Source organism: Eleutherodactylus coqui, chromosome 3 (genome assembly GCF_035609145.1).
Source record: "Eleutherodactylus coqui strain aEleCoq1 chromosome 3, aEleCoq1.hap1, whole genome shotgun sequence".
NCBI lineage: Eukaryota > Metazoa > Chordata > Amphibia > Anura > Eleutherodactylidae > Eleutherodactylus > Eleutherodactylus coqui.
This window is the reverse complement of record NC_089839.1, coordinates 191,665,135-191,808,013: the sequence shown is the minus strand read 5'-3', so window position 1 is coordinate 191,808,013 and position 142,879 is coordinate 191,665,135. Positions and strand designations below refer to the sequence as shown.

Sequence of the window (142,879 nt, the reverse complement as noted above, 5' to 3'; positions counted from 1 at the left end):
CCAAGTCCACCTGGTAGGTACAAAAGAAAGCCCATTGAAAGTATAGGTTTATTTTTCTTTGCTGGCACCATGCTCTTTCTACTCCTAAATTGGAAATTAATATCCCGGCCAAAGTTTTTTTTATTTTTTATTTTTGCAATCTGAGATGCATAAATGTAGCCACCTTAAATTAACATAGGAAGTTTCTAATCTGCCCATGATGTCCCATAAGAACATACAAACTAAAGTCTTGCCAAAACTACTTAGCTAATGTGCAAAAATACTAAAATCTTGTGTAGGAAAACCAAAAATATTTGTCGTTTTTTTCTTTAGTTTTTGTATTTCATTATTTTGCTTTATTAAACGTCATGCCATCTCTAAAGGAGTTAACTGAAAATCAAAACAGGCTCGTGACGGGAAAATGTCTTTGCCCAAAAAAACAGTTTTGTAAATTTTTTGTTTCATTTTTTTTTTATTATTACATCTCATTCAACCATAAAAGAGTTAACTTGGACATGATTGAATATTGATCCCTACGTCTATGGAAAGAGGTATGTTCCAACATTGAAACATTTTTCTCCCTGTGTGTACGCAGGTGGAGTCATAAAATTATCAGACGCAGACTTGGCAGACTTACCACTCAACAACAGAGAGCGAAAGTAACAAAGGAAACAAAAAAAATGTTATTTTATTCAATTAATGAAACCAATATGGTCCATATGGAATTATATGCAAATATTTTACCTGGACCCGAGACTCCTAGAAATAAAAATGGCTTTGGAGATCGTCCTAAACAAACAGTTTTCCGTCGTTTCTTTTTTACCCGCAGACAAAGATTTGTGATTCAACGTTACATATCGTTTGATTTAAGTTGACATAACTATGGAATATTTTCCAGTCAGGAAAGTCACGTGGCGGATGATAAAATGACTTTCTTTAATTTGAGCAAACATAGGTTGCTGCATGGGAGTTGGTGTGATTCTTGGAAGGTCATCAATTGCGCCGAGAACAAGCCTTCATAAATTATATTCTTGAGTTCGAAGAAGAAAATATTAAAAAATGAGTTTTGGCTGTAGAAGAAATTACCTTGTTGCCCTTAAAAAATTCAGACATAATGGAAAACGGGATTGAACACGAAAATAAAAAGTTATGACCGAAAAATAAAATATGAACAATTCTTCTGAGACAAACAGCGGCCCAAAATTAAACACTCAATATGTGACCGTAGAAGAGTAAAGGGAATCCACCACAGGCTTTACTTTCACTATGATCACAAGTTCTATCTATATGTGAAACGAACAATGACAGATAATAACCACTCATTCTTTGACTGTAGAAGAATAAACTGGATCCTTCAAAAACTTTTACTGTAATATGAAATTTGTCATTATCTATCTGTTTGCACATCTATCCAACTAGATAACAATTGGTGCAAATGATAACGTTGCATTGTATTTCTATCTATCTATCTCATATCTATCTCATCTATCTATCTATCTATCTATCTATCTATCTATCTATCTATCTATCTACCTCACATCTATTCATCTATCTATTTCCTATCTATCTATCTATCTTATATATATCTATCTCATATCTATCTATCTATCTATCTATCTATCTATCTGTCTATCTCATATCTATCTATCTATCTATCTACCTCATATCTATCTATCCATCTCCTATCTATCTATCTATTTCATATCTATCTCATATCTATCTATCTATCTATCTATATGTCTATCTCATATCCATCTATCTATCTATCTACCTCATATCTATCTATCTCGTATCTATCTATCTATTTCATATCTATCTATCTCATATCTATCTATCTATCATCTCATATCTATCTATCTATCTATCGCATATCTATCTATCTATCATCTCATATCTATCTATCTACCTCATATCTATCCATCTATCTATTTCCAATCTATCTATCTCATATCTATCTATCTATCTATCTATCTATCTATCTATCTATCTATCTATCTATCATCTATCTATCTGTCTATCTCATATCCATCTATCTATCTACCTCCTATCTATCTATCTCCTATCTATCTATTTATCTATCTATATATTTCATATCTATCTATCTACCTCAGATCTATCTCCTATCTATCTATCTATTTCATATCTATCTATCTCATATCTATCTATATATCATCTCATATCTATCTATCTATCTATCTATCATCTCATATCTATCTATATATCTATCTATCTCATATCTATCTATCTATCTATCTCATATCTATCAATCTATCTTATAACTATTTATCTATCTATCTATATCATAACTATCTATCTCATATCTATCTATCTATCTATACCATATATCTGTATCTATCTGTTATATCTATGTATGTATGTATCTATCTATCTATCTATCCATCTATCTCATATTTATCTATCTATCTATCTCATATCTATCTATCTATCTATCTACCTCATATCTATCTACCTCATATCTATCTATCTCCTATCTATCTATCTATTTCATATCTATCTATCTATCTATCTATCTATCTATCTATCTATCATCTCATATCTATCTGTCTATCTCATATCTATCTATCTATCTCATATCTATCTATCTATCTATCTATCTATCTATCTATCTATCCATCATCTCATATCTATCTATCTATCTCCTATCTATCTATCTATCTATCTATCTATCTATCTATCTATCTATCTGTCTACCTCATATCTTTCTATCCATCTCCTATCTATCTATTTCATATCTATCTATCTCATATCTATCTATCTATCTACCTCATATCTATCTATCTCGTATCTATCTATCTATTTCATATCTATCTATCTCATATCTATCTATCTATCTATCTCCTATCTATCTATCTATTTCATATCTATCTCACATCTATCTATCATCTCATATCTATCTGTCTATCTCATATCTATCTATCTATCTATCTATCTATCTATCTATCTATCTATCTATCTATCTATCTATCTCATATCTATCTATCATCTCCTATCTATCTATCTATCTATCTATCTATCTATCTATCTATCCATCATCTCATATCTATCTATCTATTAGAGATGAGCGAACACGTTCGGCCCCGCCCCTTTTTCGCCCGAACACCGAACTTTGCGAACACTTCAGTGTTCGGGCGAAAAAAGTTCGGGGGCCGCCGTGGCAGCGCGGGGGGGTGCGGCGGGGAGTGGGGGGGAGAGGGAGAGAGAGAGGGCTCCCCCCTGTTCCCCGCTACTGCCGCCCGCGCCGCCGCGCATCTCCCCGCCCCCCGGCGGCACCCGGACCTTTACGCACGAACACTGCAGTGTTCGGCAAAGCCGGTGTCCGGGTGCGGATGTGTCCGTAACGGACATGTTTGCTCATCTCTACTATCTATCTATCTATCTATCTCATATATATCTATCTATCTCATATCTATCTATCTATCTCCTATCTATCTATCTATCTGTCTACCTCATATCTATCTATCCATCTCCTATCTATCTATCTATTTCATATCTATCTATCTATCTCATGTCTATCTATCTATCTATCTATCTACCTCATATCTATCTATCTCGTATCTATCTATCTATCTATCTATTTCATATCTATCTATCCCATATCTATCTATCTTGTATCTATCTATCTATCTATCTATCTATTTCATATCTATCTATCTATCTATCATCTCATATCTATCTATCATCTCATATCTATCTATCTCATATCTATCTATCTATCTATCTATCTATCTATCTATCTATTTCATATCTATCTATCTCATATCTATCTATCTATTTATCTATCATCTCCTATCTATCTATCTACCTCATATCTATCTATCTATCTGTCTATCTCATATCCATCTATCTATCTATCTATCTATCTATCTATCTATCTATCTATCTATCTATCTATCTGTCTGTCTATCTCATATCCATCTATCTATCTATCTATCTATCATCTCATATCTATCTTTCTATCTATCTATCTATCTATCTCATGTCTATCTATCTATACCATATGTCTGTATCTATCTATGTCATATCTATCTATCTATCTATCTATCCATCCATCTATCTCATATCAATCTATCTCATATCTATCTATCTATCTATTTATCTATCATCTCATATCTATCTATCTATCTCATATCTATCTATCATCTCATATCTATCTATCTATCTATCTATCTCTCTCTCGCACATCTATCCATCTCATATCTATCTATCTATCTATCTATCTATCTATCTATCTATCTATCTATCTATCTCCTATCTATCTATCTATCTCCTATCTATCTATCTATCTCATATCTATCTATCTATCTCATATCTATCATCTCATATCTATCTATCTTATATATATCATCTCATATCTATCTATATATCTATCTATCTCATATCTATCTATCTATCATCTCACATCTATCTATAAATATCTATCTATCTATATCATAACTATCTATCTCATATCTATCTATACCATATGTCTGTATCTATCTATGTCATATCTATCTATCTATCTATCTATCTATCTATCTATCTATCTATCTATCTATCCATCCATCTATCTCATATCTATCTATCTATCTATCTATCTCATATCTATCTATCTTTCTATCTATCTTTCTCAAAAGAGGCACAGTGTCTAATTTTCGGGGAATGTCTAATAATACTTACCTAGCAGCGGCATTTGGGTCCCGCGTGATGGCCTGCGGGGCTGCTGCAGGCTGCCTTGTCCTCCTTCACGCTGCCAGAGCAGTTCTTCTTGGAAGCGGGGCTTGAATATCCCGCTTCCAGCAAGCTAATGCTCTGATTGGTTAATCGAACGCCATATTAGCCAATGAGAGCTGGCGCTCGCTTAACCACTCACAGCCATTCATTAAATGACATAATTGAATGGCTGTGATTGGTTTATCCAGCAGCGGCTTTCATTGGCTGACGTAGCACATGAAGGAGGGCATGGAAGCCTGCAGCAGCGCCACAGGCCATTGCGAGGAACCCGAACACCAGCTTTTAGGTGAGTATTGTTTTTCTATTTATCATGTAGACTAGCTAGGGCTTACTTTTGGGGGTGGGGGACTTATATTTCAAGCTCCTCTCCCCCCTTTCCCTGCGAAAATCGTGATAGGTCTTATTATTGGGGTAGGGCTCATTATCGGGGAAACACGGTATCTATCTATCTCATATTTATCTATCTATCTTGTGTCTATCTTTTCTATCTATTTATCTATCTATCTCATAATTATCTATCTCATATCTATCTATCTATCTATCTATCTATCTATCTATCTATCTATCTTCTATCTATTTATCCACAGAATACATCATTCACATGCCATATTCAACTGGAAGATCAGAGAAATATTTATAAAACATAATAATAAAAGATGTGCTAGCTGTCGGCTACCGTATACATTGTATATCATAATTGGCCGATGTACACTCACACTCATAGTTACAGCTGACTACTTTTCAGAAGTATTTACTATGACCGTTTCTGTAGATATCAGTCAGCTGTTGTCCATTTAACAATTTTGAAACTAGCAGTAGCAAAATTGTCGACGGACTTTCATCTGGTGTGTATGGGCCTCTTTATGTATAGTTCATATGCCTACATTTGCTAAGTGCTCCAAAAACAAATCACCGCTCTGGTTAGAAGGTGATAACTTTCCTTTTTTATGTTCGAGTTCGTTCAGCCAATGACCACTACAGCAGCCTTTCCCTAAGGTGCACATATTTACTAGTTCCCGTCCACAATTAATAGAGTTGAGTTAATCCAGAACATATCTAGTAAATCTATGATCCGGCTGCTCAGGAAATAACTTTCCTCCCAGTTCCCTGGTAAAGTGGTATTTACACATTTTTATTTTCTTTTTCTTACATATTTCCCCAGTAAGTGACACGTGAAACCCTGATTACACTATTACACATGTTGTGCTCACAACTCCCTTAAGAAGGTTCTAGAACAATGAAGAATTTGTACATTTTTCTGCATTTTTATTATCAATAGCATGTAAATGCGAAGTGGCTTACACAAGCTGCTAGTTAGGGGCGGTCAATACAAAGCCGCATATGCAGTAGAAAATTCCATGTCTAAGGTCTAAAGTATTCTAAAAAATTTTTTAAAAAGTAAGATAAAGGAATTTCCCAGGAAGAGGAAAGGTCTAACTGTTTCCAACAATAGCGCCGCTCTTGTCCATTGTGAAGTCTGGTATCACAACTTAACCTCCTTCACTTAAATGAGGATCAATGGTCCATAAAGGGCGCTATACCTAGGACAAAAAAGTAGACCCTTCCTTTTAATAGATAGATAGACCTCCATCCATGTAATACAAGGGTGCTTGAGTCCACAAGAACATGAGCGCCTTGTATAGAACGGCTCTTTGCTCCGACTCTTAAAGATGAGGCCCGGAATGGTGGATCCGCTTCTATGATTTCCATATCGACAGGATTTGTCTTCATGAGACATCTCATTTAAAGGAGGTTTTCCATCATTTTTTTTTTCATTCAGCCCCCTATTTCTAATGTAGAAACCCAGGCCTGTTTATAGTACATTCCTAATGACATTCCATTTCACAGCCTGTCATAGGCTGCAGCAGTCACATGATCAAACATTCACATGGCTGCTGCAGCCAAAGTACTCTGAGACTGGACATTTGACGGGAGCGGCGGTGGAGGAGGAGAGGGTCAACAGAGAGGTGAATATAATTTCTTTTTCACTTTTTAAATGATCCCTCCCTCTACTGTCAGCAATGTGTAATATTTAGGAAAATCCCTTTAAGTTGACATCTCCCAATATAGTAGAATTGGGCTGCAATTTATTAATTTAAATATTATTTAGAAATAATGAGTTCATAACACATTCACGTAACAAGAATTCATTTTCAGTAACGAAGATACCACGGTTCACAATAATTTTTTATCTCCACCTAATAAATACCCACAATGTGTGTGGACAGTCAAACAATATATATATAAATAATGCATCCCTTCCCTGTCTCAGTTGTACTGCCAGTGTTAGAAGCTTTACCTAATCCTAGGTGGGAAACATAAAAAACAAACATGTTTAAGCCCCCAGGCCGTTACCAGCGCTCTAAGAACTTCAAATTATTAATTTCCTAAGTTACAAACGGATTTTAATTCACAATGGTTCACATAAAACGCTGACATATTTTGGCCCGTAGGCATTGCTAATCTAGACCCGTCAGTATGATAGCATTTCTCAGGATCCCAGAACATATCTGTTTAACTAGCGACCAAAAAAATGTACAATGCAGGCCACCCCCGGTGTCAGAGAAGGTTCTGCCCCATATCACTGAACGTAGAAATACAACCAGTTAGTTTTCCATTAGACCACATGGAGAAAAAGTGTTTTACGTGATCTGCAAACTTTAATATGCGATTTGTTTTTTACATCTTTTTTTTTTAAACTTTGGCTGAAGTTTTAAAAAGAAATCGAAAAAAATCTATTGTTAGAAAATTGTGGGGATCAGCTGATTTCTGCAGACTGGCTTTTCCTACGCTCAGAGATCTGGGGGAGCCACTGTAGGGAAAATGTAGTATTACATGTGTAGTGTGCTAGAGTAGGGGGTGATGTTTACAGTGACCATTACAGTATATGTCTCTCATCCACCCCGCAACACTACAGTAAAAGATCATGGTAAGGGCTGGTCTCTGCTCCCTGGTTTGCGGTATGATACCCCCAGTGGAAGAGAGTTCAGGGAGACAGGAGGGATAACGGGTAACTCATGCTCATGGAGCAACCAGATGATGAAGATAAAAGTCCTTTACAATCCAGTGTTCAAAGTCCTATCCCGAAGATGGTAGTTGGAAGTGTTGTTGCTTCTCTTTCATACTGCTGATGTGGGTTTCTCACCATGCCCTTGGAAATTTTCAGCTTGCTCTATGCACCCTTTTTCCTTTCGAAGTCAGATCTAGAAATGGTTGTTAGCAATTGTGAGGATCTGTCCTCTAAATCAGCTGTCTAGATAACACCTTGTACTACACCGCTAGAGATGAGCAAGCACACTCGGTACGGCGATATACTCGAGAGAGCATCTCCTTTTTCGAGTACCTGCTGGCTCGTCCCTGAAGATTCGGGGGGGGGGGCGCTGGAGTCGGGGGCAGCACGGAGAAGCAAGGGGAGCAGGGAGGTGAGTGAGAGAGATCCCTCTTTCTCTCTCCCTCCCGATCCCCTCTGCAACCTCCCACTCACCCCCCCCCCCCCGAATCTACTCGGAAAAGGCAATGCTCTCTCGAGTATATCGCCGTACCGAGTAGGCTCGCTCATCTCTATACACCACTATCTACTCTCTTCTTAATCTGTACACTGCTCTCTGAAGCTTCTAGAACATTACAACAAGGTATATAATTTTACTATCAGCTTAGGGCTAATTGGCTAAATTGGAAGAGCTGAGTCACTGGGTTGTGTTACTAGAACTTTCTATCCTTATCTAAACTAAACTGTATGCTGGACACAACTCTCAAGATAAGTCATTTCACAAGATAATAAAAGCACTTTTAAAGACACTTTTATGAATTTTCCCCAGAACTATTATGTAGTCACACTTCTGAGTCATTATAGCTGGCCATTCAAATGAATGCGCAACCATGCCATACATAGAAGGGATATATACAAAAGAATCACTCTTACTTTGTGACCCTCCACACCAACTCTGGCTTATAGATCCCCTTCTATGATGTTTATATGGCATATCAGAAGGAGTTATTTTCATGAGAAGATGCCTCTATATCACTTTTATAGGCTGCTTCTAATTTACTAACATCTGGATTGAAATTTTATAATTATTACAGTACATTAAAGTGGCTGCCCAGCTCTGAAAGATTGATGACCTATACTCAAAAGTGAATGGGAACTGTGTCTGCAATACCATGCTGGGCCACTGTATAATGTACGGAGCTGTCTGCATCCTGCTTGGTACACCAAAACAGCCGCCTGGTAAATGGCTGTTTTGCCAAGATCCCAGGCAGTGGACCCCCGACAATCAGCTATTGATTACATACTCTATCCCAAGGATAGGTTATAATCTTTCAGAGTTGCACAACCCCTTTAACACTGTAGTTCAGATCATGCAGTGCTTATGTTAATTCTGTTCTGCATAGACTATCAATGGCAAAATTTGGAAGAATGACTCACTGTAACCCCATCTGACTTGTAAGTGAGAATGTAGTGAGAATGCTTTGTGTTAATGCCCTTTTATGATGATTGGGATAGATATAGGTTAACTGGCCTTATACTGGCCAATATAAGGGACAAATGGTCACATGATCACTCATACGATTGTTTGTTCTTCCTTCAGTTTAAGCACTTTGGATGTGTTTTGGGAGGGTTCAGCTCCGATTCTAACTGCCAGTTCATCATATGACTAACTACACTGAACTCCACTGCTGCCCTTCCAAGAATTATTGTTTCTTCTCGGCAGCACAGCATTGGAATTCAGTATAGCAGGCACATGATGAACTGGCGGCCAGGATCAGAGCAGTTTCCCGACATAGGCCTCAGTCAGCACGAATAGGCACGCAAAAAGATCGCCCCTCTCGTTTGGAAAAAATCGCATGAACAGGTGAATTCCAGCTATTTGAAGTAGGCCATTCACAATATCAGAGGAGCATGGTGTGTGTTTTCCAGCTCTCATAGGAGTCTATGGAAAGCACGCTCCAAAGATAGGACAGGTCCAATCTTTGCACGCACCATGGACCTTTAGATGTCAGTTGCACTTGCATGTCCTATCTTTGGCAGGCGAGAGTATTTTGCGCTTCTAAAAAAGGTACATGTGAACACTTTCATAGGAAAGCATTGGTTCTAATAGACGCGATCATTTTGCGTGCCTATTAGTGCGTAGAAAAAACGCTCGTCTGACTGAGGCCTTAAGTGAAAGATATGCCAGGTAAGAGAGTGGCTGTCAGTACTCACCACATGATAAAAGCTGCCCTCCCCACCCAAAAAAAAAAAAAATCAGGACTGTGTTTTTCAATTGTGGTCATGAGCACTTTGCTTGTTCACACGAAGTAGTGTGCCGCCAAAATAATTATTTGTGTGCTGCACAAAAGATATGATCAGCTGACTAGCGAGCATTTGCTCATTTGTCGGCTGAGCTCTGCCCTGTTTACGCAAGACAGTGATCCGGGGAGTGAGCTTTCTAAGGAATGCTCATTCAGTGCTGGCCCTAGGTTTGATGGTACACTGTGCAGAATTTTTTATGGCACCCCTATCATACAAAAAAATCTATTTATTTCACTGCTAGGCAGTCAGCCAGTGTTCTGCTAGTGCAGAAATCAACAAGTTAGCTGCATACCCACCCCAGAACAGCTCAGTGAATAAATACTGTACCAGAACTAAGCTCCTAACATAAATACAGCACCAAAACTAAGCTCAGTAGATAAATATAGCCCCAGAAACATACTCAAAAAGACAACACAAGAACCAAGCTCATAACATAAATACAGCATGAACCAACCTCAGTGCATAGATGCAATGCCAAAACCAAGCTCATGACATAAATACAGCACCTGAACCAAGTTCATAGCATAAGCACAGTAGCAGAATTAAGCAATTGTGTTGCGGGATTGACAAAGGCACCTCAGTACATCACGGGGGAGGAGACTGAGCCAGGAGGATGATAAGCCATATAGCTTCAAAAGACACTGCTACAGAGAGGAAGAAGATCATCTGGCGGACCAGACCTAGGCTCGGTTCACACGGGGCAGATTTGCAGAATTTTGCTGCAGCAAATCTGCCTGCGGCCGCTAATCCCGGGATTAGCCAGCCATGTGGACAAGATTTGTCAAAAATCTCGTCCACACGGGGCGGCAAAGCCGGCAGAAGCAGGCACTGCAGTGCGGATTCCCAGGACGCAGCATATCCATCCTTTATTTATCTGCTGCGGCCGTGCTCTCCGTAACAGAAAAGCATGCGGCGAAGCCGCTCCAAAACTCGCTGAGAAGTGCCACGGGTTTTGAAGCTGTGCTTTCCTGGCAGAAATTTCGCATTTTTTCGCTGCGACAAAACCGCAAGATTTCCACCGAGAATATGACCCGTGTGACCCCAGCGCTAGGAAGTGGGGCAATCACACACAGCCTACATCCACTTGGAGCTGCCTACAAGCTGGTAGCCTGCATCCGGTGCGATGGTACGGGTCGCATGCAGCTAGGTCCAACCTTGCGCTCATTCACAATCATTCACCCTTACTAAAGGGTCTTTATGTATAGATGGTTCTGTTGCTCCTTTTTAAAAATTTCTCATCAATCCATCGTTTTGGGGACAGCGACTAGTATGTGCGGATACAGTCTCTGTACAACCCTGTAGATAGACATTGACGTTATATAAAGGAACTGAGATCTGACAACCTATCGTATAGTTTTATCACTCGTTTCCCGTCACCCAACCGGGCATGCTTGTGGAGGCTTCATATAGAGATTTAACATGAAAGTCAGAATGGAATTAAATTCAGCCATAAATGCCCTCCTCTGATATGCGCTAAGGGCTTTGGAGATGGTGGGAGATAATGAAATGTAACAATGTAACTAATGTTATTGTCTGCATTTTTGCAGCATAGCTATACCAGATACCGCTTTGATCTTTAAATAACCCTCATCTTACTGCAGTGCAGGTTTGGGACGCTGTTTAATTAAGTCTACAGAGCAGTTTATACTTGATGAATATTACAGTTGCGGGTCAAGTTGATACCCGGCAAAAAATATATATATATATTAATAACAGAGTAGAGCTTTCAATTTCTTTTAAGACGGCGATAGAGAGCAAGAGTATCCACCACAGGCCAATTTGACTGTTGCAAAACTAATTAAATGTGTCTTGTGTTTCCCATTCATATTATAAAATATATCATCCCCAGATAACGCCATAATGTTTAATTCTTCATCCTATTAAAAGCTTACAGTAATGTCTTTTTAACATAAATTGTAACTAAGGACAGGTACTATTTAACGAAGTTGACAATAGGGATGACCTAGATTAGCCTGGCACGGCCAGAAGATATATTACCGGTGACTGTCTCATAGAAAAGAGGGATGGGAATCACATTTTACATTAAAGACTGTTGCGCCCAAATTAGACTCATAGAAAACATTATCTCAAGCAAATGCATTGGTTCGCCATATTTTAATTGGTGTCTGCAACTTGAGGGGAAGGGATGATGTATGGGGAATTTCTCATCTCGTCTTATCATTTTTTTTTCCAACTTTATTCTACAGCTAAGACGCCAATATAAACGTGAAGGAGGTTCAGCTCCTTTACTATCGTCTTGTCTTTGTACTATTCCGCCGTTTAAATAAATATTGGCACCCCAATGACAATGCAGGACACATTTTTCAAATCATTGTCTTTAACCCGTTAAGGATGCAGCCCTTTTTTTCAGTTTTTTTCTCTCAACTTTCAAAAAAATCGTAATTCTTTTATTCAACCATTGACGCAGCTTAATTTTTTGCGGGACGAGTTGCATTTTTTAACGATACTATTTAATGTTCGATATAATGTACCGGAAAAACTTCTAAGTGGAGTGAAATGGAAAAAAACGCAATTCTGCTATCTTTGGGGGGTCTTGCTTCTACCACGTACGCACTGCAACAAAAATGACATGATAACTTCATTCTATGGATCAGTACTAGAGATGAGCGAGCATACTCGCTAAGGAAAACTACTCAAGCGAGTAGTGCCTTATGCGAGTACCTGCCTGCTCGTCTCTAAAGATTCGGGTGCCGGCGTGGGTGAGCGGTGAGTTGCAGCGGTGAGCTGGGGGAAGCGGGGGGGGGGGGGGGGGGAGAGGGAGAGAGAGATCTCCCCTCCGTTCCTCTCCACTCTCCCCCGCCGCTCCCCGCCCCCTGCCGGCACCCGAATCTTTAGAGACGAGCGGGCAGGTACTCGAATAACGCACTACTCGCTCGAGTAGTTTGCCTTATCGAGTATGCTCACTCATCTCTAATCAGTACGAATACGACAATACAAAATTCATATAGTTTTTTGTTGCTATATGCTTCTGAAAAAAATAACTTTGGAAAAACATAAAATTATTTCTGCCACCATCTTCTGACACCATCTTCACAACTTTTTTATTTTATTGTCAACATACTTGTCCTGTTGTTTCTATTGGTACCATATTGGAGTGCCTATGACTTTTTCATCGCTTTTTAATAATTTTTTTCTTGGAGACAGGTGACCAAAAAAAGCACAATTGTATTTTTATTTCAAACGATGTTTACGGCGCAGAAGGAATAATGCCTTACTTTGATAATTTGCACTATTACGAATGTAGCGATACCAAATATGTTTTTTTTAATTAGAAATAAGATAAACGTTTTTTATCTTTATATTACCTTTAATTTTTTTTTTAATTTTAATATTTTTTACATTTTGTTTTGGTCCTCATAGGGAACTTGAACTTGCAATGTATAACGTAATATTAGTACATTAGTGTTATAACGTAATCTGACAGGCAGTCTATCAAGCCACATCACTGATATGGCTTTATAGGTAATCTGCAATGGTATCCGTGAAAGCTTTCAGAAGGTCCCCATCTGCCATGGCAACCAAACAGCACTCCACAATTTCATCGCAAGAAAGGGGGGGCTGTTCACGACCCCTGAACTCTGATCAGGGCATTAAAATGCTGCTGTCAAAATTGACAGCGACATGTAAAGCATTAATAGTCAGCATGACTGCTGATCACAGCTGTTGTGGGCGAGTGTCTGCTGTAAAAGACAGTCAACAACCAAATTGTATGGTGCAGGATTGACCCCCAATACCGCTCCATACAAACCCTGAACGTCATGGTGCATTAAGGGGTTAAGAAGCTTGTCCTAGTTTTAAAAAATGTTTTCAAAACTTGACCATGGCCCAAAATAGTTATATAAACAATACTCACCTCTCTTCTCTCCTAGAGAAGCAATGTCCTGGCTCCTGTGTCAATCACGGTCTCTGCTGACAGTAGGAGTCATGTGACCACTGCAGCCAATCAGAGACCACATGGTCACCATTGTAAAACTCTCGGCATAATGGGCTTCTAGGATGTGAACGCTCATGCAATGAAAACAGGCAGTAACACTGTGGCCTCTGATTGACTGCAATGGTCAACTGACTTGAACAAGCCCTTTAAGGAGGAGTTCAGGTTCTGACCACAATAATGCATTTTCGGTCCCATGTCCCATAACAGTCAGAGTTGGGGTTTATTATTGGTTTGGGTGATTCACAAAGGATGATAGATGAAAATGCATTGAAGAGGTATGTAGGGTCCTTAGAAACATCCTCTTTGGTGGACCAAGGAACTCCAGTCAAACCCTAGTTGTCATCAAAATCAAGTGTCTACTCTCTATATATCACAGGAGATTTACCTTAAAGTGGTTGTGTCAAGAGAATAACCCGTTCATTTGCCTTAGTAGGGCATATTCGATCTTTCATACTGACATAAAAATAGTCGCTGGCTGGCTCCACATCCTTCCATTGTAAACAGGGACATGTGCTGTCAATGAGCACAATCTATATGGGGGTAAACCATCATATTAACAATCATTTGTCACCATTCTTTAGAAGATCTGACCATGTAAAAAACGACTTAACAAGTGGCGATTAAAATGCTATTTGTCAATCGGCACTCGTTACAACGGTCAAGAATTAGGCTGTACAAAAGTCATATTAGGCTATGCTTTCCATATTAGACTAGTAACAGCAGATTGAACCATAAAGGATGTTGCCTGCTAAAGAACACCCTGCTAGTAGAGGGGATCTACTTTTCAGGACTCTCATTTAGTAGAAAGTAAAGGTCAATAGCATCTCTCGCTCTCAAGGACCTGAAATGTCCATGCATTTCACAGATAGAGTATTGAATTCACGGAGAACTGTGTAATGCTTCATTTCCCCTGTGGTGGCACCGTTTGAAAATTGAATACCTGCTGCCACTCTACCCGGAAGATCACAGCTGATTCCTAGATCGCCTCTTGATAAAGAAAAAATGTCTAAATGCCTTTCATAGGGAAACTGTCACATTCGAACAGGACCATAAACTAAGTTATGGTGCTGCTTAGGGAGGTGATGGGGAGCTGGGGGATGTATTTTTATACTCATCCGTTCTCCCTTTCCCACGGTGTCTGCTTGTAAAGTCTGTGCATGTTCCAAATATCTGACTCTTTTCAGACTGCTGTGCACACGCACTACCGTAGAAGTCCTGCGCAGACCTCACTAGCAGACAGCACTGGAACAAGGGAGCGGGTGAGTATAAGAATCCACAACCCTCTGCTCTCCATTACCTCTCCAAACAGCACCATAACTTAGTTTATGGTGCTGTTCGATGGTGATAGGTTCCCTTTAAAGGGGTTGTCTGAGACTTTTACTATTGATGACCTATCCTAAGGACAGGTCATCAATAGTTGAATGGCAGGGGTTTTACCCTCAGGATCCCCACTAATCAGCCGATTGCGGGACCAGCTGTTAGTTCAGATAGTGCTGTCAACATTGCAGTGGCCCAGTTTGTTACTACAAGAGCACTATTTGCTTACAGTGCTGTCAACCAGCCTGACGATCAGCTCAGATCTTGAGCGGCAGACTTCGGTTGACCATCTATTTAAGACCTATCCTGAAGTTAATAGTAAAAGTCCCAGACAACCCCTTTAGACATTTGCAAGCACAATAATCTTTGTTTTCAAGCACAATAAGAAACCACTATAGATGAAATGTGTAAAAGAAGGAAATACAGAATAAGGATTTGTATCACCTGGCACAATTGTGTTAGCCATCCATGGTGACACAACGTAGAAGTCAATCCATACTAGAAAACTAGATTTGATAGGTGCCATGAATCACCAAATACCTAAAATTAAAAGCACTGCAACCACAATCATATATAAATATATGCGTCTTAAGAAAAGTTCTACACTTTCCCAAGTATTATGCTTCCAGAATTGGGCACCCATGTAATTGCTACAACTTATTGAGAATATCTCAAGCGAGGCAAAGGAAGGGAAATGTATCCCTATGAATTTCAAGATAGACAAAACTTGCAAAATTCGAAACCTATTTAAGCCCAAAAGCTCTTAAAAATTCAGCATTGTAAATCTATTACCGTATTATCTAATGCTTTTCGTTGCAAACTTAAAGAACAAGGTAATTCAGCAGCCTCCATTAGTCCACAAAATGTAACATCTGTTCTGAGTTATTACATTTTTAAAGATCTCCGCGTAAAAAAAGTTGTTTCGAACAGAGAAATTTTTATATATATACATTGTGAGCAATGAGCGAATAATCAGTCATTTATTTTCGCAGTTCATAGTCGTGTTAAATGTAATGTTAGTTAAACACGATATTAAAAATCATGAACTATGTTTTAATGCTTTTTGACACCAGACACTAATAGGTAATACCGCGCCGTATTATTTGTTTAAGTTTAGCGCTGTGACATTTTTACAGCTTCGTTTTGTATCCCGTCTCAAGCCATATTCCGTATAATTTATTTATAACTTATTTTGTATCGGCCGCCAGTGCCAGACCTGCAGACTACAAATGGAAAGACAAAAGATTTTACATATGTTCTGCAGAGGTGTGGAGAGACACTGAAGATTCGTGGAGCGCCTGGAAGAAGGGGAGAATGCAGATACAATTGTCTGGAGATCACTGGTATCAATAGTCCTGGGGAACTGGGCAAATAACTCCAGTCCCATACTCCTGGTATCAAGTGCCAGCAACACCAGAGATGTTCAGAATTGTCTATCAAGATAGTCAATGTCATTCAAATCAGTGATGGCCAACTGCATTAGAGTGGAGTTCCTTGGATCCACCAGAGAAAACTTTTAGTGGCACCATAAACCCCATAAACACACGGTTATTTCAAAAGGGCCACCTGGAATATCTAGTAAACAAAAAGACATACAAATAAGAAATAAGCTCAGGGTAACTGGTAGTCTCCAGGACAAATTGAAAACTGGTCTTGGACACTACCAGTCTCCTTGAACTTTTGAATCAGTTTCCTGACAATTCATGCACTCACTGGCTGTCTTCCTGGGTGTCCTGATTGTAAACTTTGACAACTTCACGTGAACTTCAATTACAGACCATCAAGATGATCTTAATTCTGTTCTGCATTGTTACCGGCATCTTCTGGTAATTGAAAGTGTTTTCTTTGCCATATAATTCAACAAAACTTCATTAATACTCCACATGGCATCATCGACAGCTCAAAAATGGTTTCAGATGTTGGAAAAAATAACTGTACCTATCAATTTCTGATTAAATTCTACCCTTAAATCATGTGTCATGTGACCCCCTTTCCACTGAAGTTTCCTTGTGCTGAATCCAAGATGGCTGCCAACAGGCACCACCTTAGTGTCAAAAAGTTTTCCACCACCCATCTAAGCCTTCTAGAAAGTTCCCTACTTGTATCTCTTTTTGTTCAGAAGATATTCTGTGTTGCCCTGTATTATAATGTACTGTAGTTCAAATTGATTATTTGTGAATTAACTCATGAGGAATAGACCCTAGTGGTAAGTAATTGGCTCCAAAGTCACCTCCAAATGGGAATGTCTTCTGATGGATCTTTGAGGGTTATTATTGTGTCAAAGTTTGCACTGTTCAAAAGATCTTCTGGTACTCCAGCGTGTCATTCTAACTCATGGTCAAAGATTAGATCGCTTGTCTATATTCAGCCCCTAGTAGTCATCATAAATCAAGCATATACTGAGTATCTATCATACAAGTTTAAAGGGGTTGCTTGCCATGTTTCCAAACACTATATTAGTAGATGAGGTTCCTTATTAAGTCCTCTAACCTACTAATCAGGGCAGAGAGTGGCTGCAGAGTGTATCTCAATCTGAAGGACCTGACATGTCAATGAATTGCATGAACAGCCCATTGATTTCAAAGGGAACCTATAAGAGGCTTCCACCTCCCAGTTTCCTCAAGCACTTCCCAGACAAGAAGTTTGACAAATGACCTCCATACTAGTTATTAGGGCACATTCATATTGTATTTGCAGGGTATGTTGGGGGTATACATTGAGAGAATTTTCCAACACATACCTCTAATGAATATCTATGATAGATGCTCCTGTATGTAAAGAGATCTGTTGTCCAGCAGCACTCACAGAGCAAACTCAAATATGGTTGAGGGATACAGAGCCGCAACAGGAACCATGAACCTGTAGCTCCTAATAAGTCCACGTAGTTTAAGCACAAACACGGCAACATCAAGAGGTGCAATAAAATTTCAAAAAAAATATTGTTCCATGTTTAAAAGAATAGGAACAGACATTTCGACCCTGAAGGCTTGAGAAAGACCAACCAGGTCAAAACGTTGCCTGTTCCGATTCTTTTAAACATGGAACAATAAAACTTTTTACATTTTATTGCACCTCTTGATGCTGCCATGTTTCTGCTTAAACTACATGGATGCTCCTGTATTGGCAGATAGCAGCACATATTGCCCATAGACTCCTTTGTTAAAAACCTATACCTCGAGTTACACGTTTCAAGCTATACAGTTTTTTCAACTAGGTTCCTCTGTATAAAATACCAGAATTGTCAACTTCATTCTATACAGAAAGGAAAATGAAGATACACTGGTGTATATCAGCCGACAAAGGCTCAAAGGACATGCTTGGGGGAACAGAGCCCTATGAACACAATTGCCAAATGTATACTGAAAATGCAATATACATACACCCTTATTGGAAACTTTATGGCTGACGTGGGGGAACTTTCCTGGCACTGTTAGCACTATGCATATCTCTGTTTTGGCATGGATGTTGACCACTGGTGATGCAGAAGTGTCAACATGGTTTGGCTGCCGAGGCTACAAAAGAAAAAGTTTGAGAAGCTCTACTTGAATGCTGTGGACAGAAGAACACTACGTTCCTATGAAGACTACATCTCTCTCATCTAAGGCCATAAATCTATGACTGTCTTACGTAACTTCCATATGTCAAAATGTTCTCTTGAGTAAAAAAAAAGTTTCCCTGGAGAACGATTATAAAAAGATCTCCAAAATGCATTAAAAAAATAGTTTTTAAACTCTAATTATATATTACAAAGCCTCCACATGAAGCATAATCCATCATGCTGGTGTCAGTCACCTTTCAATATGTCAATCACATTACAAAGTGTGTGTCAGGTTATTTTTTTTAATATCAGTAATTCTCTTTTTTTTTCGGGTAAAAAAAAAAAAGAAATAATCGCACCTACTTTGTGACGACAGTTCTGGTTTCTAATCACAATCTGTTCAGTATAGGTATTCAGCACACCTTGGTTTTATGCATAAACACAATAGACCATATAAGCTAAATTATGATCAAATGGTGACAATTTTCTGAAAATGCAAAATCAAATTGCACTTATTATTTTGCAAAGGTTTTTTTTTTCTTCTTCTTTTTTTTTATCCTCATCGGGAGAAAATTGTCTCTCTTTCTGGTGTCTGGAATGATAAAAAAAAAAATAAATGCATTTCGATCTTTTTTTTTTTCCTCCTAACAACTTTCTTTATGCGACGCAGTCAGATATGTCAGGGAATATTAGCGTATAAGTGGGATATAATTGGGTTGTTACCGATACCATGCCTATTATTGACAAATAAATTCATCGTTTCAAAATATTGACGGCGATGGCATGCCGCTTGATTGGCAGCAAATGGCACAGAAACCCTGCAGATGGCTTAAATGACTATAAATGTATATTATGGTAATGTGTAATATATTGTTATATAGACAGCACATAACATAAAGGATCATTGACCAGGTGAGTTATAGAAACTGCCAATAGTCATTGACTTGAGAACTCTTAGAAGAGTTCATGCCAAGAGTCTACATGCTGCAGTAGAAGCTTGTGCTGTTACAATGGGGTCTTGACGATAGGAGGCAAAATTCAGGTTGGTTGTATCCAATATTTTAATGGATGGATAGAGGTATTCCTTTTTCATAAGCATTACAATTTTTGCAAAAAAGAGTGTAGGGGATTAGAGGGGTTTTTCAAGCAAATCATATTGATGACTTATCCTCAGGATAGGACTTCAATAGTTAATGGCTGGAGACTTGTCACTCAGGATCCCTGGTGATCAGTTGATTGCCCGTCCTATTGTCAGTGCAGTGAGGCCGGATGTCGTCATCGGGGTTGGAGGCAGAACATTATAGAGGGCTTTATTCTATTTGAATGTAATTGGAGCTGAAGCTTTCTGTTATACTTCTGGCTTTGACACTGGGGTCGGACATTGAAGTGTAACAGCAGGCAATGCTTCCATTGATTTCAACGGCAGTGGAGTCCTCTATGATGTTGTTCCCCAACTCCAGTCCTCAGGGACCGCCAACAGGTCATGTTTTTAGGATTTCCTCAGTGTTGCACATGTGATGTAATTATTGTCGGTGCCTCAGACATTGTCACGGGTGTTCTTACTATAGAATATCCTGAAAACATGACCTGTTGGTGGTCCCTGAGGACTGGAGTTGGGGACCCCTGCTCTATGATACTTCTACCTCTGACCCCTATGATGATGTTTGGCCCCACTGGACAGACATTGAGCCGGGTAATCAGCTGATCACCGGGAATCCCAATAGGCAATTATGGTACATGCACCCTAAAAATCTACACCAAAATCTGCGTCAATTTCCATGTCAATAACCGCTACAAAATACAAACCATTAGTACAGATTTTTACATGGATTTTGGTGCGGATCCACAGCAGAATTCTCCCCTCTAGTTGTAAGTGGGCAATCTGCTGTACATTCGCATCAAAAACCACAGCAAATAGTGCATTTTTTAAAACGTTTTTTTGGTTCGGATCTACACTAAAAAATATATTGTGGATTTTGGTGCGGATCCCTACAAAAATAGGCAACATGTAAGGGTACATTCACATGGCAGAATTCACTGTGCAATTTTTCATGAGAATTCCACCTAAAAAAACTGCATCAAAATCCATGTCTTTTTTACATGGTCTTTCTCGCGGATACGTGTTTGCATTTAGCCCTGTCAATGCGCAAAATCTGCATGTGGAATTTAAATGTATAAAACACATTTCCATGAGTTTTCACGTCAAAGAGTGACATGGCACTTAGGCATCTTTCACGGGGGCCACAGTGATATCGCCACGAGAAAAACGCAGCGATTTTGTCATCCCGTATGAAAGCAGCCTTATTGATGTGGAAACACTGGTTTCTGTGTCGGAATTCCACATGCGGATTTTCTTATAGAAAGGGCAAATTCTGTGCGTGGATCGGCACCAAAAACAGCAATAGAAAGACGTGGCTTTCAGATGTGAAATTCGCAGCAGAACAGGTGTTTTACCACAATTGCTAATTATCATCTATCCACAGGTTAGGGAATAACTTGCTGATCGGTGGGGGGCTTGAGAATTCCTGTGTCTCACTCAGCCCGTCACTGCTGGGGTCGCTTCTTCCCCTGTAATAATGTCACTGCGAAGGGAGCCCTGACTAAGCATGCAAAGTCAGCACTCTATTCATTTCGATGAGCCTGACGGAAATACCGTGGTGGGTGCCATCTTCATCGGCAGGTGGCAAGGGTAATGGATGCGCAAAGAAGCACTAAGAACTGGGCTAAGAACAGGCCCCATTTTAATTTTTACCATCGGACCCTTTCGCTTTTATATATGCCGATGGCTTTGGCAGCCCTATGTATAGCTTCCTCCTCACATCCATATAGCTTTACACACCAATGGATAGGTGGCATGGTAGCTCGGTGGTTGTTATTGCCTCATTGGAGTGTTGAGGCTGTGGATTCTGAACTGAGCAAGGTAACACCTTGGTTGAGTTCTCTTGTGCTTCTTTGGGTGAATTTACATGGGCAAGTGCAATAGTTTCTTGGACTGATATCACACTTGTAAATCCACAATTATTTGTGTGATTGTGATGCATTTTTCAAGAAAAACACATCATATTGCATCAATGATCTTGCAATTTTCACACACATGAAAAACGCACGTGCAAATCACATGTTGTTACAATAGTAAAAACAGACAATCGCATGGAACTGAGAGGTAGATGGGATGTGGCTATAAAGGCACTTTATGCTATCTGTCCAGTTTTTCAGGTCCTCTCTGAAGTAGTTGGTTATAATAAACAACCCCTTTGCATGCATCCTAGGTTGATATCCTAAAGACTCTATCTAGATCCCAGAGCATTTTCCAACATGGCTGTCAAAACTAAATGACCATAGGATGATGCCCATTGATCTTGAGGAAGCCTCCAAAGGGGAAAAAATTATAAAATCTTGGCTTCTTCAGCACTGGGCATTGACCACTATCTTCTCCTACAGAATGCAATACTAGAAGAGCTGGTAGTGCTATATATTATAGTTGTTTGGAAGTTCTCCAAGCTCTCAATGTGTAAAGGATTCCATAAATAACTTTAGTTTTCCTTTAAGGAGCTCTAAGGGTCCTTTTACATGGGACGACCTGTTGTGTGCAGATGCCCAACAGGCTGTCCCAGCTATATAATCGTTCCTGTGCTTTTATACATGAATGATAACTGATGAGTGAACAGGAAGTCATTCATAGATGATCTGATTGGTAGACAGCAGTCACCTGACTTCCATTATCAACAGCAAGACTGCAGCGCTGAGGACAGGTAAGTATTGCTGTATTTCTTATTTTCTCCCAGCTGCACTTGCCATTAAATTTTTAAAAAGCTCCCACTGAAGTGAATTAAATGAAAGGTGTGAAGTGCGCCACAAGGTCAGTCTTGAGAAATCCTTCAACTACTGGTATCAAATCCCCTGGGGAAAGGGAGAGCTGCAGGATAGATCAAAGGTCTCTCTAGTACAGAGGGACCCCCCAGAAACAAAGAGAAATTTTTCTTAACAATATATTGTTCACTGAAGTGAATGGAAACTTCGCCTGTAATGCCAAGCCTGGCCACTGCAGTGAGAACAGAGCTGCTTTCTTCAGAAATCAACTCAGTGCATGCTCACACCAACCTGGCGAACAGCTCATTAACAGAGGTCTAGGGTGGCAGACCACCACCAATCTACTATTGATAGCTTGTTCTAAAAAAACAGTTCATCAATCATTTTCAACTGGTCAACCCCTTTAACTTCCCCCTCAGAGATGCTGCAGGGAAACTAAACATATACAGTCAGGTTTTCCCAGAGATTACAGCTGATCATCCCAGCAAAGAAAACCGTATGATCTACTAATTGTCAAAGGACCCTTCTAACAAGTAGAGATTGTCCAAAGCGCAGAATCACCTCAAATTCAGTACCAATAATCAGTCATAAAAGCAAAATGGGATTAAAAATTGCAAATTCAATCCAGCCATTTCCCAGAACTATGTTTTCCCGTTTCCTATCCTTACCCTATCTCTAATACAGTAAATTACAACGCAGTCAATCATATTGATGTATTCATGTCCAAATTTTACATTTCACGTTGAATTTTCTGACCATGCATCCAATTTGTGCACAATATGTATATTTCCCCTTTCAAGTCAAAGGGGTTAGGTTTTTATGTGCCGACCCCGTAACTCATCTCGTCCTTTTCATTAAATCCTCGGCATTCTTAGTAGTCATTTTTAATTGAAATGGCAGCTGAAATTAAACACAAAGGAAGGAATTGGAGTTGGTATTGGGCAGTTGAAAGCTGAAATCTTGCTTTCATAACCAAGTTTAATTGTCTAAGACTATGAAAAATTTAATGCAGGCTTCCTAATGGAACGCAGGCCTTGAAAACATAAGTAGGCTTTGAGAACAGTAAAAAAAAACCTAAGAGATATGTCTTAAGGGGATAGAGTCCTTAAAAAGACAGAATGTTTAAACAATGAAATATGAATGGCGCAGCCTGGTACAATTACATGTTGTAATACCTTTTAATAGAGGAACATAAAAAGATGTTCATTTATGAAGGTATACGAGGCTGGAAGCCCACGGGTCTGCACTTCAAGTGTATAAATGAAGGGAAGGATTGTGAAATTGTGAAAGCCGTATTCTGAACACAGAGATGAGGAGAACTCTCTAAAGAATTTGAATGTTAACCCATAATAAATACAAAGGAGACACTTCAACCAGACGGTTTTGTAAAGCGGAACAATGGGAATTGTAGAACTTTGAAGTCTGTCCAAAATCCTCAAGACATGTCCATTCCCGACATACGCTTAAAGTTTCTTTTCATTTCTTTCAGGATTTTGGGTACCGTAAAAACTCAAAATTCACAGGAGTCTGAGGTGTAGAGGAATAATTTCGGAATAGTAGTTATTTAGAGAGAAAGAACTGAACGGTCTATTCAGGGCAGAACTGGGTAGATGGCAGAGTCATATTACTTTGGATAAACATAGTTTATGCTTAAGGTACCTCTACATGGGATGACTGTTCCACCAACTACCGCTGCTGTACTTTCACACGGAAGATATAGTCATTCAGAGAATGGAGGTGGAGCAGCCGTGGAGATCTCTTCCAGCTGCCTGCCTCTATTCACTGCAAACAGGCAGTGGTTTATGCCTGAACGACTGCCTGTTTACACTGGCCAATAGTCTTTTGGTTTTTACGTGAGCTAAAACTAAGCAACTTTGACAAGTGAGCAATTTCTCGCTCAGTGCCCTGTTGGCCTTCATAGGATGACTATCACCCAAATTTGCTGTTTTCAGCGATTATTCAGGCAATAATCGCCCTTTGAAAAGATACCTTAGACAAAGGTAAAGCAGATTTGCTGTGACTTTGTTGACCTTGGGACCACATATACCTGGAACTTGTTCTGGGTCAACTGGAATGGACTTTTGAGATAAAAAGTGACTCTACTTGACCAATGGAAAGTACAGCGTGTTTCACTCGAAGTACAACCTTTATTTCTATAGTGTTTATCAAAGACTCCTGTTTGTTTCCAGCGATGGGTGTAGTGTTCTTCTGGGGGCAGTACTTGCTGTCATGCAGATTGCATTTCCATAGAAGGCGGGCTCATTTATCAAAACTGCCTAACAGTAATGTAGTTGGATACCACTGCACCTACCTCAAGGGACGTAATGCTTGTTCTTAACCCAAGTTTCAATTTTATTGTTCATTTATTGTTAGTTAGGCCTCATGTCCACGGACGGGTCAGATTCCGCCCGTGGGAGCCAGCAGCGGAATCCGACCCTGCCCGTGGCCATGGACATTTTCTTACCTGTCCAAATCCTCTGCGGGTCTTCTCTGTCCTGCCTGGGGCTTCTTTCTTCTGCACAGCAAACGTGTGCAGGCGCGCTGGCCAGTGCGCCACACATATGAGCAGTACATTGTTTTTTCAAATCTCCTGCTTTCCCGTGGATTGGCGGCACGTCCATAGGGTCATTTGTGGGTGTGCTGCGGATCAGGTGGCTTCCATTGACTTCAGTGGAAGCCGTCAGTGCGGGATCCGCAGAAAAGTGGAGCATGATGCAATTTGTTTTCCGGACCAAAAGGTCCTCAAAACAAATATGCATGCTTTAATTAATTTGTGGATGCCCATGCATCCATATAGGTGGCTTGATTTGCAGATACCACAAATTCCACTCGTCCCTGAGTCTCCGTGCTCATCATTTAGTTTAAACAGCCGCCGTTCAGTAGTGAACAGCCGCTGTGTTATCTCAATGGAGGGGGGCGGGGGAGCGAGAGGAGAGAAGTCTCCTACACTGCCCCACCCCTCTGCTGGCCGCTCTATGACCCAGCCAGCTCTGCTAGCTCCCGTGCAGGAGCACAGGAGCATGGAGACAAGCATCGTTTGCCCGGCACTCATCCTGTGTAAATGGGCCTATAGTCTAAGAAGAAAATGCAAGCCAGAGCTGGGAGATTCTTCCCATGAGACAGGTGGGGAGAAGAAGATATAATTAGAAGTAGGCCTATCAGCAAGTTGTAGTTTGTAAGAGAGAAGGAACTTTGCAGATAGCAGCAGACCTTATACTCTGGTCACTGGCCTAAGGAACTATCAGAGGGAGGTGCAAATAAAAAGGGGGCACCATAACTTTCGACAAAGATAGATACTCTGCAAAGGAGGACTCTAAGCATTGTACAGGACTAAGTACTGTGGAAATCGCTAACCAACTCTGTCTGTTGTCTGCACTCGCTGGACTGTCGCTTGTAAGAGTGTTTGTATTTCTATGTTCTATAAAAGTTGAGCGAGCAAGTAAGCGGACTCTAACATTATGTCGTCTCGGCCAATGACAAGCCTTCTACATGTCCCGTATGTGAAGAAAACGTGCGACCAGCCCATCCATTGCTGTACTACCCTGGCACTCTGAAGAATATTTAGATATGAGATAAATAGATAGATATAAGATAGATAAACAGATATGAGATAAATAAAATAGATAGAAAGATAGATATGAGATACATAGATATGGGATCTAAAGTTATGAGATAGATAGATAGATAGATAGATAGATAGATAGATAGATAGATAGATAGATAGATGTGAGATAGATAGATAGATAGATAGATAGAAATGAGATACATAGATAGATATGAGATAACAGATATGAGATAAAAAAGATAGATATGGGATCTAAAGTTATAAGAGAGATATGAGATACATAGATAGATAGACAGGTATGAGATAAATCAGATATATAGGTATAGAATGGATAGATATAGAATATATAGATATATATGAGATACATAGATATATATGAGATACAGGGATATGAGATAGATAGATAGATAGATGATAGATAAATATATGTTTACAAGATAGATATATGATAGATGGTTAGATATATATGAAATAGATAGATAGATAGTTACATGGATGATAGATAGACAGATATGAAATAAATAAGATAGATAAACATAGAATAGATAGATAGATATGAGATCTATAGATATAAGATAAATAGTTAGATATTAAATAGATAATTAGATATGAGATCTATAGTTGTGAGATAGATATATACATATAGAGACAGATAGATGATAGACAGTTATGAGATACATAAGCTGGAAAGATACGAGATATACAGATAGACAGACAGATATAAGATAAATAGATAGGTATAGAAAAGATATATAAATGATAGATAGATAGATAGATAGATAGATAGATAGATAGATAGATAGATAGATAGATATGAAATACCTTTGAAAAATGATAGGTAAATAAATGATAGATAAATATATATTTACAATATAGATCTGTGATAGATGTTTAGATAGATAGATATGAGATAAATATATAGATATTAGATAGATATTTACAAGATAGATAGACATAGAATAGATAGATAGATAGATAGATAGATAGATAGATAGATAGATAGATATGAGATCTATAGTTGTGAGATAGATATATACATATATAGGTACAAGACATATAGATGATATATAGATAGATAGATTGATATATATATGTGTTAGAGGAATAGATATGAAAGAAATAGATAAATAAATAGATATGAGAATGCTAGATATACATATGAAATCTATAGATATAAGATAAATAGAAATGAGATAGATAAACAGATATGAGATAAATAAGATAGATAGGTACGATATAGATAGATATGAGATAATTAAGATAGATAGGTATAGGATACTTAGATAAATGATAGCTAGTTAGAAAGATATTTAGAAGATAGATATATGATAGGTAGATGGATAGATACATAGATAGATATAGAGATACATAGATATGAGAGAGATGGATAAATAGACACATAAATGATAGATAGATACGAGATAGATAGATAGATAGATAGATAGATAGATAGATAGATAGATAGATAGATAGATAGATAAATAGACAGGTATAGGATGGATAGTTATAGAAAAGATAGATAGATATGAGATCTTAAGATATAAGATACATAGATAAATATGAGATAGTGGAATATGAGATAGATAGATACATATATATGAGATAGACAGAAATGAGATAGATACCGTAGATAGATAGATAGATAGATAGATAGATAGATAGATAGATATGAGATTGATATATATAGATATTAGATTGATATATATTTACAAGATAGATAGATAGATATGAGATAAACAGATATGAGATAAATAAGATAGAAGGATACAAGATAGATAGATAGATGCAAAGATACGTAGATAGATAGATACATATATAGATATATACAGGGATGTGACTATAGAGGATGCAGGGGATGCGGTTGCACCCGGGCCCAGGAGCCTTAGGGGGCCTATAAGGCCTCTCTTCTCCATATAGGGAACCCAGTACTATGAGTAAAGCATTATAGTTGGGGGGCCTGTTACAAGTTCTGCACCGGGGCCCGGGAGCTTCAAGTTACACCTCTGGATTTATGAGATAAATAAGATAGGTTTAGAATAGATAGATATAAGATAGATAGATAAATGATAGCTAGAAAGATAGATATTTACAAAGGTGATATATGATAGACAGATTTGAGATAGATAGATGGATAGATACAAAGATAGATATTGATACGAGATAGGTAGGTCAATGGATTGATATGAGATAGATAGATAGATAGATAGATAGATAGATAGATAGATAGATAGATAGTGGATCATTAGATAGATATGAGATAGATAGACATGAGCTAGATAATAAAATAAATATACATATAGACATGAGATAGATATGAGATAGATATGAGATAGATAGATAGATAGATAGATAGATAGATAGATAGATAGATAGATAGATAGATATGAGATAGATAGATAGATATGAGATAGGTTGATCGATGGATAGATAGATTGTTAGATAGATATATAAGATGTCAGATAAATAGATAGATATGAGCTAGATAAATAGATAGATAAATATAGATATCAGATAGATCGATATGCGATAGATAGCTAGATAGATAGACACATATGAGATAAATCAGATAAATAGGTATAGAATGGATAGATATAGAAAATATAGATAGATAGATAATGTATTAAAGATTTCTTGTTTTCTTATGAGCTGTTCTCCGCTCTCCTCCCGAGTGTCCAGTTTGGTAACAGCTATGGAAATGACATATTAAGGAGTTAAAGGCAAATCCCTTACCCCTTTGAACTGTTTTCTCAGCGTTACATGTACACAGATACACTTTTGATGTGTTAACTAGAAAATCTGACTGATACAGAACAAAGGCATTGTCATTGAAGAGAAGACTCTGACAGAGAACCACACAGAGCTTATTGAAGAACTGTCAGAGACGATACTTCCATTTGTCTGTTGTATTTATCAAAGACCAACAAGTATTGCGGGAAATGATAGAAAACGCACTGTACTTTACACTCGGCTCCCAGATCCCGATACCACAAAAGTAATATTATACATGGTGTGTGAGAAAATAAATAAGACAAAACAGGCTTATATAACGAGCAGTTTATGGAATTTAGTGGCTGCCAAGCTATGGTCAGCAGCTTGTAAATCTGTGTTTGAATTAGGCCGAGCTGCAGTACCAGACAAAGCCAATGGACAGAAGTGGAGCTGTTATCTATTTTTGATTCTAACTGTGAACAATCCCTTTAAGGGCTTATTTAGATGGGTGACAAGAACGCAGGAGTTCCATGAGTTTGCACGACGCACAGAACTCGTGCATTGTAATAAACCATTATTGCCAATATACACGGGAGGGTTTTTTTGTCTCACGCCGATACTGCACGACAGAAAAACTGAAGTAGGTCCTATTTTCGCGTGAGAATAGGACTTGCAACGTGCAGGGTCATACATCATAAGGGCTTATTCAGACGACCGTATATCGTCCGGGTATTCACGCCGGCCGATATACGGCGTCTCTCTCTGCAGGTGGAGGAGGCTGGAAGAGCTGGGAGCAGTGCTCTGAGCTCCCGCCCCCTCTCTGCCTCCTCTCCACCCCGTCTCCACCCCTCTGCACTATTTGCAATGAGAGGAGGTGGGGCGGGGCTAAGTTCCGCCTCTCCCCATTGAAAATAGTGCAGGAGGGTGGAGAGGAGGCAGAGAGGGGGCGGGAGCTCAGTGCACTGCTCCAGGCTCTTCAAGCCTCCTCTCCCTGCAGAGAGAGATGCCATATATCGGCCGGCGTGAAAACCCGGCAGATATACGGTAGTCTGAATGTGCCCTAAGGGTGGTTGCACATGGGCGTACTTCCCCCCCCCTTTTTTGCGTGTGCAAGATTTGCGCAGAGAATAGGACCCTTTGATTTCAATGCATTCCTTCACATTTCCTTTTTTTGCCTGCACATTTGCACATGTGAAAAAAAGAGCATGCTCTACTTTTGTGTGCATTTGCGCACCAAAGGTCTGTATAGAAGTCTATGGGGATGCACAAATGCAAGAAGATGCGCAAAATGCTGCACAATTCGGTGGAAAAAAAAGAACACATCTGAAACTCATTATACTTAATAGCTAATTTTAATTGAGGCTTGATTGGTTCCCTTGCATGAATAACTGTCCTCTGCAGTAATGTATGCTGATGCACATTCAAAAAAGACTTGTTCATAGCGCAAATATGTTGCACTGAGTTGCGTGCACTAGCGCATTTGCCCGTGTAAAGCTGCTATTAGGGTATGATCACACGTAGTAAAAAATGGCAAAGATTTTCCGCAGCGAAAAATCCATGCCAAAATCGTCATTAAAAAACGGTTGTGCCGTATTTTGTTGTGGTTTTTGATACAGATCCGCAGCAGATTTTACCCCTTCAACTGCAAGGTTGAAATTTGCTTTTAAGTCAAAATCTGCACCATTGGTGAGGATTTTGACACCTTTTTTTGTTGCTGTTTTAATGCGATTTTAGTGAAGATTTTCACCAGTGGAAATTTTGCATTATTTTTCGCTATTTCTGAAATACCCAGAAAGGCATTTCTAGTCTAGGGAACAACTCAAAGAGTTAACCAGGATTTCCTTCAGTGCATAACTTGTTATTTGTACACAAGAACAAATGGCGCGCTTGCTGTGTGCGAAGCTTTTACCATAATGTACTTTTAATGATATTTTTAATGTCTTCACATTTTTGTGTCTTTTTCCCAATCACACAAAACAGGGGGGAAAAAAAACGACAACAACTCTCCGCATTAATCTTCTGTCGCACGTAAGCGGCATTCATTACATTTGATGCCTATATCGAAAAAGGAATTTTCAGGATAATTGTCAGCTTACGTTATAATACGCAGGATCCGCGCGGCTCACATCTGCAGTGAAATGAAGCGCGGTAATTTCAGTTTATTGTTTGCTCTAAAGTTAGAGACCAAACAGCGAATGAAAGGTAAATTCAAGCTTAACCGGGTCACGTAACAATAATATCACATTACTGCAGGCAAATACAGGCTCTTCTCATTGTGCTTACCATTTGCCCATTCACTCTGTGCAGTAGTAGCTGGCGCGTAACTACAGGGGGCGCTTTGGTTAAATACAGTTACTTGTGCCATTTTTGCCACATTAAAAGATATCACTGTTTTAAAAGGCACATAATAGGCGAAGAGGTCCTGTTATGGGGTATAAAGGTTGATATACTAAGAAGGGTGGAGACACTGCGGATGCCGCCCATCTGAGAGCACACTGATCGTTATTTTGGGAATGTGTTTAACTGAAATTCGAGCATCAAGCTGTCATGTGGGTTCTGTGGCTAGTTCGGTTATGGGGAATTTTGGAGGCATTTTTATAAGGGGCACTGCAACTGGTTTTATTATAGAGCAGGGTGGCATTACTAGTACTGGCTCTGCTATTGGACATTGTTATTGGGCGCTATGGTTGGCACTGGTATGGGCTACTGAGGCTTCTTTTTTATGGGGCACTGTGACTGTCACTGTTACAGAGCACTGTGGATTACTGAGTGGGTACTATGCCTGACAATTGTTATGGGGCACTATGCCCAACACATGTTATATTGCTGCTTGCGCTTTTATAGGGTTCTGTGACTTTCACTGTTATGGGGTACTGTCATTTGCTCTTTTATAGGACTATGGATGTCACTGTTATGGCTCAATGTGGTTTGTTCTGTTATGGGATGCTTAGGCTGACACCATTATGACGCACTGTGATTAAAATGTTATGAGGCACTATTGTAGTGGCCCAGTACATCATCCTGGTCCCCTCCATAAATGTCATAGATGTTTGTCTTATGTTGATGCACTGTGAAAGCTTGTCTTGTTATTTCCAGTATGTGTGTTGCACAGCTGCAGCGCTTGAGAGGTTAATGTCTGCAAACATCCAAAGCCTGCATGTAAATGTATCAAGTTATGTCATGTCATGTGGTATGAGAGAAGGTTTTAAAAGTGAGTGGTTGAGAGTAGGAAAGGGTCTATGCCTTCAGGATTGGTGCTGTTCAGGAGGTCCAGGTACATGAGGACACCGTCAGTCTTCATGTACTGAAGCGTGGAAGATAGAGATTTCCCTTGCCACTTGTGAGCTGGCTGTAAATGGAGTGAGCCCCCATGAGTGAGAGAGCATTAGTGAGTAACGACTGTTTTTCCAAGGCCAGTGCACAGGTACTAACTAATCCTCTAATTTTCCTATGCGGCCGTCTGAAGTCAGGATCACCGCGTAGAGGTACACCCTTTAATAGTTACACCCACGTGTCTCCAAGTCAGGGTGGAGGTACTGCAAGATCTTTGTTCACACATGTGCGTCTTTGAGTTTGTGAGAGCTGTGTGGAGGTACTACGTTCTGAAAACTAGTCATTTTCCTGCACTGTGAAGTCTACAATTGAATTGGCTTGTATTAAAGGAGATGTCCCGAGGCAGCAAGTGGGGTTATACACTTCTGTATGGCCATAATAATGCACTTTGTAATATACATTGTGCATTAATTATGAGCCATACAGAAGTTATAAGAAGTTTTTTACTTACCTGCTCCGTTGCTAGCGTCCTGGTCTCCATGGTGCCGACTAATTTTTGGCCTCCGATGGCCAAATTAGCCGCGCTTGCGCAGTCCGGGTCTTCTGCTGTTCTCTATGGGGCTCCGTGTAGCTCCGTGTAGCTCCGCCCCGTCACGTGCCGATTCCAGCCAATCAGGAGGCTGGAATCGGCAGTGGACCGCACAGAAGAGCTGCGGTCCACGAAGATAGAGGATCCCGGCGGCCATCTTCAGCGGTAAGTATTGAAGTCACCGGACCGCCGGGATTCAGGTAAGCGCTGTGCGGGTGGTTTTTTTAACCCCTGCATCGGGGTTGTCTCGCGCCGAACGGGGGGGGGGGTTTAAAAAAAAAAAAACCCGTTTCGGCGCGGGACATCTCCTTTAACTGTTTTCAAGTTTCAAGTAAAGTTTATACCGGGCTCTAACTGTTCCTAGAGACCAAGGGTCATACCGGTGTGTGTAGGAACAGTGGTGTCACCTGTGACAATTAACTGCCTGTTCTTCTTTGTAATGGGCATTCCCTATCCTAGGGGTGTCCTAGATGGACTGCACTTATACTCTGGCCTTGGCTGCGTGTGTCCCTCTGGGAAGGAGCCCGGTAAGTGCCGCTGTGACAAGCCAACACTTTACCCTCCCAGATCCCCGTGTATGTCAGGTGTCTCCCTATAGGACGTTGAACTATGGTCAACACTGTTATGTGATACTGTCATTTGTTCTCTTATGGAGCACTGTGGATGTCACTGTTTTGGGGCAACATGGTTTGTTCTATTACAGGATGCTATGGCTGACTCTGTTATCCAGGACTGTTACCTTGGCTAGCACTGTTAGGCCTTAGTCAGACGGGCGTTTTTAGCCGCGATTTGCGCATGCGCATGCATCCGGCGATTTTATAAAACCATTGCTTTGCAATGGTATCGGACACATGAGCGCTTTTTATGCGCTCGTCCGATAAATTATAGAACAGAAATCGCAGATCGCACCTATCTGCGATCTGCGATTCCTGTTCTCTTCTCTATATGCGCTCAATGGGGCCGGCGGCAGCAGCGCCGACCCCATTGAGAACATATAGAAGACAAATCATTCTTCTCTGCCACAGCTGTAACAGCTGTGGCAGAGAAGAACGATGTTTGCCCATTGAATTCAATGGAGCCGGCAATACAGCCGCTCCATTGAAAGCAATGGGCTGCCGGCGTGCGCGGGTTGAATTGTCGGGAAGGGCTTAAATATATAACCCCTTCCCTGCAATTCATCCTAAAATGTGTTAAAATAAAAAAAAATTGTATACTCACCTTTCCGCTGCAGCCGGAGTCCAGCCGCGGCCGCTGTCAGTTCTCCTGAACTGCTTCTCGGCACTAATCAGCCGGCGGGGCTTTAAAATCCCCGCCTGCTGAATGATCTGCCTCTGATTGGTCACAGCCCTGACCAATCAGAGGCAGGTTTCACTCACACACCCATTCATGAATGGGTGAGTGACTGCTGCCTCTCAGCGCTGAGCCAATCAGGGGCAGGTCTGACTCACATCCATTCATGAATTCATGAATGGGTGTGAGTGAGACATGCCTCTGATTGGCTCAGCGCTGAGCCAATCAGGGGGCAGGTCTGACTCACACCCCCTTCACACCCACTGCAGGACGGCCGCGCGAAGCTTCGGCTGCCGGGAAAAGGTGAGTACATATATATTTTTTATTTTTACACATTTTAGGATGAATTGCAGGGAAGGGCTTATATATTTAAGTCCTTCCCGACAATTCATCCCGGGCTCGCCCGCAGCGCATTGCTTTAAATGGAGCCGGCTCTATTGCCGTCTCCATTGAATGCAATGCGCTGGACAGCTCCGGCTCGTTTCTAATGAAACGCGGCTAGGAGCAGATTTTCGGGCGATTTGCGGGCGACTTGCGCGCACCGGTCACGCGATTTGCGGATGCGCATCCGTCATGCGATCCGCAAATCGCGTGAAAAAAACGCCCATGTGACTAAGGCCTTATGGGGCACTGTGACTATCACTGTTATGGGGCACAAGGGCCAACACTATTATGGAATACCGGTATTCGCTCTTTTATGGGGCACTGTGGATGTCACTATTACAGATGAACAAACTTTTTATAGAGTTCAGTTAGGATAATTCATCAAAGAAGTTGGTTTCAATTAGTTCAAACTGAAGTGGTGGTGGTTATCTTGTAGCTCAGTGGTTAGTACTGTTGCCCTGCAGTGCTGGGGTATTAGGTTCAAATATGACCAAGGACACTATCTACATGAAGTTTATGTTCTCTTCTTTTATTCCCCTCCTGCAGAGAAAGAAGAAGCATGGTAACTCAGTGTTTAGTACTGTTGCCTTGGGGTGATGGAGTTCTAGGCTCAAATCTGACCAGAGACAGCACCTGCATGGAGTTTTCCAATTCCATAGGTTGCCATAGGCGTAACTAGACACTCTTGGGCCCTGATGCAAATCATGTGCTGTTTACAATACTGGTGTCTTCTTTTGTAATGGAGGGACCTTTGGGCCTCCTAAGGTTGCCCAGTGGCAACTGCTGCTCCTGCACTCCCTATAGCCATGCCCCTGGATGTTGCCATTTGTCAGATTTGAACCTAGGATCCCAGCACTGCAAGGCAACAGTGCTAACCACTGAGCTATATCCATTGAAGGGCAACCACAACACTCTTATATAGTATTCAAGATAAGTTTTAGGGTTTTTTCTGAACTTTCGATTCAGCAGAAACAAACTGCTTGAGGTTTGGGCTCTCACCAAGTCGAATTTTTAGCAAACTTTGACCCGAATTCATGTTTTACAGTTTCAGTTTGTTAATGTCTAGTCACTATTGTGGGGCAATGCGCTTTGTTCTGTCATGGGGTACTGTGGCTGTTGCTGTTATTTGACTCTGTCATTATTTGTGTCATTTATCATTATGAAGGTACTACGATGTCACCATTACATATGTTCATAAGGTTGAGTAAGGACAAGTGTCCACAAGTGCCAATCTATAATCCAACCACGGGCAAAGCAAACCCCATAAGGCAAAAGCCAAAAAGATATTTTGGGGGGTGCTGTCGCTGCCAACATGGTAGGGTCTCTTTGACACTTCATCACAGCACACCTCATATACCTTCATGTCCTTTGTGCCCTTCACACATGTGGGTTAAGAACTACCCCATAATTGCCTACTTTACCAATAGCCATGTTTGGCATATGCGATTGGAGGTCGGGGGAGCATTTGCCATCCTCTCCAATTTGGGTACATATGGATTAGTTTCTTCCAACACTACATCACCCAAGCCATTTCCATTAGTGAAGCTCTTCTCTGTGCTCCAAACTATAAGTAGTTTTTCCTGCGGTTACCTTGTTCCTCCCTCATTTGTTCGGTAAAATTAATGAATTACCATCGGCTGCATTTTCGACAGATGTTTCAGGTCACAAGTTCTGACTTAAGTATTTATATAAAGTTTAACAACCCAGACATAAATATGTCCCAGGAGTTTACATACAGTTTTCCACAAAAAAAGGTATTTTAATGTACGACTTCAATTTTACCATATAAGACAAGTCTCCGATACATATTGTTTATTTTACCTTCATATGATACTTTTAAGGAATGGCGTGCTCAGAGGTAGTCTGCAAATAATGTAAATTGAACTCAGGTGCTTGTGTAAACCGGAGTTTGTTGAAAAGAGAGAGTAGATGTCAGTAATGGTTAATGGACTCCGGGGTCAGGAAGTAAAGCTCTGCATGGCTTCTTTATAGGAACCTCTATCATGTATACTGCAGCGGCTTTCCAGCTATTGTGATACTACTACTCCCAGCAGGCTGTGAGAGCGATAAAGTTCAGTTGTAGTATCACAGCAACAGGGTATGCAGACTGATCGTATCAAAGCTGGGAGCAGATCTGAAGGAAAACATTAACAGGGTTGTCCAGTTGAAAACTAATGATGGCCTATCCTTAGAATAGGCAATCCATAGTTTAATAGTGGGGGCTCACCTGCTTGCTGATCAGCAGTTTGCAGGTCACTGCACTCACACACTGATAGACAGTTCTATGCCTACTGCAGTGGCCTAGCTTAATATTGAAATCCAAGTTTCCATTCACTTCAATGGAAACTTTGCCTGTAATACCAAGCATGGCCACTGCAGTGGCACAGAGCTGTCTGCATCCTGCAGAAATCAGCTTAGTGCATGAGCGTGCTAGCCTAGCTCCCATGCAGCAGATCCCCACTGATGTACTATTGATTATCACGTCTGCAGCGATGCAATGCATTTTTCTTGCAAAACACATCATAATCGCAGGTAAAATTGCATCTTTACAAGCACAATATCTGTTCTAGTTTCTCAAACTAATATCGTGCTTACCCGTGTCAATGCAGCCTGAGTGTATCATGTAGTATCTAAATATTACTCCAACAAAGTGCCAAAATAATACTGCCATTCAGCGCTTATATAGCACTGACACAATCTGTAGCAATGGTGGATTATAATAGGGTAGGCCGTCCCAGGCCTGAGGCTCGCAGGGTACCCACTGTCATCTCAATCGTCCCTATTATAATCTGTAATGTTATACATTTAGACATGTGTCCCCCAGACGGGGCTTCCAGCAAATATTTGGGCTGCCTGGCTCCTTACATGTGGTTCCTCTGAGTAGCATCCTGACTTACTGAGGAAAGCAGCCTGCAGGAATGTCCCGACGCTAGCAGTGCAATGGGATTGTGCCACTGAGCTGGGCCACAAGAAAACTGTGCTCATCAGGTAAGTCAGGGGCGTAACTATAGAGGATGCAGGGGAGGCGGTTGCACCCGGGCCCAGGAGCCTTGGGGGGCCCATAAGGCCTCTCTTCTCTATATAGGAAAAAAATTTTTTTAAATGTCAGAACCCCTTTAATATAATTATGGGGCACCATTATTGTGATGGACACACTATAAATACTAAAGAGCCATTAAGGGCACTATTAATACTAAAGAGGCACTACTGAACTCTGTTATAGCTATGGGGGCACTAGTGATAATAAAGAGGCACTAGGGAGCATTATTATTATTAAGGATGTACAAGAGTGCATAATTATGGGGCACCATTATGATGGTGACACTTTTATTACTAAGGAGGCACTAGGGGGGCAGTATTATTACTAAGAGGACCATTATTATAAAGGATACTTAGTTGGGTACTATTAGGGGGCAATTGAAATTATGATTTAAGGGCACTGTTACTTTGTAAGGGTAGTCTGGAGTTCATGCTGAGGATGGAGGGATTCTGCTGCCAAACCAAGAAAAGACATAGCAAATGATTATTTTTGTGGTTGCTGATGCTTTATCAGCTATTATCTTACACACATATGTGTGAGGAGGCCCAAGTTGCATGAACAGCCCTTGGCCTGTGGTCCCTTTAATTCTCCACTGTTCTGCACAAATGCCAACATATTGTGCCAAGCTCAATTAAGTACACCATATGGAGCTCAAGTATTACCCCCGATCAGTGCCCACATATTACCTTAAAGGGACTCTGGCAGATCTTATTAACTCCACAAGCTTTATAAGGCTCATAAGAGCTGGGGCGCTGAGTCCGGGGATGTTGCTTTCATACTCACATGCCTCTCCATTCCCCTGCTGTTCGCCCACCCGTAGAGTCTTCTATAGAGTGGATTGCTTATGCATGTGCTCATAATGAAAAGAACTCGTCCTGTAAGTGTGAACACACACGTATGTAATCCACGGTATACAAGGAGCAGCAGCTTTATGGACAACAAGCAGGTGAGCATGAGAGCCACATGCCCAGACTCAGCGCTCCAGCAACTATAAGCCGTATAAGGTGAAATTATTGGAACTCATAGCAGCTGACAGAGGCCCAATAGGGGTTGTCCGGGACTTTTTACATTTCTTCTACTGATGACTAGCCATTGTACCCATAGGGAAAAATCCGGGTGGAGCATTCGGGCCTAGGGCTGTGGGAAAAAAATTCTAAAAACACATACTCACCTGTGTCTGTCCTCTCGGCCATTGCAGTCCATGCCGCACAGGTCCCACGCCTATAGAGGCCATGAAGAGCATAACTATTAGAATGCGGCCAGGAAAGATATTATTATCATTAAATTGGAGGCCATGCAGGGAATTACTATTAGAAGGGGGCCAGGAGGAGCATTATTATTAGAAGAAGGGGGCCATGAGGGGCAATACCATTAGAAGGGGGAATTTGGGGAATTACTATTAGAAGAAGTGAGCCATGGGAGGCAGTACTAGAAGAAGGGAGTAGGAGGTACATTATTATTATTATAGGGGTGCTAGGAGGGGCATTATTATTAGAAGAAGGGGGCCATGAGGGGCAATATTACTTAAAGGAGTCTAGGATGGACATTATTATTAAACAGGGACTATGAGGGACATTATTATTAAATGAGGCTCTGAGGGGCATTATTACTGAATTCAAGCAAAGAGAGACACATCCTATTCATTGTACATATAACTGCTTAGCCACTCACAGGCTTCAGAGGTGAATCTGAGTGGCGGAGCAATCACATGCACAATGAACAGCACATGAGCGCCCACCACTTTTTCTGGGTTCCGCGTGGTGGGCATCAGGGCTGAAGCAGTGGACATGGAGCAGCAAATCAAGATGTGTATTCAATTTCTATTTATTTTAACCTGTAGAGGTAGGTTTTTTTAATGTCCCACCAGAGACATCACAATGTGATTATTGCATCAGCTTTTTTAATGCTTTGGTATACTCAGGATAGAATTATTCCATGTCATACTAAAACTGCAAAGCAATCAGCATGCTATGTTGCTATATAATAAGCATACAGTTATGATATGTCTGGAGGTCTTTCCTATGCTTCAGGCTGTCGTGGTTACCCATTGGCATCTCATGATTGCATTTATGGAGGGCTGATGTGGAAAGAAAGAGCCACCTCGCTCTGTCTAAGCACCAATATGTTGTGATTGCTATTGACCATGGCTTTTAGGGACTTAGATGACCAGGATTAGAGTTTCCTCTGATCTTGGCCATTATAGTGAGAGCCTTGCTACCAGTCAACACAAAACTCTCACAGTAATGTCGCAGGCACAGGATCTTTAGAGGCTCAAGGAGAGCCAGCCTATGATCTTTATTCATGTTATGGAGGCTTAACAGGTTAAAAATAGATGGCACTTTAAAGGGGGTTTCCAGGCATAAATACCATTGATGACCTATCATCAGGATAGATCATCAATAGTTCATCAGCCAGGGTCCATCGCTCGAGACTCCGACCAATCAGCTGAGCAGGAGCAAGCTGTCAGTGCCGCAATAACACAGAGGTCGGAGCAGAAGCTGACCTCCCATGTAGTGGCTGGCGTTTGCTACTACAGGCACGGCTCCCATTGATTTCAATGAGATCTGTGCCTGCACTTACAAACGCCAGCCACTACATTGAGGTCGGCGCGGAGGCTTCTGCTCCAACCTCTATTATTGCAGTGCTAACAGCATGCGCCCGCACAGCTGATTGGTCGGGGTCCCACCCGGCGTGACTGAAGAAGGGGTCCACCCCTGAAACACATATCCTATGCTGGTTTTTAATGTACTCATTAAAAGAGAAGTTGGATAATGCATCCTACTGTCCCACTATCTTTTCTGGAGAGTCGTGTCTATCCACCAGTCTTGTTTCTCTATAGATATTAACTGTACTGAGGACAGGTCATCAATATAAAAATATCCCAGACAACCCTTTAAGGATGTGTTCATACGTAGTAAGTTTTGGTTCTCAAATGACATGACAAGTTTCCTTTAAATATATTGTAGCGGCCCAGCACATCATTCTGGTCCCTTCCATAAATGTCATACATGTTTGTCTTATGTAGATGCACTGTGCAAAATCTGGCTTGTCATTTGCAGTGTGTGTTGCACAGCTGCAGCGCTTGAGAGGTTAACTTTAATAAAATCTGCATGGAAATGTATCAAGGTTGTCATGTCACATGGTATGAGAGTAGTCAGTCTTCCATCTTGCCTGCTGAGAGAGTCTACAACACAGAGCCACATGGAAGCACCTTTAGCTTCCTTGTGGTGAAGATAGAAGAGGAGGAGAGATTTCCCATGATGTCTGATTTCTGGATGTGAGTGGAGTGAGTCCCCAGTAGTGAGAGAGCAATTGTAAGTAATTCTTCGGACAAGGCCAGTGCAGAGGTACTACCTCTCTGTCTAATTTTCCTACGCAGCTGTCCAAGCCAGGATCACCGCATAGAGGTACACCCTCTACCTGTCACACCCATGCGTTTATGAGTTGGGGTGGAGGTACTGCAAGAGAAATAATCTTTATTACGTTTGAAAGTTATTTGACTGCACTGTACAGTCTTAAAGTGAACTGCCTTGTGTAATCTATTCAAGTAAAAATTTATACCGGGCCCTATCCGTTCCTAGGGACCCGTGGTACTCAAAGACTATCTCTGCATTTATTCCCCTCTGAAGGTCATTCCGGTGTGTAGAAATGGTGGCGTCACCCGTGACAACTACAACCCCCATTTTTCCTGTGTTAATGGCATTCCCTATCATAGGGGTGTCTACAGTGACCTGCAGTAATACTCTGGCCTTGACTGCGTGTATACCCCCGGGAAAGTTTGGTAAGTGCCGCCGTGACAAGCCACGACTTTACCCTCCCAGCTCCCCATGTATGTCAGGTGTCTGGGGTCTCCCTATGGGATGCTACAATGCCTTATGGGAGCTAAATAAAATAACCTTTCTATGGCTCATCTAGAAGGGAGCAGGAGGCCCCTAGATGGCTGCCCAGAGGTATTAGTCCTTTTTGTTCCCTCTTGAATTTGGTCCTGACTCTTGTTCTATATGTTTTATCATTAACATATAACTTGATACAGATGCATATGAGATGGCAAATTGCACTTTTCCATCCGGTTTCCTATATTGCACTTGACTTGGAACCCCATGGAAATGTTGTGTGTCAAAACGTATGGAAAGTTTTGCAGTAAAGTGCAAATTAATCATCACATAATGTTTGCAAGTGTTCTCGAGCTGCAAATGTTAATATGTTACAATATGATTTCCACACTGTAGCAACTTCTGGCTTTTCACACCAATGAACTTGCACTCATTGTCAAAATCAAATGAAACTTTCTCTGTGTGATTGTAACATTGATACAAGTAAGAGATTACAATATCAGAGCAAAAAGATCATTTATTGTGGAAAACTGACCCATTGAAGGGAGGTTCTAGTACCCTGTTGTACTGCCTCTAGCTTGGATACAAGATGTGATACTGGTGGGCATGGTGGCTTTAGTACCCTATTGTACCACCTCTAGCTTGGATACAAGATGTGGTATTTGCAGTTATGGAGGTGCTAGTACCCTGTTGTACCACCTCTAGCTTGGATACAAGATGTGATATGGGTAGGCATGGAGGCTCTAGTATCCTGTTGTATTGCCTCTAGCTTGGATACAAGATGTGATATGGATGGGCATAAAGGCTTCAGTACCCTGTTGTACCACCTTTAGCTTGGATACAAGATAAGATACAGGGGGGCATGGAGGCTCAACTCCCCTGTTGCACCACCTCTAGCTTGGATACAACATGTGATACAGGTTGGCATGGAGGCTCTAGTACCCTGTTGTACCACCTCTAGCTTGGATACAAGATGTCATATGGGTGGGCATGAAGGGTCTAGTATCCTATTAGGCCACTTCTAGCTTGGATGTGATACGGTTGAGCATGAAGGCATACAGGTTATGTATGGCACCCTGTGGCATATCGCTCCATATTTGTTGTAACTGAGCCTCCAGATTGTGTAAACCTGTAGACTGTCAAAGTTGGCATGCCAAATGGTCCCAAATATATTGTATTGGTGATAAACCTGGCAACCGGGCAGACATGGAAGTGTGCCAATGTTGTGGGGACATTCCGCTGACCCCCTTGTGTGTGCAGCTGAGCATTATCCTGCTAGTAAATGACTCTTGGAAGCCGCCATGAGAGGGACACATGTGGCTGCAGGATGTCCTGAACATATCGCTGAGCTGTCATTGTCCCTCGTACCACTCCTTGGGGGGACTAACTGTTCTATGCGATGGCCTCGCAGATCATCACAGCAGCAATGAGGGGCAGTGTGCCGCTTCACAGCAAAGGCCAGATTGAAGCGCTTACCCCTCCGTCTCCGGACATGAACATGGCCGTCATCAGTGCCCAAACTTAACCTGAATTTGTCGCTGAAGAAAACCCGGTTCCACTCCATAGCAATCCAGTTTCGTTGTTCTTGAAAACACAGCAAATGGAGGAGACGGTGGGTGTCAGAGGCAGTACATGTAATGGGCAGTGTGAAACCAAATGTCTTTGAGCCAAAGCCTGGAAATGGTTCGGACAGACGCAGGGGCTGTACTGATGGTGGCACCCGTCTGCCGGCCAACAAAACATTTGATGCTGCTTGTCCTGGTCGGACGATCAGACGATCCTCTCTACTGGTGGGCTGTCGAGGGCGTCCTGAGCCCAGTCACCCTGTGTGCCCTCACACATCCATTGGTCCTAACACCTCCTAACAGTCTGGTCAGAATGGCCCAGGTGTTGGAGGGTAATTCGTCGATACTAGAGATGAGCGAGCATACTCGTCCGAGCTTGATGCTCGTTCGAGTATTAGGGTGCTCGAGATGCTCGTTACTCGAGACAAGCACCACGCGGTACTCGTCTCGATTAAACGAGCACTGACCATTGAATTCAATGGAGCCTGCAATACAGCCGGCTCCATTGAAAGCAATGGCCTGCCGGCGAGCGCGGGATGAATTGTCGGGAAGGGCTTAAATATATAAGCCCTTCCCTGCAATTCATCCAGAAATGTGTAAAAAAAAAAATATATATATACTCACCTTGTCCCGGCAGAACGATGTTAGCCCATTGAATTCAATGGAGCCGGCAATACAGCCGGCTCCATTAAAAGCAATGGGCTGCCGGCGATCGGCGATCGCGGGATGAATTGTCGGGAAGGGGTTAAATATATAAGCCCTTCCCTGCAATTCATCCAGAAATGTGTAAAAAAAAAATATATATATATATACTCACCTGGTCCCCGCAGACGGAGTTCAGCGCGGCCAGCGGCAGTCCTCCTGAACTGCTCTGAACAGCAGTGAGTAGTATTCAGCAGCCGGGGATTTAAAATCCCCGCCTGCTGAATGAGCTGCCTCTAATTGGTCACAGCCTGACCAATCAGAGGCAGATTCCACTCACACACCCATTCATGAATTTATGAATGGGTGTGTGACTGCTGCCTCTGATTGGCTCAGCGGGACCAATCAGATGAGAGGCAGCAGTCACTGAATATGTTTTGCTGCTCCTTGTAAAGAAACATAATAGTATAGGGAATTGCTCAGATACGTAACTTGAACCTTCTGGCCCCCAATGCAAAACCTGTAACAGGGCCCCTAACTATAATGCATTCTTCATAGTACTGGGCTCCCTATATGGAGAAGAGAGGTCTTATGGGCCCCCTAAGGCTCCTGGGCCTGGGTGCAACCGCCAGTGGAATTGCTTATTAGGGTTTCTACCCACTAGCGTTTTTTGTTTAACACTGCAATATCGCTGTGTTTTTTTCAATGGGACTTTCTAATGTTAAAATCGCATCACACAAAAATCTCAAAAGCACAAACTTGCGATTTTTGTGCGATGCAATTTTAACATTAGAAAGTCCCGTTGAAAAAAACGCAGCGATATCGCAGTGTTACAAAAACGCTAGTGGGTAAAAGCCCTAAGACTGCTTCCTAATACAATACACGCTAAGGGCGCATTCACACTACCGTATATCGGCTGGGTTTTCACGTCTCTCTCTGCAGGGGGGAGCCTGGAAGAGCCAGGAGCAGTGCTCTGAGCTCCCACCCCCTCTCTGCCTCCTCTCCACCCCCTCTCCGCCCCTCTGCACTATTTGCAATGAGAGGAGGTGGAACGGGGGCGGGGGTAAGTTCTGGGAATTAGCTCCACCCCTGTCCCGCCTCTCCTCATTGAAAATAGTGCAGAGGGGTGGAGAGGGTTTGGAGAGGAGGCAGAGAGCGGCGAGAGCTCAGAGCACTGCTCCCGGCTCTTCCAGCCTCCTCCCCCTGCAGAGAGAGACGCCGTATATTGGCCGGCGTGAATACCTGGCTGATATACGGTCGTCTGAATGCGCCCCGTAATCTGAGCTTTACTTGAGACGCCCTTTTACATATTTCCTCTAGGAGGCATTAGGGAAACAGGCACAATGTTGAGGTTCCACGATGAATTGATGACAGCTACAGATGAGTCTGTATTCCCGCGCAATGCACAGAGAATAGAACCCATTGTTTTTAATGGGTTTATTCTCATTTTGGCTTTTGCGCACACTATAGTCGGCGTTTTTGCACTTACGCTCATCTGAAGCCACCCTAAAGGGGCCTTAAAATGGAATATAAATGCCGCGGAATTTCCACAGCAGAATTAGCTGCATAAGATCAGCAACGTAGATGGGGCTTACAAATTCTCATCCACGTAGAGCGTAAAAATTCAGTGTAGAACCCACAGTGTTCTCACTCCGCAGCCTGTCAAGTTTGACAGTGGATTTCAACTTTTGTAATGTACTAAAACCTGCAGGCAATGCATATGATTTAGGTGCGGTCTGCTGCACATTCGCTGCTGATTTTCCACTGTGTAAAGTTGGCAGTGAATACGTCCTGTATAAAAACCACCTTAAGTGCGGCTTCATACGAGCATAAACGCGAAAACGCTTGCAATAGCTCGATTTTTTGCTCTATTGTGCGCATTTTGGTGCATTTTACTGTACTTTCTATGCTGCCAGGGACCGTTCATATCAGCACGGGACATAATTGCTCTGTAATTGAGAACACTGTGCAACCTAATTAGTCCCTGTGTTATCAATTTCCCAGAAAATTGTGTAGCGCAATTTCACGTGGATCAGGAGCGCAGTTGCGTACCCCCATAGACTCTTACGGAGCCTTAGGTGCGAGCAAAAAGGAGTGAAATGCACACGCAAAAAAGAACAGTGAGAATGAACCAAGTGAAAGCAATGGGTTTTATTCTCTGCACGATGCAAGCGCAAAACTGTGCACAAATATGATTGTCTGAAGCCGCTGTAAAGGAGTAAAAGAGCACACCAGGCATACCACAAAAAACTACAGTAAAGGTCCTTTAGGTTACCTTCATATGGGGTGTATTTGCTGCCGACTATCCACATCAGAAAATCAGCAGCCAATCCACATTTTGGTGCCGATTTGTGGTGGAATTCAACCTTTGCATTTGGGACCTTTCACACAGCATGGAATAGGTTGCACCAAAATCCCCAGGCGACCTGTGCAGAATTGAAAATGGTTTAAAACCTGCAATTTCACATCAAAATCCGTAGGTAAACCTGTGGATTTTGATGAAGAATTCCGCAGCTGCGGCCTGCAGCGTAATTCCATCCCACGTGAAAAGGTCCCATGCTGTGGATTTAGAATCCCAGTGGATGTCACATATGCTGCTGATTCTCCGTGGAGGTCTTCTGCTCCATGTGGACATGTTTTTTAAATCTCATCCGCACGGCTTGCACTGTAACTGCTGCGGATTTTCAGCTATGGAATTTCCACAGGATTTACTTCCAATGTGAAGGTAAGCTAACTCGTGGCTTATGAAAGACCGGAAATTCTGTGTGATCTGGCACGTGTTGCTGGCACTGAGCAATAATCTGGAATCTCGGGTTAAAGGGATTCTACTTTAAAGACATTATTGAAGCCTAATTTCAGAAAATGCTTCACTGCTCGTAAAACCTGTTATAAAACAACATCTTACATTCTATTTTCCTTGCAGTGTGAACAAACAATAACCTGGGGGAGGGGAGTAAATAAGAGCACAGATTGCGGGTGACTAACAAATCTGCTTAAAAACAAAAAAGGTCTTATAGAAGGGAAATGAGAGCAGATTTATTGAATGAGAACAGGCCATGGCACAGTCTGTGCAAATTACACTGCCAGAACAAAAAGTGGCTTGAACTTTGCTGTAATGTCAACTACTTCACATGTATTTCTTCTGTTGGACTGTTTTAATATATGACTGTTGTAGTTTCATACTAAAAATATTAAAGAGAGGAATATGTCATCTATCTATCTATCTATCATCTATCTATCTATCTATCTATCTATCTATCTATCTATCTATCTATCATCTATCTATCTATCTATCTATCTATCTATCTCATATCTATCTATCTATCTATCTCATATCTATCTATCTATCTATCTATCTATCTATCTATCTCATATCTATGGTATCTATCTATCTAGCTCATATCTATCTATCCATCTATCTATCTATCTATCCATCTCATATCTATCTATCTATTTATTTACTATCTATCTATCCATCTCACATCTATCTATCTCATATCTATCTATCTATCTATCTATCTATCTATCTATCTCATATCTATGGTATCTATCTATCTAGCTCATATCTATCTATCTCATATCTATCTATCTATCTATCTATCTATCTATCTATCTATCTATCTATCTATCTATCTATCCATCTCATATCTATCTATCTATTTACTATCTATCTATCCATCTCACATCTATCTATCTATCTCTATCTATCTATCTATCTATCTCATATCTACCTATCTATCTATCCATCTCATATCTATCTATATATCATCTATCTAATGTCTATCTATTTCATATCTATTTATCTATCTCATATCTATATATTTATCTCTCTATATCGATCCATCTGTTTATCAATCGATCTCTCTATGTATGTTACATCTATTTTTTCATCTATTTCATATCTATTTATGTATGTAACATCTGTCTATCCACCTTATATCTATCTATCTATCTAATATCTATCGATTCATATATTTAGAAACTTTATTTATTTCTAGCTATCTCATACATATTTATATATCTATTTAATAACTTTTATTATGTATAATGTGCCTTTATTGCATGTTCAGACTGTGATGCCACTTTTTACTATTTTAAATAAATAAATAGATCTAGATAGATACTGCATAGCTAGAGATAGATGATATGGATGGATACAAAGATAAATATGTGACAGATAGATAGATATGAGATACATAGATAGATAGATAGATAGATATATAGGAGATACATAGATGGTAGATAGATAGATAGATAATAGATATGAGATACATAGATAGATAGATAGATAGATATATAGGAGATACATAGATGGTAGATAGATAGATAGATAATAGATATGAGATAGATAGATAGATAGATAGATGATAGATATTAGATAGTTAGATAGATAGATATTAGGTAGATCTTACACAAATAGAGATAACAGTAATAAAGAAATAAATGGAAACATGAATAAATAGACAATTTGAGGCATCACTGCCCGTTCTTCTGCTATCAGCTCTGACATCCTGGGGGCCATAATAACAGGAATTACGAATGGTGACACTGCGGCCTCTGATTGGCAGGTAGTGATCGCCTGACTTCCATTGTCAGCAAAGACCCGGAGCACTGCGAAGCTAATTTGTACCCGGACAACCCCTTTAAATAAAGAATTCTATTAGCCGTCACTCCAGTGTGATGATATATGGGTGAGCTGTGTACCAAGGATCGTGGGCAAAGGATTGCGCCCAGTGGCCTGCCCAAGAGGCAGTGATATGGAGGTGAGCTGCGACCTCTATACAGTCACCCCCTTGCGCCTATTCTGGATTCCCATTACCACCTTTTTGATACCCTACAGGATACTTTTATGAAGTACAATGAAAAATATAGGATGCCCCAATTCGGAGGAACTAAAAGAAGTCGAAAACTACCAAATGGGTCTCTGATCCTAGAAGTTCTGCAAGAAAAGAGGGATACAATTCTTCAACAGCGACGTCTTCTTATAAAACTCTCCAGTATGATAGTTGGCATCTATATGGGTGTAAATACTTGTTGCCAATCGCAGGTAATCAATATTAATACTGTACATTCCGGACATGTAAACAAGAATGAGTTTTTATGTTATGTATTGTCGGGTGTCAGCATATCATATTCTTAAGTTTAAGACAATTTGGCGTGGAAGAATTGTTTTGTTAATTGGCAATAAAAGCCGTTTTTTCTTCTAAGTGTAGCTAGGCTCTGGGGTACGAGACTATTATCTCTTTTTTTTTTGGCATTAGGAGATATTTGACATTAATGTTGAAAACTTGCAGAAAAAAATATAAGAGGTGCCGGCTTACACCAAGATACGATATTATCAAAGCTAAAAAGATAGGGGTTGGGGTACAACATCATTACAAAATGGGCAAAGGTTGCCCCCTAGAGGAAATATGTAGAATGACATCTCAAGTAAAGCTCCGATTTAGAGTGCAATGTATTAGGAAACCGTATTACGAGCAATTCCCTATACTATTATCTGTATCTTTACAAGGAGCAGCAAAATATATTCTCGGCATACATGGATGAAAGACCACATGGGACATTTATGGCAGTCTGTATTCTTGCAGGGGTTGTAGCAACGCCATTTAGGAACGGGGTTGCAAACTATCCAGAAATTCCTGGACTGTCCATAAAAATAGGGCACTTTTTTCCAGTGTCCGTAAAAAATATTAGGTGTGTCTGTGAATTTTTGTGACTGCAGGTACTTGAGCAGGTTATTATGACTGTAATTATCATGACTTTACAGCTCCCAGTAAATGCTGGTGTGAGTTCATATCAGTATGTGACCTGTAGACGTGCAGCACTTGTAGGCTTTATCATTCACTATGGTCTTCCAATGTGTCCATTAAATTGTTGGCAGTACATGATTTTTAGTTAAATTGTCCAGGAAAATGAAAAATTCAGGTTGGCAGCCCTGGTTAGGAAGCGTTCACACAGCGGCTTTTACTATGCTGTGGGATTACATCAGGGGCAGGGGTGTAACTATAGAGGGTGCAGGGGATGTGGTTGCACCCAGGCCCAGGAGCCTTAGGGGCCCATAAGGCCTCTCTTCTCCATATAGGGAACCCAGTACTATGAATAAAGCATTATAGTTGGCGGCCCTGTTACAGGTTTTGCACTGGGGCCCAGAAGCTTCAAGTTATGCCTCAGTGCAGCATGGTTTAGGTATGGGTACGGGTACAGATACAGATAGAGGGGGGGGGGGCAGCTCACCTTTTGCATCAGGGCCCCTGAGCCTTTACTTACGCCCCTGATCAGGGGGATCCGTCAGAGCTGCTGAAAACAGTACTGTGACGGAGCCCGAAAACTGAACCACTCACTTACATTACTGAAACATACAACTTTGGTGTCCATTTACAAGGGGTTCTGTTTGTTTACGCTATATTTTGGGCATAGAATAATGTAGTCGCCTGACTTATTCCATACTTCAAATACGGAGTGTAGGCAAGAAGACACATCCAGCGCTATATCTCAATACTGGTGTCCTATAGTGCAATTACAATAGTGTATTTGAATAGGAAGACATGGATGCGCTACACGTTGGTATGGTGCACGGGACCCTGGAACCCCAGAACATAGATTTCAATTTTGTGCTGTGGCCCCTGTAAGAGATAGAAAGTAAAACCCAATTGCAAAGTTGCAGAGTAGCATGTAAGAAGCTGAAATCCACTTTCTGTGTCTCTCTAAGTCCTGTGAGACCGCTGCTATGACGGAAGTAAGGGAAATGTATCGAAAGTGGCCTCCTCCTGCTATGATAGCGGCAGATCATCCAGGAAGTCATCCAGCGTCTGCCGGAGATTCAGGTACCGAACAGCGTTGTGAGTCCTTGGAATGAGCACCGGTCCAATAAGGCGATCTCGCCAAATTCCACGCTGAAATCTGCATTGTCTTCTGATTGGGTCGTGCTCTTAAAAGTAATTTGCATTACATCTGCACGGAACTGGCGCTTCGCCTTACATTAACAGGGTTCCGAAATGATAGCGTTAGCCCAGGACTGCACTATTGAATGGCTCAATGTATGTATCATAGCAGAAGGAGACCATTTCAAGGACGCTTTCCCTACTTTAGTCATAGCAGCGGTTCCACAGGACTTAGAGAGACGTGGAAAGCGGATTTCTGCTTCTCACATGCTACTCTTCAGCTTTGCAGTTGAGTTTTACTCTCTCTTACAAGGGCCACAATACTAAATTGAAATCCTTGTTTTGTGGCCCCCAGGGGCCTGTGTGCCACAACATCGTGTATCACATCCATGTCTTCCTATTCAAGTACACTATTGTTATTTTACTATAGGACACCAGCACTGCTCCCGCCTCAATTCACAGTAAACAGGCAGTCGCTCAAACATTGAGCAGCTCCTGTTTACACGCGCCTGACAGTTGCTTGGTGTTAGTTCAGCTAAAAACCAAGCAACTCCGACAGGTGAGTGATTTCTTGCTCAGTGACCTGCCGGCAACCGCTTGAACACATGGCGGTTATCACCACAATTCTGTCTATTCAGCTATAATTCGGGTGATACTTGCCATGTGTAAATATTAGAGATGAGCGAGCGTACTCGGTAAGGACAGATACTCAAGCGAGTATCGTCCTTACCGAGTACCTGCCTGCTCGCCCGCAAAGATTCGGGTGCCTGCGTGGGTGAGCGCTGTGTTATGGGAGTGAGCAGGAGGGAGAGAGAGAGATCTCCCTCCTGTTCTCCACCCCTCTCCCGCCCCCACTCCCCGCCGGCCCCCGAATCTTTGTGGGCGAGCAGGCAGGTACTCGGTAAGGAGGATACTCGCTCGAGTATCTGTCCTTACCGAGTACGCTCACTCATCTCTGTATATATACCTTAAGTGCCCTTGTACACGGACGTAATATTTCTGTATTTGGGATTTCCGACGGGAATCCGCCCTGTGTGAACCCAGCCTAAGGCCTAAGGTTCACACAGGGCGGATTCTCGTTGGAAATTTTGCGGTTTGGCCGCAGCAAAAACCGCGAGATTTCCGCCGGGAGAACCGCTGCGGTTTAAGCCGCGGCGGCTTTGAAGCGGCCCGGCCGCTTGCTTTTCCGTTGCGGCCGGCGCTCCATAGAGGAGAGCGCGGCCGCGACGAAAATAAACAAAAAAAAAAGTAAATAGACATGCTGCATCTTTTGAAACCGCGGCTGCGGCCGCAACCAGATTTACCGCAGCGGATTAGCCGTCCCGTGTGGACGAGATTTCTGAGAAATCTCATCCACATGGCTGGCTAATCCCGAGATTAGCATCCACGGGCGTATTTGCCGAGGGGGGATCTACTGCGGCAAAACCGCGGCAAATCCGCCAAGCTTCCCGTTATTTGCAGGCCACACTTTGTATAGTTTGAGACATCCGGCTAGAGTTACAACAGACTTTCTGCAACTACTAAAATAAGACATTTTCTTACAAAATACACTGAATGTTACAAAACTTCTTTCTACAGGTTTTTTTATTGTCTTTTTTTTACCAAGTGATCGCTGCTCACTGTAAATAAGGGAATGAGCGCCATAATTACAGTGTATACAGATATGTATAGTGATAGCCCAATCTCACGCGCATTATATTTTATATATACTGACCTTTTTTACACATATTGCGAGGAAACAGTGGGTAAAACGTAGTGACATCAATTAGACCTAATTGCGTTTTTTAACACACGTGAAAAATGCAGTGAATGGTGAGAATAAACCCATTGAAAACAACAAGTTCTATTCCCTGCGCAATGTGCGTGCAAATTTTGCGAGCAGAAAACAGTATGCAAATACAGTCATCTGAAGCTACCCTTTGGCTGGGGCTACATGGAGACTTTTATCGTGCGACTATCACATTCATAGTATGGGCGAGAAAAACTAGGACTTGCCCTATCTTTCCCACACATAGTTAATACTACATGTACGGGTGCATTCACACGACCGTATATCGGCCAGGTTTTCACGCCCAGCTGATATACGGCGTCTCTCTCTGCAGGGGGAGGAGGCTGGAAGAGCTGGGAACAGTGCTCTGAGCTCCCGCCCCCTCTCTGCCTCCTCTCCGCCCCTCTGCACTATTTGCAATGAGAGTAGGTGGAGCGGGGGTGGGGCTAAGTTCCTGGAATTAGCTCCGCCCCGTCCCGCTTCTCCTCAATCAAAAAAAGTGCAGGGAGGCAGAGAGGGGGCGGGAGCTCAGAGCACTGCTCCCGGCTCTTCCAGCCTCCTCCCCCTGCAGAGAGAGACGCCGTATATCGGCTGGGCGTGAAAACCCGGCCGATATACAGTCGTGTGAATGCACCCTAAGGGCGCCCACCCACTGGCGTTTTTTTTCCTTTGCGTTTTGCGTTTTTTCTCAAGAGCAATTAGTTTTGAATGTACTCCTGTCCACTGGCGTTTTTTTTTTCAGTCCGTTGCAATTTTTAACATAGGAACTGTCAGTTGCATATGTGTCCTTATTTTTCTCTTAATGTACCCATGAATGTCAATGTAAATTAATGGAAAAAGCCGCGAAAATGCCGCGAAAAAGCCACGAAAAACGCGCCGAAAACGCTGCGTTTTTCACGCACGAAAATCGCAAACGCCAGTGGGTGGGCACCCTAAGAAAGATAGGTCAGAACCTATCTTCCCACAGTTTTTTTCAAACTCCTACGGTATGGCACAAATTTTACACAGCCCGAGAAGAAAAAAAACCCTCTTCATGTGCAATCATGCTCTGTATCATCAAGCGTAGTTGCACATACGGCCATGTGCAACCACCCTTATAGTCAAAAATAGAAAGTTGCATTACAAAAAGCCTCCATGTAGCTCTGGCCTAAAGGTGGCCATACACATTAGACAAATGTTGAGTGACCCCAACAATTTCAGCCGATCACCCAATGGGTATGGTAGTGTCCTAAGTCTTAGATGTTGGGGAAAAGAAGTGTCGGACATATTGAATTTCAACATGTGCCATCCTTTGTCCATAAGGGAGATATGGCAAATCACTGTTGGGCAGTGAATTTTTCCCCTCTCCCCATTGAGAACATATACACACTTAGCTGAACTGAGCCTGCATATGTATGGAGTCAGGAGGAATAGCCATTGGACAAAGAAGCTCTCTAACTTCTATTGTCACCGTAAAGGGACATTAACTTTTCAGACAACCTCTGCTCATCTACTAGCTTGTGTTAGTCCCATCATTTCTGTAATATACTTGCATTAAAAATGTTGCTGCTTTACCACTGTAAATCACATTTGAAGTGGTTGCCACTAGGGGTCTCCTTCCCACTTCTTTGCAATCCACTATCTGTTGTTAGGTACTAAGCTTCTGTAGTAACAGGGACACAGGGAGGGGCTATCTTCCCCAGCTCCTCCCCTGCACTCAGAGGCTGACAGATCTACAGATACTCTGATAAAATTCTCCACAATCTCTGCCTCTTCTTGTGTTACAGCATGTGGGTGTGAGTCTGTGCACACATTACGCACATATTATAGTGTGTTTACTATTTGGACAGAATAGCCTGAATTGTCATGGAAAAGCAGAAGAGCAGGAATCTGGATACTGCCCCCTGCTGATTAGACCAGTGCAATGTAGCATGGGATGTAAAGGAAAGGAAGTGCAGGGCAGTGAACTACTGATGGAATGTTAGGCTTACTACACGCCTCCTGCACGAAAGTGGATTGAAAACAGCAGAACAACAGAAAAATGGGGAAGACAACTTGAAACTCAGAACTTGCAGACATTAAACACTGTGTAAACTGCGGCAAATGAGAGGATTAAGGAAAACCTGGTCTATTGTAGAAAACTTGTTAAAAACTTAGGATACACTTTCAGAATTTGTGCACATCTGCGCCGGTGCAGCATAGTGCACAAAATAGTGCAGCACAGTGCTATTTTGAAAACTGAAACAGAAGCCTCTCAGACCATATTATAGGTCAATGAGCTTGTTGGGATCCTTCAAAGAACAGATGGCAAAATTCTAATGTAAGTAAAATCTAAGAACCCAAATCCCAAATGAATTCTACATCTAGCTCCAGACGACACAAGGTTTGGAGCTAAATAAAAATGGCAAAAAATAAAAAAGATGGAATGTAAACAAAACTTTTTTATTACAATTTTCTTATATTTTGGGGGTAGGGGATTCTCTTAAATTTGCAACATAAGGGCGAGCACCCACTGGCGTTTTTTTACCTGCGTTTTGCGTTTTGCGTTTTTCCTGCACAGGCATAGAGATAACATGTGTTCCTGTCCACTGGCGTTTTTTTTTGCGTTGCGTTTGCGTTTTTAACATAGGAACTGTCAGTTGCATATGTGTCCTTATTTTTCTCCTAATGCACCCATGAAAGTCAATGGAAATTAATGGAAAAGCCGCGAAAACGCCGCGAAAAACGCAGCGAAAAACTCGCGGAAAAATCGCGGGAAACGCCGCGAAAACGCTGCGTTTTTTTCCCGCGGAAAACGCAAACGCCAGTGGGTGCTCGCCCTAACTCTGCATTTTCCATCATATTCAGCCAGATCCACTTTTATATTGCCAGTGAACTTGTACTGCCTATTAGGGTACGTTTACATGGCGGGCTCTGCTGTGGAATCTGTGGCAAATCCACGGTGAATTGGCATCCCTTTGCATTCAGCAGTCAGTACGGCACAAGCAGAAAAGGTAACATGTCAATTCTTAATACAGATTCTGTTCCGTTTCCATGTAGAATTCACATTGGGAATTCCACATGCAGATTTGCCCAATAAGAAGGGCTAAATCCATGTGCGAATACACGGCCAAATATATCCATGCCGCATCACTATCTTTTTCTGCTGTATTAACGCACCCTTAGGCCATGTTCAATGGGGCAGATTTGCCGCACAGAAACATCGTAGCATTTATGACTCCTGTAGGCGCAAAAACACTCGCTAATGCACAACATATTTGCGCAGTGAGGGGGTCTTTTTTCCACACTTGAATGCGTAAATACTACGCATTTGCACAGGCACCAATCATTGACAAGGGCGAGGAAGTCACCCCCGCCCTGATTTACATGGCTATTAACCCTTTGCAATCCAATTTTGGATTCAGGGTTTTCCTCGAGAGCTTTCTCTTTCTGAAATTATACAATGGCGCCATCTGCTGGCTAGAGCCAGTACTGCAGTATGGGACATGCTGAAGAGGCCCCTAACAACAGAGCGGACAGTAATATAGAGTAAGAATACCCTGCCGGACATCTTCTGACATCGGAGCTGTACAGCCTTCAATCAGAATGTCTTCAGATGTCAGACAGTGGATTGGAAAGGGTTAAGGCAAATTAGGTGCTGGTGTTTGCAGTGTTTTGCGCATACCTGCTTGTACATATGTGCGCATAGAATCCGTTTGCACAAATGCGCACAAAAATAAAGTACGTCATGTTTTTTTCTGCGTGAGCAAAATGCATAAAAGAACAGTAAGAAGGAACCCATTGAAAACAATGGGCTTTATTCTCTGCGTATTGCGCACGCCAATACACTCCTGTAAATAAGCCCTTACTGTAGCGGTAATGTGGATGAGACTGCCCACACGCTGCAGAGAAACTGCACACTTTAGGCTTATGTATTTACACAGGTATTTAGCCGCGTGAAGAGATAGGTCGTGTTACGCAACGAGCTCCTATAGACATCTATGGCAGCTGGAAAAAAGAGAGAGGGAGGGAGTTACCGGCGTACAACCCAGGGAAAAAGAACACAACCGGCCCGATTTTAGCATTATTGGTTATTCAGAGGATTTTACAGCGGTTGATGGTTTTCTTCGCTTCTGCGTATGTTTTTGCCAATCCGAAGCAACCCGTATGAATGGCTGAAGATACGTGAATTAAGATTGGGACTCAATTGTGTCAAATCTTCACTCATACGATTATATGATGCATGCGGGCAAACATAAACACATATGGTCGTGTGAAGGAGACCTAAGGGTTGCTTCAGACGACTGTATGCGAAATTGCGCACAATTCAGCGCACTGTATTTGTGCAGTGGACGAAGTTTGATGAGGTAGATTTGCGCTCGTATCGGCGTATAGTGTGGTACTTTTTGTGCAAGCAGGGCTTGTTCCCATACACGCACGACACTTCCTCTCCATGACTTAAAAGGCCATTTAGCCTATTGAGGTCCAGTTATGTTCTTTTCCCTGCGGTATTGCACAGTGTATTGTACAATTGCGCGGGTATTGAGGGATTTCCAGGGGACCCATTGAGAGCAAAAACGCAGGAAACTAGAGCAGGTCCTATTGTTTTCCGTGCACGCAGAATGCTAGTGCAAAACATAATACTGGAGGTGAACCCATTGACATCAATGGGCTCTATTTTATGCGCCAACACATACTCTAATACGGGGGTCTGAAGAAGCCCTAAGGCCGCTCTCACACTCGCTGCTTTTTACCGCAGTGTCCTGAGCACCACGCTAATCGTGGTACCATGCTCCTAATGATTTCAGAGGGGCTTCACAGATCTGCACTCGAACACAACGTTGCGATCTTCATGTGCTGTTTGTTCTATTTTTCTGTCTTTTCGTGCACCATGTATTCAAAAATGACAGTCGAAATTGCGGTAAAGTGCCGTGGTTTCTAGCGGCGTTTATCTAAACGCATGTGTGAGACTGGCCTAATGGCCCCTTCACATGGTGTATTTGCCTGCCTATTTGCTTACGCAAAATTGGCAAGTGCAATACATAGAGAATAGAACCCATTGATTTAAATGGGTTTGCTCACATGTGCGTACTTTACCTGTGTATTTCGATCGCGCGCAAAAAAAAAAATGCAGCATGCTCTATTTTCCAGCACAATTGTGCATAGAATTCAATGGGGATGTGCGAACAATACGCTAGAAGATGCGTGAAGCACTGCATAATTGCGAAGGAAACAGAACACATGTAAAACTCATTAGACTAATTAGCTGTATTTGTTTGCCGCACGCAAATGAACATGCTTTGCAGTCACAAAAAGTACAGTAAAATACACTGATGCGTGCGCAAAAAACTATTGTCAATTCTGCAAATACGTAGCTCTCCGGTGCGTTCAAATACGCATATGCTCATGTGAAGGGGGCCTCCATCAGTGCGGTGTAGAAGATAAATCCACAGCATGTTCGTTTTTTGCAGCCGATTTGGTACTGAAAACTGCTGATTTCTGCCACATTATTCAAAGTAGAGGGCAAAATAGGCACCAAAATACACAGCGAATCCGCAACAGTAGCCGCAGATTTGGAGAGGAGATTTTAAACGCAGAAAATACACAGATAATTTGCGGAAAATCCGCAACTAATCCACAACAGTACCCTGCACAGTTTTAAATCACATGTTAAGGCTTAATTCCCACAGATGGATTTCTGCTGCGTTTCACGCGTCGGAAATCCGTGGCGTTCCCCCGCAACTATTAGGTTCTATTGAACCTAACAGCTCAATGTTAACATTGCGGAATTCTACTGCGGAATTCTGCAGAGTGAAAGAAATCGCTGCATGTTCTAAATGCTGCAGAAAAACACGCAGCCGGCATCCATTGTAGTCAATGGAAGTCATCGTCACACAATACTTCCGCTGTGAGCACAGTGGAAGTATCATGTGATTACGTGTCACCGCCCAATGCCGGCTACGTCATCCCCCACCACCGGCGCATCATGCACTCGCGTGGCGGGTCCGGAGAGGTGAGTATGGGGGCTTTGTGGGGCACTGTGTCGGACTCTGCTGTGATATTCTACTGGCGGAGTCCGTCACGGCCATGGACAGGAGACTAGAGATGAGCGAGTATACTCGCTAAGGCACATTACTCGAGCCGAGTAGTGCCTTAGCCGAGTATCTCCCCGCTCGCCTCTAAAGATTCGGGGGTCGGCAGAGGTCGGCGGGGGAGAGCGGGGAGGAACAGAGGGGAGATCTCTCTCTCCCTCTCTCCCCCCCCCCCTCCGCTCCCCGCCGCATCTCACCTGTCACCCGCGCCTGCCCCCGAATCTTTAGAGACGAGCGGGAAGATACTCGGCTAAGGCACTACTCGCTCGAGTAATGTGCCTTAACGAGTATACTCGCTCATCTCTACAGGAGACCTAAATACAGAAGTGCTGGCGATTTTCTGCATGGAGAATCTGCCCAGTGTGAACACAGCCGCAGGCGTACGGTCCATCCAACCTTCGAATCTTCACTACCACAGACTCTGGCCTCCATCAATAACTAAATTGTGTCCGGTCATGTAGTCTGAGGCTTCCGACGCCAAGTACACCACGGCAACCTGCAGGTCTGTCACTTGCGCCAGCTGCCCAGCAGGAATAGCGGCCAACCAGCAACTTACAAGCGGCTTCAAGGCTTCTGAATGGATGAGCGGCGTGTCTACAATCCCCCTGCAACACAGGAAAGAAAGGAAATCATTGATATTAGTTTAAAAAAAAAAGATTTTTTTAGAGGTGACTTTGAATTGTTGTTGAAATGATTCATTCCAATACGGTTCCTATATAGAGTACCAGGTGATATAACCCTACATGCGCGGTAATTTTATGAATAGCAGTCCTGTAATATACAAAACGGGCCACAACAATGAGCCGAGCACCACATTGTTATGAAAGCTGTCCAAAAGAAAATCTGTCCGCCCATAACAACCAATCACAGTGCAGCTTTCATTTTAGCTCAGCAGTATAAGAAAACCAAAGCTGCACTGTGATTGGTTGCTACTGGCAACAATAATTACAGGAAAGGTCCGTGAGTTTTCGATTTTTAATTGAGCTAGCATTCGTCGCCTGGTGCTGAAAAGGAAGGGTCGCTTTAACTATTCATGGTTTCAACTTCATTCCCCATTTTCAGTAGGAAGTGCAGCTCTGGAGCACAAACTGCCGCTCTGACTAGTTTTATTGAGCAAAGCAGGCCGAGGACGTGATAAATGTGTTTCCACCCCAATTCTATTGCCGAGAAGCCCAAATAAACATGCAGCTGGCCCTGTGGGCGGGGCCTCCCAACAGTATTTTGAGTGGAGGGAGACCTTTTTTCAAATATAAGGCCTCTTTCAGACGAGTGTATTTTTATTCCGTTATTTGGTCCGTGTTGTACAGATCATAATATGGAGCAAATGCAAATCTTTGTATCCATAAACAGCTATATATGTAAACACAGCATGCGCTACTTTTGGCCATTTTTGCACCGTATTTGTATTTATTAGTATTGTTTTCTATTCAGCAAATGTGGATCCGCATGTCCAGGGGTTGTACTAGAATGAACTTTATCACCTTTCCACAGGATAGATGAATAAAGTCATATGAGTGGTGCTCTCACCGCTGAGACACCCACCAGTCCTGAGAACGGGGGTCCTGTGTGCTTCTCCCCTCCTCACTGAAGAGTAGACTAAATAGAGCATTGGCTGTGGCTGCCACTTCATTCTTCTTCAATGGGACTGCTGGACATAGCCAAGTATAAGCACTCAGCTATTTCCGTCAGCCCCACTGAAATGAATGGAGTGGCAGCCATGCATGCATAGCCATCGCTCCTTTCAATCTAGTGTCACTACGGGTGGGAGAAGCATCCCCGCAATGATGAGAAGAGGGGCACATGCATCCCTCATTCTAGAGATCAGTGAGGGGCTCAGCGATCAGATTTTTATCACCTATCCGGTTGATCAATTGATGGGAGCTGAAGCAACTATTACATTTCTGTGTCCATCCATATTGTCAGACATGGAAGTGCCGGAAGCGTAACAGCTGCTTCAATGCCTACTGATTCCAATGGGAGTGAAGCTTGCTGGGACATTTCCGATGCAGTTTCCTGGGCGATATGGTTATTTCGGGAGATCCTGAGTGGCAAGTCCCTAACAATTAAGCTATTGATGACTTAACCTGTGTTAGGTCATCAATAATTTTTTGACCAGAAAACCCTTTTAATTGTGGTGCAACCCCTTTAAATAGTAGAAGATACAGGTCAAACAATGATGACTTACGGTTGCAATATCATCTGTAACATGTCTGTTTCATGTATCTGTATTGTGGACATATTACAATATGCTTGTGTGAAACTGCTCTAAAGAATAGGCCAACTTCACCACTATTTACTGCAAAGCATTATGGGCCATTGACATACAACAGGGGCAAAAACAAGTAAATGATCACATTTTAGTAATGTGATTGAAGCACTAATATGATCAGCATAACTTATGGCTGGTTTACACACAACGATTATCGCTCAAAATTTGTCCAAGCAACAGCTTTTAAGCGATAGCCGTTGCGTGTAAATGTGCGCCCATCATGCACTTACTGTGCATTCTTCGTCCATCACTGAGTTCAGCTCAGCATAAAAGCCGTGGTCCCTGGTAACAGGGACGGCATGTTGTGTTCTCCACGGGCAGCGCTGATAGCATTGTATGCAGTCGGCAGCCCACGGGAGAACAAAGCAGATGTTTTTAGAGAACAGACCACCCGCTGTTCTCTAAATACATGCAAATGAAGCTAGTTAGCTACTAATGGGCTGAGTAGCCCATTAGTACCTAATGCAATATGATCTCTCAAAACTGAGGAATTTTGAGCGATTATCTTTGTGTGTAAATTGACCTTTATGCCTAGATCTATTTGGAAATGGCTGATAACAGACAACAATGGCTTCCATTCTGCAGACAATAATAAATTATAACGTAATACGATTTATAATCATAAATCATATCATAATCAATGTTTTATGTCTATAGGAGATGCAGTAAATAACTGGGTTGACGTGTACTGCACTTGATCGACTGGACAGGAAGTCTGCTGAGCGAGGCATAATATCTTCCCCTGCAATCACATTATCATTTATCTCTCATTACTTATAACTGATTCCATTCTCTAAAATAAATTATGTAGTAAACATATCAGATAGTAAATATTCATTTTACTACTGACCAGATCAATCAATGAAGGTCGATAAAGAAAAAATATTACGACACTTAAAGAGATTTTCTTAAAGCTTATCGATTGTGAAGGTAGAATGTTGCACTTTTCTAATATACATTCATTGTCATTCAAGCTCTTAGAAGAATTTGTCGTTTTGCGGTAAAACTCTGCATGCAGTTACATCTCAGGGCTCTTTCATGTGAGCGTATATCGCCCGCTGTTTTCATGGCCGGCTGATATGCGCTACGATCTGATGCATTGGATTCCAATGCATCAGATCACATGGCAGTATTCCCGTGGCGTAAAAGCGCCGGGCTGGGCCAATACAGCACTGGGCGCTTTCACGTCAGACCAAAAAGATAGTCCTAGAACTATCTTTGCGTTCGGAATACGTCGGTCGCTGCATGGACTCCTATGGGAGACAATGACAGCAGCTGGAGAAGGGAGGTGGGAGGGAGTTTAGAAGCATGACTGCTAAACTCCCTCCCTCTTCGCTCCTCCTCTCTCCTCCCCTCCGGCTGTTTGCAATGGGAGAGGGGGGGGAAAGGAGCAGATCTAAGCCCCCCAATTGATCGTTGCAGACAAGGGGTGGGTGCTTATCCCCCCCATCCCCTGCCCTGACCACTCCCATTGCAAATATGAGCCTCTGAGTGTGTGTGTGTGTGTGGGGGGGGGGGTGGGGGGTAGGCAATGGCATTGTGGCCCCGGCGTATATGTGCCGGGACCCATTCCATCTGAACAGGCGCACAAACGTTAGATTTGTGCGCCCGTTCGTGCATTTTTACAGCGCCTGCAGGTGCATGTAAAAACGCCTACAGCCATGTGAAAGAGGCCTCAGGCAGATATGCAGATGATTAGAGGTGTGGCATGATTAGATGAATGGTCTTGCCACCTGAAACCCTAAAAGTGGTTCCCCAGGGCTATAAAAAGGCTATGATGTTCCTTGTGTGTAGTGACCTCTTTTTCTGCTTGTGTAGAGCTTGTTGACCACTAGACACCTCTACAACGAAGAGATGGGATTTCACCCAGTTACCAGAGTCAGAGAAGGAGCACATAAGGTGGCCGGACTCATGACACCCACCACAGGCCACCAGTAGAGAGGATTGTCTGACAAGCACTACCAGTTCTAACAGTTTTGTTGTCTACCATCCAGAGACAGGTGGCGCCATCATTAATGGCTGCTGTGTCTGTCAGAACCATTTCCAGCGCTTGGTTGAAGGACATTTGGTCTCACAGAACCCATTATGTGTACTGTTTTTGACACCCACCGACATTTCCATTTGCAGTAGTGCTGTAGAGTTCAGGCACTGGTAACTGCAGGTCTGCGAGTGATGAAGGAAGGACAGGAGTTGGTAACTGGAGGTCTTGTGTCATGAGAAGGTGGATAGCGTTGTCAGTAAGGAAGCCAGAGGTCAGTAACTGGAGGACTCATGTGGTGGTACAAATGGAGGAGGCAGGTCGCGTTGTCAGGAAGGAAGCCAGAGGTCAGTATCAGTAGGTCTTTAGTTAAGATAGTAGAGGAGTAGGCAAGAGTGAGGCTTGATCAATGCTGTGGAGCACAATAATCTTGTACTGGAGGAGAGACAGGGCCAGGCTTAAATAGTATCTCTGATCTTGGCTAAGCTCACCAGGGAAACTGGACTGCTATGGAGTGGAGCCAAATTATTTTCAGCGGCAAATACTGATTTAATTTGGACACTGATAATGGCTGTGTTTGTGTCTGGAGACGGAGGGGTGAGCGGCTCAATTCTGCCATTGCTGTGGAGGGGCACACTGCCCCCACTGCTGGTCTAGGGGGCCATCGCATACGACAGTCAGTCACCCCAAGTAGTGGTACGAGGGACAATGACAATTCAGTGATATGTTCAGGATATCCTGCAGCCACATATGTTCCTCTCATGCAACTTCTAAGAGGCATTTCCCAGCAGGATAATGCTCGGTTGCACACATAAGGGTGTCAAGGGAATGGCTCCATGCTATTGTCACACTTCCTTGGACTGCCCAGTCAGCAAATATATCACCAATAAAACATGTATGGGACCATTGGGAACATCAACTTCGACAACTTACAAGTTTTCACGATCTAGAGGCTCAGTTATAGCTAATCTGGAGCAATATGCCGCAGTATACCATACGGAACCTGTATGCCTCCATGCTCGCCCATATCACATCTTGCATCCAAGCTAAAGGCGGTACAACAGGGTATTAGAGCCTTCATGCCATCCCTTTTCACATCCTGCAGCCAAGCTAGAGGTGGTCCAACAAGGCACTAGAGCCTCCATCTCTGCCCATATCACATCTTGTATCCAAGCTAAAGGAGGCCCAACAGGGTACTAAAGCTTCCATGCCCACTTATATCACATCCTGCATCCAAGCTAGAGATGATCCAACAGGGTACTAGAACCTCCACTAGAACCCATATCACATCTTGTATCCAAGCTAGAGGTGGCCCAACAGGGTACTAGAGCCTCCATGCATATCCATATTACATCTTGCATCCAAATCAGAGACGGCCCACAGGGTACTGGAGCCTCTGTGCCCACCTGTATCACATCTTGTATCCAAGCTAGAGGTGGCCCAACAGGGTACTACAACCTTCATGTCTGCCTGTGTCACATCTTGTATACGAGCTAGAGGTGGCCCAACAGGGTACTAGAACCTCCATGCCCACCCGTATCACATCTTGTAACCAAGCTAGAGGTGGTACAACAAGGTACTAGAGCCTCCATGTCTGCCCGTATCACATCTTGTAGCCAAGCTATAGGTGGCCCAACAGGGTACTAGAGCCTCCATGTCTGCCCGTATCACATCTTATTCTCTGCTCTCGTGATTAAAATCGCGGCATGACGTGATTTGCTGCAATTCTCCGCGGTGAGCCTATAAATTAGATAGGCTCATCGCGGAGACCTTACAGTGCTCCCCCCACCTCCCCCACTGCGGAATATCGCTAGTGATATTCTGTTGCGGCCATGGACAGGCAATCATATATCACAGATTAAATCTGCATCAAAATCTGCACAATGAATGAATTCCGTGGTGAAAATCTGTGGCATACCTACTATAAATAGGGCGTAATGAGGATTTGAAAATCTGCATTATGACTATCTCCCGGTGCAGATGTTTTTCACTTTAAGTGAATGGCGTTTGCTAAAAACCTCGTACACTTACATTGTACTGTACATTGCTGCAGAATTTCGGCTTGCATTCCAGACCTGAGGTTCTGTAGCAATTCTGTGCATGTGAACTTACCCTAAAGATTTGCATTTAATGACAGCAAGCACAAATCTTGTAAATGGTGAAGAATTGATGCATACTGGTAGAAATGCGCAAATCAATTCACCATTTTATTACCTTCTATGCTGTATTCAAGAATTGATTGACCTATCTCAGAAGTACAATATCTTAAGAGAGGGACAATTGGTAAAACTTGAACCGGCTGGTGGGATCTGCTCATCTCTATCCATAAGTGTTACCACTCAGCTTTCATAGAGTTCTGAATAGTTCTGCATTCCGATTTAAGATTCAATAGATTATTTATAAATAAATATACACTGAACGGCCACTTTATTAGAGATCCCCATCAAGTTGAGCATTGGACCTCATTTGGCCTTCAGAACTGCAGCAATTCATTGCGACGTAGATTCCACTAGATGTTGAAATCATTCTGCAGGAATATCGGCCCCTGCAGACAGAAAGCTCTTTGTAGTTGCCACAGATTAGATGGAGGTGCTGGCATGTTCTGAACAGCTGATGCGAAGGGGTCATCGATTCATGCTGCTTGTGCCAAATTCTGACCTCCCATCAGCACGGTGCAGCAGAAATCCAGATCAATCTGACCAGGTGATGGTTTTCAACACAGTTTCAACTTTCTGTTTCTCTTCAAATTGTATATTCAGATACTGCTGCAATTTGCTGACTGTGCAGTGTACGTTCATCGGCACGATCCCTGACATCCTCCTCTGATCCCTTTCATTGACAAGTTGTTTCTGTCTACAGGATTCCCTTTCGCTGGATGTTTTTCCTTGACTACACCATTATCATGTGATCCCCACATTACTGCACAAGAAAACCCCACAAGCTTGGCAGTGAGATCCTGGCCCACGGTCATCCAGCACCAATGACCAGGTCTTGTTGGAAGTCGCTCAGATCACTGGGTTTTCCCATCTAAAGTGGATTCACACTGAAACTGATCTATGGAAAACTTTTCACATTATGTTTTTATGCTGCATTCGGGGTCACAGCTCTAAATTTATATACAGGGAAGCGCCAATCATGAAACAGCCGGGGGCTGTAATAAATTGGCCACTGAGTGAGCATTTGAAGCACAGACAATTTTTTATTTCAAGCGGAAATGCTCTTTACAATACCAGATCGCAATCATACTATAGTTAGGTATTCCTTCACCTGGGACCATCATGCTTCCTTGCCACCCGCACCCGGGGCACATGCCCCACTCTTTTCCTGTCTACACCTCTGCACCATAGACAATATATTATAGATGAATTGTAAATATATTTCATCATTTGCCGTACACTGTGCAACTTCTCTCCAGTGTCCAGCAAAGTCTAAATCAAGTCGTGTACAATTAATTTGCCTAAATTGCCAAAACAAGTCCAAAGCCCCCTCTTCCCCTCCTCGTTTGAAGCAACCAGTTTACTAAGCACATAATAAAGTTTAGGCGTCAGAATGGCCAGGAGGGGAAGTCACATCGCTTCACTGAGCCCCAACCCCTGCAGACTTGACAACCTCGATTAAAACAATGATTTCCCATTAAAATGTACAAACAGCATTAACATCCCATTTTATTAATGAGAACCGGACACAATAAAACTCAAATGCTTCCATTTCACCGGCGGCTGGCCTGGATAGAAGTGACACTGATTGGCGCTATCTCATCCTCGGCGTCATATTTGTGTTGTGTGCGATGTATAATTTGTGTAGCCCCGGAACAAATAAATTTCCATATTTCTGCCGACAATGAAATTACATTTAACTTCTTATAGATGACAGTAACTAAAATCTGAACTGCCAATTGTAGTTCATTAGTGTGGCAGGGACGCTTTCCAAATGTTAATAAAAATTCCAACATGCTGATAAATTAGCGCTTCTAAGGAGCATGTGACACCCTGGTTAACATATTCAACCTCAATTATAATTCCCTTCAGCACCCTGTTATCTGAAACTTTCGCTGGCAATCAAAGGTGCTGTTTTTCAGCGGCCAATTTTCTAGATAATGTAGCTTATCAACACAGTGGGTAAACTTGCCAATGAAATCAAGCAGCACTGAACCACACACGCGCTAATTGCAATGCTTTTTTATGCATATTTACAGCCTGTCATTTCAAAGAAATCAGTGGCCCATTGAGGCACCCGGTTAGCCGGGAGAAGTGACGCCTGCAAATGAAAATTAGCAAACAAACCGGTGACAAATATGAAATGAACAAATAGATTAAAAAGGAAAGAAAGGAAATTTTTTTCTCTCCTTCTAGAACATCCTCTCCGCTTCAATTTAGGCGGCGGCCACGCAAGGGTGATTCCGAAAGAGACGGGGACGAGGGTGTGTTCTTGGAGTGGCATGGAGTAGGGTGACATTCGGCTTCCTGTAAATAAAGCTTAACCCCTTAGGCTGGCTTCACAGGGATGTATCTGCGCGTATTTGCATGTAGAAAGTTTGTACAAATTTGCGCACCAAAGGGCCCCATGGAAATCTATGGGCAGTATGCAAATGCGCATGCAATATGCAACGGGGTGTGCAAAATACAGCGCAAAACTGCGGGAAAAAGAACACATCTGGACCTCATTAGGCTAAATAGCCTTACAAGTCTGAGGGAGGGGGGAGTCCCTTGCCCATGTGAACATGCCCTGCGTGCACAAAAAGTGCAGTAAAATGTGTCGATATGTGCACAGAAGCTCCTCATTCACAGCACAAATACGTTGCACTTAGGCACGCCCGAAAACTCCTATGTCTGTGTGAAGCTGCCCTGAAGACAGAACAATTATCATTCAAATGAGCAAAAGCGAATGATAATAGTTCGGTCTAAATGCAGCCAACGACTATACAACGAACAATAATCATTCACTTTTGACTCATCGTTCATTATGTGCATGCATAAAAATAATCGTTGGCTCATTCACTTAATGTTCAGCTAAGGCCTCCTTCACACGGATGATTTTCTGCAGCAAAGTTACATGCGTCAAAAAATCTCGTCTAATAGTACCAGTGGTTGCCAATGGGAACCTTCAGACGAATGATTTGTATCAGCGTCAAAAAATCGCACCAAAAAAGATAGGACATTAGCAGCAGGATTCAGCAGCTGAAAATCCCTGCTGCGTGAAAAAATAACTCTAGACCTATCTTGTTGCAGAAGCCTCCATAAATGCCTATGGGAGACTATGCGAGCCAGCCTGCAAAGGGAGATTAATTCTCCAGCAGCGGCGAGACCAGGGTTTCCCTGCAGGGGAGAAGTAGGAATTCCCGAGCAGCGGTGAGAGAGAGGTTCCCTCCTCTGGGAAACCCCAGTCTCGCCACTACTGGGAAATTCCTTCTTCTCATTCAGTCCTTCTCAGCGTTTATTCAGTCTTTCTCAGTCACTTATACAGCGAATGTGAAAGACAGAACGATTTCTTGTTTGAACAATCCAAAAATGTATCTGCTTGTATAAACAGGTTGTGCAGCGTTCCAGGAGTGGGCCCACAGCCGAGGAGATGGCAGGGTAGATAAAGACTTTCTCATGGGTGTCTCTACCATCTCCTTTCCTGAGGGTAGCTCGGGACCAGACCAAGTTACTGCTGGGGGAGGTCACAGGGAAAAGCAACTGGAGGTTACCTTAAAGTTCTTTGTCACTGGTGATGCCAGCGTTCCGTCCTCTGCGATGAATCTGGATGAAGTAAATAACTTAATCCACTCACACAGAAACTTTCTGGACTGATCGGTAGTGTCCGTTTACTGCAACTCTTAGTAACATTCACTTTACAACAGGAGAAGGTGGTATGAGAGGGAGGACTCTCGGGGTATTCTGGACAATCTACAGTCCTAGTTATCTGTGTGATCTCGCTTCCAGCGACTCTCTCTCTCACTCTCCACCGGTACACACTTCTTGTGCCTTCTCTCGGCAAGCAACGGTCCTTTCTTCTTACTTAGTGCTTAATGGTAACACTGACATATCCAGGGTAGACTGATCCCAGGCCAAGCAGAAGGGAATAGCTCATGAATTCCTCCATTCTCCACGCTCACACGCTGACCAGCATCTTTGTGGCTCACTCACTGACCCTTGCTGACTGTTTTAGATTCTTGCAAGACCAACTCTCTAGACTAGACTTGACTAGATTTTCTTTCAATCCTCCTTGCAAACACATATATATCACAGGGTCACATGACACACAACATCATACATTTCCAGACATAACCCAGACATTAACCCATTCAGTGCTACAGAGGTGCAATACACATACCAAATGCATACTACACATAAGACACTGACAAGACAAATGGCATGAGACAAACATATAACATTATGGAGGGGCCCCACTAACTCACTATAGTGAACGAGCTAGCGGTGACCTCACTTGCTTGCTCATTCCTTCGAATGATATTCAGCTAGTCTAAAAGGGCCCTTTATGATGAGCTTACTTTTTGCCAAATGGCTCATTCACACGGCCGTGAATACACTGCGTATGTATGCAACCGAAAGCCACTTACATCCTCGTATTTCACACGCTCCTGCGGATTTTTGGGCACGCAAATACAGCGTGTATTTGCACATGCAAATAAGTATGCAGAAGAGCTCATGTACTTGCTGAGCAAATACACAGATTTCGTCCTTATTCAGACAACTATATTTGCACAGGCATTTCCACACGTTAAAAAGTCACACATATTACGCGACCATTCAATGCATTGGATTTCTATTGCTTCATTCAGACTAACGTGTTTTTTCAGCGCTAAATATTTGCGTGTGCTCTATCTTTCTCGGACGTATTTTTTATACGTCACGTGAAAAGAAAGGTCTTGCTCTATCTTTCAACGTAATACGCAACAAGCTACCATAGACTTCTATGGCAGCAAAAAAAAAAAATGAAGGGGGAGAGGGTTAGCCTACGTACAATAATGGGAAAGAAGACAGCTGGCGCTAATTAAGCATTTTATTGCCATTCCGAGGGTTTATTCTGCTCATTGCCTGCCATTGCTTCAGCGTGTTTTTTTACATTCATGCTGCAGCATCTGGTGCAAATGACTTTAAAAGGCCAATTGGAGTCAAACTTGTTAAAAATTAATCCATGCGAATATACGTTGCATGTGGGCTAACGCATATATGCATACACTCGTGTGAAGGAGCCCTTCTTCCAGCGTATTCACTGCGTATTTGCACCAGACCATTCGCTTCAATGGACTATTGCAGTGTGTAATACGCACCAAACAGGACATGCTGTGTATTTTTTCACCGGATCGAACATTGCATGAAAAAAATACGCTTGTGTGAACAAACCCATTGAAATCAATGGGTTTCATTTTGTGTGTAATTTTTTTTTTTAAGCTGGACTTTCTTTCTTTAACTTGAACGCTGTTCTCTAGTCCCTCAAGGTGACTTGAAGATGCGATCGTTTGATCGCAAGGATAGCACATGGCATTACTTATGTAGTGCATTCTATTAATCCCTTGACCGCAGCCTGTTAGACTCTGCCAGAGCAGTTAAAGGGGTTGTCCCGCGCCGAAACGGGTTTTTTTTTTTTTCAATAGCCCCCCCGTTCGGCGCGAGACAAACCCGATGCAGGGGTTTAAAAAAAAAACCGGATAGTACTTACCCGAATCCCCGCGCTCCAGTGACTTCTTACTTACCTTACGAAGATGGCCGCCGGGATCTTCACCCACGGTGGACCGCAGGTCTTCTCCCATGGTGCACCGTGGGCTCTGTGCGTTCCATTGCCGATTCCAGCCTCCTGATTGGCTGGAATCGGCACATGTGACTGGGCGGAGCTACGAGGAGCAGCTCTCCAGCACGAGAGGCCCCATTCAGAAGGGAGAAGACCGGACTGCGCAAGCGCGTCTAATCGGGAGATTAGACGCTGAAATTAGACGGCACCATGGAGACGGGGACGCCAGCAACGGAGCAGGTAAGTGAATAACTTCTGTATGGCTCATAATTAATGCACAATGTATATTACAAAGTGCATTAATATGGCCATACAGAAGTGTATACCCCCACTTGCTTTCGCGGGACAACCCCTTTAAGCCACTGCCTTGAAAAGATGTACGTGCAGGTTTAAAGACCATTAGTGAGGTCAGTAAAGAGGCCTATTGCAGTCACTAAGGGGTTCAAGCTGCTTTCTGCTCTTTTTTCAACTAATTACCTATCCTCTCAGTAGTTTATTGGATCGGGGTCTACCACTCTGGACCCCCTGTCCATCAGCTGATCATCCGTCCCACTATCACTGCAGCAGGCTGAACATGGTCATCAGTGGTCAGCACAGGAAGTAGGAGAGCTGTCTTCACTGCTACTGAAATCAATGGGATCACCACAGTGCTATGCCACTTCCATCATGGACTGAGACAGCTGTGATGGACCCGGGAGACATCTGACTGATGAGTATGCCTATGAGTCCTTTTACATAGACCGATTCTTGGGCCAATGTAACAAGCACCAAATGATGAGCAAGTTGATAGACATTCATTTGCTTTTCTCTTCACACAAGCCAAGAATCAATGCTGTGGGGATGAACAATTATCAGTATGACCATACGTCCAAAAAGGTCAGTTGTCCTCTTGGGGAGATATAAGACCTATTCACATGGGGGCATATAATGAAGATCAGCAGGCATGTCAAGTCACAATTTTCCCAGGAGTCCCCCAGGTTTTGTACTGTTCTCCCTCCATTCAACTGGGTAATCAACTGGTTCCCCATTTCCACTACAGTGCAATATTATCTTCAGTGGTCTTCTTCACTCTGTTCTTCTCTCTGTGTGACATGTACAATCGTTCTCTTCTGCTTGCTTTAGACAGAAGAAAGCTATTGCAGATATGAACAGAGGGGTGCACAGACAGAAAATACCAAACCAAGACCAGCACAGACAGTCGATTATTAAAAATTAGGCATCTAGCCAGAGAAAGACAGAATGACTTGCGCAGGGCACAAAGGGGGCACTACTCATTTGTGGAAAATACTAAGCAGCTACTATTACCTTACTGGTGCCCTTGTACTTTGTGCTGGAGGTAAAGAGGTTATCTTGGCACTATTATCTCGTGGGGGCACAGAATGAACCCAATTACTTTCTGAGGTGCGTGAAGGAAATACCATAACTATGGGACACTAAGGGGGCATTACCCACTATGTGAGGGGCATGACAGGGGGTGATTACTCTATGAGGCAAAAGAATTGTACTGTAACTGTGGGGCATTAAGAGGGCAGTTTTATGATTTTGTGAAAAGCAAAATGGGAAGATTATTACTATGCCAGAACATTATTTAGGTGCACAAAGGGGGCACCATTACTATAGGGAGGCACTGAGAGAGAGGCAGGTGTAGAAGCAGGATAGCGAGTGTGTGAGATGAATCATGACTGGGTAAAAAACTACATGGTGGTCTGGACCAAGAAAGTAGACGACTCCAAACAGAGAAGACGCCACCTGTGATCACTGGAGTGCACCGTAATCATTATCATTGTGTAGAGCTGGTATCTGGCTGTTATATGATGAATCCTTTATAAAGAGCTGTACTAGAGCTGAGCCACTGTACCTAAACTGTCGTGTTATAAAGTTGTCTTAGGGTACCTTCACAAACAGTGGAATTGGTATGGATTTTCCAGAGGTAAATCTGCACCAAAATCTGCGTCAAAAATTGTGACAAAATCCGCATCTTTGGGGCAGATTTAGATGCAGATTTTGGTGCTGGTCTGCAGCAGAATTCAGCCCTTTAATTCACTTTTTTAAATACTCCTATTGCATTCTCAATAGTATTATTACTCCTGCTGTTTGCATTTCTATGAGTACATCTCACAGCTGAGACTTTGTTAGGGTGGCTTTACATGGGACACCTATCACCTGAGTAGTCGCTCAATAGAGTGAATGTAAGCGACACTTGTTCCGTTGAAACATGGCCACTAACTAAATGACGAGTGAGAATTCGTGCACTAGTCACTAGTTGCTTCATCTCAGCTCACCTGAAAATAGTTGCTGGTTGATTATCGTCTGGTATAAACAAGTAATCGTCTTCCAACAACTAACCAATAAACTTTGCAGGGAGGTGTGTGCTTTTTCGGCAAGCGCCTCCTACTCAACTAGCTCCTTTCTTTTTTTACTATTTTGCCCTCCTATTTAATGCTCATTGGTTCCCAAGAGCATAACTTCCATTTAATGACACTCAGATACAGAAATTTGATATCAATGGAAACAGAAATTAAAAGATTTTCATTTAGCAAAACTGTCTAACATAAGACCGTTCTTGTTGCCCATAACTCATACGCTCGTCTGAAGCCGCCCCAGGGGCACAGAGAATAGAACCCATTGTTTTCAATGAGTTGATTCTCATCATCGCTTTTGCACATGAAATGCGCGCACAAAAAAAGAATGGTTGGTAGAGCTTGTTTACTTAAGGAAATGATGAACAATTCACAAACTTTGCATCAGCCAGCAGAACACCAGTGTAGACAGAATAGTGGTGTGACAGGGAGAATTCACAGGATTGCACACAAGTCCATAGTCCTAGTTATCTGTGGGATTCTGCTCCCGGTGACTCTCTTTACTCTCACTCCAGCTCTCTACCAGTACACACTCACGTTTGAAAGTCACACTTAGTGCTGCCAGGTGGTTCCTCTCACTCTCTCTTTCAGTTCTTCATTTTAGCTCCGAGGAGGCCTAGGTGATTTGCTTCCTTAGCAGACATTACTCCATTGCTTAGCCTCTTCCATATTGGGGAACGAGGCACAGTTTATCCTACTCACTAAAAGTCTCTCTCTCTCTGGCAAGAAGAAGACTCTCTCTCCCTCTTTGCAAAAGACTGTTGCACTACATCTTGCATACACATATATGAAACATGATCATGTGGAACTCAACAAGATACATTTTTCAGACATAACCCAGATGTTAATCCATTCAGTGCTGCAGAGGTGAAATACACATCAAATTCACACACATAGAAGACAGTAACAATACAAAAGCACAAGACAAACACATTCATACTTATGGAGGGGCCCCGTTAACTCTAGGCCACTACAAGTGCATAACAAAAATGCAGCAAATATACATTAGCATCCATCCTTACCGCATTTTTCATGTTTTTTGTGCATTGTGAGAAATCTGACATCATTTGGGCCTCCTTGTATTTTTTTGTGTGCATTAAAGAGGTATGACACACAGACGTAAAAAACTACACGTATGTAGCAAAAATGCTTGTAAGGCCTTGGTCAAATGAATTGGAATGCAAAAAAAAAAGAGCGGCTCGCATCTGCCGAAATCACGTGACTGGGCAACACCCGAGCTTCATGCACATGAAATTCGCCCAGTCACTGGAGCAGCTACACTTGGAGAAGCACAGCTGCTCCAGGAGGAGAGAATGAAAAAGGATTCAGGCTTCAGGATTTCCCCATAGCAGGGAGGGATGGAGCGGGGCTTTGGGTTAATGCCCCATAGCTCCGCTCTCTCTCTCCCTGCTATGGGGAAATTCCACATTACTCTGCTTTCTCTCCCTCCTATGGGGAAATCCATAGTCCCCTTATCTCTCTCTGCTATGGGGAACCCAGAGGGATATCCTCATAGCGCAGAGAGAGGGAGGGGGGCTAGAGAGAGGTTAGGGCTATAGGGATTCTAATAGAGATTCCCATAGGAAAACATAGAAGGGGTGGTGCCAGAGGGGGAGAGGCTAGGGGCAGATCCCTCTAGCCCCACTCCCTTCTCACAAGCTCTGAGGGGAAGCCCGTCTCCCTATCTCTCCCCACTATAGGGAAATCCCTTGGGGGGAGAGGTGGAGGGAGTCCCCTACTGCTGGGGAATTGCACAGCAGGTTGACAGGAGGAATACCCCACAGCTTACAGCAGGGCATTTAAAAGCTACTAGGGTTAGTCACACAGACCTACATGAGCAGGGACATTGCCCCAATAAAGGGCGGCGCAGTGGTTTTTGGATCTGGGCCCTAGCTGCTCCTAGGAACCTACGCACTCTGTATAGGACACATACACATGTCACCTCTGACAGGGACAACTGGACAGGATAAAAAGACACACAGACACATAATACCACCATACAGCAGTTTAAATGCAAACACTAGTAGCAGATGGTAATGCTATAAACGGCAGGTATTAGTTGACATTTTGATCAAAATTTGGAAGCTAGTGGCCCATGTCACAGCTCCTGGCTATACTGCTAGTCCCTACACTAACCAGGAGTCCAGCAACACAATCAAACAAACAAAAAACACAAACCTTCCTTGCAGCCACCACACATAGAACCTGCTAACACAACACAGAGAGAGAACAGAGAACGCTGAATGCACCCACACCTGGGAAGACAGCTTTATGTGTACTGAACTGGATTGGCTCAGTACACACACAGTACATTGGCTAACTGGAGACACACACACGCCCAGCCAGCACAATCCCCCACGCCTGAGCAAAAAGCTGCAGAGAACCTGTAGTACCACAGATCCCAGGAGACAGATGTAACACTCTGATTCTTGTATGTGTATATATAAACACTAAAGTGCATTTACTCACCATTTGGCCAAAATGCCTGAATTGTCCTGGGAGATAAGAGCGGTGGGCATTCAGTTACTGCTCCTTTGCTGATTGGACCAGACAAAGTGCAATGCAGCATGGGAAGTAAGGGCAAGGAAGTCAGGACAGTGAACTACTGGCAGAATGCTAGGCTTACTATACACTACCTGCATGAAGGTGGATTACAAACAACAGAGTAACAGTAAAATTGGGAAGACCACTGGAAAATCAGAACTTACAAACTTGAGACAGGGTGCAAACAGCAGCAGATGAGCGGGTAAGATAACCCTGGGGTATTTTAGAGAATTTGTTGAAAACTCAGATACGCTTTAAGATTTACATGTGGACTGTAAAAGCCATTCTGCTGATACTGCATGTATTTTTTTTAACCATTTTGCTGCCAGGTTTTCCTCCCTATGATTCATCTATCACACTCCGAGCAACATTTACTGCAGTACAAGACTGTATTTCCATTACTATCCAAAAGCGCTAATACTGGCTGCTGCTACAAAGACTGTGAATAATGCATCATTTTGGCCAAGTACCACTAGATAATAGCCCTGATTTGTTTCCCAGTAAGATATTCTGAAAGTGGTGTTGACATTATCTAATGACTAGTGATGTTCAAACAAACTGCTTCATCAGAGCAAATCCGGACAACGGCAAATATTTCTTTCAAAAATATAATGCCATGAAGAAATATCGTCCTCCCATTTTTACTGTTCAGCAATGAAGTAGAAATTAAGTATTCTTATGTAGAAGAAAGAAGATCCAAATGCAATTATTTATTCCTTGTGCATGGGCTTATAATGATAGATCAACCTTGACCCAAGTTTAAGGGGAACCTGTCACCAAGAAATTCGCTTTAAATCCCTTGCCACAGCGTAATGGAGCATTAAAGCTATTCAGCATTAATCAAAATTCTTACTTTGTTGTTTTCACACCTGCAGGGGGTAACTAAAATGGGTCAACACAGCCTCCATGATATCACAAGCCCAGAATCAGCCCCTAAGCATAGGGGATAGTGAAAAAGGACCTTAGAGACATTGAAGCCCGTAGAGTCTGATTGCTGCCTGGAGGCTGACAGTGCTACACAGCTACAGAAGAAGGGGAAGCTTAGCCACCAGGAAGGACATTACTGTTGGCAGGATGTCATTGCTGCTGAAACAGGAAGTGAAGACCGGTAAGATACCGGGCGCTGGTGGAATGGGAGAAGATTGGGTTTGGTAAGTATGGCTTATTTTAGGGGCGTAACTATAGGGATGCAGGGGATGGGGTTGCACCCGGGCCCAGGAGCCTTAGGGGGCCCTTAAGACCTCTCTTCTCCATATAGGGAGCCCAGTACTATGAATAAAGCATTATAGTTGGGGGCCCTATTACAGACTTTGCATTGGAGACCAGGAGCTTCACGTTATGCCTCTGGTTTCTTTTATGTTTTACTGTTACTCTGAGCAAGTTTGAGAAATGGTTTTCCCTAAATAACGCATTTAATGAAGCTGAGCTTCAACACCAGGAATAACTCGTGGAGAGGTGTGGATTTAAAGATAGCATCCATGTTTTTGCCATCCTGTGCAACCCCTTTAAGAGATAGAAATTCTCTAAACAAGGAGATCCAAACATTTGGTAAATACCCACCTTCACAGAACTTTATTATTACCTATTATTCCTCTGGATCAACATGGGGAGTTAATAGGCTGGGCTGGATGGACATATGTCTTTTTTCGACCCTACATACTATGATACCTTTCCCCTACTGAAATCAATACATGTTTTCAATATTCAAATTGTAATTTTACACGTATTTATTGTGCCTTTAAAAGCTGTAGTCTACTTTAGACCTCCATATTTGTTTAAATTTCCCTCCAAAAAATAAGTTGTACTGCTGCTGAGACACTAGGCGATCAGCTGTAATATGTGGAGGAATCTAGCAGTAGGTACTCAAATTTGCTGTCGTGTCCCCAAAGTAAAAATTAAAGGGGTTGTCTGCCCTCTTTTCCATTTATGACCTATCCTCTGAAAAGGTCATCAGTAGTTGATGGACAGAGGTCTGCCACTCAGGAGAGGAGCGGGTGGGACGTTGTCATCAGCAGACAGGGGAGAAACTGCGGGTGCTGGCTTCAATCACATGGCTGCTCCTATACTTACTGCTCCTCTCCTGGTCATGACTGGATATGATATCCTGACCAGGAGAGAAGAAGGAAGTAGGGGAGCAGCATGGCTCTCCCACTGATTTCAATGGGAGTGAAGCGGTGCCCGCATTTTCTGTGCTCAACTCTGATGACAATGTCTGGTGTCCGATGATTACTGCACTGGACAGCAGCCCTGATGACCAGCTGATGGATGTGGGTTCCGAGCGATGGACCCCTAGCCATCAACTACTGATGACCTATCTAGAGGACCGGTCATCAGTGGAAAAGAGGCCAGGCAACCACTTTAAGCTTAATTCAACATGTCACGGGTAGGTACATGCAGGTACATGATGGCACAGCAGCTGACAGATGGATTGGAAATAAAACATGAAATGTGTTCTTCTGTCACTGCGTTGGAGGATGCAAATTACTTAAATGTTTTGGTTTTTTACAAGGTTACATATGTAGTGGCCTGAATTCTATATATCTGGCCCCTCCATAATTGTCATACATGTCATGTCTTCAGTTTGGATGCACTCTGCAAATTGTCCTGCCTCTGGTTATGTGTATTGCACAGCTGCAGCATGCAAGAGGTTAATGTCTGAAAGTGGCTGGGATATGTCTGGAAAATGTAACAAGTTTGTCTAGTCACGTGATGATTAAATGCTATAAATATGAGTGATTGAGAGTTAGGTGGGGTCTTCTATCTTCTTCAATGGTTGTGAGAGAAGTAAGAGTGCTGGCCACATGGGAATACCTTCAACCCTCATGTGGTGAATGGGGTGGAAGCAGAAGAGAGGTATCCTGAGGTCCCTAATTCCAGGAACAGCCTGTGAGAGAGAAGAAAGGAGTTTGCCGTGCAGTGTTCACTCTACAGAGTACAAGTGAGTGTGAGTGGAGTGTTCCCTTTCCCTGTTCTCCTCCAGAGTGATCCCTTTCCAGAAGTGAAACCTTACAGAAGGTCCAATGTCATCCTGTGTTCTCCTCACTGACCTTGCCTAACTGTCATTCCTTCACTGATGTGTGAAGTTCTGCAGTATAAGAACTAAATTTCCAGTCACTACCCATTCCCAGTGATTGAGGTATTTAAGCATAACAGTGTGTGGGCTCTATTATTTCTATCGCCAAATAAAATCAATGGTGTGAAGGAACGGTGGCATCATCAGTGACAACTTCTACGGTCTACTACACATCCCTATGCAGGTAACCGCTGTCGCAGCGTTGCCTGGAAGAGGCCTAGCGGTGCCTTGGCCGAGGTTGCATGCGTCCCTCCGGGGAGGAGTTTGGTAGAGCCACTGTGAAAAGTGCCATCTCTACCCCGCCAGCTCCTCAGCATGTGCCTTGTGTCTTGGTTTTTGCAGGACACCACACATACTGACAAAATATATATACACAAGGCACATTAAACCTCACTTCTGACTAACCGTCATTATCGTCATACTCTTGAAGGTCCATGGCATTACATAATCAATGCAGCCTAATTCACCATAAGTGCTGCAAAGTTTCTCAATGATTGCACATAATGCAGATCAACACTTCATCACTTCTGACTCACATGCGCTTTCCTTGGCGCAGAACATCACTATCACCAAATTGCCTTGTTCTCCTGTCAAAAACAATATTTATAAACAGCATCGCCCACTAACTATCCACAAAATTGCTACTCTTATGAACTCACTTAACCCAAATACAGTCCGTCATAATCCCTGTTTACCACAGTCTGTATGAGGAGATACTACTGTATGAGGAGAGACTGGTCTTATGTGTCTAGAAGCTTTGCTTTGCTCTTTTCCCAAATCCATGTTGCTGATAGTCATCAGGGCCCTTTGGTCCTCTGAGATCTTCTGTTCACTTGACCTCTGACCATCCAGCTCTGGTCACAGTTGCGGCTTGCACTGTGATGCCACTCCCCATAACAACCTCCTGCCGGCTACCCAGCATGGGGATACAAATATACATGTGGCATGTACCAATTTTACACTCTAAGGCCCCCTGTCCACGGGCATTACAGTATCCCGCGGCGAATCTCAGCCGCGGGAGCCGCTGCCCAGAGCAGGAACCAGCAGACGATTATCTGACAGATAGGCTAACCGCAGAGAATCAGGGTGATTCGCAGCATGCTGCGAAATGCCAGCCGTGAGCGAAGAATCGCAATGATTCTCTGCTCGTGGACATGGGGCTGGCGCTTTCCCCGTGGACAGGGGGCCTCAATCAACCTTTTGGCCACTCTTGGCACTCTCCATACAATGGCCTCTGTCACTTTAAAAGCTGAACTGTTGTGGCCTTTCTATTTGCTGCTGCTCTCTGCTGTCCTCTCTAGAGATGTGGTGCAGCTCAAATACCTTCTATAGGGTACATGTGGCACCTAAACGTTTCCTGATGGTTCAGGGTGGTGGGTGAGGCTTAACCCTGCAATACTCCCTATTGAGGGGACGATCATCAGAGTGGTGATACATTACGGCCGCTTCACTTAGGGGGCAGAACCTTACACTCTAGTGTTTGAAGCGCCCTTTCCTCTGCACCTTCAGCGCTCTGAGCCCTGGCTCTTGGCCGGTCCTCTACTGGCACTGGAAGCACCAGATGGTTCTCTCTCACCTTGTTCCCCTTCCGACCTCATCGCTAGCTGGAGGGTATGGGGCTTAGGGGCAGCGGGCATCCGCTTGTCACAGAGGCTGAGCCACTAGTGTAAGAGGGAATCAGGGCACCACTCACTCCTCTTACAATATCATGGTTTCCATTGAAATCAATGAGATGTATGTGTAATATACAAATATTTCAAGTCCAAAGAGAGAGAGAGAGAGAGATGCTCTTTGAAGAGGTTCTGGTTAATAAATAAGTATTCTAAATGTTGGATCTTCCCTCTCGAAACTGAAAATGCACTAAAAGGGTACTTTTCAGTGGCTTTCCTAAACCAGCCAACTTCTTTGTGACTCTCATTTTACTAAGTCGACTTATCTGTATTACAATGAATCTGAATAGTCCCAAATGTCACCACATAAAATACACATTCATTCTCATTTGCAAACCAATTTGAAGCTTAATAGGCCAATGAGAATTTTTGGCCTCATCTGCAAATCATTTCAACGGATCAGTACAAAGCCAATACAACCATTCCTCCTAATGACCACTAATCGCTTGACAATGTCATGTCACCTTTAAAAACCCTACCAAAGCCAAAGTAACCAAAATGAACAGCAATTAGATTGCAAGCTCTACTGGGACTGTTGTATATTGATTATATAAGATGCTTACAAAGATAGCACCAAGTTTTGGCATTCTCGGCAATGAAGACTGTGTATGAAGAAGTTTTTGGATGATGTATCAGTGCAGAATTTCCTTGATTGTATTTTTTTCTACTTTGGAGGGCTGCCATTGTGCATCTTCGTAGGCAAGAATCATTTGAATTATTTCCAGATTACCTACAGCAAGTGCCAACGTACTAATGTGCTGGTGTATTGACTACGCTGCGCTAACAGCCTATTAGTGATTTATTTCCCACGCCAGAATTTCATTTAGGAAAAAATGAAAACCTTTCCTAGAAAAAAAATAATAAGAGCAACGCACATTTAGTAATTAGAATTCCTTCTCCTATCTTGGGAGTTATCTAGCAGAATTTATGTATCCTATGTTTAACATTTGAGGAAAGGTCTAGGTCGGGATTTGAAAGTCAATGTTACTCTATCGTTTGTCTCCTCTAATTGTTTATGGCAATGATACAATACAGGAAGCAATGGATTTTCGGTCATAACTCGCTGGCTTGTTCTTCTTGTATCTTCATTGCCTATACGGAGAGTAGTTTTGACTATAGGTTCTTTTACATAGGACGATCAGGCCTGAAGGTTTCTATCAATGCTCATTCATCTGACAATCAGACAATCGGATACATATGTAATATGCACCCCTTCCCATTTGAAAATATCGACTCCGTTTCAAGATGGCTTTTCAAAATGGCTGCAATGTTGCACATCGCCCCTTTCAGATTTGCCTCTTTTTACCTTAGCAACATGCCACACACAGGACGGCATTCCCAACCACCGTTTTCCAATATTGAGGTGTCACCATAACTTTTGACTATCCTGTTTATCTATAATCCCTGAGGCCACAATACTTGTGGTCTGTATCCCACTACCTTACGTGTTCATAAGGCCTGGTTGAAAATGTTTCCATACATGCAATGGTATCTTTCTTTGGAGCAAGTACATGTCTACTAAAAATAGACAATTCAGTTTCGGATAGAGATGAGCGAGCATACTCGCTAAGGGCAATTGCTTGATCGAGCATTGTCCTTAGCGAGTATCTCCCCGCTCGGAAGAAAAGGTTCGGCGGCCGGCGCGGGTGACAGGTGAGTTGCAGCCATGAGCAGGGGTAGCGGGGGGGAGAGAGGGAGAGAGAGATCTCCCCTCCGTTCCTCCCCGCTCTCCCCCGCTGCTCCCCACCCTCGCCGACAGCCGAATCTTTGCTCCCGAGCGGGCAGGTACTCACTAAGGGTAATGTTCGATCAAGCAATTGCCCTTAGCGAGTATGCTCGCTCATCTCTAGTTTCGGATGAGGTGTAATATGGACCTTTGGGAACCTGCCAGAACTTTTGATCTCTAAGGGATTTTCCAGGAAGCATCGGCAGTCAGCCCCAGCATACATTCCGGGTCTGAGTGGAAGCCGATGCTCCAACCCCAGTGTAGTGGCCGGCGCTCATAATGGCAGGCACTGCTCTCATTGAAATCAATGAGACCCCAGTCTGCAATTACAGGTGACGGCCACTACACTGGTCGGAACAGCTCTTCCACTTTAACCCTGGTGAGTTCCCTTTAATTTCTAGTGCAAGTGTCAATTTATACATTACGTGTTAGGCAGTTTCTAATATTCAACTCAAGAAACTCAATGAACAAATCGAAGAGTTGGGCAACATGTATGCCCTGGGCTCTGCTTTCTTAAAGATATTACATAGTATTGAATACACCCAAGAATTTCACCAAATGATTTCCGTTCCCCTATGTACAGTACTTACGGGGATATGCAGTTGACTCTCACTCCTCTGTTGATCCATTCTGTTCCCAATGTTTGAGTTAATTTCACCACACCAGCTTTTGAGGTGTTGTATGCCAACTGCTTCTGAGGATGCGGTACTACAAGAAAAGAAAAGTGGGAGGAAGAATTTATATCTATAAGATATTGATTTAAGAGTTTATTAGAAAGGATCCATAGTCAGTCCTTCAGAACCATAATGCGGTAGCCATGTTCTACATACATTTGTGTTGCTATCATTCAACCTATGTTTGATGGCACGTTAGTTGACTATAAACACCATATGGCACATATAAGGGCCCTTTACATGGGATGACCTGTCAGGTGTAGAAGCTCAATAGACCATTCCAGCGATAATCGTACCTATGCTTTTACACAGGAAGCATCATCACGATTGAGTGAAGGTGGAGCGGGACGGGGATCGATCTGGCCACCTGCCTCCATTTACAGTAAACGGGCAAGCATACATAAATGAATGACTGCCTGTTTATAGGGCCGATCCCTCGCTCAGTTTTTTGAACGGCAAACGAGAAGAGAACAAATTCTCATTCAACGTTTAGTCGGGGCGTGCATTTACACTGAACGATAATCATTCAGATTCCCGCTGGATACAGGAATCTGAACAATTTATCGGCCCATAGAAAAGGACCTTTAGCCATTGTTCAACCTTGAGGACATGACTAAGGATATAAGCCAAACCATAGTCTTCTACAGAAGGAAAAGACATCTTAAAGAGGAAATCTCATGAATCCTGACATATCTGTTTTAGTAAACAATTGTATTTATGGGGATAAAATAACAATTCTAGATCATCTTCCCTTAGAACTCCCTTTTGTGCCATTCCTCTGTTATTCCTATGAGAATTTTATGAATAAATTGACAGATGGGTGTCACCAATTTGGGTGTGTCCCTCCACACTCAGATACTGTTCAGTCAGTGCTGACAATATCAGACTTTGTAGGAACACACCCCTTTGACAAGTGAAATGGTAACCCCCAGTTGTTAATTTAATCTTACATTACCAGAAGAAATAACATAGTAACATAGTGTGTTAGGCTGAATGAAGACAATGACCATTAAATTCAGCCTATTTCAACCCCCGTGTTAATCCAGAGGAAGGCAAAAAACCGCAAGAGGCAGAAGCCAATTAGCCAATTTGGGGGGAAAATTCTTTCCTGACTCCATAATTGCAGTCAGAATAATCCCTGGATCAATCTTTAATAGTTCCTACCTGACTGTAAAACCCGGATCAACAACCCGCTGGTCACCTAATGTCTATATCCTGTAATATCATAGCGCTCTAGAAAGACATCTAGTGCCCTCTTAAACTCCTCCATTGATTTTGCCATCACCACGTCCTCAGGCAGTGAGTTCCACAGTCTCACTGCCCTTACAGTAAAGAACCCCCTTCTGTGTTGGTGATGAAACAGAGGTGTCGTGGGTGATGGTGTACGCAGGTTCAGAATTGTGTAGTACTACAGAATTTATATAAAATTAACTTTACTGAACAGTTGCATAATAAACAGTAGCGCTCCACAGCAGAATTCAGGTACTTTAACATTACATAATGGAACTCTCTTAAAGTGACAGTATTCTATTTCTCTACTGCGAAACTAGGTATACTTTCCTCATCAGTGTCCCTCACCAGCATATACATCTCCTCTCATTGTCCCCTGGCAGCAGTAAGGCACAGCAGTATCACACTACTATATGTATCCTTTACAACGTCTCTTGTTTTTGCCATAGTCGTTTCAATTCATCAACTTTTATAGCCATAGGCCCATCCTGAAATGTCCTGTAGGAGCTGCTTCCCTTAAGCAGAACACTTACACACGTCGTAGATGTCACTTACATTTCCAGAGGTTGTCACATCAGAAGACTGGCAGTTCAACTGGAGTCTGTATTACAACTCCTTGCCATACTGCGTCATAGGCACACATCATATACATTATACTTCAGCATGACATCCCATACTTTATGTAACATCCTAACTGTATCACAAACTATTACCCAGCAAGGCCTGGCAATAAAACTCTAACTATGGCACCACTTTCACAGTCCATCATCCCCACCCTGGCCAGGGATTTAACCTTCCGCCATGACGGGGCTTGTAGTCCACTCAGGCTTTCTCAATACACCTTTTGCTGCTAACTTTGCTCTTTGCCTGCAATGCCCATTGCTTTTCTGCACTGTCACCGTGGTGTCCAGCACTAAGGAGATAGAAACTCCCTCTCCCTACACGTTGCAGAATGCATCACCACAGGGCTCTAGCTGATTCTCCATCATCCGTCACTACTTCGGCCCGCAGGTCTTCAGGGCCCTTTTAATGGTCTCTCTTTGATCTGTGGTTGCTTCCCAGCATGGAGATACAATTCATTGCACTGTACTTTTCAATGGCTGCCGCCACATCTAGCAATTACAAAAAAAAATTCTGCACAGGATGCGATCTAACTGAAGAAATTTGCTAACATATAATCTGGACATTTTGTTGTGTCCCCTGTGGGCATTTGCTCTTGAGCGTCCTTTGATTAGTATTGCTTTCAGGAGATGACTATACGTATGGCCCAACATGGTTGGTGGATTTTCAGTATATTCTTCATCTGTCTGGTATAGTTTGACCGATTTTTAGGTATTGTTTTGAATGATCAGCTATAAATCATACATGAATTTGTGGTGTGATTTTTTTTTGTGTTCAGGCGTGAGTCCATTGTCATGCCAAATCCAGTTTGCACTAGAGTGTCTCCTAGCATTAGAAGAGTTACGACCATAATCTACTGCTCCTCTAACAAGATTTGTAAAAAACAGACTTTTTTGTTGAAAGATTCTGTAGCGAATTCATCCTTCCAGATTTTCCCTGTGGCGGTGAGCTGCTAAACACACATTTTATTAAACACATTTACAGAACAGTCATGAGCTCCCTCGTAGCTTTTCAGAAAACTCATTCAGTATTTCACTAGGCTCGTTTCAACCCTTGCAGAAGTTGTTATTTTGAGAAACGCTTTAAAGTATGAAGGATAAGTCTCTGGAGGACTACAGCGGTTGAGCAGAGAAGATGAAGACCAGCTAGAGCAGGCTTAGGCAGCGGGTGGATTTCTACACTACAAATCCCAGCATGTCCTCTAGTCCTCTGGGAACATTTTTATATAAAGTAATTGAATACGCGCACGTCTGTCATATAGACTACATATTAGAATTACTTATCATATATTACATTTTTGGCAGCGCTTCTGTCCACCTATCAGCTGGTAAACGGATGCTTGTTACAGCTCATAGGGCAATACTGCCATTGTACCGAGGCCCCGGAGCCTGATAGGGCCCTGTCTCTCTGCCGCATATAAGGAAGGCAATACAGTCATGACATATTGCTGATGCGATGCAGGATTCAGGATACGATGCAGCTGATGGAGTAATCAAAGTTTACAATACTTATTGATAAACACAGAACTAGAAATAAGCAATAGTAGTATAGCGATGATGGTGACACAATGCAATGTTTTTACACAGAATCACCTGTCGCTAACTACAGCTAACTAGATCCTAAGGTTAATAGTTTGTGTTCACTAGGTAATATTTCCAAAAGTACAATATCAATCACTCGACTATTATCAGCACCCTTTTACACAATGTCCAGTTAGGGAATATATGATACAGTGACACAGCTTCCCCTTAGGAATTAACACTTCAATACAAAAAAGCTAGTTTCCGTATTTACATATAATGTTCCTTTAAAGAACACAGTCTGTAACCCAGGTTCAAGCATCAGAAACTTGTAAGATGTTAGTATTCGCAATATGAGCCCTATCTCCTATAGCAGGCCTGCTAAGATGGTCTTTGACCGTTTCCTTGGTGTGCACACTTGTTGTCAGATTGAGGTTAGCCTCACTTACAATACGTCACAAGGGAGTATTCACTTATACAGACCCAGGCTAGTCCAGGGTCAGGAGCGCTCCTCCACCATGTTTTCTGTATATCCTGGTCACTGTGCAGGTGTCCCACTGGTCTGAAGATCACAAGGTTTGCTCTCTCAGCTTCAGACATGTCTTAGCAACTTCCCCTCACAGACAGAAGCTCCTCAGCTCTCTCAGGCCCAGCTTGAGCAGCACCTCCACCTTACCTTGCTCAGCACTGTCTCTCTACTGTGACTCAGCAGAAAAGGCTTCAGTCTCTAGAAAGTTCCTTCTGAGCATGCTCTGTTCCAATGTGTCAATATTTGGCACAAAATTTGGTGATTTTGGTGCAATGTTTGACACAAGTCACAGTCTATCTCCATGGATATACATCATAGTTGCGTCCCAGGCGTTTTGTGCCACAACCAGCTGCTACCTATTGGATAAAAGGGTCAGGCATTGATTTGAAGGAATGCTGCCATCCAATAGGTGAGGATCCTACTGCACACTGATGAAGGGCAAAAATCCGAAACAGCTGTCTGTGTATGGATCATGGTTCGGTTTTCAATTCCCAATCATTGCTCTACAGACCTGTATAAAGGGTCAGGCATAGATTTAATGAATATTTAAAGGAATATTGTCACTGATAAGGACAACAAGAGGGGTATTGCAACTGATGGGAACAACAAAGAGGAGTTTACTACTGTCTAGGGGTAGAAAAGGCTGCATTATTACTGATATGGGCATAAGGGGGCATTATTACTGTGTGTGTGCTGTTGAGGTGGCCTCATCACTGTGTGTGGGCAGAGAAAGTGTCATTATTACCAATGGGGGCAGAAAAAGCAGCCTTATTACTGTGTGCATTTTCCTAATACAAGTTGTAAAATAAAATATATTACCTGATTGACTGATATATGCAGTCCATAGTGGCAGCTGCTTTTTTCTGCATTCGTTTTAGGCTACAGTCACCTACATTGTGTGACTTTACATGCTTTTGGATAAGTTGTGTGATATCAGCCTCAGGCCACGTTCGCACAGGCTACAAAATCTCGCTACAATGTGAAGCCCATGGTGTCCAATGGGTTCTTTCACACGAGCAATGTTTTGTAGCCTGAAATAACCCATTGGTAACCATGAGCTTCACATATATGTGATTTTGTAGCCCTTGTGAAAGAGGCCTTATGTTTAGCATACAATGTAAAATAGGTTTAGGATTCCTTAAATTCTCTATTTATACAAGGAATCATTGTTAGAACTTACAATGTAAGTAATGTATCCTTGCATAAATAGCGAGTTTTTAACACTACATACGCATATGCATTGTTAATTTTAATCATTGCAAATTGACTACTACTTCTTGGCTAAAAGTGCTCCTCAAAAATGATGTGAGAGATTTTACTCTTCTGGAAAATATGTGGTATGAACTCTGAACTAGAGGTTACAGTAGCACCAATGCCCCTCTGTCTAAGAGGTCCAAAGACAAGTTTGACCTATAAGACAATAGAACAACAGTCCTACATAATGAATGATCACTGCATTAGGAACATCTACTCAATAATGGGCTGGTCCACCTTTTTGGGTGAACATGGATTTTAGACATCTGGTAACAGATTCCACAAGGTGGCAAATTTCTCCATACTCAACTTGACCCATGCCTGCTGAAGCTCCATCAGTTGGTGCGCACTTTGTGCATAAATTGGAGCAAATCTCACAACCCCTTATAACATATAACAAGTATGTTCAATGGGGATACAGTCTGGTGAGTTTGGGGGGGCCAAGGCAATGAGGAGAATTCACTGTTATGTTCCTCCAACCCCTCCCCAGTGATCCAGCTGATGAAGCAGAACATTGTCCAGTTGAAAGATGGAACTGTTGTCAGGGAAGACTTTCTGAAGATATTGGTGTAAATAGTCAGCTAACAGGTCCCTGTAGTGTTCATCATTCAAGGATTGTGGTATGACCAACGGTACTAGGCTATGCCAGGAAAACACTCCCCAGATCTTGATACCACCAACACAACCTGTTGAACTTCAACAATACACCCATGGCATACAGCTTCACGCTGTTTACGCCAGATGTGGACATGGCCATCCATATGGTTTAATAGGAAATGGGACTCGTCACTCCAGATGATCTTCTACCTTGTGTCCAAGGTCCTCTCTGGGCCAATGAGAGGCTTTCTCGGCAATAAAGTGGAATCGTCAGGGGCATCCTTGTCGGTCTTCAGCTATTGAATACAAGTTGATACAAGGCAAGCTGTATGGTCATTGTTCAAAATTTGCCTAACTTCCCAACTGTTGTATTACTGGCGCTGCTGCTGGCGGCCCCATTGAAAGCATTTTGCGATATGGTGAGTGTTTTCACTCGCTCTCGCAGCACAAGAAAAATAAAAACTAGTGGGTATCCACCCTAACACAAACACCCCAGCAATGGCTGTGCTTGACCCAACTTCATGAATCTAGTGACAGGATTCCTTTAAGAGCTCTTTCACACGAGCGCTGTTCTGATGCTGAGTAGGTGTGTCAAGAAAATCGCATCTGAAAGAACCCATAGTTTCCTGTTTTGACGCACGAGGAAAATTGTGTGCCAAAACAGCAACGAGATTTCTCACCGTCAAAAGACAGCATGTCCTATCTTTTGAAAGTGCAGTGCTGGTGGCTCCCATAGACCCCTATGGGAGCCGAGTGGCAAAGGGAAGGGGCGGGGAGAGGGAGAGGGTGTGGCACACTCACTAATAGCAACCGCGACATGCTTGTGGTTGCTGTTAGTTCACCCGATTTAACGCTCAGATAGCCGCGCTGTTTTAACGTGGCTATCTAAGCATTAAAACAGTGCTCGTGTGAAAGAGCCCTAACAGTGTAATAAAAAACAATAGGAAACCTCAAGGACTTAGAGCCCCTTTACGCGGGATGACCTGTTGAGCGCAGATGGCCGTCAGGTTGTCCCAGCAATGATCGTTGACTTCCTTGTGCTTTTAAACAGGAACAATCATTGTTCACTAAGTGGAGATGGAACGGGCCAAGGATCAATCCGGCCCATTGCCTCCATTCATAGTAAACAGGCAGTCGTTCATAGATGAACAACTGCCTGTTTATACAGCCTGAACATCATTCAGTTTTTATGCATGTAGAAACTGAACGACGAGTGATAAGAATACAAATTATCATTCATGGTTTAGGCGGTACGTGCATTTAGGCTTAACAACAATCATTGAGATTGTCGCTGGGAATTTGAACAATTTATGTAAATTTGTGTAAAAGGCCCTTTATTATACATTTACGGAAATTTTGGGAGATATTACTATGAAAGGTTTTTGCAATAAAACACACAAAAAATGAAAATGTAAACTGGCCAAGCTACAAAAATTCTCGATAGATCACTAGAGAAAAGGCTATGATCTTGCAATACGTCTTGCATGCATCTTTGAAGACTAGAGAACTCAGGTTGACCAGAAGAACTTTTTTAATGCCACAAAATGCAATTTTTAGTACAGTTTCTTGTGTGCTTCTCCTTCGCCCCACCGCTACCTCTGTTCCCCCGTATGTAACCTCGGCCATAACCACTAAGTCAATTCATTTCAATACTTAATTATTTATAAGGTGCGCATTTACCTTTAACAACTCGCAATACCTTGTAATAATTTCCACACATAAATTTGCAGCCAGCCCCTCTTAAATCATTAGTTAACGACTTCTCCAAAATTATAATTGCAACCTTTTTTTCTAAAGTCCGTGTCCTCGGTATTTCACCCCCCCCCCCCTTCTCAACCCACCAAAAAAATTTGGAAAGAAAAAAAAATTCTGTTTTTAATTATAAATAGGACAGGTGGCGCAGACACTTAACCAAGGACTCGTAACACAATTATAAATGCATTTTTGAAGAAACGTTTATAGTCGCTTTGTAATAAACTGCACAGAATGCTGTCGAATGTCATACTGGGCACTGTAAAAATAAATGGTATTCCCAAAGAAAATAAAAAAGGCTGCATATTTATATAACATTCAGCAGATGGATGTAATATTAACTTAGTGGTTTTGTGTTGTAGTTTTATGGCCGCTAGATTTTCTTGCCTAACTTGGCAGCTCAAAGCACCGTTTGATTTTTGGATTTGGACAATACTGAAACAGATGTCCAGACCAATAAAATAAATTCCTGAAGGGCTATGCTTAATTTGTGTAATTGATCAATTTTTGTTCCATGGGCCTCGGATCACCAGAAAGTAACTGCCTTCCAGATTAGCTCAGCAGTCGGGATTTTTCTCCATATGTTACAATGGTTTATTGGCTCTCGGACGACACTGCTGATACAGCGAGGCTGGTCGAGGCACCTGTTGGCAACTATAAAGAGCTTTAACAACTGGCGTTACAGTCTGGAATGGAGCGAAAGTTACTAGACAAATATTGCACATAATTCTCGCTTAAAGTGCCAGGTTTGTCTGACCAACAGTTGCCACATAGGGCCAGAGAGTTTACTTGAAGGGTTGTGGATAGGTGCAGAACTGATAGGTCATATAAAGCAAATTATAGAAATAGATAGATAGATAGATAGATAGATAGATAGATAGATAGATAGATAGATAGATAGATAGATAGATAGATATGAAATAGATAGATAGATAGATATGAGATAGATATGGATATACGAATAAGAGATATAGATAGATAGATGTGAGATAGATGAATAAATGGATAGATATGGATATACGGATAAGAGATATAGATAGATATGGATATATGGAGATGAGATATATAGATATGAGATAGATGGATAGATAGATATGAGACAGATAGATATGAGAAAGATAGATAGATAGATATGAGATAGACAAATGTGAGATAGATAGATAGATGGATATGGATATACGGATATGAGATAGATAGATATGAGATAGGTAGGTATATATATATATATATATGAGTATTAGATATAGCTAGATAGATAGATATGGATATATTGATGAGATATAGACAGATATATAGATATTAGATAGATAGATAGATAGATAATGAGATAGATATGAGACAGATAGATAGATATGAGATAGATAGATAGATAGATAGATAGATAGATAGATAGATAGATAGATAGATAGATAGATATGAGATAGATAGATATGAGATGGATAGATAGATAGACATGAGACAGATAGATAGATAGATATGCGATAGATAGATAGATAGATAGATATGAGACAGATAGATATGAGGTAGATATATAGATATGGATATATGGATATGAGAGATAGATAGATAGATGGATGAATAACTAAGCACTGCCTGTAATTGGCTGAGCGCTCAGCCAATCAGCACAGCCCTTTCAGGAAGCAGGATTTTTAAATACCCACCTGCTGAAAGTGTAGGACATCAGTGCAGGGGAGCCAGACGGAGGACGCGTCTGAGCGGCGGAGAGGTGAGTAAAGTTTTTTTTTTCTAACCAGCTAGGGATGATTTTCAGGGAAGGGGTTTGCAACAAAACCACTGCTTTCAATGGGTTTGGCAGCAGCGCCAATCCCATTGAAGGCAATGGGATTAGCATCCTGGACTTCTGCCACAGCTGTCACAACTGTGGCAAAGGAGTCTTTCATCCCTGCGGACCCCGCAGGGATTTAGGAACCTCCTGCCACAGCTGTCACAGTTGTGGCAGAAGTTCGCGATATACTCCATGTTTTCATTGGGGCTGGCGCTGCTGGCGCTGGCCCCATTGAAAACACTGGCGATATCACAGTGTTTTTCTTGCGCTGCGAGCCAAGTGTTTTCACTCTCTCTCGCAGCGCAAGAAATAAAAACGCCAGTGGGTGTGAGCCCGTAGATAGATAGATTAATGTGATTAGGCGTCTGTTTTTCTTTGCATATTAAAATAAATCCTGATTTCTGTAATAATACCGCCCGGTACATTATATTTTACATGTTATTCTGTAAATTACAAGAACATTGTCAGTTACATACATTATAGAAATTGTGCATTTTAGCCCGATTTTCTTATTTAGCTGAAAAAAAACGTGCCACTGTCAAATTTGTGATTACCAATGTATGCAAGCAAGACACAATATTAATGAGCTCTTCCTGCCTCGGTATGCACAGGTGTGCCACTCACACACAGGTTAAAGAGGCCGTAAATGTTTGCTAATATATTTTTTGACCTGATACAAAGTGTCAGTGATTTACCACTTTCCGATACATGCTTAATTAAATCAGATGGCATGATTACTAATTAAACTATGAATTCCAAAGCCCGACTGTCAACTCTCATCACTCACCTATTAAACTTGCCATAGACGCGGTATTAATTATCTTCCCATATCCTTGACTCAGCATTATGCGGCCTGCAGCCTATGAAAAGAATTACGGAGATGACCTGTGACCGCTTTTTGGAGAATCAGATTAGCATAAATTATACAATTTTGCAAAAATATTTAAAAAAATAATAATAATCGGTTGATCAAATGATATAGAAAAACACTTTGTGAAAAAAATAAATGAAACGAAAATATATATATTTTACATTTATTTTATTTTGTGGGCCAATACGAATTTTTTAGAAAAAAAACTTTTTTAAAAACTGCTTTCAGTTCGCCATATTCTGAGATCCATAATTTTTTCATTTTTTCATCTATGTCGCTGTGTGGGGGGTTGTTTTTGCTAGGCAAAATTTAGTTTTTATTGGTATTATTTGGAGGTAGAAATGACTTTTTGATCATTTTTTTTCCCTTTTTTTAGGAAGACGGAGTGACCAAAAAAAGCACAATTCTGGCATTGTTTTTTTAATGGCATTTATCATGCAGGATAAACAGTGCTTCATTTTAATAGTTTAAACTTATTTACACAGTGAGGGTGCATTCAGACGACCGTATATTGGCTGGTTTTTTCTCGCCCAGCCGATATACGGTGTCTCTCTCTGCAGGGGGAGGAGGCTGGAAGCGCCGGGAGCATTGCTCCCGCTCCCTCTCTGCCTCCTCTCCAATGAGAGGAGGCAGACCGGGAGCATGGCTAAGTTCCGGGAATTATCTCCACCCCCATCCCGCCTCCCCTCATTGCAAATAGTGCAGGGGGGTGGAGAGGAGGCAGAGAGGGGGCGGGAGCTCAGAGCACTGCTCCCGCCTCTTCCAGCCTCCTCCCCCTGCAGAGAGAGACGCCGTATATCGGCCGGCATGAATACCCGGCCGATATACAGTCATGTGAATGCACCCTGAGATTGTGTTTATGTTTTTTTATTCTTTTATATTTTTGAGTGAATTATTGGAAACAGGGGATTCTGACCGTGGCATCTAAGTGGTTAAATGCGCGATTAGTGCTAGTAGATGCTGGCAGGTATTGAGTCATCACTCATCAGGTACAGTATGGAACAGGTTTGCCTCCTGAGCGCACTTCATTCATCCCCACTCAACTATATATTGATATATTGTATTTTTACATTACGTGGCTGGTAAGGAGTTAAAGAATACTAAAAATTATTATTTTTAATCATTATGGTCTAGTTCAAAAATGCTAAGTAACAGAAAACAGTAAAAACACGCATGGAAAAAAAAGAAAAAACGTTAAAAATGCTGCCTGAATTTTCACCTGAATTCTAAACATATAAACAAAACCCTGTGCAACGGGACATGTGTATTTATGCAAAAAAAAAATTGTCAAGTTCATATATATCTGTTCCTCCCAGAAACCAATAAGAATTTACCAGAAAAATGACTGAACTGAAAAAAATACACCATTTTCAAAATTTTCTTCAAAAAGAAATTTTGCATTGGATTTGCATAAGTGTCATTTTCTTCCATCCCTAATATAGGACAGAGGTAACTATTCCAGATAGTGCCCAAAGTGAATGCGGCCTAACAGTCAGAAATGATACCTGTGTTTAAATCCCTTTGATTTTGGTCTCGACCAATCCGGTTCTAGAAATTTATCAATGAAAAAAGAGAAATCTCCAAATTAATTAGCAGTTTCAGTTGTTAATCCTAATTAACGATTAGGCAACAGCACAGAAAGGCCACACTTCAAAGTGTATTTAAAGTATTAATTTACTTAGCATCAGAGAAGCGCTGAATGAGCCCGTTAAGACTGTAGATTTGTTGCTCCTTCAAACCGGGCCCCACCCGATAACACTTAAAGGGTTGAGTTATCAGTGCTACAATAATTAACTAAAAGTGCTTTACAGATTACTCATTATTGGGCCAATTATGCTGAGTGGAGAATGCTGGAAGCAAACAAACCAGTATACATCGCTTCCAACCTCATCTGTGCCTGTGGTCGTGCTCTACTCATAGATCGAAGGTCGTGTATTTTTGACCAATCTGATTGTATGGGACTGAAATTAATGCCAAATGTAAACTGGATGTTAGGGCCCTTTTACATGGGCCGATAAATCATTCAAATTCCTGTATCCAGTGGGAATCTGAATGATTATCTTTGAGTGTGAATGCACACCCTACTGAACAACAAATGAGAATTAGTTTGGTTATCGTTCACCGTTCAGTTTCTGCATGCAGAAAACTGAACAACAAATCGTCCTGTGTAAACAGGATGTCGTTCACTTATGAATGACTGCCTGTTTATTGTGATTGGAAGCGGACGGTCCGGGACGATCTCTGGCTTGCTTCGCCTCATTCAGTGAGCGATGCTCGTTCCTGCGTAAAAGCACAGGAACAATCATTACTTGGACGAATTATCAGGCATCTGCACCCAACAGATTGTACAGCTGAAAAAGAGCTTTAGGGCTCTTCCCCATGAGCGTATATCGGCTACCGTTTTCACGACTAGCCGATATATGCTACCATCTGACGCATTGGATTTCAATGCATCAGATCACATGGCCATATTGCCGCGGCATAAAAGCGCCTGGCTGGGCCAATATAGCGCCGAGCACTTTTACACCAGGCCAGAAAGATAGTCCTGGAACTATCTTTCCGGACGGAATACGTTGGCTGCTGTATGGGCTCCTATGGGAGCCAATGACAGCTTCCGGAGAAGGGAGGTGGGAGGGAGTTTAGCAGCATGACTGCTAAACTCCCTCACGCTCTCTCCTCCTCTCCGGCTGTTTGCAATGGGAGGGGGTGGTGCGGAGCCAAACTCAACCCCATCCCGCCTCATTTCATTGATGGCTGCAGACAAGTGGCGAGAGCTTAGCTTCACCCCTGCCTCGCCCCCTCCTATTGCAAACAGTGGGAGGGGAGGAGAGAGGTGGTGAGCCGGCGAGGGGAGGTAAGGGGGAGACAGCTAAGCTGTTTCCCCATGTTCAACGGCATTGCGTATGTGCGCCAGGGCTGTGCTGTCTGAGCAGCCTACGGCCGTGTGAAAGGGCCCTTAGACTGGATCTTAGTTTTGACAGACAAAAACAGCCAAAGACAAAAAGAAAAATCATGTGAGAAGACAAATTTCTGCTCCCCACATGATCAACACATTCCTTTTCTGCTGCTGCCATCATTGTTGTGGTTTAATTGGTTTTTATCCCCACCTAATTCATGATACTGCCCCTGTTACATGCAGTCCAGTCCTTACATACATAATGTATGAACAGGTCACTGCCTCTCATAAAATCAACACACTCTTCTGCTACTGTCACCATTTCCATAATCTGATTGGTTAGAAGACGTCTGCCACTACCAAAATCATGACACTGCCTGTGTCACATGCATCTCATTAACATAATAATGTGAATGGACAAATCACTAAACCTGGTCCACACAGTTTTATGAGTAGTCACTACACCAGTCAAGATCAGTATTGTCCTCTTCTGCTGCTGTTGCAGAGTTTCAATGCCCATCCAAATCATCACAGTACCTCTACTACATGCAGCCCTGCTCATGCTAACATAATAGCATAAATGTTTAAATCACTGCCTCCCTCAGGATAATCCCACTCTTCTCCTGCTGCTGTCATCATCTTCATTGTTTAATTAGTTAAACTGTTTCTATCCCCATCCAAATCATGACACAACCTCTGTCAAATGCAGCCCTATCCTTACTAACATAATCCCTTTTAGGCTTCTTTCACATGAGCGCATATTGGCCGGCCGTTTTCATGGCCGGCTGATTTACACTGTGATCTGAATCCAATGCATCAGATCACATGGGCGTATTTCTGAGACGTAAAAACGCTCGGGCAAGCCAATATAGCGCCGGGCGTTTTTACGTCGAGCCCAAAAGATAGTCCTGGAACTATCTTTTTTTGGGCTGGGAATACGTTGGCCGCTGCATGGGATCCTATGGCAGTGACCGTAGGTGGGAGGGAGTTTAGCAGCGTGGCTGCTAAACTCCCTCACTCTGTTCTCCTCCCCCTTATGCAGGCCCACCTCTCGTCCCCCCCCCCGCTTGTTCTGTGCAATGGGACGGGACAGGGGTGGGGCAAAGGAGCAGTCCGCCCCGCCTCATCCCGTTGATGGCTATGGACAAGGGGTGGGACATGAGCAGAGCTAAGCACCCGCCCTCTCCCCACCCCTTGTCCATAGCCATTAATGGGAGGAGGAGAGACAGACTGTTGCTTAGCTCCGCCTCCGCCCTGCACCCTCCCATTGCACAGAACGAGCAGGAAGGAACAAGAGGTGAACCTGCGATGGGGAGGGAGGCGAAATGGGCAATGGCCTGGTGAGCTCGGTGTATTTGCGCTGGCCTCACCAGGACATATAAACGGGCGCACAAACGTTTGATTTGTGCGCCCGTTCACCAGATTTTTTACTAACAATGTAGCGTATATCGGCCAGTTGTGAAAACAGCCGGCCTTTATGCGCTCGTGGGAAAGAAGCCTAATAGAAAGTCCCTGCTCCCTACAAGATCAGCACACTCCTCTCCATCTGCTGTCATCTGACTGGTTTCTATTCCCAGTCAAATGATCCTACGGGATCTTTCACACGGGCGTAGGCATTTTTAAGTTTTGCTCACCAGCGCCGTAAAATTGAGTAAAAGGACTTTTTTCTGCTAGGGTAATTAGCGTTTTCTAACCCATTCACATGACTGAGCATGATTTTTAGCAAAAAAAAGTCACACCCTGGAAAACCCTTGCTCAGCTTAAATTCTCTGAATTGACTTCTAATGCCTACATAGAGGCACCTGTAAGCTTTTCGCAGCATTGGCAGCTGTAAAGATGCCTCCCCCTTCTTTTTTTCTGCTGCTCGCATAGGAGTCTATGGGACCCGCTGGCGTATATTGGCCAAAAGATAGTTCCAGAACTATCTATTTGCCCAACGTATATGCGTCGGCGCGTATTTTGGTCACGTATGTTCCATTTTTCACGGTTCCACGTTTTTACGCACTGTATATTCGCCCATGTAAATGGATGCATTGGAAATCAATGATTCACATCAGTAGCGTATATACAACCGGGCGTGAAAATGCGGTGTATATGAGCCCGTGTGAAAGAGCACTACTATAGTACTTTTCATCCGTGCAGCCCTGTTCTTGCTGAAATAATCACATTAGTGAACAGGTCACTGTCTCCCATGAAGTCAGCACCCACCATTCCTACTGCTGCCATCATTCTCATAATCTAATTGGATCTGTTTACTTTTCTCATAAAATACTCTGTGCTGTTGGGATACCAATTAGTATCAGTCTGGTCTACCACAGGTCTTCATTCTGATATCATGAATAGTGTTGGGCAAACTTTACAAAAGTTTGGTTCGGCAGGTTTGCCGAATTTGGGCAAAAAGTTCAGTTCGATCCAAATTAGTTCAAACTGAAACATCATGATTCATGAAACAAACAAAGAAGAGGAATAGGAAGAAGAAGAATAAAAAGAGGAAGAATAGAAAGAGGAAGAAGAAGAAGAAGAGGAAGAGGAGGAAGAAGAAGAAGAAGAAGAAGAGGAAGAGGAAGAAAAAGAAGAAGAGGAAGAGGAAAAAGAGGAAGAAGAAGAGGAAGAAGAAGAGGAGGAAGAAGAGGATGACGAAGAGGAGAAAGAAGAAGAAGAAGAGGAAGAGGAAGAAAAGGAAGAAGAGGAAGAAGAAGATGAGGAAGAAGAAGAGGAAGAAGAAGAAGAGGAAGAAGAAGAAGAGGAAGAAGAAGAAGAAGAAGGGGTATTAAAAAAGGAACAGGAAGTTGATGAGGAAAATGAAGAAAAAGAAAAGGAAGTGGAAGAAAAAGAAGAGAAAGAAAAGGAAGTTGAAGAGGAAGTGGAAGAAAAAGATTAAATTTTAGTGGACTTGGCTGGACAAACCGCCTGCGGTTCTGGTTCTTGCCAAACCAAACTTTTAGCAAAGTTCAACTCAATGCTAATCATGATGCTGGTCCTGTTACATACAGCCCTGTCCTCACTAGTAGGTCACTGCCTCCCTCCAGATCAGCACACTCTTCTGCTGCTGTCATTCTTCTCACAGTTGGTTAGACTGTACACTGTCTTCCTTTCCAATCCTCTTCTAAGCAGATCATACACACGATGAAAAGCTGGTTCTACAGATAAACAGAATTTGGGAAATGAATGATTCTGAAGGTAACATTTACCTGGCAGCATATGAACAGGCCGCGCAAGTTTATGCTGAATGTTCTATCCCATTCCTCCAATGTAGTCTCTTCACTGGCCGAATTCATATTAATCCCGGCGTTATTACATGCGATGTCAATTTGTCCCCAATTAGCCACAATTGTGTCCACAACTCTTCTCACATCTTCTTCTTTGCTAATATCAGCTGCCATAGCAACAGACTGGATGCCTGCAAAATAATTCATAGAATAGAAATTAGGTGAGTTAAAAAGTTCCAGAAAAAATACGAATAACAATAATTTATAAATATGGATGGAGTTGTCTTTATGTCCAAATACAAGTTTATCACAAATGTTCAATCAAAGTGTTATTTGCTCGATTATTTTTTTGCCCGAACTAACCAAGGTGTAAATGGAAGGTTGGTTTATTGGGAAATATCGCCCCCTAGTGGTCAAGATGGAATATTTCAGGTACTAAACATGTGAATAGGGTTCTGTGCAAATGTTTAAGAAGTCAGGGCAATTGGCCATGGTATGTGAGGGCACGTGTTGGCAAATACTCCACAATTAAAGCCTTTATTGGATAATATAAAAATTCAGCACTCTTGAAAATTGGGTATTCTGGTTCCAAGCATGCCGGACTATCAGACGTAAACTGTCAAGCTAATAAGTGGCACACATTCTATAAACCAATATAGCGTACAGATGGTCTTTGTCTTTGTTCCAGTGGATCAATTGTTTGGGGATTTATAAGGGGATTAAAAGGGGATTATAAATGTATAAATAGAACTTCCTCAATACAGTAACAGTCAGTTAACACAGCATTGCTGATTGTTTCCAGATTACCAAATATTCTGGATGATCTAATATTTTACAAATGTATTTGCATGGGTAGGATGTCAGCACAAATCAAAATACTAACCTAACATACATTGAACGGCCAGTTTATTAGAGACCCCATCCAGCAATGTGTTGGCTCTCCTTTGGTTTTCGGAACTGCAGCAATTTGTCGCGGCGTCCATCCACCGGTATCAGAGGACCCGGGATGTGGAAGAAAACCTTCCCCACATCATTACTGCACCTCCATCAGCCTTTCATCAATTTATGCCGCTTGCAGCAAATTCTGACCTCCCAAACAGCATGAAATCTGCATTCCTCCAACCTGGTGATGATTTTCCATTGCTCAGTGATACAATTTTTGTGTTCCTTTGCCCCCTGCAGTCTCTCCTTTCTGTTTCTCTTAATGGCGCTGGAACTGGTTGTCCGCTGTTATAGCTCATCTATGCTAAGGAACAAGTTGTGTGTTAAAACACATTAGTTGGAGCACTAGCAACAATTTGCTTGACTGTGCAATGTCTGTTGTTTGGGATGATTCTTGACATTCTCCTCTGACCCCTTTTCTTGGCAAGTTTTTTCCGTGCACAGGAATCCCCTTTCACTGGATAATTTTTCTCAATCACACCTTTCTCGATCTACTCTCCACACTGCTGCATGAGAAAACCCCACAAGGTTGGCAGGGATATCCTTGTCCCGGCTAGTCTAGCACCGATGACCAGACCTCGTTAGTAGTCAATCAGATTGCTGGATTTTCCCATCTAATGTGGATTCACACTGAAACTGATCAACGGAAAACTTGTTGTGTGATTTTTCGTTGCAATCCGGGTCACAGGGGAGAATTTCCATACAGGTAGAATCACAGAGCAAGAACTTCTCCCTTATTAGTGATTATAACAACGAGCACTAAAACACGTTTCGGGGCAGAACCCCTTCATCAGTTTATCTAGAATACACAAAGTTAGAGACCAGATAGAAATAAGGTTCTAACTGCCGGGAAAACTACTGGGAGAGCTAATACAGGGTTCGGCGGGCAGTAGGGTGAAGAAGTGATTCTTCCCCCGTTCACGCCCTCTTGTGGAGTGGTATCAGGTCAGCAGCACCTCTATATTACCTCAGATGTCGTCTACTCACATGGTTCTTGCCGCTTCCTTGGTCCATACCTACCACATGGGTTTTACTACACACATTTTTGTATTCTGAATCCAATTTCCATACAGCGAAGCTCTAATCGTGCAAGAGACGGGGTTTCTAATAAAGTGGCCATTCAGCGTACAGTATCCTTCTATTTCAGGTATTCTTGCAATTTTGTGTCAAAATAAGTAGCAAAGAACTAGAATTTCTGGACTATTGGATGTAAGATTAAAGGAATAGAGAGATATTAAATGGACTGTTCAGTTTGTAAGCTATTGATGACCTATCTTCAGAACACGTCATCAATAGTATATTGGAGGGGGTCTGTTGCCCACAACACCTGAGAACCAGCTGCTCTCTGGGTTGACAGTTCTGTTCTTACTGTAGTGGCAAGGCTTGGTATTGCAGCATTGAAATGAATGGAAACTTAGCCTGCAATACCAAGCCTGGCCACTGCAGTGAGAACAGAGCTGTCTGCTTCCTGCAAAATTCAGCCCAGTGCATGAGCACACCAGCCTAGTGATCAGCACAGGTCCTGGGTGACGAACCCCTTCTGATCTACAATTGATGATTTTCTAAGGATAGACCATAAATAGTTCAAAACTAGACAACTCCTTTAAGCTGCAATTGTATTGCCAAGTATCCTTTTGGTAAGGATTCACACAGACTTCACAACTGAATTTTGGTGTTAAAAATTAAATGGCTGGAATTTTTAAGATTTTTACTATCAGCTCAAATAACGGACTTTGGCACCAAATCTGGGAAAAATCTGCTTACAATCCACCTCCCATTGTGGCAGTTCCATGTGCGAGGGAGCAGAACTGCGTTGGGAGTGGGGAGTGGCGTTTGGAAGTTTATTCTCGGAGATGTGTAAGCTGTATGGGGTCCCTACAGATCTTTAAACCTCCAAGACGACCACGGTGAGACCGGGTTAGCCAGATAGATAGAGAGACTGCCTCCTCTATTCCCTCCCTGCCAATGTTGTCGTGGACGTGGACTTGGAGACTTTTGAAGCTTCTCCATTGAGTTTGTTCCTGTTTTAGGCTGTTTATAGTTTGTTACAATAAAACTATCCATATTTGTTTCCTGAGATGGCCTTCCAATTGCCTCATGAATTTTTTCTCCATACCCTTTGGGTTACCCCAAGCAGACCAGGCTTTCCGTGGAATGGTTAAGCCTGAGCCAGATTGGAAGTTATCTGCTCTGACAATGACCATCCTGGAGCAGAGACCTAAGCCAGAAAACCAAGGTAAACCCCCAGTAGGGGGCACCAATACCGGTCCAGCAGGCCTGTGGCTGAGGATCCATCCAGCTCCAGTGCCGCTTCGCTATATTAGCTATTACAGTTTGGCCCAAGGTACCCCGGTCTGACACTGCTGGATTGTGATATTTGCAAATAGTAACTTTGCTGAGATGTTGTGCGGATTGCTATTTGCCCATTGCATGCCTTCGATTTCACAATAAGTGTCACAAACATTTCATTTCTTACATGGATTCTATGAGAATCTGTAAGTACAAGTTCCCAGCATGCTCGATTCTTTCCTATTCATCATTAGTAGGATGGCTTCGGGGGGAGACTGTGGTGTCTCACGCACAGTGACTATAGGTCTGCAATACGGTTCCATGGGGACTCAGTGTGCCATCTGCCCTTAGCAATTTGACACACTTAAGTGATAACCTAAGGCAATGCACTGTCCCATAATATAGTGAAATAAAAGATGGACTCTGCAGTACTAATAATGCTACTTATACTGTTGGACATGTAGTCAACTGATGAACCCTAGACTTAGGGCTAATTCATGTGAACATATTTTCCATCCATGTGCTGCCCAGGTCTACAACAGACAGCACAGACCTATATAGTTTGAGCTAACCAAACCAATAACACCCTGTTTCGGACCAAACCAATAACACCCTGTTTCGGACCAAACCAATAACACCCTGTTTCGGGTTGAACTTTGCCAAAAGTTTAGTCTGGCACAAAGTCAAACCTGAAAAGGGTTCTACTGGTTCAGTTTGCTCAACACTAGTCCTAAACACTGGTGAGTAACACGGACATGAACGTCATGGGTCTAGGAAGAGCAGTGCCTTAGGGCTCATTCCCACAGGCATATTTAAGCTGCATAATGCATGCACACATTGTAACACGCATAATACGCAGCACTGAAACCCCATTGATTTGCATTGGGGCATTCAGATCGGAGTCTTAAAAAAATCACAGCATACCCTACTTTGGTCCGTATTACGGACCGAAATAGGCCATTCAAGTCAATGGCAATGCAATGCACACGCATGATAAATGCGTTTTCACTGTGTATTTACTCTAGAAATCAGTGGGGCCATCTTGTATTTTTTTATGCACACGCAAAAAATGCAATGAACCTGCCCGCAAAAAAAACAAACCACAATGCGCAGAGTTTCCGTGCATGAAAATGCATTATTATGCACCAAAATAGCTTATTTAAACTAATTATGCCATTAGTTAGTCTCTTTTCATGGTTCTGGATCTAGTAAATTGATACTGAATTCTCAATCCCTTAAAACAACTATTTCCAATTACTTGGGAACATTCAACATACTGTACCTTTCAGGTGTAATTCATTGGCCACAGCCTCGCCTTTCTCTAGTACCATGTCTATGATGGCCACTTTAGCACCGGCTTCTCCCAAAGCATGAGCGAAGGCTCTTCCAATGCCCTGACCTCCTCCAGTGACATAGGCGACCTTCCCATCCAAACGCAGGCGATCCAGTATACATCGACCATTAAGTCCTCGAAAAACGTCATCCGTTACAATCTCTTTCTACATAGGAAAGTAATAGTAAGGATCCATTATAGTTCTTTTCGCACTTCCACCCTTGTGGGTTCTATAAAGACCTCAAGAATAACTCTACACATTTTCTTCAATAGGACAACTTTAGTCTTGAAGACAAAAGGTTGAAGGCGCATTCAAGAAAGGGCTGGGCTTCACCAACTCTGAGCTTTCGGGAGCAGACCAACGCCATGTCTTGGGTGGAAGAGAGGTCTCTGGTTTCTACTGTGTTTTTGACTTACATAGATATTCTAGAAACTTCTGATATCACTATGTCACAGTCATTGTGTGAACCCATGAAAAGATGGCCGTATGCCTCATTTTTCTAATTTTATGTTCCTTTTTGACAATTTTCTTAGAAAATCCACTTATTGCTGTTTATCTCTCGATCGATGACATAGCAGCTATTAGAACCCTTAAAAGAGTTGTCACCCAGCCTTTCCAGCCTATTTTTAAAGGTATACACCCCGACATAACTTCATAAAACTGGGGGCTCCAATGGTCCCTATGTTTGTTATTTGTCATTCCCGGAAACAAATGCAGTCAATAAAACTACAATTTGGCGAGGAGGGCCCTATATTTACAAATACTAATTTTTATGTCTTTGGGGTAGAAACTCTTCTCCTTTCCAGACTCTGTTTGACTCAGATTAATTACTGCTGATATTCCTCGTTGTGAATGTAATACGGCCTTACCATTGTGTCACCAGTGGGGGAAACAGGTATTCTTTTGATGACTATAACACCTTCCACTGGTACTGCAACCTTTAGGATACAAAGACAGAAAATATGAGTAATACTATGTGTATAATGAAAGGGGTTGACCAGAATTAGAACACCATGACTGCCTTCTTCTAGAAACAGCACCATACCAGTCCATAAATTGTGTTTGTTTTTGCAGTTCAGCTCCATTGAAGTGAATGCAACAGAGCTGCAGTACCACACACAGCCTGTGGTCAGGTGTGGCGCTATTTTCTGAAAAAGGCAGCCATGTTTTTCTAAAACTAGACAACCCGTTTAATTTTCTAGCATATATCATAAAGAGTCAACCTGTATTTTTAAAGTGTATCACTTAAAATTTACTGTATGCAGTTAAAAGGGTTGCCTAGAATTTTTTAAGGGGCCTTTCACACGAGATGCAATTATGCTGCAGGATGCAGCCAAATCCACAGCTGTGGATTTCCACACCAAAATTCGCAGATTTAACTGCGGATTTTCATGAGGAATTGCAGGCAGGTTGTAAGCCATTTTCAATTCTGCATCAAAATCTGCAGGTAGTTGGTGCATTTTGGTACAGAATTTACTGCAGTTTGTGGTGCGTCATGTGGCCTTTTCCATCCCGCGTGGAAGATCCCTAAAAAGTCATCTCACCATGGGGAATAATAAAAAAAAAAAACCATTCATTACCAGTTATATCCCCTGCCACCTCAGCACCACTTGCTGGTGTGATGAAGTGGTGTACATCGATGTGACCACTGCAGCCAATCACTGGCCTCAATGGTAATGTGCCACAGATGCAGGCACTGCCGCAGAGGCTATTGACTTGCTGTGTATGTATAGAATGTCATCATAGCAAAGACCAGTAGGGACCACCAGAGCAGTATTACTGGAGCTGCAGAGGATTGAATTGTGCACATTATCCCTGTTGTTAGACATATTTTTTTAAAATCCCGATCCAACACCTTTTAAAAGATAGGATTCTGGCCATCTTCAACTGCGACTAGCAGGAGTTGCGGCTTGATACACAACCCATTTGAGAATGTAGGTCTCGGAGCAATCAGCTGATCACCCCAAATTCCACTATAGGCACCTCTGACAAACTTCTAATTTTACTGCAGAACACTGTTGCCAGCCTGATATTTCCCATGCAGCAGCCAATGCAGGGAAAATATAGCTTTACAGAATAGCAATTTACATAAATAGCTGTCCTGTAATAACAAGACAGTAGAAGGTCTGCCAGGTCAGGAACCGCTCTTACTGACCTGGCTCTTACTCTGTTCTGGTATATAGTGGAGGATCCAGAGCAACTGGATCCTCCACTATAGCATTACAATGGCATAGCAATTACAATGGCATAGCAATAGGGTTGCAAGGGTCTCAATAGCAACCTGGCCCCTAAGCTAGGGGCGCCCCCTCACCACACAAAAAAGATGACTGATCAAGGGGTTTCCCAGACAGCGGCACCTGGATACACTAGGGTTGGAGCTGAAGCCACTGCACAGAGTCCTGTGCAGTGTCATTGATTGGCTGAACCAATCAGAGCCATCACTTCCTCGAGGCGGAATTTATTCCCGTAACCAGGAGGCGATCTTTTGTCAGTGGCCGAGGACTGAAGCAAGTGCACTGGAGCTCTGGAGACCAGCAGAAGGTAATCTAACTAGGACTTATTTTCAGAGTAGGGCTTATATTTCAAGCCTCCCCCAAAATCAGGGTAGGGCTTATTTTCGGGATAGGTCCTATTTTAGGGAACCACAGTAATGATATGGACCATGCTTGTTTAACCTGGGTAACCTCTGTATAGGATTGCATACTTTACACACAATTAAAGAAATGCATCAAAAACCTGCATACGGTTTTCATAAACCATGTGCTTTTTAAACACCGCATGCATTGTTTAAAGCCACATGCAGTCTTTAATAGTGTATGCTGTTTCTTAAAAACACATGTGTTTTTTTTTTTTAAATTGTGGTTCAAAAATGCAAAAAACAAAACAAACATGAAGCATTAACACGGTCCAAGGGGCTACAAACACATTTTCATGAAGTCCAGGAAATGAGCCATGTTTGGGAAACTTATGCCAAGTGGCTAGATCATGTATGTAAATGTATTTGCAGCTGTACACTGCATGGCTTTGGTATTGATACAGGTGCAGATGACTGCAAGCTGTATATTTTAGGTATTGGTACAGGTACAGATGACTGCAGGCTGTATGGTTTAGGTATTGGTACAGGTACAGATGACTGCAGGCTGTATGGTTTAGGTATTGGTACAGGTACAGATGACTGCAGGCTGTATGGTTTAGGTATGGGTACAGGTACAGAAGACTGCAGGCTGTATGGTTTAGGTATGGGTACAGGTACAGATGACTGCAGGCTGTATTGTTTAGGTATTGGTTCAGGTGAGATAACTGCAGGCTGTATGGTTTCATTATGGGTACAGATACAGACGACTGCAGGCTGTATAGTTTAGGTATGGGTACAGGTTTAGATGACTGCAGGCTGCATGGTTTAGGTATCCTTACAGGGGCAGATGACTGCAGGCTGTATGGTTTAGGTATTGATTAAGGAGTAGAGGACTGCAGGCTGTGTGTTTTAGGCATGGGTACAGGTGTAGTGGCCCAAATTACATATATCTAGCCCCTCCATAACTGTCATACATGCCATGTCTTCTATGTGGATGCACTGTGCAAATTGTCTTTTCTCTAGTTATGTGTATTGTACAGCTGCAGCATGTAAGATGTTAATGCCTATGAATATCTGGGATAGGTCTGGAAAATGTAACCAATATAGAAGTACAAGCCAAAAGGTGTAGTCTGTTCGTCGGTCAGTCTGTCTTTGGAGTTCCAGTTTTTTGATGGTAGAGTGTAGAGAGAGAGTGCCGGCCACATGGGGGTACCTTAAACTCTCATGTGGTGAAGAATTGAAGCAGAGGAGAGGTGTCCTGATATTCCAACTCCAGGACTCCTACCTTAAGTGTAAGTGAGAGAAGGATCCACTGTGCAGTGTTCAAGTATCCACCTGCAAGTGAGTGTCAGTGGATTGTTGTGTCCTCCTCTGGTGTATCTGTCCAGGAACGGAGTCATACAGATAACTCAGACTGTAGGTCCGGTTTCATCCTGTGTTCTCCTCCCTGACTTCTTTGAACTGTTCTTCCTGCTCTGGTGTGTGAAGCTTTCAAGTGGATAAGTAAAGTTCCAGTCACTGCCCGTTCCCAGTGATTAAAGTTTCTAATTCAACTGTGCGTGGACTTTCTTATTTGCCCGTCGGATATCAAATGGGGTAAAGGAACGGTGGCATCATGCGTGACAAACTCTTCAGGTCCACCACACCATTATTCGGGTAACCGTTGTCACAGCGTTGCCTGGAAGAGGCCTAGCGGTGCCTTCGCTGAGGTTCCACGTGCCCCTCTGGGGAGGACTTTGGTATAGCCACCGTGACAAGTGCCATCTCTACCCCGCCATCTCCTCAGCGTGTGCTTTGTGTCTTAGTTGCTGAGGGGACGTTACACAGGTACAGATGACTGCAGGCTGTACGGTTTTGGTATGGGTACAGGTACAGATGACTGTAGGCTGTATGGTTTAGGTATAGATACAGGTAGAGATGACTGCAAGCTGTATAGGTTGGGTATGGGTACAGCTGCAGATGACTGCAGGCTGTGTGGTTTCGGTATGGGTACAGGTGAGATGACTGCGGGCTGTATGGTTTAGGGATGAGTACAGATGACTGCAGGCTGTATGGTTTAGGGATGAGAACAGATACAGATGACTGCAGGCTGTATGGTTTAGGTATGGGTACAAGTGAGATGACTGCGGGCTGTATGGTTTAGGGATGAGTACAGATGCAGATGACTGCAGGCTGTATGGTTTAGGTATGGGTACAGGTGGAGATGACTGCAGGCTGTACGACTTAGGTATGGATACAAGTGCAGATAACTATAGGTTGTATGGCTTTGGTATGGGTACAGATAACTGCAGGCTGCATGGTTTAGGTATGGGTACAGGTACAGATGACTGCAGGCTGTATGGTTTAGGTATGGGTACAGGTACAGATGACTGCAAGCTGTATGGGTTGGGTATGGGTACAGCTGCAGATGACTGCAGGCTGTGTGGTTTTGGTATGGGTACAGATACAGATGACTGCAGGCTGTATAATTTAGGTATGGGTACTGGTGAGATGTCTGTGGGCTGTATAGTTTAAGTATGAATATAGGTACAGATGACTGCAGGCTGTATGGTTTAGGTATGGGTACAGGTGAGATGACTGCAGGCTGTATGGTTTAGGTATGGGTACAGGTACAGATGACTGCAGGCTGTATGATTTAGGTTTCATTACAAGCTCAGATGACTGCAGGCTGTATGGTTTCGGTATAGGTAAAGATAACTGCAAGCTGTATGGTTTAGGTAAGGGTGCAGGTACAGATGACTGCAGTCTGTTTGACTTGGGTATTGATAGCTATTGATCAGGAAAAGAACAATAAACAATGGATGTCGCCAATCAAAGAGATGTCACCTGTGACATCATTGTAACATCATTGGAGGTAAGGGCAGCTTTACACGGGATAAATATGGGCCAAAAAAAATTGCTCAAAGGAGCAATTTTCAGTGATGTTTGTCTTGTGTGAACATGGGACCCAACAATGTATTGAAATCACTCAGTGGTTACTCTCTTTCGGCTCAATGAAACTAAATGACTTGTGAGCGACTCAATCTCACTGTACACAGTTGTTCATCTTTGAGCGACCGCCTGTTCACAGTGAATGGATGCGGGTGACTGGAAGAGATCTCCAGTGTATTCTGCCTCCATTCACTGAATGACTAACGCTGCAGAAGTGCAATAATCATTGGGACAGCTGCCATGTGCTTATGGTCCCAACAGTCGTCCTGTGTAAAACAACCCTAAATATAATGTAACACTGTCACTATGTATTACTATTATATGCTGACAGCATTATTTTGAGGTATCTGAGAGCTAAACCACTTTATCTAAGCCCACTATGTTATAAAAGTTGTCTTGTACATATGGTGACTGCAAGATGATAGATAGATAGATAGATAGATAGATAGATAGATAGATAGATAGATAGATAGATAGATAGATAGATAGATGATAGTGTCGTACCCCAGAGGGGTCTCACAGCATTACTAGTATTATGTAATGTGAATGGGTGTATATATATATATATATATATATATATATATATATATATATATATATGTGTGTGTGTGTGTGTGTGTATGTATGTGTGTGTGTGTGTGTGTATGTAATTATGTGTTTGTGACTTTAAATGGGCACTAAAGTGTTATATTCTGGTGTTTTCACTACCTAGCACTGTATGACTTTGCAGAATGCAACCTATCCTGATCTCACACCTGTCAATCACCCCTAGCTAGCCTGGGATTGGGTAGTCAGTTTTCTCCTATCTCAGGATTGGTTAGTGGAGAGAGCATAAAAGACAAAGAGTGGATGGGGTTAGCTAGTCTAGTCCAGGCCTGGAGATAGTCTAGTCCAGAGGAACCCAAGATAGAGACAGTGGAGGAAGAAGGCAACCATCCACACTAGCCAGTGCAGTGGGCAGTAACATCTAAAGTGTGAGTACAATACCAAGCTGTGATGCAGAGTTAGCAGAGGAAAGAAAAAGAAAGAGAAGGAGAGAGAAGAGAAATCAAGTCAGTAATCCAAGTGTCAAGTACTAGTCAAAGCCAGGGAGGAAAAGCTGGAAGCTAATGTTGGTCCCCTGAGAAAAGTGTTAGCAACATTTTTGTCTGCAAGTGTAATGAACGTCTATGATTTACCTCAACTGAATATAATGCAAGTGATATAAATACTGAACAACCAATCACTCTCTGTCTCCCTGCAAATAAAAGTGTACAAGTTGTTTGCACTAGCTACAGTCTGTGGCTGGAAGTCTCTTCCCATCATCGACATTCACACTGACACTTCGGGAACAGGGACTAGCCCCATTATTGTTTGGTTATCCACTTTTTATAGTTAATATTTGGTTTGGAATGGGTCTCTACAGATAGGGACTGGTGTCACAACAAATTAACATCTTACCCTATCTGACTTTGCGGGTAGCAGGTTATAACAACTACCTACTTTTATTTTATTTTTATTATTTATTTACCACTGCTGTAGTCTGACCCTAAGACCGGCATTTTTTCCCCACTCTGCCAGGGGGAGCAGCAGAGCCACTGTGACTATCGTCTCATTTTTCCCCTTGCTGCTCAATGCCTCCTACGTTTGGGTCGGTCACTGCAATAGATAGATAGATAGATAGATAGATAGATAGATAGATAGATAGATAGATAGATAGATAGATAGATAGATAGATAGATAGATAGATAGATAGATAGATAGATAGATGTGTGTATTTTTTTTACTGGTGGAGGAGAGGGGGGTGATGGGTTTTGGAGCTCATGTCCCTAATCTTGTCAGACTTTAGCACAATCTCTGGTTGCTAGAGTCACATGGGTAGATCTCCTAAGAAACCCAATGATGCTCCAGAATGCTCCAAGCAGCTCATGGCCAGCAGTCAAGTGTGGTAACGTGGGATGGGGGTCCTGAGCTGAACTTTTGCACCTGAGCCTTTAGTTATGCCCCTGCTGCCTTATAACGGTCATATGCCTTAAGAGAGCATATGCACATGAGATGCCATCTCGGCATAACACCTCTAATGAATATAGATTTATACAGCTCCAATTAAACTAGATAATAATTGTATCTTCAATAAATTCCTAAATTCCTTCTAGTGGCTACAAATGGACAGGGTTTTATCATTTATCACTCTGGCTCTGTGAAGTGAAGCAATAGATTTAGAACTAAAATGTACCTTCAACCTTTCAAAAAAAGAAACCATGATATTAGTCATCACCGAAAGGCTCTATATAGCATTGAATTGTACTTCTGTATGGTGGAGAAGAAGATCTAAATGTAATCCATTGCTATGAAACATCAGGAGTTAAAGGGGTTGTCCCGCGCCGAAACGGGTTTTTTTTTTTCAATAGCCCCCCCGTTCGGCGCGGGACAAACCCCATGCAGGGGTTAAAAAAGAAAACCGGATAGTGCTTACCTGAATCCCCGTGCTCCGGTGACTTCTTACTTACCTTGTGAAGATGGCCGCCGGGATCTTCACCCTCGGTGGACCGCAGGTCTTCTGTGCGGTCCATTGCCGATTCCAGCCTCCTGATTGGCTGGAATCGGCACGTGACGGGGCGGAGCTACGAGGAGCCGCTCTCCGGCACGAGCGGCCCCATTCAGAAAAGAAGAAGACCGGACTGCGCAAGCGCGTCTAATCCGGCGATTAGACGCTGAAAATTAGACGGCACCATGGAGACGAGGACGCTAGCAACGGAACAGGTAAGTGAATAACTTCTGTATGGCTCATAATTAATGCACAATGTACATTACAAAGTGCATTAATATGGCCATACAGAAGTGTATACCCCCACTTGGTTTCGCGGGACAACCCCTTTAACTGCATTCCAAACAAGCATAAGAAAATTGCAACAAAGTTAAATATTTACATTCTTGGCTTCCTGCCAAGTTCATTTGTAGCCAAAATGGAGCCATCCATGACTACTTTCTGTTCATACAGAACAAAAAAAAGAATTTTAATGCAATGTCAGATGATTTAATAAAAAATAATTTGAATAATATCCTATTATTGCATGAAAAAGGGAATCTGCAATAAAAAATGTTCACTTGGAGTTCCCCTTTAATAGTGACCTATTATAAACTGCTGGGTCCCTGCTAGCAAAAGCAATAAAGGCAGCTATCTGTTCTAACTGGTTTGTTAAAATTAAATATTTCCTTCTGTTTGTTCAATTACTCTCCCCACGCCCGAGTATTGCATTCTGTATTCCTGCCTGATAGCACTAACCTGCTTCACTCTGGTGTCTGCATTAATTACATCTGTCATTTCCTTGGACCTTAATCCCATCTCATCATTGATGTGCTCCTGGCTTCTCGTCTCGTTTGCAAAAACGTTTTGTACGCAAATCACACCATCCATTTTTAGCATATTGCTGTTCATAATCAGGTTGTAATAGTTTATAGGATTCTCCTCCGTAGCGTCGATAAACACCATGTCATATTGCTCGCCCGAAGCGGCTAACTTCTGCAAGACAACAAACAGACACGGAATACAGATGTATCTTGATTAAGTGTGAAAATGGAAAGAGCTGTGTGATAATGAAGGAGACTCAGATAGATTGCGAGCAGAACCAAAGCACGGAAATGTAGCTGTGTCCTCTAGGAAAACCGTACATCATTTTTTTCCGCTAGCCTAAAGTGGCGTTAAATTACAGAATAGCAGAGTCAAGTTTAGGATAAAGAAGGTCACCGGGGTGAAGAGTGAGGCTGAAGTGGTTATTTATTATTGCTAATTAACGGCAAAAATAATTACTTCAGGCCCATAATCATGTAATTATGCCGAAGTGAGAGGCCTCACTGATTGAATAAAAAATCACAGTCAAATAATGTCTCAGAGTTTTTGACCGTAGGCAACGGTAATTAAATGGATGACATTCCAGGCAGTATTCTTGGAACTGTTCCGTGTATGTTCTCATGCATGAATACACTCTTTGTCAAAAAAAATCAAGAACCTAGAAGAAGTTTCCGTTTTGCTGCAAAACTCGGCATGCAGTTCCATCTCAGGCAGATATGTAGATGATTAGAGTGGTGGGGTGATTAGATGAATGGTCTTGTCACCTGAGGCCCTAAAAGTGGTTCCCCCCTTGACCTATAAAGGCTCTCAGAGGCTCCTTGTGTGTAGTGACCTCTTTTTACGCTTGTGTAGAGCTTATTGACCACTGGATGTACCTATGTACGGAAAAGAATAAATTTCACCGAGTTACCAGAGTCTGAGAGAAGCGCATTAATAGAATGCAAGAAGCTGGATGGTCGTATCAATGAATTGCTGCCACCGGGGTTGTTTTGACCAGATTGTTAGGAGGTGTTGGGACCAGTGGATGCCTGAGGGCACACAAGGTGACCGGGCTCTGGACATCCTTAACAGACTATCAGTAAAGAGGATCATTTGATCATACGACAAGCAGCTCCAACCTTTTCATTGTCCGCCATCCAGAGACAGGTGGCACCAAATTTACAGGCCCCTGTGTTTGGCGGAACCTTTTCCAGGCACTTGGATGCAGGATAATTGGTCTCGCAGCGCCCATTACGTGTTCTGCCTTTGACATCCACCCAATGTCGCCTCCATTTGCAATGGTGTTGTGAACAATGAAACTGGACTGCTACGGAGTAGAACTGGGATGTCTTCAGTGACAAATCCAGTTTAGTTTGGACATTGATGACAGCCTTGTTCGTGTCTGGAAACCTAGGGGAGAACACCTCAATCCTGCCTTTGCTGTGGAGCGGCACACTGCCCTCATTGCTACTGTTATGGTCTGGTGGCCCATCGCATACGATATTCGTTCATCCCTAGTACTAGTACGAGGAACAACGACAGCTCAGCGATATGTTCAGGACATCCTGCAGCCACATGTGTTCCTCTCATAGCAGGGCTTCTAAGAGGCATTGTCCAGCAGGATAATGCTCGGCCGCACACACAAAGGGGTCACAGGTGCCCCCACAACATTGTCATTCTTCCATGGCTGCCCAGTCACTAGATTTATCACCAAAATAACATATATGGGACCATCTGGGATACTAACTTCAACAGCCTATGAGTTTGCACAATCTAGAGGCAAATGTAGACCAATATGCCGTGGTATACCATACAGAACCAATATGCCTCCATACCCAGTTATATCACATCTTGCATCCAAGCTAGAGGTGGCCCAACAGGGGGCTAAAGCATTTCTTCAAGGAATCAGTTTTCCACAATAAATTATTCTTACTTATATCAACATTATAATAACTCATAGAAAGCTTCATTTAATTCTGACAACTCCTTCTAGGATTTTTTTTTTTACAATGAGTGTATTTACATATATCTTCTGGTGATCTCCACCCAAGCACATTGAATAAGAGAGATTTATATGTACAGATGTGACATTATGTAACTTAAGTGGGGAGAGGAACATTTACTGTCATGAAAAAAAAAATCTATACTTATCTATTCCTCCCCGTCATTTGACTTACTAGATCTTCACCTCCCCTATCATCTCCTGTCTCCTGCAGTCCCCTGGGTCACCTCACTTCCAGCTGGTGAATTCTTCTTCCTGTGACATTATATACAGTCTCCTTCCTGCCTGGCAATGTACGCTACATCACAGTTCACAGCCTAGGAGGGAGTGCTGAGCTATTGCAGAGACTATCATGTCAGGAAACACTCCCCAGACCATGACACCGGCACCAACAGCGTATTGAATCCCAACAGTGCATGACATACGGCTTCATGCTGTTTATGCCAGATGCGGACTGGGCTATCTGTATAGTTTAGCAAGAAACAGGGCTCATCACTTCAGACGACCTTCTATATGTGTCCAAAATCCATTGATGTCTTTCCTGGGTCCATGCAAGGCATTGTTGGTAATTAAATAGGATCAACCTTGTCGGTCTTTGGCTATTTAACCACAGTCCATGCAAAATAAGCCGCATGGTCATTGTTAATATTTGTCTATTTTCCCCACTGTTGTGCTGCTGGGTCTGTTGGTCCACTGTTGCACATAATTGCTGAAATACCAGACATGCCACCCAACACTCATTTCTAGAATCAGGCACACATGGCCTGCGTGACTGTTTCAGGAATATTCGCACCACACCTATGGACACCAACAATCTGTCCGCAATCAAAGTCACTCAAGTCACCATATTTACTCATGACTGCCAAATGTTGCCTTCTGCTGCTCAGAGGAGAGGTCAGCACTTTATCTAAGAGCAGATTGTGATGTGGCCATCATGTTGTGCCGCACACAAGATCACAAGATGTCACATGGCAACTTTTCCTAATGCAGTGATCATTCAATGTATAAACATTAAACCAAGTAAGTTCACCTAAATGTCATTCTCATGAATACCCATGACGAAGAACAGCTGATAGCCAACTAAAACCAGCTGAAAAACCAAAATTGACCAATTAATCTTCTTGCCAAATACAAATTATGCTGTTTATTTACTTAGGCTGGCATTTCACACGTCACACAAGCGTATATCGGCCAGTCGATATGTGCTACGATCTGATGCATAAAAACGTGTGAACAGGGGCACAAATCTAACATTTGTGCACCCATTCAGATGGCATGGGTAATGGCGCATATATGCCAAGGCTACCATGCTGCCATGCTGTTGCCCCTTCCCTCCTCTTTGCCGGCTCACCTTCTCTCTCCTCCTCTCCGGCTGTTGGCAATGGAAGGGGGCGGGGCCGGAGCTAAGCTCCCCGCCCCTTGTCCGCAGCCAGCAATGGATAGAGGTGGGACGGGATGGCTCTTAGCTTCGCCCCTGTCCCCTTCTCCCATTGCAAACAGCCTGAGGGGAGGAGAAAAGGGGGAAGGAGTTTAGCAGTCCCGCTGCTAAACTCCCTCCTACTTCCCTTCTCCGGCCGCTATCATTGGCTTCCATAGGAGCCCATGTAGCAGCCGATGTTTTCCGGCTGGAAAGATAGTTTTAGGACTATCTTTTCGACCCAGCATAAAAGTGTCTGGCATTTTTCACGCTGCTGGAATACAGCCATGTGATCTGATGCATGGAAATCCAATGCATCAGGGGGTAGTGTATATCAGCCGGCCGTGAAAACGGTGGCTGATATACTCTCGTGTGAAAGAGGCCTAAGTAAACCCTGCTCCAAGCTATGAGCGAAAAATGTACTAAGAGGCACAAACACCTTAATACATTTGTCTCATCTGGCAGGACTCCTGTGCACCAGATGAAAATCTACACCAGTTCTAAGCTGGAGTAGGTTTTTTGCTATAGTCTATGCCAGTTTCTGGTGTTGATTATAAAAACTGTGATGGACCATGCATGACCATGCCCCACAAAACAGGGCCCAATCCACGTCTTGAAAAAGTGTCAGGGCATGGCTTAAACACACTAAAAGATGCAGTTTTGATGCGTGCACGAAATTTGCAACTTTTGGACACCAAAATTCTGGTGCCCATGGCTTCTTAAATAGGTGCCAATGTGTTGGTGTCAAAAAGTATCATTTGGTTAAACATTTTGTCAAGTTGTCTGATAAAATATCCTAATTATTTGTAGCCTGAGCTACACATAGATCTACAACTAGTTAACAGATGAACTACCGATTGATTGCCCAACAGTAAATATTTATGATGATCAATCCAAATCTAACAAGATTACAATTTCCCAATTGGCCGATCATACTATAAACATCAGATTATAGTTTACTAAAGATTAACCCTTTCCAATCCAATTTGTATCCTGGTTTTCCTAGGGGGCTTACTCTTTTTCTGCCGTTATACAACGGCGCTATATGCTGGCTAAAGCCAGTACTGCATGAGGTGACATGTTGGATAGGATCCGACAGCAGAGAGGCTGGTAATATACAGTAAGAGAACCCCGACAGATGTCTTTCAACATCGGAGCTGTACAGCCTTAAGCATAATGTCTTCAGAGGTAAGACAGTGGATTGGAAAGGGTTAAAGGTAGCCTTACACCTTCAACAGCTGTTTGCCCGACAGCTATTCCTCCTGATATTCCCATACACTCTCTTGCTTTGTTCATCAGAGCATGCATACATTCTCAATAGGGAATAAGCTGCTGCCAGACATCTCTGGTGACAGATTATCTCTATTGAGAACAAAGATTGTGCATGCTGAAATTCAACATGCTCAATCCTTTTTCACTCCAACATCCGTTGGTTGAAAATTTTATACACATAAGATGGTCGGTCCTATTGAAATTGGTAGGTATGGCCGGCCTTAGTCTAATGCTTAGTGTAAACTAGACCTAAATGGTAAATTCACAAAGTCATGGCTTAGCACAGTTCAATAGTGTGTGGCATTCAATACCAAATGAGAACTTACTCAGATAGGGAGTAATTACCAGTTAAGTACCCCCTTCAGGTTCTCTTCTCGGCACACAATATCTATATGTCAATCTCTCATCATATAGTACTTATCCTCCCACAGATATACCATGCTACATGTTTCAGAGGTATTACATATCCTCCTTTTTCAAGAATAGTAAACTATGACATTTTAGATGTTTATATAGTTTATACTACTTACATTTCAGTATCAGGTGAACTATATAAACATAGGAAATGTTATAGTTCTACATGTTGTAAAAAAGGAGGAAATGTGATACTTCCGAAACGTGTTACACTGTATAGTCTTAGCTGGAATAAATGCATTATCTGTTCATCCATGGTGACTGGACCTTGTATGATGCTGATCGATTGACATTTAGCTATTGTTACCCCTGGAAGGGGGTAGTTAACGGGTCACTACCCCTTAGTCTGAGTAAGTTCTGATTTTGTATATACACCATACATTATTGAATTGGGCATTATACCCCTAAGCGCTGGTTCTTATTTTTTGGGGGGGAGTTTTGATGGTCATACACCAAAATCTTTTTGGATCCTTGGGAATACTGGTGCTCTCCTAGTGGATGTAATTCATACAGGAGTACAAGCCACTTATGTTAGTGACCCAGAAGCATCACTACATAATTGCACTGATAATTCTGGTAAAATTACATAAGTGTGACTTTAAAGGTGCTTTTAATATCTTGTGAAATGTCTCAACTTGAAAGTGGTGGCTAATATAGAGTAAATTTAGATAAGTATAGAACAATCTGGTAACAGCCAGTAACTCAGATCCTTTCACAGCCAATCAGCACTATACGCTGATAGGAGGAGCATAAGTTATAAAAGCTGTTGTAAAGTTCCAAAAAGTTCAGAAGTACAGTACAGGAGAAGAGAGCAGATAGTGGCGTAGTACACAGTGTCGTGTAAGACAGCAGGTTTATGGGAAGGATCCATTCCTCACAGTTCCTAAAAGACATTTCTGGATCTGATTTCTGTAGGATAAAAGGTGCATAGTGCAGGCTGAAGATTTCCAGGGCATTGGTAAGAAACCCACATCAGCAGTACAATTACTAAATGGAAAGGCAGCAGCACTTACAGCCCCCACCTTCAGAATAAGACTTTGGAAACTAGATTGTGAAGGACTTTTGCCATCATCACCTGGATGTTGAATAAACATGAGCTAACTGTTACCCTTCTTGTCTCCCTCGATTCTTTGACACTGGGTGGATCGTGGATCGTGTTACATCAAGACATCGCATCAGGACTTACCATCAACCCTCCATCTTTCATTGTAGTGTAGTTGGGTGAGAGAGGGCCATATACTGTAATGGCTACTGTGAACATCACCTCCAACTCTGGCATACTACACTTATGGTATCTATTTAAAGTCTTGGATGATTCACAGGTATGACAATGAACCTGCGGTGGGTATCGTTCAAGCACCAGGTGACTTCCATTGTTTTTCCTACCTCGGGATTATATTTGTATCCTTTTAAGCTGGGCCCTGTCCAATCCTTTACCTATCCTTATTCTGCATCAACATGAACCTTGGCTGAGGGTACTACAGGAGTAGGGTCGACACTCACTTAGCAAGTTTTAATTTGTACCTGGTACTAAACGGGACTTAGCTGCAGGACTAAGCATAGCCACTTATACGGATGAACTGCTGTGTGCAAACACTGAAGGGAACCACACTCACAGGAGCACTTTAAACCCTTTCACTTTGATGACAGGGAGAAGTCCCGGAGGTCAGACCCTGATGGCCTATCCTAAGAATAAGCCATCAATGTCAAAATCACGTAAAAGCCCTGTAATTGTATTAATTACATTTTTATTACCCACAATGAATATGTAACTATGTAAAAATTTAGAGGGTGCCAACCACTCAGCAAATAAATTATTACCTCTTGAAGAAGTTGTCAACTTTCGATGATCAGGTATATTCTGTGGGAGAACCTGGCAGCAACTGAAGTATTCCATTTGCCTACAGTGCCCCCACAGGGTAAATGAAGTACTACATATTGACCATTAAAATTGACAGTCTGCTTGTAAAACACTCTGACATTCCGGTCCTTAGAAGCAAGAGATACCCTTAGTACCCAGTGGACTCTTTAGCTAACAGATGAAGGTCAGCAATATACAACCCCCTCTATTAATTGCCTAATAGGTTGTTTGAGAATAAATTTCTAAACCCGACATCCTCTTCATCTTGTCTTTTTTTATAGAACATTTTACAGATCATAAAAAACTAACCTATTATCTTATCATGAGCCTGAATAGATGATTGTGTATAGCTTTAATATAAGTGTTTCTGTTGGCATCACTTTGAGAAACTGGAAATATGCCTCTTCCTTTGTCCTCAGCGCCGAGACTGATCTCCATTGACAAATCATGATCAACAGAATAAAAGACTATTTTGCACCCCAGAGAGTGTTAATGGGAAGAATGATTTTGTGTGTAAAAGGTTTTGTCACTAATGGTATTAGAGAAATGACACCATCATTTAATATCCAGCGAAGGAAAAAAAAAGCTTCTGTTTCTCCGCAGCCGATTCATGTTTTTGCATCGTTGATGATGGCTGAAAGTTTTGTCCTTCCATGCTTACTGTGCTGTGTGTTCCAAGCCAATCAGCAAATATGTCCTCTACAGCGCCTCCTAAAGCCTGGCTCATTCAACTGTGTTTGCTAGCGTGTGGCACGTGAGCACAAAGCAAATATGCTAAATAGTGCATGCCACAATTTTGGGGGGGTCAGAAACACTCTTTTCTCCTTAGGGAGAGCAACTATATACTATAAACTAAGTGAGGAGACTCAAATGGCCACGCACGCTCCTCTGGGTAATATGCAAATAAAGGAGATGGAATAAATCCTCTACAGTGCCACCTATTGAAAGGCAGCATTCCTTCGAGTCAAAGTGGGACTTTTTATACAGGTCTTGTTACAATGACTGGGAATTAAAAGCAAAGCCAGACTCCATGTACATACAGCTGTTTCCGGGTTATTGCCCTTCATCAGTGTACAGTAGGAGTCAAGAACAATGGGAAACATTTGCTTCCTCGAGTGATGTGGAGAAAGGTATTATTCAGATGAGTCTTAGGCTTTATTCATGCAAGCGTTTTATCTCGCCAATTTTGCCATTATAAAACGCTGTCAGGAAATCGCAACCATCTGATGCATTGGATTACAATGCAGCAGTTCAGATGGGCGATTTTCCGGTGCATACAAATGGCCATCCGGGAAACATAGCACATACAGTGCGCATTCTGGTCAGACAATTTTACGCCGGCCAAAAAAGATAGGTCTGGGCCTATCTTTCACCCAGAACACACCGTCCGGTCCCAATGACTCATATGCCAGTTCTGCTAAACTCCTCCCCTTCCCTCCCCCTGTCTGCCTCTTGCCGGCTATCGGCAAAGGGAGGGGGCAGAAGATTAGCACACTAGTGTCCTTCCCGTTCTACCCCCTCCCATTGCCATCAGCCAGCAAGGGGCAGAGAGGGAGTTTAGCCCAACAGTATCACTTACCTCTCCCGACTCCCACTATGTACCAACCCACAGCTCCATATCTCCCCTTGGATGTCATGTTTACAACCTGCGCGAGCCTGTTTAAAGCACATCACAGGCACTGTAGTCAATAACAGAGTTCAGCACTTAATCCTGGAGCTCTATTATTGGCTGTAGTGTCTGTGATGTCTGGTAGACTCGGTGGATCTTCAGCCTGTAAATACACAGAACAGCGGAGCACTAAGCAGTAAAACGGGACACAGCGGGAAGAGGTGAGTATATACCAATTTATTATTTTACTGCATGGGGAACATACTTTTACTGAAAAAATATAACTTTGACCACCCTTTTCATAATAAAGTAATAATTGGATCTACGGACATCACTGCAGGGGGAGAAGCGACTACCGTAGTGGCAGCGGAGTGGGACACGGCAGTCCCATTCTCAAGGTTGGGAAGGGGGGGTTGTTCTTAGTGGTGAGATCCCTGCCAATCAGCAAGTTATTCCCTTATAACATGAAATTCTGGTACAACCCCTTTAACGGGTTAAATAGATATATGGTAAAAGTTAAATTGCTTACTCGTTATTAATCCATAATTTGTATGCATTCTTCTGTTCTTAAATAAACATTGTATATTTTTGTAACTCCTTCTGCTTCATCGTATCCCGAATCTGCGTCACAACACCACCTATCCACAACATCGTCATGTTGCTGAAGGCTGAAATGATAAAATTCTGACTGCCTGCATTCACCACAAGGGGGCTTACTGCATACATACTAATACAGCGCCCACTGAAGGGATTAGACACAGTATAAATACATGTACCGTATTATGATACAAGATTGTACTTTCAGACCTTCTGTAGTAGTGTCACAGGTCCAGGTATGTAACCGATCACAATCTCAAGGAAGGGCATAAAAATCAATACACATTTCTGATTTTTTTTTGTAATAACAGCTCTTGAAATTGAAAACCCTTTTTACTGATTCCTCAAATCTGAAGCTATTTCTACTTTTTTTTTCTGAATTAACCTTTCATATCAAAAGGAGCAATTCTGCAATCTGGAGACTTCACCACAATTTCATGCATAATTTATTCCCTGAGTTTAACGCTAAATGCAGAGCTGTTGACTTTGTAAAAAGTGCTCTCTGACTTTGCTAGCAATGTGCCAGATCTAAAGCTCTTCTCTCTTGAGATTGAAAAGCATAAACTACAGAAATGAGCGCAGGATAAAGACAGCAAAACAAAACAACTTGACTCATTTCCTTGAAACATGATTTCAAAGTGTCTGCTTAATTTTTTATTTAACCTGTTTTTATACCCACCGGTGGAGAAGGTCAGGAAATGATACCTCATTCTAGCAGATTGATAGGGTTTAGGTTTCAGCTATTAAAATATAACATACTATATAGTTGGACCTCGTTATACATTTTTATTGTACTATTAGGCACATGGCAGATTGAGCCCTGCAGCTAAGGAACCCAACTCTCTGGTAAAGAGGACCTGTCATGTCCTCAAAAAACTTAAAGGAACTTTTTCTATTGCCGACTGTTCCTTGGGATCCCTAGCGAATAGTTGATCATCTGGCCCATCGCACTGACGGACGTCATCGGTGGTCAGGGCAGGAAGTGTAATAGCCAATTTCACTTCCATTGAAATCAATGGACCTTGAAATCAATGGAAGTGATGCCTCCTATTACACTTCCAGCTCTGACCACTGTGAGGATTGGGAAGTGTAATAGAAGTCATCTCTCCCAGAGATTTTAATGGGAGTGAAGGCACTTATTACACTTCCAGCCCTGACCACTGATGACGATGTCTGCCCTGGTGCACTGACCGCTGATTGGTGGGGAACCCTAACGGCAGACCCCGTCAATGAACTATTGATGGATAGGTCATCAATTATAAAGGTCTTGAAGGGTTGCTTTATGATCTCACTACCTTGGCACCACTGCACTGCTGGTAGTCCACTTTTTTCCATCAGCACCTACTTTTCCCAGATATCGGTTCTGCTTGCTGCCCAATATGCAAATGAGGACTGAATGTGTCAAAGGGATGGACACCAGTGCTCTGATGCAAAGGAGAGTGTACCTTCCAACTCTAAAAATGCCCGATTGGTATGGATAGTGTCAGGTGGCTATTGGAGCCTCCTCTTGTGAGACATAACCTCAGTTTTCAAAGCAGTCTGAATAAAGTACAGCAGACGCACAAAGCTTGCCACTCCCCTCATAAGCCAGAGGGATGCTAAGGAAGGAATTGGAGCAAAGGAGAAAGGGGTGCCCAGCTGCCTATCCACTCCACACCCCAAACCCCCATCCCCCAATGGAGCCAAACGAACCAGAGAAAAATGCCTAGCTGCCAGCCACTCTGATACTGAAATGTACACCCCCCTAGCATCAAAGTGCAAGTGTGCACTCTGTGATCACATTCAGCCCTCATATGCATATCATACATGGAAATAAGCGGCACTAATATCTGTGGAACTGGGGGGAAGACTAGTGAAAAAATAAGTAGGTTACTTACCATTGTAGCAGTAAGGCCTCAACAAGGGCATATTTGCACATGCAAAATTTATGTGTGCAGTACGCAGAGAATAGAACCCATTGATATCAGTGGATTCATACACGATTTTGTGCGGGCATTTCACGCAAATGCAAAGAAAATTTGTATCTGCTTCAGCTCCATACCCTGTGTGTTTTCCCGGTGTAAGTGGGTGCCCAATCAGTCAGAGTCCTAAGCAGCGGAACTAAGCTGATCAGCTGTCCTGAAGATAGGTCATCATTAATAAAAACTGCCTGAAGAACCCATTTAACTAGATAAGTTAAGATCAGCTAAGATAAGAATGGACACATCTGTAGTTGTAGGTTTATTATTACATGCCAAGTACCTTTAAGATGTCCTTTGTTATTCCCACTTCAGTATGTAACTTTTTGCCACAAGAAGACTCTTTCCAAGGATGATACTGTTCCGAACTGGAAATACAAGTAACTGTCTGACCATCTTCTGACAACTGGTCTAGCAAAGTTTGAAGGTTGTCACTGGAGTGATGGGGCAAATTCAGAATCTTTCTTGGTTTTGTCAGTTGCACCAGCATATTATATACTTGATTAACTACAAGGAGACACACATAGAATGCATTGGTATGAAGATTTGTACTGAAATTAAAGGGGCTGTACAGCACAAAAAACATGGCAGCTTTCAATCAAACCATAAAGAAAAAAGCGCTGTGCTTTTTCGATTAAAGTATAACTTTTTAAATATTTTTTTTTAAAACACCCGAAGCCCTATCAATCAACCCTATAACCCTATACACTAACTTACAATGAATCACGAAGCACCTGCTCTGAGAGGGGCAACCTTGTCAGGAACTTAACCCTAATACTCCCCAATACCTTATTATAAAGGGTGCATTAAGGAGTCTTAGGGCTCATTCACACAGGCATATTTTCGGCCTGTACTATGTGTGTACTTTTTATGTGTATAATACAGACAGCATAAGCATCGTTGATTTGCATTGGGATATTGAGACGTGTATTTTTTACATGCATAGTTTATGTATGTGAAAAAAAATTGCAGCATGTCCTATTTTGGTCCGTATCACAGACCAGAATTGCCAACCAAAATCTATGGGATTGCATAAAAAGATAGCAAATATGTAGTTACATGTCTAATCACTGTGTTTTTACGCATCCTGGCAGGAGACAACGGGGTAAAATTGTCACATACATTGGACCTTCTTGCGTGCATGAAAAAAACGTAGTAAATATACATGCAACATGTCAACATGTGCACAAAAAAAACAAAAAACGTAATAAGTATATATATATACAGAAAAAATGCTGTGTATTGCATGTACCGAATTTGTATATACCCATGTGAATGAGGCCTTAGGGTTAGGTTGCTAACAGGGTCGCCCCTTTCAGGGCGGGTGGTCTGTGATTCATCGTAGGTTACTGTATAGGGTTTATTGGGAATTGACAGGGCTCCTGGTGTTATTTTTCTAAATATTAATCTAAGTTATCTTTTAATGGCCAAATGGACTTGTCAGATTTGTCTTCTTTTAATGCTGTGATAATTCTAGGGTTTTCCTGGAGGTCTTTCTATGAAGAAACAAAAGCAGCATCACATCTCTCCATAGGTTGTGTCTGGTATTGCAGCTTAGCTCTGTTAAAATTAATGTGGGTAAACTGCAATACCACACACAACCTGTAGACAGGAGGGGTGCTCTTTTTGAAAGAAAGCAGCTGTGGTTTTTCAAATCCTGTATCCCTTTAATTAAATTGATTTCCACTTTGGTTCACTTACCGGTGGAGTCTTTTATCAGGGACCTTCTGTTTCTAGAGTGAACATAAAAAATAATTTTCTATTAAATTAAGAAATTTGGAACCAGCATTATTGTACAGCAGATAGGACTATGTTGGTTATCTAGGCAAGTATTTACTAGACAAGATAAAGTGCCACAGCTTGCAGAATGCCCTCAGGGGCAAGAACAAAAATACGCTCTCTGTAAAGCTACATAATACTATGTGAGTAATGTGTATGCGCAATGGCAGTTTAATTCTGCTTTACTTTTAAGTTTCTCATGTTTATGTGATTAACTTATGTAATATTTTGTTATTCTTGGAAACCCCATCAAGAACCAGAAACAGCTCGACCATAAAAGCATTTCAAGATACATGGATATCGCAGAAGGCAGTGAAGTCATTTTACCTGCAGGGTTCTTCTAGATCTTCTCTTGCTGAACTCTGTTTTATCCCATGAACAATATCTGAAACTTTACCCACATGTTTTTTCAGCTCTTCAGGAAATTCATTACTGCTGTTACATAACTGTGTGATTATTGAAAGGTAATCTACAAGGAGATCCAACCGTGCATCTATGGAAGAAACGTTACTACATTATATTGTTTTTCCAATGTAATGATAATAAAAATTATGAGTCCACATATATAGTTAACCGCTTACATTTTAGAAACATTTAGGCCGGCTACACACGACCAGATTTGCATTGCATGCTCTGGAAAAGGGCTTTTTCCTGCACATGAGCAGAAATCAATTGCGATTTTCCGCTTTTGCAGGACAAATCGATGAATGCTCTATTTTTGAGTGGATTTAGCGTGGACGGCTTCCATTGAAGTCAATGGTAGCCGTGCGATCCCGGCTCTTTTGCAAGTGAAAGGACGCGGATTCTGCTAAAAAAATAATTTGTATTGCGCATGTCCAACAGCTCACCATGTCTAACGGACCATCCACAGTGCAGAAGGCTGCCTGCACATGAAAAAAAATGCCAGGTACGCGGGGTCACCGTCCAGGCACAGGGTCGCATTTCATTGTGGGATCCCGCATCCAGAATCTATCCCGGTCGTGTTCAGCCGCCCTTACTTTGGCAGTTTTTTTTTGTTTGTTTGTTTATTTTATACCCAAAATACATACCCAGGACAAGACTATACTTAAAATACAGACCCCAGATCAGACTACCCTTTTAAGACAGACCTTATGCTAGACTCCCCCTAAAAACAGACCCCAGACCAATCTATCACTAAAATATAGACCTAAGACCAGCCTGATCCAAAAATACAAACTGCAGACCAGATACCTCAAAATACAGACCTCGGTCCAGACTCCATCTTAATACAGACCCCAGATCAAAATATCCCCACAATTTAGACACCAGATCAGACTTCCCTTAATTACAGACCCTAGACCAGATTCCTTTAATTACAGACTCCATATCAGAATACACTTTAATACCAGACTTCCCTAAAATACAGACCCAAGACCAGACTGTCTCCAAAATACACACCCAAGACAGGATTATCCCCAAAATATAGACCCCAGAAAAGATTTCCCTTTAACACAGACCCCATACAAGACTATCCCTACAATACAGACTCCAGACCAGTCTGTTCCTAAAATACAGACCACAGGCTAGTCTACCATAAAATACAGACCCCAGCCTAGACTTCCTCTTAGTACAGACCCCATACAAAAGAATCCCCAAAATACGGAACTAGATTAGATCCCCGTTTAATACAGACCCCAGACCAGACTCCATCTTAATACGGAGCCCAGATTAGACTATCTCAAAAATACAGACCACAGACCTGAGTACCCCAAAATACAGACCCCGTATTACACAATCAACAAAATACAGATCCCAAGACCAGAAATCCCCTTAATACAGACCCCAGACTATAACATTACCAACATGTAGACAGCATACCAGAATCCCGCTTAATACAGACCCCAGACCACACTATCCCCAAAATACAGATTTCAGACCATACTATCTTCAAAATACAGATTTTGGACCAGACTATCCCTAAATTACAGACCCCAGATCAGTCTATCCCTAAATTACAGACACCAGAGCAGACTCTCCCTTTATATAAACCCCAGACCACACTCCTTTTTAATACAGACCCCAGACCAATCTATGCCTAAAAAACAGACCCCAGACTTTCCCTTAATACAGACCTCAGACCAAACTATCCCCAAAATACAGACCCCAGACCAGACTCCCCGTAAAATACAGATCCCAGACCAATCTTTCTCTAAAAGACAGAATCCACACTAGACTATCCCCAAAATACAAACCCCTGATTCCCCTTTAATATAGATCCCAGATCAGTCTAATACAGACCCCAGATTAGAATATCTCCAAAATACAAACCACAGACCAGACCCCCCCTTGATATAGACCCCAGACCGCACTATTCCCAAAATACAGATTTCAGACCAGACTATCCCTAAAATACAGACCCCAGATCAGTCTATCCCTAAATTACAGACCCCAGAGCAGACTCTCCCTTTATACAAACCCCAAACCAGACTATCCCAAGATACAGACCCCAGACCACACTCCTTTTTAATACAGACCCCAGACCAATCTATCCATAAAAAACAGACCCCAGACTTTCCCTTAATACAGACCCCAGACCACACTATCCCCAAAATACAGACCTCACACCAAACTATTCATAAAATACAAACTCCAGATTTCCCTTTATTAGTGACTCCAGACAAGACTCCCCCTTAATACAGACCCCAGATTAGACTATTCACAAAATACAGACCCCAGACCAGAATACAAACCAAATACAGACTCCCTCTTAATATAGACCCCAGACCAGACTACCAACACAATACAGACCCCAGACCAGGCTATCAACATAACACAGACCCCAGACCAATCTAACCCCAGAATGCAGACTCCAGACCATACAATCCCTAAAATACAGACCCCAGACCAGTCTATTCTTAAAATACAGAGTCCAGAGCAGACTTCACTTCATACAAACCCTAGAACAGACTATCCCAAAAATACAGTCCCTAGACCACATTCCTTCCTAATATAAACCCCAGACCATTGTATCCCTAAAACAAAGACCCTAGACCAGACTATCCCCAAAATACAATCCCCAGACTCCCCCTTAATTCAGACTCCAGACCAAACTACCCACAACTTAATACAGATTCAAAAGCAGACTCCCGTTTAACACAAATCCCAGATCACACTACCCCAAAATGCACACTAGACTCCCGATGAGTACTGACTTCAGACTAGAATACCCCTTAATGCAGACCCCAGGCTATCGCCAAAATGCAGACATCAGACCAGACTCTCTCCTTAATGCAGAGACCACAATAGATTATCCCGAAAATACAGTCCTCAGAGCAGAACATCCCTGAAATACAGACCATGGGCCAAACTTCCCTTTCATGCTGACCACAAACCAGACTATCCCCACAATACAAACCCAAGACCAGACTACTCCCAAAATACGCACTCCAAGGTTGACTACCCATTAATAGAGATTCAAGGCCAAACTACACCAAAATACAGACCCCAGATTAGACTATCCTTAAATATAAGGTCCAGAAAAAAATACTCTAAAATATAGACCCCCCCAGACCAAACTATCCTCAGAAATTGGCCCAAAATGCAGACTACAGCTTTAAACTGCCCCTTAACAGAGACCCCAAACCAGATCCCAGGCAAAATTACCCCAAAACACAGAAGTCAGTCAGAAGTCGAGGACATAGAAGAAATATTGTGATACTTTGCTGCTTTTCAGATATATACATGCTTCTTAGTGTCTGAATGTATTTGATAGATTGACATAGTGAGATTTCAGGGCACGTACCTTGGGATTTTTCCATGCTTCTCTGAGGTCTTCTTCGCCTGCTCGAGAACGCTCACTGTTTGACTTATGTGGAGTTTAGAATTTAATCAGAAAAGCAAATAGTAAAAAACGTAGAGGGTCTTCAGCTGTATAGTAGCACTGGGGGGCAAAGCAAAAGGTTGGAATGTGTCTGGATACAAAGATTGAACCCACAGCTACCTTCTCTATTCTCCTCTATGACCTGTAATCTAGAGAGAGGAGTGTCTGTAGGCATACAGGAGTGAGCTCGGCGCTGTGCTGTTACTCATGTACACGTGCAGAGTCAGCTGAAATCTCTCCTGTTTTATGTAACATCTCTAGGGTTACACAAGCCTGCGGAAGGGCTTGCCCAAATTAATGTTACATAGCCTTGTGCCTCACGCCTCATCAGCCTCGCTCCTTCTAATCACTTCATGTAAAGTTGTGCAGAGGTTCAGCCGCTTGATTGGTAGTTGTGTCTGATAACAGAAAGTAAAAGATAAAAATGAGATACTTTCTTATTCTTAGTACTTTTTGTCTTCTATGCATTGAATGTCATATACAAAGACAGGTGGAAGTGCTAGAAACTTACCTTCAAAGGGAACCTGTCATCAACTATAAGCACCATAAACTAGGTTTGGTAATGAGTTTACTAATTTAGGTAATGCTGTGTCCCACAGTCACCCAGTCCACCATTCCTGTGGCGTTCCCCGTTGAAGTCAACATCACTTCTCAACTGACATTCAAGTCTTTGGTTTCCGATAATAGCATTACGTAACATATGACGACTGAATGAAAACGATGTTGGACATTCTTGGTTTGCCGTACCTGGCAAACCTTAGCTAGGGAACATTATTCTTTTTGTCCATAATCCACAAAGTCTGATAACTCAGCATTTTCTCACAGCATGTATTTACAGTATAACATGCAATTTCACAAGGTTCATATGTTAGGAAACTAAGTAGTGCAGTAACATTTCTTTAACTCAGCATCAATAGATCTTGGAAAGAGCAAGTTAAACAGATATTCTGGAATATGGCACTATCATCGTAAAATATACTCGACTAATTTTACAGGTTTGCACAATTTTTCCAATTTTTTGCTGACTGATAAATCCAAACTTCTTATGACACTGTTAGACTAAACAGCTGCACCAAAGGTGGCTTAATAAAGTTACATAATAGTGCCCTAGGCATATACAGTAGGTGTGTGGTTCTATACAGTGATATCCTTCATCCAAGCACCTTTCATAACTTGGGATTCACCCTCTTATACAAGAATGCAACGTTACATAACGAGTGGATGTCAATCAGGCAGTAAATTGTCAGTGAATATTCCTTCCATAACCTGTCACTCTGATCATCCGTCGAGGTTTCACACTCTCCTGAGGTTACATAACAGAGGTTTTATAAACTACAGGCAGGTGAGATGCTCCCAACAAAGCCACTCCCTCCCCAAACTACTGGCTTCGTAAACACTATAAAATATCTCATTTGCTGGTGGTCTATCAGGAGAAAAGCTCTATTATCCCATACCAACCCTATACAGATACCCACAGGAAAGATGTACACTGCTACCACCGCCGTCAAAGGGGCAACTAAGACCGAGACTGAAGGAAGCAGGACCAAGCAGAAGGAATACCAACTCATAAAGCTGAAGAACACTTGGTGTTGTGTGGAAAATGAAGAAGAAATTGGAAAAACTTGGAATGAAGATAAAATGATTATTTCCCAGGCTAAAATGTAAGTGTTTAGCAAATCCAAGGGCTACAAAAATATGTGTGTGTTCTTCAGTGGTCCCCTTAGGATGAAGACTCAAATTTTGATGAGAAACAAATAAAAAAAGACGCTTTTTAAATATTTGTTTACATCTTTAATATCTTTGTTAAACTTTTTTTTTCAAACAAAATCAAGATTCTAATTTTGATTCAAAATTTCTGAAATAGAAAGAAAATGTTAAAAATTAGATTTACTTGATATTTATTTTTTCAGTTTTAATTGTCTAATTGTGAATCAGCAGATTACTGAGAAATGCTAAACGTAGAAGAAAAAAATAACCTCTGTATTGCCACAAAACTAAAATTTAAGATAAAAAATGGATTATGTTTAACAATTAATTATCATTGATATTATTATATAATAGGATTACAATAATATATTGTTGTATTATTTTATTAATTATGATTTAATTATCTTTTATTTTTATAAAATGTATTTGGGCATCGGAGTTGGCAGATAAATAGTAAAATAGGGGGGGGGAGTCGAATTATAATAACCATAGTCTAACAGTGAGTCTTTTGCCTGTAAATGGTCATTGGAAATAAGTCATAACATTTGCATATTCTGGGGATATTTATCATCAGAGGAATCTTGGAGTTTTGGATTGCTTATTTTTCCTTCCCCAGTGAGACACATTTATCAAATGTCACATGATGTTGATGAATATATCAGGTCTAGAAAGGTCAACTCAATTTGAATTAAATCCAACTTCTGGAGTGAGATTGCAACAAATTTTGTGACTTTTTTTAAAATGCATGTTCCAAGGCCTCATGTCTACGGGATCTTCTTTCTTGGGCCTGGCGGATGTGCTCGGCACGCCGGCAGCGTGCCGCTCGCATGCGCCGGGCACTCCATTATTTTATAACTCCTGCTCTCCCGCACTCCCGCGCCGGAGAGCAGAAATTTAGGTACGGGTGTTCCGCGGATCCAGACGACTTTCATAGGCTTTAATAGAAGCCTGCGGGAGCCGTCCCCGCGGGAGACCCGCACTAAAAATGGAGCATGCTGCGGGTGTTTTCCCGCAGACGCAATCCGCGCCTGAAGGGAAAATGACATCTGCAGGTATTTAACTACCTGCGGGTGTCCAATGCATCCCTATGGGGCACGGATCACGCTGCGGGAAAAACGCCGCGGATTTTAAATGTTATTTTACCAGTGGACATGAGGCCCAAATCTGTCTAAAAACTTCCCTGCACTGAAATCCTGCCCCTTTTTCTAGACACTTTATGGAGTGAGAGATGTGACATCTGTTCTTTTTGTTGCAAATCAATAGTAAATTTCTGTTGACTGAGTTGCGCCTAACCCCCCCCCCAAAAAAAAAAAAAACAACCTAAGTGACACAACAGTAATAAATGTGCCCCAATATATTTAATGACATAGGACATATATTTATGTTCTGGTTATCTAGCACTTAAGGCAACAGGATATAAAGTTACGTCCTATGGTTGCTATTGCAGGCTTCGACTAATAGCTGACCTCTTGCTGCAACAGCAAGGATGGACGAGAACACCGATCCCCACTGTTAAACCCGTACATAGTAACATTGTATGTTAGGATGAATGAAGACAATGTCCATCTAGTTCAGCCTTTTTCAATTCCCCCCCCGGCCCTTGTTGGTCCAGAGGAAGGCAAAAAAAAACTGATGTTGTGATCAATGTTGAATGCGGCATGTAAAGGGTTCACAGGGGGAGCGTCCTTCCTCTGTGACATCATCATCCCACCGTGATGTCATTGCAAAGGGCCAATGGGTTGCCATGGCAACTACACATGATTGCCTGGTGTCCTGATTTGCCATGGCCTATGATTGCTAGCAATAGTGATAGTACAATGCAGTACAAACGTACTGCAATGTATTATCAAAGCTATCATACAATCGTGGGTTCAAGTCTCTTACAGAGACAAAGAAAAGGTGTAAAAAAAAATAAAAACAGTGGAAAAAACGTGGAAATAATTAGTTTAAAAAATGCACGTTTTGTATCACTGCATCAATACCAGGCTGTATAATAAATTAACACACTGTTCATCCTGCATGGAAAAAGAACATTAAAAAACCCTAAAGGTGGAACTAAAATGCTAATTTTGTACATTTCACCTCCCAAAAAAGAAACAACAAAAGTAATCAAAAAAGCCATATGTATGCCAAAATTATACCAATGAAATCTACAGCTCAACATGCAAAAAAGAAGCCCTCATACAGCTCCATGCATGTAAAAAAAGAAAGGTTATGGGACTTTGAATGCAGTGATGTAAAAAAAAATTCTAAAATAGGGGTTTTTTTTTGTGTAAATGTGGAATTCCCCTCCTCAAAAATATAATTTTAGTATTGTTGTTATCATACCAGGTAGAAAAAAATTATCATGTCATTTATGCTGCATGAGTAACAATGTAAAAAAATGCAAAAACCAATTAGAGAATTGAGGTGTTTTTTCTCCTTCCTCTGAATATCAAATTTATGTTTCCTTCTTTTCACAGTGGTGAGACAATAACAGAGTCTGGTGTCTCTTGGACTGTGAAAACGCCCATCTACTTCTGCTATAAAGTGATCGAAACCCAAAATCTTTTAGATCCCAATAACATGACTCTTCTTTATGGCCATGTTTCTGATCCACAAGAGGTTGAGGTTTATAAAAAGAAGATCCAAAAACGGTTAGTTGTGATGGACATAACTGTGGAAAAATTATATGGTTCCAAAATCAGAAAGTATTTTGAAGCCAATAATATCATTTATAAGATCCTTGCTCTCGAGACAATGGAAGAAACCAAGTCAATGGAACTTGTCTTGACGATACTAGAAGAAGTTCACAAATTTGGAATTGACAGACGCACTGAACCAATCATAGCCATTGGAGGTGGGGTTTGCTTGGATATTGTTGGTCTTGCTGCTTCTCTTTACAGACGTCGAACCCCATACATCCGAGTTCCCACAACACTTCTATCTTATGTGGATGCAAGTGTGGGTGCAAAGAATGGAGTCAATTTCTGCAACTGTAAGAACAAACTGGGAAGCTACACTCCTCCGGCAGCTACCTTTCTTGATAGGTCTTTCATAAAGACCATTCCACGGAGACATATTTCCAATGGTCTTGGAGAAATCTTAAAGGTGATTTGATAGTTACTAGATATGTATTTTTAGCCACAAGTGGTACTTAATAGTTTCTTGCCTTGGAAGAAAACCTCACCAAATAAAAACAGGGAAACAATTAGGACTATAATTAATTAGTAGTGGTGGGAGAGCAAAACAGGAATTCAAATGTGCAGGTGAAGAATGACTTAACTAAAACATATATGTTATGCATAAATATAACATTTTTGTCTTTCAGATGGCTTTAATGAAGCATAGGGGTCTATTTGAGCTGCTGGAAAGTCATGGAAAGTATCTTTTAGATACAAAGTTTCAGTCCAGGAATGGTCTTGCTAGCCATGGAGATGCTGCCCTAACAACTACAAGACTGGCCATTCAGACAATGTTGGAAGAGCTTGCTCCTAATCTGTGGGAGGATGATCTTGAAAGACTGGTGGACTTTGGACATGTCATAAGCCCAGAGCTTGAAATGGTAAATACTATTGATCATATATTGTAAAAGGGATTGTTTAGATCAGAGAACTAAATATCCTATAAGAGAATTTTAATATAGTAGACGTAGAGTCCATCATTGACTAACCACTGAGGAGATCAAGAAGAGAGACCATGGACAAACACAGAAGAAGAAAGGAGGGATACTCAAACAAAAGGTGTTGAAGGGCTGAGTTGTTCTGTTTCTAAGAACCTATTACTAGACAGAGGACAAGTTTGCCACGATTTCTTGATTTTAAATGCCTTAGGGCCTTTTAACAAAGGACAACTTGTTCCAGCCCACCTCCATTCACACTAAGCAGGCAGTCATTCATAAGTGTATGACTACTTGCTTACACAGGCCGATCCATCGTTTAGTTTTCTGTATGCAGAAAATGAACGACGAACGATAACAAATTCTCGTTTGTCATTCAGTCAGGGCATGCATTTGCACTGAACAGTCATTCAGATTCCCTCATCTAGCGGGAACCTGAACGATTTATTGGCCCGTATAAAAGGGCTCTTATCCAATCATACTGAATATCATAGAATCATAGAATGGTAGAGTTGGAAGGGACCTCCAAGGTCTTCAGGTTCAACGCCCTGCTCAGTGCAGGATTCACTAAATCTTCCCAGACAGATCATATCTACATGCAATAAAGAAAATTTATGTTTAATTTCCAGGCCTCTATAGTGCTTACTAAAAGAGCGTCGCCTTTAGCTTAACTTTCTTGCTTTTTTTCTTCTGGATTGCCTTCACCCTGCAGGATTTGGCACACTGGTACATTACATAGACAGCCCTTTGATTTAAATTGAAACTGTTAATTGTTCATTTCACCTGTGGAGGCGCTGCTGTAGAAATGAACACTTTGTGCCAATCCTCTTACTTTATTCATATGTAGTAGAAAGTTAATTTGTCACTAAAGTGATACATTTTAACACAATTACATTGGTGCAAGGCCATGCACCTTTTTATACTCTGGGGTAACTCATATAAAAGTGTGTATAAATGACTACTTCAAGTGTGCATCAATATCAGCCCATACCATTAATATATGACAAAGGTGTTTTACAATATTTAAAAATAAAAATGAAAAATAAAATTGTATGGGCAAGAAATGAACACAAATAAAAAAATAAGCCATACTCCCTGATCAGATGTTCCCCCTTGGTGACGCAAAAGCCACAGTCCCTGCAGCTTCAGCCCCGGAAGAGGCTGCAGCAGTCACATGCTGTTTATTGTATAAGTGACTGTTCAGCCAATCACTGACTTCAGCAGTCACATGCCTTTCATGGCGATTGGCTGAGCAGTCATGTGTATAGTGAATTGCATGTGACCACCGCAGCTTCTTCTGGGACCGGAACAGCAGGGGCCGGGGTTCCTGTCTCCTGCCTAGGGCCAGGGATAAATCTGACTGGTAAGTATGGTTATTTTTTATGTTACATAAATGATGACTTTTTAGAGAAACAGCTTAAAAATTCAAGGCTATTGTAATGTTTCATGCAACCTCAATATAGTTACAAAATTTTTTACATTTTCTTTTTCAGAAAGTCCTTCCAGCCCTTATGCATGGAGAGGCGGTAAACATTGATATGGCTCTTATGACATATGTCTCATATGAAAGTGGGCTCATCACAGCCGAAGAGAAAAATCGTACCATACAGTGCATGATTACCCTAGAACTTCCTGTGTGGCACAAGGATTGTAACCTTCCACTCATAAAGAAGGCATTAGGAGAGCGGTTCAAGCACAGTGGTGGGAAACTGCGACTTCCTCTTCCTACCGGACTTGGAAGTGCAGGTAAGTTATAGCAATACGGTTGGAACGCTCAAACAAGTCCATAATATTGGCACAGTGAAGCCTTTTTGAGATGACCACTTAAATTGTAGTGAAAAGGGGTCTTTGTGAAGATTGGTCCTCTCAAAGAACAAAGCCAATGGAAACAAAGGAATTAAAAATCTTGTTTTGGATTTGTGGTGATATTCTTAAAAAGGTGGACATAAGAAAAAGCTTTGTCAAACTCCATACATTGTAAAAAAATGATGGGTCTTTTATAGTCTTCATAGAGATTGACCTTGAATATTAGAGAGTATTCCAACCATAAGGAAGTTGTTGGGATTTTTGGGACTAATAGTTTTTAATCTTTTTGTATTTTATATTGGTAGAAATATTCAATGATGTCAATGAAGAAACAATGAAAAGAGCTTTCGAGAAGTGGACAGAAGAATGCCAAGAGTTAGCCACCTAGACCAAGAAACTCATTAATTATGACTACAAGTATATTTCTACAGAAATCATGATCTAAAGATTTTTAAAAACTGTCATCAGCTTATACCAACTATCATTGTCAGGAGACTGTCAAAGGAGTAAAATCCAGAGACTGTTTTTGTTTTGGGTCTTTTTTGGAATTTCTAGTGAATGAAATGTGATTACTAGAGATGAGCGAGCACCAAAATGCTCGGGTGCTCGTTACTCGGGACGAAATTTTCGCAATGCTCGAGGGTTCGTTTCGAGTAACGAACCCCATTGAAGTCAATGGGCGACCACAGCATTTTTGTATATCGCCGATGCTCGCTAAGGTTTTCGTTTGTGAAAATCTGAGCAATTCAAGAAAGTGATGGGAACGACACAGCAACGGATAGGGCAGGCGAGGGGCTACATGTTGGGCTGCATCTCAAGTTCCCAGGTCCCACTATTAAGCCACAATAGCAGCAAGAGTGGACCCCCCCCCCCCCCCGCACTGTCAGCATAAAGATCGTTCTCCTCTGCCATAGCTGTAACAGCTGTGGCAGAGAAGAACGATGTTTGCCCATTGAATTCAATGGAGCCAGCAATACAGCAGATTCCACTGAAAGCAATGGGCTGCCGGCGATCGCAGGATGAATTGTCGGGAAGGGCTTAAATATATAAGCCCTTCCCTGCAATTCATCCAGAAATGTGTTACAATAAAAATATATACCGGCGTATAAGGCGACGGGGCGTATAAGACGACCCCCCAACTGTCACCTTATACGCCGGCAATACAGCGGAGCAAAGAATAAAAATCATTACTCACTTCTTCTGACATTCTGCGGCGCTCCTGCAGGCTGTCGCTCCCTCCTGGTTCCCGGCAGAACATTGCTTTCTGGACGCAGGGCTTGAAATCCCCGCCTCCAGAAACACAGCCAATCACAGCCATTCAATGACATCATTGTCATTGGCTGTGATTGGCTGAAGGCACGTGTGTTTCTGGAGGCGGGGATTTAAAGCCCTTCGTAGAGAAAGCAATGCTCTGCCGGGAACCAGGAGGGAGCGACAGCCTGCAGGAGCGGCGCAGAACACCAGAAGAAGTGAGTAATGATTTTTATTCTTTGCTCCACTGTATTGCTGGCGTATAAGGTGACAGTTGGGGGGTCGTCTTATACGCCCCGTCGCCTTATACGCCGGTATATATTTTTATTGTAACACATTTCTGGATGAATTGCAGGGAAGGGCTTATATATTTAAGCCCTTCCCGACAATTCATCCCCGCGCACGCCGGCAGCCCATTGCTTTCAGTGGAACCTGCTGTATTGCTGGCTCCATTGAATTCAATGGGCAAACATCGTTCTTCTCTGCCACAGCTGTTACAGCTGTGGCAGAGAAGAATGATTTGTCTTCTATATGTTCTCAATGGGGTCGGCGCTGCTGCCGCCGGCCCCATTGAGCGCATATAGAGAAGAGAACAGAAATCACAGATCGCAGATAGGTGCAATCTGCGATTTCTATGGCCCTAAGAAGGACCGTTGGGGTTCTTGAAACCTAAAATACTCCTAACACTCTCCCTATAGCAGCTCCACCAAGATACCACTTTCCCTGAACTAATGTCAGAATGCATCTGTGGTGAGCCGCGGGAGGGGCAGATTTTAATACTCGGGTGATACCTAATCTCGCCAGCCACTCACTGCAGGGGGGTGGTATAGGGCTTGAACGTCGCAGGGGGAAGTTGTAATGCCTTCCCTGTCTTTCTATTGGCCAGAAAAGCGCGCAAATTTCTCAGGGAAGAAAATGAAAGTAACCGGAACACCACGTGGTACTCGTTACGAGTAACGAGCATCTCGAACACCCTAATACTCGAACGAGTATCAAGCTTGGACAAGTATGCTCGCTCATCTCTAGTGATTACCAGTAAAATTGATATTTATAGTGTCGAAAATGGGGAATATATTATTTACAGAACCCAAGTATTGAAACTTATGTCTATATATGGCAATGGAGAAGAAAAATGAAGCTGAAACAATCAAAAATTCTGTTGAAGATTCAATTTAAAGAATTGGTCCAAAGAATTGGAAGACAATCTATGTATGACGAATGGGATGTTTGATCATTTCTAGCCATAGGGTCAAAGCCTTTTTGAGTTTGAGTATGGTTTTGAAGTCATGAAGCATTGACCTTCTGATATGAAACGAGTATTCTTTTAGAGTAGTTGTGACATTTGTAACAATACAGAGGGTTACAAGCAATTATATTATATATGTTTAGAGATGCTGGAAGGCATGGACACTATTATTTTTGTAGTTAATTCCAGTGGAATATGGGTTTGGAAAGATGATGTAAATGCTCTTGTAGAACTCAACAAAAAGCTTTTTGCACTCCGCAAAAAGAAGTACAGTCATTGTCAAAAAAATCAAGCACATAAAGGAGTTGTGGTAACTAAATGACACTTTATATGTGTGAGTGTAACGTTGGCATAAGTAAGTGATTACAATATCAAAGCAAAAGGATAATTCATTGCAGAGAACTGAACATTTAAAGAGGGGCTGTAGTATGCTGTTGGGCCACCTCTAGCATGGATTCAAGATGTGACATGAGCAGGCATGGAGGCATACAGTTTTTGTATGGTATCCTGCGACATAACGGTCCACATTTGCTTTAACTGAGCCTCTAAATCTTGCAAACTTGTAGGCTGTCAAAGTTGGCAACGGAAATGGTCCCATACATGTTCTGTTGGCAATAATAATGGCAAAATGGCAGGCCATGAAAGTGTACCAACGTTGTGGAGGTGTTCCTGTGACACTCTTGTTGTGTGTATGGCCGAGCATTATCCTGCTGGAATATCCCTCTTGGAAGCCACCATGAGAGGAACACATGTGGCTGCAGGATGTCTTGAACATATCATTGGGCTGTCATTATTCCTCAGACCATTACTAGGGGTCACTGTCTGTCGTATGCAATTCCCCCCCAGACCATCACATCAGTAGTCGGGGCAGTATGCCACGCCAGAGCAAAGGCAAGTGCTCACCCCTAGTTCTCCAGACATGAACACGGTCGTTGCTAGTGCCCAAACTAAACCTCGATTCATCAATGAAGATACCTCTGTTCCACTCTGCAGCAGTCCCGTTTCGTAGTTTATGACCCCAATGCAAATGGAGGTGATGATGGGTGGGTGTCATGGGCAGTAATGGATGCTGTGAGACCAAATGTCCAGAAAATGGTTCTGACAGGGGACCTGTAAAGATGGTGCCAGCTGTCTCTGGATAGTGTACAATGAATTAGTTGGAGCTGCTTGTGCTTGCCAAAGGACCAGACGATCCTCCCTTCTGGTGATCTGTCAAGGGCGTCCTGAGCCCAGATGCCTTGTACGCATACCCTTTTGCATGCATTCACTGGTCTCAACAATGCCTAATAGTCTTGTCAGAACAGCCCAGGTAGTTAGCAATTCGTTGATATGGCCATTCAGCTTCTCGCATTCCAATAATGCACCTCCTCTTAATTTCTGTTTACTGGATAAAATGTCTTCAATTGCGTTGTAGAGACGTCTAGTGGTCAGCAAGCTGTACAGAAGCTGAAAAAGAAATCCACTGCACACAAGGAGCCTCCGAGAGCCTTTTTATAGGCCAGGATGGAACCACTTTTAGGGTCTCAGGTGACAAGACTGTTCATCTAATCATAACAAAACTCTAATTTGTATATCTGCCTGAGATGTAACTGCATGCCGAGTTTTGAAGCAAAACGACAACTCTTTCCAGGTGCTTGACTTTTTTTGACAAAGAGTATATATTGTTATAGTCTAGAAACAGTTTTCTAAACTGTATAACTTTCCTCAAATATTGAGGACTTATAGAGAACTTGCCATGAATATTGACTAACGTAGAGAGTGCTGTTAGAATTGTATATAGAGAACAATTCTAGATATAGTCTAGAGATTTGCCTTCTGCTAATAGAACGCATTAACTGTTTTTAGAAATATATAGCTGATGGACAGTACTTCCTTTTCTGAGGAAACCATTTTCTGATGTATCTTCCTTTACAACATCAAAATTTTGGGTTTTACCATTCAATTTCATAGATATCAAGAATGCAGATATTCTTAAAATCGGCACATGATCACAACTGACCTACGCGTGAAGTGGTCATGTGATTGTTACATCAAATCATATGCTGTCCTCTGTGGTGAGAACTTTGTATTCTTCTTTTCCTGTTCTGTTTTTGTTCCCTTTTGTATGTTCTACATAAAGTCACAAAATTGTGATTGAATGATTGTGTTTGTGGTCTGTTTTAGGGTAAAGAACACACTTTAATCTTGGAACCATCCCATTTACTTTACATAATCACAGTAGAATAGCAGGTTTAGGGTGCCTTTATACTTTAGTATCACCACTAATTTCTGGGTGACACCCGGAATTCACAGGCAGGACCTGGACTTGCTATTTGAAGTCCAGGTTTGGCAAGCAATTAGCAGTAATTCACATGTGAACAAAGTAGACCATTGCAGCGTGTATGGGCACTGTTACATAAGCACTTAACACTTTACACCAGAAAACTGACGTAGAAAAGTAAGACATTTTGTGACTTTCAGCGGCCTATTGATATACAGAGAACATCGCAATCCTCTGCTACAGCTGTGGCAGAGGATTTCTTCATCTCCACGGGGAGTCTGCTTGTGACTGAACACTGTGACAGCATTGTCACAGTGTCCAGTGACAATGGAACTTACAGCGGAGATGAAGAAATCCTCTGCCACAGCTGTCACAGTTGTGGCAGACGACCGCAAGGTTCTCCCATTGAATTCAATGGAGCCGATGCTACAGCCGACTCCATTGAAAGCAATGAGCTGCCGACAAGCCCTGCAGTGATTTATGGGGAATGGCTTTAAATATAAGCCCTTCCTTGAAAATCATCCCTGAAATGTGTAAAAAATAAAAAAATATATATACTTACCTCTCCGCAGCTGCCGGAGCTCAGGCACATCCAGCCGGGTCTTCTCATGCACTGCTCTGAAGTGCTTTCAGCAGATGGGGATTTAAAATCCCCACCTGCGGAAAGGGCTGCCTCTGATTGAGTGAGCACTGTGACCAATCAGAGGCAGCCCTCAGCTATTGACAGCTGGGAGCTGCCTGTGATTGGTCCCTGCCCTCAGCCATTGATTGAATTCAATGAATGGGTGAGCGCTGCCTCTGATTGGCTGAGTGGATAATTGGACGTTAAAACGCCTATGTGATTGAGCCCTAATAGATGAGGGTTTAGAACAAGGGACCCACCTCCTTTAACTCAGCTTTTGCTAAAAAGGTATTTGAAAAAGATCTGTCTAAATTAGACAACTGCTTCAAAGAAAAGCGTCAACTTAGATAATTGAAAATTAAGACATTTTTAGGTATCACATAAAAATGAGCTGAAAAATTGCATTGCAAATAAGTATCAGGGCTCAGTCACACGGGCGCATTGGCACACGCACAGCGGCGCCGATGCGCCCGTGTGACTGACAGTTAGAAGACGGACGTAACCTGAAGACGGACATCTCTCTGCAGCGCTGATGAAAGAACACATGACCGGCAATGAAGCTGGTCACATGTTCTTTCTCCCGGCGCTGCAGACAGACGTCTGTCTTCAGGTACAGCCGTCTGACACATGCAGTAACACGGGCGCCGATGTGCCCGTGTGACTAAGCCCTCAGGATGAACAGACAGAAATAAACCAACTTAGTACTCATTCACATCATCGGAGGTTCTGTTTGGAACTTCTGTAGCTAATTTACACCAGAAAACAGGGCAAAATGGCACAGAAAGCATTACTATTTCACCCAGTTAATTTCCGGCAAAATGCCGGACTGCTGGACAATAAATTGAACAGACCCTACTAGGCAATGGGGGTCAATTCGGCCATGTTCAGTTCTGCCATAAGTTGGAACCATTCGGCAAGAGGGTGCTGTTTTCCTGCTCCCCAAATGGAACAGGAGTACAGAATTTCCTAATGCTGGTGAACAAGTCCTTAAAGGGGTTTTCCAATCTTTAAAAAACTTGCCCCAGGATAAGGAATGGCATGAAAAATAAAATAACAATATACAACCTTTCACTGCATCTCAGCACCGCTGACCTGCTCCCGTTCAACCTGGTCCCTGTTGAAACAAACAAGGCAAGCAATGTTGAGTTTATCGCTCATGGGACCACTGCAATCAATTGTTGGCCTCAGAGGTCACATGCCATTCATGCAGACATGACCACTGAGGCCAGCAATTGGCTGCAGCATCCATGTGAGCAATGAACATATCGTCCTGTTTCAATAGGGATCAGAATGGTGGGAAACAAGTTGACAGTGCTGGACCAAAGGCCTCTTAGAGGGTAAATAATCGCTGTGGGTTTTTTTATGCCATTACCTACCCTGGGGCAAGTTTTTTTAAAGGTCAAAAACCCCTTTAAGTTAGTCTCCTACTATTTGTTAATTGCTGTACCTTGATATCCAAATTAATAACATATTTTTATCTATATGGTATATTAGTTTACCCCAAGTAGCTCCAAAGATCTCTTCTATGTTAGTATTTGGTAGCCTCATACATTTTTTCTGTGAACTAACAAAAGTATTCCAAAATTGAATAATTATAGTTTGTTGAGAATATTATTTTTGTTTAAACTTTGTTTTACCTGCACTTATGAAAGTACTTATTGAATCTGAAGAACTCCAGGGGAACCTTTAAGGGAACTTGTGATGCTTCCCAGTAGTCAACTTCTACTACACAGCTATATAATTGAAACTACTA

The 142,879-nt window shown here is 42.3% G+C and overlaps 2 protein-coding genes across 2 annotated transcripts; one reads left to right on the top strand and one right to left on the bottom strand.

Moving 5' to 3' along the window:
* Positions 1–58,620: 58,620 nt before the first annotated feature.
* LOC136620223 (D-threitol dehydrogenase-like) lies at positions 58,621–123,431 on the bottom strand (the record flags this gene model as incomplete). Its single annotated transcript, XM_066594928.1, has 8 exons — positions 58,621–58,817; positions 82,157–82,274; positions 92,317–92,389; positions 98,488–98,696; positions 103,019–103,235; positions 103,940–104,008; positions 111,842–112,078; positions 123,300–123,431. Coding segments are annotated over 8 exons (1,251 nt in total), but the record flags the coding sequence as incomplete, so codon positions are not given.
* A 6,687-nt stretch (positions 123,432–130,118) lies between these two features.
* Positions 130,119–136,135, top strand: LOC136620222 (2-epi-5-epi-valiolone synthase-like). The gene is made up of 5 exons (XM_066594927.1): positions 130,119–130,297; positions 132,806–133,433; positions 133,654–133,887; positions 135,435–135,687; positions 136,053–136,135. Exons 1-5 carry the CDS (start codon positions 130,119–130,121, stop codon positions 136,133–136,135), a joined length of 1,377 nt encoding a protein of 458 aa, XP_066451024.1.
* The last annotated feature ends 6,744 nt before the right edge of the window (positions 136,136–142,879 follow it).

What these genes read in the sequence shown, in the direction of transcription:
- LOC136620222 (XM_066594927.1), top strand. Translation starts at nt 130,119, where the DNA reads ATGTACACTGCTACCACCGCCGTCAAAGGGGCAACTAAGACCGAGACT. An exon ending in ATTATTTCCCAGGCTAAAAT is followed by an intron (nt 130,298 to 132,805) that starts GTAAGTGTTTAG and finishes TTCTTTTCACAG; the next exon opens with TGGTGAGACAATAACAGAGT. An exon ending in TAAGCCCAGAGCTTGAAATG is followed by an intron (nt 133,888 to 135,434) that starts GTAAATACTATT and finishes TTTCTTTTTCAG; the next exon opens with AAAGTCCTTCCAGCCCTTAT.